Raw genomic sequence first — 144179 nt, forward strand, 5'->3', positions numbered from 1 at the left:
ATCGGCTGCTTCTGGAGGCCATTATCGAGGCCAGCAACAGCCCCTGGAGAGCCCAAGTGGTAGTCGTTAAAACTGGGGAGAAACACAGAATGGTTGTGGACTACAGCCAGACCATCAATCGGTACACGCAGCTCGACGCATACCCCCTCCCACGAATATCTGATATGGTCAATCAGATTGCACAGTACCGGGTCTTCTCAACGGTAGATCTCAAATCCGCCTACCACCAGCTCGCCATTCGTAAATCAGACCGTCCATACACCGCTTTCGAGGCGGACGGTCGTCTCTATCACTTCCTCAGGGTTCCCTTCGGCGTCACTAAAGGGGGTCTCGGTCTTCCAAAGGGTGATGGACCGACTGGTCGACCGGTACGGTTTGCAGGCCACCTTCCTGTACCTAGACAACGTCACCATCTGCGGCTATGGCCAGCAGGACCACGATGCCAAACTTGCAAATTTCTCCACTCCGCCACTCTCCTCAACCTCACCTACAACAAGGAGAAGTGCGTGTTTAGCGCAACCCGCTTAGCCATCCTCGGCTATGTGGTCCAGAACGTAGTTCTGGGGCCCGATCCCGACCGCATGCACCCCCTCATGGAGCTTCCCCTCCCCCACTGCCCCAAGGCCCTCAAAAGCTGCCTGGGGTTCTTCTCGTACTACGCCCAGTGGGTCCCAAACTATGCGGACAATGCCCATGAGGCACGATCAATTTGGCTGGAGACGAAGTTGAATTCAAACTGAGGCTTTATTAGTATCTGAAGTGTGGCCTCCTACAGCAGCTGACGAAATGGCTGCGAGTTGAAGGCCACGCATATTTATAACCCGGCTCCTGGGCGGAGCTAGCATGCAGGGGCCCAGGTGAACCTGTAGTGCAGGTTCTACCGTACAACCCTTAATAGAAGAACACAGTGGTTTACCACATTCACCCCCTGTTAAAATTGAGTCCGGCGGGGGTGGTGGATAACTATATACAATTCGCAATCTTTAATATTGACAAAACAGTGAAAAAAAAATGTCTCTGGTCATCCGGTGGGCCGGTCAGAGGTTCAGCCGGTCCAGCGCCTTGATCGTCCTCTGGGATTGACGAAGCGGAGCAGGCGATGTTGGTGCTGTCGTGGTCGAAGTTGACTCCGGGAGCGTGCCAAAATCCTCATCAACGGGGGTGGGCAGGGGGAGGACGGACAGTCCTGGGGGGGTGATGGGGGCGGCGGGGGAGGGGAGGGTGGCGTCGAGGGAAACGGGGGTGGTGTGTGCGCGGAACCTGCTGGTGCCAGGTCCCTGAGGGAGACGGTATCCTGATGGCCGTCGGGGAACGCCATGTAGGCGTACTGAGGGTTTGCGTGGAGCAGGTGCACCCTTTCCACCAATAGGTCTGCCTTGTGGAGCCGCACATGTTTACGGAGAAGCACGATTCCCGGAGCTGTGAGCCAAGCTGGGAGTGATACCCCGGATGTGGACTTCCTGGGGAAGGCAAAAAGACCTTCATGCGGTGTACTGTTAGTAGCAGTGCAAAGTAATGAGCGAATGGAATGGAGTGCATCAGGGAGGACCTCTTGCCAGCGGGAGACCGGGAGATTTCTGGACCATAGGGCCAGCTGGACGGCCCTCCATACCATCCCATTCTCCCTTTCTACCTGTCCGTTTCCCCAGGGGTTGTAGCTCGTCGTTCTGCTGGAGGCGATACCCCTTCTGAGCAGGAACTGACGTAGCTCATCACTCATGAATGAGGATCCCCAGTCACTGTGGATGTAGGCGGAGAAGCCGAACAGAGTGAAGATAGAACTAAGGGCTTTAATGACGGTGGCAGACATCATGTCGGGGCATGGGATGGCGAAGGGGAACCGGGAGTATTCATCGATCACACTGAGGAAATACGTGTGTCGGTCAGAGGAGGGGAGGGGGCCTTTGAAATCCACGCTGAGGCGTTCAAAGGGGCGGGAGGCTCTTTGCCGGCCAGGTAATGCCTCCAACATCGCACAGCCTCAACGATAGCCTGGGCCTTTTTTTCGATGGATGAGTGCCGAATTTCGGAGGCATGGAGGGTGCGGGAAAAGAATGCCACGGGCCTGCCTGCCTGGTTGAGGGTGGCGGCAAGGGCGATGTCCGATGCGTCGCTTTCTACTTGGAAAGGAAGTGTTTTGTCTACAGCGTGCATTCCAGCTTTGGCAATATCAGCTCTGATCCGGGCGAAGGCCTGTTGGGCCTCTGCCATCAGGGGGAAATGAGTGGACTGTATGAGTGGGCGTGCCTTGTCCGCATAGTTTGGGACCCACTGAGCGTAATACGAGAAGAACCCAGGCAGCTTTTGAGGGCCTTGGGGCAGTGGGGGAGGGGAAGCTCCATGAGGGGGCGCATGCGGTCGGGATCGGGTCCCAGAACTCCGTTCTGGACCACGTAGCCGAGGATGGCTAAGCGGTTTGTACGGAACACACACTTCTCCTTGTTATATGTGAGGTTGAGGAGAGTGGCGGTGAGGAGAAATTTAGCGAGGTTGGCGTCGTGGTCCTGCTGGTCATGGCCGCAGATGGTCACATTGTCTAGGTACAGAAACGTGGCCCGCAAGCCGTACCGGTCGACCATTCGGTCCATCTCCCTTTGGAAGACCGAAACCCCATTGGTGACGCCAAAGCGGACCCTAAGGAAGTGATATAGCTGGCCGTCTGCCTCGAAGGCGGTGTATGGACGCTCCGATTTATGGATGGGGAGCTGGTGGTAAGCGGATTTCAGGTCCACCGTTGAGAAGACCCGGTACTGTGCAATCTGGTTAACCATGTCAGATATGCGTGGGAGAGGATACGCGTCGAGCTGCGTGTACCTGTTGATGGTCTGGCTGTAGGCTACGACCATTCGCTTTTTCTCTCAGACTTAATCACTACCACTTGAGCTCTCCAGCGGCTGTTGCTGGCCTCGATGACTCCCTCCTGAAGCAACCGCTGGACCTCGGACCTGATGAAGGCCTTAAGCTGGATGCTGTACCGTCTGCTCCTGGTGGCGACGGGTTTGCCGTTCTGGAGTTAGATTGGCAAAGAGGGAATGAGGATCGACCTTTAGGGTTGCGAGGCCGCACAGTGAGGGGTGGTAAGAGTCCGCCGAATTTAAAGATCAGGCTCTGGAGGTTGCACTGAAAATCCAGGCGAAGGATAAGTGCAGCGCAGCGGTTAGGGAGGACGTAGAGGCAAAAACCGCGGAACTCTACTCCTTGGACTGTGAGCGTGACCGTGCAGTACCCCCGGATCGCTACGCAATGGGATCCGGAGGCCAGGGAGATACTTTGATTGGTAGTGTGTACCTTAAGGGAGCAGCGCCTTAACGTATTTGGATGTACAAAGCTCTCGGTGCTCCCGGAGTCCAGTAGGCAGGTCACGTGGCCGTTGACTTTCACGCTGGTGGGTGCATCGGTCAGAGTGTGTGGTCTGGACTGGTTGATTACCATGGATGCGAGTCGTGGTTGATCGTCTGGTAGTGAGACGGCTGCTGCGCCGGGGTCCTGAAATGCCGTTGGTCTCGATGTGCTGCGGGGTGGACAAGATGGCAGCGCCCGGAGGTCCTGGGGTCACAAAATGGCGGTGCCCATGGAACGCACGTTGCGGGGGTGGAGCAAGATGGCAGCACCCATGAAACGCACGTGTTGTGCGGGGGAGAAGATGGCGGTGCCCTTTGCTCGCAAATGGCCTGGGGAGGAGGGGAGGATAGCGGCGCCCATTGTCCGTGACCGGGGGGGTGGGTGGAGGCGACCGCTGCCGCCGAGCGGGCCTGGCACACCGCTGCGTAGTGGCCCTTCTTCCTGCAGGCCTTACAAAGGGCAGAGCGGGCAGCGTTGGCGGGGGTGTCTTTGTTGGCCGCAAAAATAGATTCGGGGCCCCCCGGAGATCACTGGCTGGCGCGTAGCGCAGGCGTACTGGGTGGGTAGCGCCCCCGCTGGGGCAGCTGTCTCCGGGGCCCATGACGCGTAGGAGGAGTGGGCCGCAGGGTTGGGGGCGTAGGACTGTACTTTGCGCAGGGCGACCGTCATGGAAAACGCTAGTGTTTTAGTCTCTGCGAGGTCGCGCGTGGCCCCTTCTAGGAGCCACTGTCTGATAACATCGGACCCAATCCCAGTTACAAAAGCGTCCCTCATGAGGAGATCTGAGTGCTCCTTAGCTGTAACGTCCTGGCAGTCACAGTCCTGAACTAGTAGGATCAGGACCCTCCAGAAGTCCTCGATTGACTCACCAGGTAGTTGAGGGAATACATGTTGCCTTATCAATGATAAAATATCTGGAGCATTAAAGAAAGCTAAAACACATTCATAGATTATGATTTATTTTATATCACAAAAGCAGAGCATCTTTTCTTAATTGCCACATTAATGTTGTAATTAAGGAACAACTACAATATTTTTTGCAAATGCTAACACATATTCCTGACGAGATACACAAGGGTGTTAAAAATAATAATTTCCTTCAGACTGGAATACAAACTGTGTATTTTCTTTCAAAACTTCATGTCCATTGTAATGCTTTGCATTCCTATACTGCAGTAAATGATAAACATATTAATCCAGCAGAAACTTGACCTGTGAACCATTACCACTAATAATGTTGTGATTTTGCTTTTCAAAAGACAGAAATCATAAATGAAAAGCATTATGAATTACTCAGACAAACCAATAACCTCAGAATCCTGACCTAATTGCAAACTACTAATGGAGGCACAATGGCACAGTGATTAGCACTGCTGCCTCACAGTGCCAGAGACCAAGGTTCAATTACGGCCTTGGGGGATTGTGTGGAGTTTGCACTTTTTCCCTGTGTCTGCGTGGGTTTCCTCTGGGTGCTCCTGTTTCCTCCCACAGTTCAAACATTTGCAGAATAGGTGGTTTGGCCATGTTAAATTGCCCCTTAATGTTAGGTGGGTTTATGGTGTTACAGGGATAAGGTGGTGGAGTACGCTGAGGTAGAGTGCTCTTTCATAGGGTCAGTGCAGACTCAATGGGCCGAATGGCCTCCTTCTGTACTGTTGGAATTCTATGGTTCTATTCTATGGTTCTTCTATGGTACTTTTATATAATGGTACTCTCAACCACTTACCTTTAATACAAACATATTAAGAATAGAATATTTAACGTTAAAAACATTTTCCAGTGTGAAATGATTGAACCAATAGGGCCTCCAGTATTTTATCCCATTGTTTAAAAAGATAAAAGACCTGAACTAGGAAGAAAAGAATAAATGAGCGCTCCTTTTGCAATTAACTATAAAAATGGACCAGGACAGAATGCTTCCAATTCTCTAGCATGTTAAAATGAATGTGATCGGCTATATGGTTAAATTATTAAGTCTCAACCATCAGAATTGTAAGGCTATGTTGTTTATTAAGAAAGGTTTGGCAGATCTTTTTTGCTAATTTGCTGGCCGATTAGTGTGATGGTGGAATTTGCAATGTATAACTTCACTGTAAAAACATCACCTGCTCTCTGGCAATGAAGACATTTCTGATTTTTTGTTTTAAAGAGGTTGATAGTCTGTATCAGGCAAATACAAAATTGGTTGATTATTATTTGTCAATGCTTTCATGGCTTTACAGTCTATGGTGCAAGCTTCCTAACAATTTCTCACAACCAACTACTTAAAGGCACATGTGTCACCTTGAAGGCTGCCCCAGGCCCAATAGGAACTGCATATTTCTGACAATGCCTACAGCATATGTCACCTACGATGGATGCAAGTTTGCAGATATTGATAGCTGACAACTTCACAATATGCTACTGGGTTGACTAACATTGTTTTTGCAAACAAGAAAACAATCTACACAGCGGTATTTAAAAGGGCAGAGTGTGGCATCTTCAGGTTAAGCGTAATTTAATTCCCAGGAGGTTGCAAGGAATCCTGTGACAATCCAGTTCTTTTCAGAGTTTGCTTGAACATTGAAACCTTCAGGGCTATTGCCTTCTGGCTCCTGAAAGTTAAAATAAAGAAATGTAATTGCTGTGGAACATTAAATTCGTTAGTGTTGTTTTCTTCATGGGTGAAGCAATTGTTGTTACACTGAGAAACACACAGCATGTGCACAAGAACATGTCCAGTCAACTGGGAAGGGTGGAATACAAGGCCTTCCTAAGCCTCATGCAGGATATTTCATTTCTGTGACATTCAGAAAGTCTGAATAAATCAGAGCACAATTTATCAAACCAGTGAACAAGAAAGATGCACAAATCACTCACCATGATTAATTTGTATTTATGAATGCGCCAAAGACCCACACTTCAAATACATCTTTGTGGCCTATTCCAAAATAGTCCTTCAGTTTGGAATGGAGATTAAAGGGCAATGAATACATTGGGAGCATTTTTTTTAATTCAACACCCTTTTTTAATGAAAGAAAATAATACACTGGCTAAATTATTTTGCTCTTTAATTGTTTGACACAAATTTTATTGGAGTTGGAAGCCTCTCAAATAGAGTCCCTCTCCTTGTATCATTCCCATGATGTAAAACTCTCTGCGAACAGGGGCCACATGACTGCAAGCTGCTCTGAGGAGGAGGAGGGAGACCCCTGTGCTAAAATATTTCCTCTGGCTTTAATATGGTGACCACATCAGGAACACAAGAGAAAATCATCCCTTGATCAGAATCATCATCACACTTGTCGCTTTTGACTTTCCTTTCAAAACAAACTTTTGTGAGGGCCACGAAGAATCCAGCACGAGTTTTAAGGATACAAAGTAATAACATTTATTTACAATAACATATATATATATATATGACAGCAGCAGCAACTTCCCTTGCTGCACACTCCTTCCTGCTGGTTCCAAACTGGCCAGCTTTATTTATACTTCGAGTTTACTAATGGTTTCTCCCCCCCGCCCCTCATTGGGGAAGCTCACACTCCCACAGGATTGTGGGATTGTCATTAGTCCCCAGCCAATGGTAAGCAGGCAGGTTATAACATCCCTTCCCCCCCCCAAAGTCCAAGGAATCCACCGAAGACCCTGGCGAAGGAGGGCGTCGGACTCGTTTTGCCGCAGGCCGGACACCATTTGCACGTGGCGCTGGATCAGGCGGCGTGTAACGGGACGGAGACCGGCGCTTCTGTGATGAATGGCGTAACGGTTGTACATCCACGGCCCATGGACCCGAGGATTCCCCCTCTGATGCGTCCTGTGTCTCCATCTCAGAGTCAGAGTCTGCTGCCTCCGTCATGTCAGCGTCTCTATCTCCATTCGGTTCTGTAATGACCTGCGCAGTCTTTGAGTGAGGCATCAGTGGAAAATTGTGAGGACTACCTTCCCTTGTCTCTGGTCTCTGCGGCTGTAGAAATGAGCTACGGGGGCGGGGAATCCTTGGAGGGGATAGTCTTCTGGACCGAACGTGGTCTACATGTTTGCGCTGGAGACGACCCTGGGCTTGCACCTGGTAAGATATAGGGCTCGTTTGGCAAAGATTACGCCAGGAACCCACTGGGCACCACCAGCAAAATTCCAAACGAACACTGGGTCACCCGGCGCAAACTGACGAATCTGCCGATGCCGCGAAAATCCCTGTCCCTGCTGTTCTTGTGTGCGGCGTACTTTTACGCCAATGTCCGGGAAAACCATACTAAGGCGGGTGCGAAGTCTCTGGCCCATTAGGAGTTCTGCGGGAGATACCCCAGTCACCGTATGGGGGGTGGTCCTATACGTAAACAAAAAGCGAGCCAGTCTCGTGTCCATTGATCCGGAAGACTGCTTCTTTAGGCCTCTTTTGAATGTCTGCACTGCGCGCTCTGCCAACCCATTTGAAGCCGGGTTGTAAGGGGCAGTGCGGATATGGCGTATGCCGTTCATCTGCATGAACCTCGCAAACTCCTCACTCGTGAATGGAGTGCCGTTATCCGTGACCAGCACCTCGGGGAGGCCATGTGTACTAAAAGACAAACGCATCTTTTCAATTGTTGCGCAGGACATTGTCCCCTGCATCTTATGCACCTCTAGCCATTTAGACTGGGCGTCGATTAATAGAAGGAACATGGATCCTTGAAAAGAGCCTGCGAAATCTGCATGCAAGCGTGCCCAAGGCCGCCCTGGCCATTCTCAGTGATGTAGGAGTGCGGCCGGCGGAAGCTTCTGATGCTCCTGGCAAATGGAGCAGTTTTGGGCCACCTTCTCAATGTCGGGGCCGAGGCCTGGCCACCAGACATAACTCCGGGCCAACATTTTCATTTTGGTCACACCTGGATGCCCATTGTGCAAGTCTCTTAGTATCAGCTCCTGGCCTTTTTCCGGGACAATCACACGCGTCCCCCACAAGAGGATGCCGTCTTCCACGCTGAATTCTGACAGCTTGGAGGAAAATGCTCGCAACTCGCCTGGGAGTTGTCTATGCTGCCCACCATACAGGACTATGTGCCGAACCTTTGACAGGACTGGCTCCGTCTGGGTCCACTCATGGATCTGTGCTGCCGTGACAGGCAAGGTGTCCATAAAATTTAGGGTTGCAACCACCTCACCGGTCGTGGGGGTCGACATGGGGCCGGTCGATAAAGGCAATCGGCTCAGTGCGTCGGCATTTGCTATCTGCGTTCCTGGTTTGTGCTCCAGAGATTACTCGTATGCAGCAAGCAACAAAGCCCAGCGCTGGATCCGTGCGGAAGCAATGGGCGGTATTGGCTTATCCTCTCTGAAAAGTCCCAGCAGAGGCTTATGATCAGTAACGATAGGGAAATGGCGGCCATACACGTACTGGTGGAAGCGTTTCACCGCAAAAACCACTGCCAGGTCCTCCTTCTCGATCTGCGCGTACTTTTTCTCCGCTGCAGTCAATGTGCGGGAGGCGAAAGCTATCGGTCGCTCGGCCCCGTTCTCCTTCTTGTGGGACAGGACGGCCCCAATACCATACGGGGATGCATCACATGTGACGAGCAAAGGCTTTCCAGGACCATAGTGGATTAGTAACCCAGACGACGACAATTGTTGCTTTACCCACCAGAAAGCGGTTTCTTGCGGCTGACCCCAAACCCAGGTGTGATTTTTCTTTAGGAGAAGGTGCAACGGGGCCAGCGTAGTTGCCAGATTGGGGAGGAACTTCCCGTAATAGTTTACGAGACCGAGAAAAGAACGAAGATGCGAAGTGTCAGTCGCGGCGGGGTCCTGTTGAATCGCGCGCACCTTCTCTGCGACGGGGTGCAAACCTTCGTGGTCCACCCGATAACCTAGGTAGACTACTTCCTTTGCCTGAAATACGCACTTTGTGCAACGTAAATGGACTCCAGCCTCCGAAAAGCGTCTAAGGACAGCCTCCAGATTTTCCAAATGTTCCTGCTCCGACGTCCCTGTAATCAAAATGTCATCTAAGTAGACAGCAACACGTGGTAAACCTCTCAAAATGCCCTCCGTAACACATTGAAAAATTGCGCAGGCAGAGGATACTCCAAAGGGCAACCGTGTATATTCATACAGGCCCCGGTGTGTATTAATCGTTACATATGGTCGGGAGGCAGGGTCCAGCTCCAACTGTAGGTAGGTGTGACTCATATCTAATTTTGTGAAGGAGAGTCCGCCTGCAAGCTTCACGTAGAGATCCTCTATGCGAGGCATTGGATATCGGTCGAGTCGGGAAGCCGTATTCACTGTAAGTTTATAGTCGCCACACAAGCGAACTGTGGCATCTGGCTTCATTACAGGTACAATTGGTACTGCCCAGTCAGCAAAACGGACGGGCCTGATAATACCCAAACTCTCCAAACGAATGAGCTCCCCTCCTACCTTCTCGAGCAAGGCGTAAGGCGCGCACGGAAGTAGCGCGGCGTGTCTCCTGGTTCGACTTGGATACAGGCTACGGCCCCTTTTATTTTCCCCAAACCAGGCTGGAATACATCTGGGTATCGTCCTAGCACCTCAGTCAACCCTCCAGAAACTGTTTGGAAGATGTGCTGCCATTGCAATCGCAAATGGCGCAACCAGTCCCGACCCAACAGGCTGGGCCTATGGCCGCGCACCACGATAACTGGGAAACGCCCCTCCTGGCGTCCATAAACAACAGGGGTCATTGTAGTTACTGCAATGTCCAGTGGTTCCCCCGTGTAGGTAGCCAACGTGGCCTGTGAGTCGGTTAATGTAAGGGTCTGTATACCCTGCTTGATGCAGTCGAATGTCCTCTGGGCGATCACGGAGACCGCTGCGCCAGTGTCCAACTCCATCTCAAGCGGGTGACCATTGACCCGTACTGTCACCTTAATGGGGGCCACACGGGGAGCTGCCACACAATGCAGCTGCAGGCAGTCATCCTCCGTCTCCACGTCCTCAGGAGTAGTCACCGCAGGTTCATCCACATGGAAGGTACGGCCCCTGGGCTGGTCCCAGTTTCGGTCGGAATGGCGGCGCCACTGGCGCCTCCAGGACCGGCGTCCACGACGGGGTCGGCGCCTACAAGTCTGACACGGACATGGCTCCTCATACATTGGTTCTGGAGAAAGCTCCCTTCGGGGAGGAATGTCCGACGGCCACTGGCGTCGGTCCGGACGTCGCCTCGCCCAAGGTACTGCAGGAGTGCGGGGGGACGTTTTCGGATGGAAGGGGTTGCACCCCAAGGCATGCACTTCCATTCCCTGTAGCTCCTGCACTCCTCGTTCTGCGCTCCCTCGGGACAATACTATTTGAATGGCCTGCTGAAAAGTCAATGTTGACTCAGCTAACAAGTTTCTCTGGGTGGCCGCATTGTTAATACCGCAAACCAAACGGTCGCGTAACACTTCTGACAAGGTCTCATCATAGTCACAGTACTCCGCAATACTGCGTAGCCTGGATAGAAAATCAGCACGGGATTCTCCAGGGGTCCTCTCAGCGGTATTAAACCGGTAACGCTGGACTATCGTGGATGGGGCTGGGTTAAGATGTTGCCCCACTATATTCACAAGTTCATCAAACGTTTTGGTGTCCAGCGCAGCTGGGTACGTAAGGCTCGTAATCACCCCAAACGTATGCGGGCCGCAGGCGATGAGCAATATGACCACCTGGCGCTCCTTTTCGGTGATATTGTTTGCCCGGAAATAGTAACGCATCCGTTGTGCGTACTGGTTCCAGCAAAAACATCCAAACGTCCGTACAGAGGCATGGTATAATAGAAAACAACTTCCAACCTGTTTCCAACAAAAATCCAGGGAGGTGGCTTCAGCAGTGTAGACAGCTATTCACTTTAACCCTCGTCGCCAGTTTTGTGAGTGCCACGAAGAATCCAGCACAAGTTTTAAGGATACAAAGTAATAACATTTATTTACAATAACATATATAATATATATATATAATATAATATGTATATATTATATATATATAACAGCAGCAGCAACTTCCCTTGCTGCACACACCTTCCTGCTGGTTCCAAACTGGCCAGCTTTATTTATACTTGAGAGTTTACTAATGGTTTCTCCGCCCCCCCCTCATTGGGGAAGCTCATACTCCCACAGGATTGTGGGATTGCCATTAGTCCCCAGCCAATGGTAAGCAGGCAGGTTATAACACAAACCTAGCAGTTTGCAGGCAGAATTTTTCACCTGTTCAGGTAAATAAATTACTAGTGCTTATAGACTCAGCCTTCTGGCACTTTGGGCTCAACATTCAAAATTAGCTGCTGCCCCAGAGTAACATGCACTGGCTCCCAGCCACTCAAATAAACTTTTCATTTCTGATCACTAGAGGGAGCTGTTGCTTTTTGGTTCATTGTCCAACCACAAATCAAGTAAAATAAAATAATCCAACAACAATGAGTCATCGTTAAATAGTTAGTTTGCAGCAGAATTACAACTTTATGGAAAATATTCGAGTAAGATATAGCTTAGACAGTGTGGCCAAACTCGGTAAACTATTCAAACAGCTGAAGACAAGTTTGGATTGTTATCGAGTTTACGGTATTACTTTAACCAAGTCTGACCATGTTTAACATAGTTTGGCGCTTCTTCAACAGAAATCGTACACCATAGTAACATTTTTCCACCATCCATCTTAAAATGAACATCAGATATTTTGTTTGTAAGTTTCCAGGTTAAAAATATTTTTAATATAATGCTGCATTTATGAATATGTTCGGCATATGCTGAATATAGTGTAAAAGATATTTAATTGCATCCCCATTCTATATACACTTGGTCTATAAAGGAATGCACTTGTACAGCATTATTATTATTACTTTTAAAATTTGAGTTGCTCACTATATTCACTTCAGCGATATTTAACTTTATCGCACCCAGCTCCTTTTACAGTATTAAGTTATACAAGAATACAGGTCAAAACCAGAAAATGCTGCAAATATTCAGTAGGACAGACAGCATGTGGCAATAAAAACTGAGTTAACGTTTCAGGTCTGTGACTCTCTGAGTACCCCAACATTTTCTGTTTTTATTTCAGATTTCCAGCAGCTATTGTATTCCGGTCTTACACAAGAACAGAGGAGTTTTTGTTTCAATATATATACCTCTTCTGCAGGTCCGGCGACATAGCTGCTTGGTGTTAAACTTGTTCATATTTCCTCCACATCCACTGTAGATAAAGGTCTCGCAGTTGTCAATGGAATTGTTGTAGAAGTATTTGGTTATGGATTCAGTGCAGTCGCCCCTATCTGCAATGGCCTTACAGAAGGTTGGGTGTTCTGAACGCAATACTATGGAGACAAAGATAACGGAACAATTAATCCTGGCCTATTTAATGTCCAGAAAGTAACACCAAAATTATTTTCAATTCCAGGATCAATTGTGGCCGAGGCAATATTCTCCAAGCTGCACCTATCTTACTCCAATTAGGTTGCACAAATTAAATCAGGAATGCACCATTATTTAAAGTCACAGGGCCTGATGTTCCCAAAAGGAAACAAAATTCCCGAGCGAGCCCAATTAGCCACTTGATTCCTGGCTCTCGCAGTGCCGAGAAACACATGGCTATTCAACGCGACTCGCTTTGAATAAGGGGACTAAACGTGAAACGCGCGGCCGAGGCCTCACATAGCTCCGTTTTTTTCAACAGGGAGCTCTGCTCGCCAGAGCACCCTATTGTAGCGAGAGATCAGAATGTCATTTCTAAATGGCTTCCCGGTCTCAGAGACCCACAAAAGAAATCCCGACCTCCCCACAGCCCGAAAGCAACATGGGTGGGTACCTTCCCACCCCCCCCCCCCCGCCCACGCCCTCCGCACCTCCCAACACCTATGCCGGACAACCCCAGCCCAATCGCAAGCGCACAATAAAAATGCCAGCTTGGCAGTGCCACCTCGGAAACTTGGCAGTGCCTGGCTGGTACCCAGCTGGCACTGCCGGGGTGGCAGGCTGGAAGCTCCAAGGTCCAAGGTTGGCACTGTCAGGGTACCCAGGTGGCAGCAGCAGTGCCAGGACACTACCCTGCAGCCCGGGGCCTCCAACCCCCTTTGATATCCCAATGAGTGCCATTCCACCTGGTCCACATTTGTGAGGACCAGTACCAAACACTCGCCCTAGGTCCCCGAAATGAAGAGATTAAATCCCAAAGCCTCAGATACCTTGGGTATCTGCAGATTAGAGTAAGGCTTACTGCCTCGCTCTAATATGCAGATTTGCCAAAGAACGATCCCACCCATTGTGGGCGGGATGCCCCTTACAACATCTCACGAGATTGCGTTGAATCTTGCGAGGCGTTGCAAGCTGGGTTGATCCCGGGAGTGGGGTCTCCCAGCTTTCAGCGGCCATGCTGTGCCACGGTGAGATGCTTTTACGGTGGCAACCTGGCCGGATGATCGCGCCCACACTCTCCATAGGATCATACAGCTTCAGGGTGCAATCCTTTGTCCTCCCATCATTTCTTTTTGTCTCAGTAAAATCATTCCTTTTTTACCGCATGAATCATTCCTGAATCGTTTTATGACTTTCAAATGTATATTGAATTTGTCCGAAACAATGAGTGTGGTCTTCCCCACACCCCCACGGCTAGGTTTGTGGAGGCAGCCCCAATTGGCTGGCGGCGCCATCTTCGGGGTCCGTCCATCGCTGTCAATGGGTCTTCCCGTTGTTTTCACCCTCCACCACCGGGGAATCGGCGGCAGCAGTCGACGACAGCGCGACCAGTAGGTCCTGCTGGCGGGAACAGCCGGAAAATTTCAGCGAATATGTTCCAGTGTTTTATATAATGAAACAGGACAAAATGTTAATTTTAACTCGAGCGAGACGTGCGGGTGATGAACAGCCCAAGGCAGAAAGCAAACTGTCCCAACCTCAGTTGGGTGAGGCTCCCAAGATCTTAATTCCTGCCCACAACTGTCAAGAAGTAACGGTTCACCTTATTGTCCTTTCCATGTCCTTTCTTTCCATGTAGTTACCCTAACTACCCTCTGTCCCAAACAACTTACAGTATTGGAATATTTTCCCTTCTCTTTAATAGCTCTTGTTCACTTTCTCATCATCTAAGCTGGTTCAGCCCTTGTTGACTCCTTACAAACTTTAACTTTCCCACTCTTTGTTGGCATGGAATGGATAACACATTAAAAGATTTTGAAATGTTTGGAATAACCAATACAGACCAATTCCTGCCTCGATCCAATTCTTTCAGTCTCAAATCCCATAAAAGTGAAACTCCCTTTTGCTAAGGCAAAATCTCACTCAGTGAAAGTTTCTCTCATGGTCTCTGCACACAAAGCATGCGAGTACAAAATGGGCATGGCATGAGCCACTGTTTTGTTCTGGTAGTGAGCGACTGGAGCTCTCAGCGGCCTGGTGAGTAGTTAGGATTTCACACTCAGCCAGCTTATACGGGCCTATCTCCACTTTTTGAACAACAGTGCACGACGTTCCAGACAAGGTGCTAATTTACAAATTAATGCTCCAAACATACGCATGGCAAGATCCCAGCTATATTCTCACTAACAAGAGACATGGAGAAAGGACAGGTCAATGAAGGTGAGCTACAGTTGATCTAATTGGTGAGAAAGGCTCGACGAGTTGAGAAGCCTTAACCTGTTCCAAAGTGGGAGGTAACCACTGTAAGGAGAAACGTGCTTCATCGAGTTTCTTCAGAACAGGTGACAAGTGATCTTAAAGGCAAAGAAACAGCCCAAAAGTCAAAAGGTGAGCTCCCATTGAAGGCCATGAACAGGAAAGAGGCCTTCAGCAGGCATGTTTGGCTGTCCAAAAGGAACGGGGACCGATAACAGAGCCCTTCTACAGGGGGAATTTGGGGGCTTTATTACCGTTTGCTCAGGCCAATCACCACCTTCCAATGGTCTAATAACCGAGTTAATAAGGAGGGAAATCACCATGGAACAGGGGTTTACTTCCATTACCAGGTACAAATAGTGAGTGGGGATTGTGCAGCCATCAGTGGTCTCAGGGGGTGGGTGGGGGAGGAGCAGGGAAAAGGAAGTCATAGGCTCAATTTGCTGATATGCTGGGCAGATTCCTAGAACAATATGTTGTGGATCCAACCAGGTGTCAGGCCACCTTGGATCTGATAATGTGTAATGAGGCAGGATTAATAAACAATCACAGATAAATGATCCCCGAGGAAACAGTGACTATAACACGGTGGAATTTAGCATTCAGTTTGAGAGTGAGACATGTGGGTCAGAGACAACTATGCTAAACTGAAAATAGGGTAATTACAAAGGAATTGGGGTAGAGTTGGCTGGATGGACTGGGAAAGGAGTTTAGCAGAAAAGACGGATCAGCAATAGCAGACATTTATGAAAATAGTTCATGACTCGCAACAAAGATATATTCCAATGAGGAAGAAGGATTCTAGGAAGGATATAAATCAACCAAGGTCAACCAAAAAACTTAAACATAGCGTTAAACTGAAAGAATAATGTGATTTGTGGTAAGGCATGGGATTGGGAAAAGATAACCAAAAAATATAAAGAGGAAGATAAACTGTGAAGGTGAAATAGCAAGTAATATAAAAACAGACAGTAAGACCTTCTTTAAATACATAAAAAAGAAGAGAGAGGCCAAAGTGCACAGAGGCCCTTTAGAGAATGAAATGGGGAAATAACAATGATAAACCAATAAATTGCAGATGAGTTAAATAATTACTTTGCGTCACTCTTCACGGTGGAAGGCACAAATAACATTCAAAACATACTAAATAATCAAGAGGATAAAGGGGGGAAGGAAATAAATTCAATAACTATCATGAGAGAGAAAGTACCAGGGAAACTAATGGGGACTCAAAGCCGATACGTCCCCTGGACCTGATGGTCCGCAACCTAGGATATTAAAGGAAGTAGCCACAGAGATAGAGGATGCACTGGTAATAATCTTCCAAGAATCCTTAAATTCTGAAAATGTGCCAGATTGGAAAACTGCCAGTGCAATAACAATAATCAACTTTGTCACAAGTAGGCTTACATTAACACGGCAATGGAGTTACTGTGAAAAGCCCCTAGTTGCCACATTCTGGCGCCTGTTCAGTTACACAGAGGGAGAATTCAAAATGTCGAAATTACCTACTTCGGGACTTGTGGGAGGAAACCGGAGCACCCGGAGGAAACCCACGCAGACACGGGGAGAACGTGCAGACTCCACACAGCCAGTGACCCAAGCCAGGAATCGAACCTGGGACCCTGGAGCTTTGAAGCAACAGTGCTAACCACTGTACTTCTAAAACCCTTATTCAAAAAGAGAGGGAGACAACAAACAGATAACTATAGGCCAGTTAGCTCAACATTTATCATTGGGAAAATGTTAAGAATCCATAATAAGGGGTGTAATAGCAGAGCATTTAGAAATACAAAATATAATGAAGCAATGTCAGCATGGTTTCATGAAGAGGAAATCATGCCAGACAAATGTATTTGAATTCTTTGAGGTGGTAATGAGCAGGATAGATAAAAGGAAACCAATAGATGCAACATACTTGGATTTCCAAAAAAACATTTGGTGAGGTACCACAGAAAAAGCTACTTAATAAGGTAAGAGCCCATGGTGTTGGCGTAGCATATTATTGTGGATAGAGCAGTGGTTGCCAAATTTTCTTTTATGCGGACCATAAATCATCATCAAAAGCGTTTGCGAACCGCAATGTATGCAAGTCGTTTCAAACATTATTTTTACATAGCCTACGGCTGACAGGAGTCAAACTTGGGTCTCAATGGATATTAAAAACGTATTTCTGATAGCTTATAATGCACAATCAGAAATACATTATGGATTACACAAGGTTGTTTGTGATGGAAATTACACTGCAAATAATAATGTAACATTGATAATGATACGTACGAGGTAAACAGAATTGTATTACTCTTTTTTTTCCACGGACCAGCAGTGGTCCATGGACTACAGGTTGGGAACCACTGAAATAGAAGATTGCCTAATTAATTGAAGACAGAGAGTTAGGATATGAGGGGCATTTTCTGGATGGCAATCTGAGTGCCACAGTGATCAGTGCTGGGGCCATAATTATTTGCAACACATATTAATGACTTGAAAGAGGCCAATGAATGTACTATTGTCAAGTTTGCAGATGACAGGAAAGTAGGTGGGTTGCCTGGTGACGAGGGGTCCTGTAAATGGAAATCCCTATGATAATAGCGGGAACGGTAGATCCCGCTGGCGGGCCGCCTCCCCTGCCAAAAAACACATGGCGGGGTGGTCGGTACATCCCACCCAAAGTGTCTACAAAGAGATACAGACAGGCAAAGTAGTCAGCAAAAACTTGGCAGATGGAATATAATGTAGGAAATGTAAAGTTATGCGTTTAGGTAAGAAGAATAAAAGACTGAATATTATTTTAAAATACTTTAGAAGCTGCTGCACACAGAGATTTGGGAGTCCTCTTACATAAATCACAAAAAGTTAGCATGGAAGCTCAGCAGGTAATAGCGAAGGCAAATGAAATATTGGGCTTTATTTCAAATGGCATGGAGTATAAAACTAGAGAAGTCTTACTGCAACTCTACAAGACACAATTTAGATTATACCTGGAATATAGTTATGGTCCCCTTATCTAAGGAAACATATACTGGCATTAGAAGCAGTCCAGAGAAGGTTCACTGGGTTGATCCTGGGAATGGAGGGATTTTCTTTTGAGAAGAGGCTGAGTAGGTTGGGCCTGTACTCATTGAAGTTCAGAAGAATGAGAGGTGACCTTATTGAGACATGTAGGATTCTCAGGGGGCTTGACAGGGTGGATGTTGGAAGGTTGTTTACCCTCACGGCCGATTCTAGGACGAGAGGGTATATTGTTGTGTCAGGAATGCCTCGTCTGCCATAGGGAGAAGCCAGTTGCCTAACCCGCTCCCTGACCCTTCCCTGACGAGTCAATTATGCCAATTTAGTCAGTCCTGCAATACTTAAGTGTATCACTGAATGGTGCCCAATGCTTAACCATTTGCGAGCTGAGCCCCCCAAACATTGGACACCAAGGCTTATACCTACATCTCCATGACAAGGAGGTGTCACACAAGGTGCCGCTAAAACAAGGCAGGAGAGTATAGGTCTTCATCAGTTCTTGACATGTCAGAAGTCAGCATCTTGTTCACCTGTCGGGTTAGAACGCAGGTCGTTTGAATGTAGTCAACTGCCCTCAGTCCTCACCCTTCGGCGGTGGGGGGTGGAGGGTGGTCATGTGGCCCACTGAGGCACTTAAGCATCGAGGCGCTTCTGTCAGGCTGAATTGAAACAGGCAACTGTGGAGAATTGGCCAGTGTGTGTGAGAGGGGAGGGAATGAGGCTCATTGGGAAGGCACCCACATCGGGGGATGAGCGTGAGTGGATGTCCCTGGACTCTGAGAGGGCAGTGGGTCAGGGTATTGTCAGGACCCCTCACCGCTCACCTTTATGTTCTCTTCCTTTCAGTTTTAGATTCGAGAGAATCATGGATCCAGTCGAGCTGGCAGTTCAAGTGATAGTTGTGCAGCAGTAGCAGTGACATCAATGTGCCGCTGCATGCAAACAGGACCAGCGCCCTGCAGAGGAGGGGGTGGCAGGGCCCTCTGATTTATTGGGTGCAGGGCCACAGATGGCTGAGCCTCAGAGGAGATACTACTGGCAATGGTTATATCACCGGAGAACATCCTACTTCCAAATGTCAGCGATCCGGTGCCAGATTAGACTGTGTCTGTCCTGGAGGATGATGGACCTTCTGTGCTTGGTTATAAAGGAGTTGGCACAACATGGACGGGGAGGACACCCATTGCCTGAGGCCCTGAAAGTCACTGTCACTCTGAACCATTATGCCAGTGGCTCGTTTCAGGGGTGCACGGGTCACCTCCCCGCCATCTCCAATTGGACGGTGATCCCAGAGGTAGGTTCTTTACTGACCAGAAAACTGGATTGGAACAGTTGCTGTTGCAAATGGGGTCAAGATTCATAAATGGTGCAGATGGCCAAAAAGTCTGGAAAATTTTGCTCCTTCATCGGCAAACTCACTCAATCTCAGCGGGGATCAAGAGCAGCGTCCTCTGTAGTGTGCCAAGCAGACTGCTGGAGGCTAGCAGTCAGTGACCTGAATTTGTCCCTTAAGGCAGACTGAACGCCTCTTTAGTTCAAACTTGGCTCTTGTGAAATATAATGAGGTAAAATAATCAAATATTCACTGTAAACACAATTCTGACCTGGTCCTGAACAGAGAGTCAGACACTAGCTGGTGAATCAGGGGAGGTAGTGACACTGGGGGCGTCATTCTCCGACCCCCCGCCGGGTCGGAGAATGGCCGTTGGCCGCCGTGAATCCCGCCCCCGCCGAAGTCTCCGGTACGGGAGATTGGGCGGGGGCGGGAATCGGGCCGCGCCGGTTAGCGGGACCCTCCGCTCAATTCTCCGGCCCGGATGGGCCGAAGTCCCGCCCAGAAATTGCCTGTCCCGCCGGCATAAATCAAAGCTGGTATTTACCGGCGGGACCAGGTGGCGTGGGCGGGCTCCGGGGTCCTGGGGGGGGGCGCGGGGCGATCTGACCCCAGGGGGTGCCCCCACGGTGGCCTGGCCCGCGATCGGGGCCCCGCGATCGGGGCCCACAGATCCGCGGGCGGGCCTGTGTCGTGGAGGCACTCTTTCCCTTCCGCCTCTGCCACGGCCTCCACCATGGCGGAGGCGAAAGTGACTCTCCCCACTGCGCATGTGTGGGAAACTGTCAGCGGCCGCTGACGCTCCCGCGCATGCGCCGCATTTCCACGCCAGCTGGCGGGGCAACAAACGCCATTTCCGCCAGCTGGCGGGGCGGAAATCCCTCCATTGTCGGCCTAGCCCCTCAATGTTGGGGCTCGGCCCCCAAAGATGCGGAGCATTCCACACCTTTGGGGCGGCGCGATGCCCGTCTGATTGGAGCCGATTTCGGCGCCAGTCGGCGGACATCACGCCATTGGGGGAGAATTTCGCCCAGGGTCTCTCATTTAAACGTGTTTCCTGGCCAAAGGATCTTTGAGCAGCAATGCTGCATTGTGCTGTCTCCTCCTACTTTTTAACTTGCAAACAATTGTTCCATCTATCCCCTCCTCAGAAGTGTAAAGGAGTGTCCATAGAAAAATCCAGGGCCGACACTCTGACACTAAACCAACTGTGTGACTAAAACTGCGCATTGAAAACAAAATTATCCAAACCATTGGACACATTCAGACAGACTTACAGTTCCTCTATAAATACACAAATACATATTCATGTGGGTATCTTAGCTTCTAATAAAGAGGGGGAATTTTAACTGCAGAACATCTCTACAAAGTAATACATTTGAATCAGTGTCACTGTATATGCTTCAATGGTCCAAACTATATTCATCTGATTACCAAAATTATCTTCAACAGTTCAGTTCTAGAAGAGGCAAAGTGAGGAACGTTAGAGTGTTAATTACATAATTTTGCCTTGAGGATTGTCCACTGGCTAATTGCAGGGCCACTTTGCCAAAAGACATGACGATTTCTGAAAAAGCACCATCAAGTCTTAAAGATGGCTTTCAGATATCCATCCCTCAATATTATGAGAACGTGATGTAGTTTTTAAAAATACTGGTACAGAGGGCAGATTACAAGCAGACAAGGAATAGGATTGAGGGCAGGAATGACTGTTAAGTCGTGGTAATAATCGTATTCCTTCCAACTCCTTTAGAAGATTTTGCCATTATCTTCTTATTTAGGGAAGATGGAGGAATAAAAGTCACGTTCCTGGGAAAGAAGCAGGCCAGGACATTCTTCAATAAGGAAGTGTATGTAGCTCATTGTGCAATGAGAAATAAGACATTGCATGAGGGAGAAATAAGACATTGCATGAGGTAAAACATTCTGGGCCCTGTACTACTTTTGATCCTGATTTATTCATTTAGTGCATGGGGCAGAAAATTAAGGCAGGTTTAAGTTCTGATGTTGGAAAGTCTTCAGTTTTATTCTCATTGCTTAATGCATTTAACAGTAAAAAGATATTTTACCACATTCTTCAGCTACTCTCTGAACTTACACAGCACGTATTCAAATGCAAGGTTGCGCAGTGATTAGCATTGCTGCCTCACAGCGCCGAGGACCCGGGTCGATCCCGGCCCTGGGTCACTGCCCGTGTGGAGTTTGCACATTTTCCCCATGTCTGCATGGGTCACCCCCACAACCCAAAGTTGTGCAGTATACGTGGATTAGGCACGCTAAATTGCCCCTTAATTGGAAATTTTAAAAAAACCTCAAATGCCAGGTCAGGTCGCTAAATGTCCCAGCAGCCGGCTGTGAAGGAGATTAGCTTTCCGCTACAAGGAGGCAGACAGCATATTTGCACATCTGAAGACCCTCATTAGGGTACGTTATACATTTTACTGTCAGCAGGGCTGTCCCCTGCTAAGTGGAAGGCCAGCAGCTATGTGGAGACAGCCTCCCTGTGGCCTGAGGCTTAATGTTCCATAGGGCGGCTGCGGGCAGGAAAGATAGCACCTGTGAACCCAACAATACACCCAAAGGAATTTTCCCCTCTGACCCTTGGCCCCTCCCCTCTGAAACTTTGACTTTTAATTTACTTACCTAGAGGTGCCCTGAAGTCTCTGATCTGCCTTAGCAGCATCCACCTCTCGTGGTGGCATGCCGGAGGCTTTACAGCTGTCAGTCCTCTGATTGGGCCAGCAGCATCAAGGACCTGCCTGCTTACTTGGATGGTGGGTCTACAGATGGCCGACTAAAAGTCAGCCGGCGTAAAAAATGTTGAGCAGGTGCTGCAGCTGGAAGGTTCTGTGCTGAGACACAAGTTTGTCCTAAAGTTGGGGTCTATAAGCTCATAGTAAAATTAATTTCCTTCATATCAAACATTTTATCCCAAAATAAAATTCTAAGAGAAATAAATGGCTCAAAATTCCAGATGTACAGTGGGAAAGAAAAGTAATAAAGAGCTGGGGCAAATCAAGGAGCAATGAAATGTTTTCCAACTGAACAGTTAGTGCACAATCAACTTTATTCATGTTGTGACCCAGGCTGCGTTCAGGAAGCAGTTGAAGTAAGTGGGGAAATATCCTTTAACGTTAATTGTTGAATTCATTAAACGACAAGAATAAAATTGAACACTTTCCAGCCTCAGAACTTAATTCTGCCTTTATAATCTCTCCCATTCACTAAACTAATAAATCAGTATCAACTGCAGTACAGAATTATCAAGGTTCAGAGCCCAGAATGTTCTACCTCGTGCAGTGTCTTATTTCTCATTGCACAATGTAAATCATTATTGTGGTCTAAAAATATGGTCCATGACATTCCAAGTATTTCTAAGAAACATTATGAACCTTCCGATTAAAATAATCAAAGTATTTCCCTCCCCAGCAATTAATAACTTAAAATATTTGAGGTAGTTGCAATTGCAAGTAAAACTGGTTAAACCCGAGTCGGCATTTGTTCCATTGTATATCATCCATCAGATTCCATAAATCCTCAGCTCTCTTGCCAGCTCACATGAAAGTTATCAGCAATATTTAAAGCATTGCAACAGACAGAGAAGCCTGGCAGAGAAGCCGTATTAGGTGCTATTGCAGTGGACTGACTATTGCATCCCCTCCCAAAATTCACCAGCACCCAATGGTATATCGTAGAAATCCTATTGCACTGGAAGCCATATAATGTAAACTTATTTCAGTGAATCCTAATCATAAGGTGGACATCCAGTTTACAAGAAGCTGCAATCACATATAACAGGCTGGTGCCACAAGCAAGTCATCAATCTGCACCTGCAAATATAAGGGGGGTATTCATGGTCTCAATGGTGGGGAGGGGTTCAGTGGGCTGTACTTGCAAGGAGCTTGAATAGGAGAATCGAACTATAGATTTGCTGCCCCATCTCCATCCCACCTTCACTGCAAGCATAGTTTCCTGTTGGGAATGAACTCGCAAAATAACCCCTTTAATGTATTAACAAAATACAACACACCCTGTTAGCCCTGGCTCAATTGGAAGCACTCATACCCGAGTCACAAAGGGAGCGGTTCACATTCCACTGTAGGGCTTGAGTAGAGAAACCTCAGTTGACATCGAGTGCCGTACCAAGGAACTGCCTCACTGTCATAGGCGCCTTCCTTCAGAAGAGTTCCTCTCAGGTGAACATAAGATCCCATGGATCTATTTCAAAGAGGTAACCCAATGTACTGGCCAATATTTATCTCTCAGTTAACATCACAAAAACAGATTATCGTTTCGCTGAATGACGGTGATTGCTGTGCCAAGATTGGCTGCCATGTTTCCAACATTCCAACACTGACTGCATTTTCAAAGTCATTCCTTGGCTATGAAGTACTTGGGGGCGTCCCAAATAGATACAAGCGGGGCGGCATTGGGGTACAGTGGTTCGCACTGCTGTCTCACAGCGCCAGGGATACGGGCTCAATTCCAGCCTTGGTTTACTGTGTGTGGAGTTTGCACTTTGTCCTTGTGTCTGCGTGAGTTTCCTCTGGGTTCTCCGGATTCCTCCCACAGCCCAAAGATGTGCAGGTTAGGTGAATTGGCCATGCTAAATTTTCCCTTAGTGTCCAAAAGATGTGCAAATCAGGTGGGATGACAGGGATAGGGTGAGCGAGTAGGCCTAAGTAGGGAACTCTTCCAGAGGGTTGGTGAGACTCAATGGGCCGAATGGCCTCCTTCTATATTGTAGGAATTCTAAGCCTTTATTTTTTGTTAATCAACAGCACAGCCTACAAATCCTCATACCTTACAGGACTAACCACTCTACTGGCTGTTATAAAGGTGATTACAGACATGAAGGAGCAGGTTAATTGTGACCCATCAGAGTATTAATCAGCTTGAAAATCTTTTCACTTTTTCCCTGTATAGTCCAAGGGAAAGTGTGAGAAGATACAAGAAGAGTAACCAGCATTGTAGGTAAACAAATTACACACATTTCTATTTTCGGAAGGAGTGGGGTCATAATGGGTAGGAGGGGTAGAACAATGGAAATTTTCCAGACAAAGATTACCATCAGGGCTTGCTCAAAATACTGCTTGGGGATTAGTCACCTGTCTGATGCACAAGGACATCACATCTGCATAACTTCACACAGGCAACTTAAAGAAATTTTAAATAGAACATAATAGGGCTGGGACTATAGAAAGAGAAATAGGGGGGGGGATTCTCTCAGCCCCGGGGCAGGGCCGGAGAATCCCCACGACCGGCGCGAATGGCGCACGCCGCCCCGACGGCAGCACGCGATTCTCCGCAGAGCGGTGAATCGACGTCGTTGGGTCCGGCATGGTTGGCGTGCCGCCGGTCGGGGGCCGCTCTATGCGGCCGGCCTGCTGATTCTCGGCCCGGGATGTGCTGAGCGGCCGTCGTGAAAAACCCGAGTCCCGCCGGCGCCGTCCACACCTGCTCTCAGCCGGCGGGAACTCGGCGTGGAAGGGTCGGGGGGGCGGCCTGTGGTGTAAGGGGGGTCTGACCCCAGGGGTGGGGCCTCCGATGTGGCCTGGCCCGTGATCGGGGTTCACAGTTCGGCGGGGCGGCCTCTCTGGCTGGGGGCTTCCTTTCTTCCGCGCTGGCCCCTGTAGGCGCCATGTTGCATCGGGGCCGGCGTGTTGAAGGGAGCCACTGCGCATGCGAGTGTTGGCGCCGGTGCCACTATGCATGTGCGGATCCCGTGGCGCCCAGTTCCCGACAGGATCAGCAGCCGTGCTGACCCCCTGTAGGGGCCAGAATTTCTGATCCTGAGGCCGTGTTGACGCCGTCGAGGAACGCAACGGTGTTTCTGACGGCGGCAACACTTAGCCTCAGGATCACAGAATTCCGCCCATAATTTTGAAAAAGGAATCTTGCGTGAAAGGAAATTTGTAACTCATATTTAGTTTATACTTAGTAACAAATTTACATGTCAAGTTTCAATTTTTCGAACTGCAATTTCAAACAATGTGGAAGTGAGATGTGTTGTATGTTGATTGCTAAGACATGGGTGTTTTGACAACTGCTTGTTTATTCGATATAACTGAACTCTATACACGAATACATGCTGAGTATTACACCGCTGAAGCTAGGACGTTCTCCCTCTCAACCCTTGGCCATCTGTCTCTTGCATCATTATTGTGGGCAGTGCTGATTCCACAATGCCACACATTAACCCTTTCAACCCCAATTTCACAAGTTGAGATTTTACATTCAAAGATGATTAGATTCAAGTGTGGCTTACTGGTTTATTTTTGGATTGTTCTAGTAAAGAGCAAAGGCACAGTCAGTTGAATACCTGCCTCCAAGTTGTGACCTTCTGTAATTCTACTGATACAGCAAAGGAGGGAGAAAAGTAGACTGATCATGTTCTAAAATATGGAGGTAACTTGTGGGAATTGACAGAAAGAAGTACCTAATACTCTCCGCCAATGACATAACATAGGCAGTCATCCACACAACATAAAGACCAGGGGGGCGAGATTCTCCGACCCCCCGCCGGGTCGGAGAATCGGCGGAGGCTGGCATGAATCCCGCCCCCGCCAGTTGCCGAATTCTCCACCAGCGGATATTCGGCAGGGGCGGGAATCGCGCCACGCCGGTTGGCGGGCCGAAGTCCCGCCGCTAAAATGCCTTTCCCGCCGGCGTAGATTAAACCACCTACCTTACCGGCGGGACAAGGCGGCGCGGGCGGGCTCTGGGGTCGTGGGGGGGCGCTGGGCGATCTGGCCCCGGGGGTGCCCCCACGGTGGCCTGGCCCGCGATCGGGGTCCACCGATCTGCGGGCGGGCCTGTGCTGTGGGGGCACTCTTTCCCTTCCGCCTTAGCCATGGTCTCCACCATGGCGGAGGCGGAAGAGACTCCCTCCACTGCGCATGCGCGGGAATGCCGTCAGCGGCCGCTAACGCTCCCGTGCATGCGCCACCCGGAGATGTCATTTCAGCGCCAGCGGACGGGGCACCAAAGGCCTTTTCCGCCAGCTGGCGGGGCGGAAATTCGTCCGGCGCGGGCCAACCCCTTAAGGTTGGGGCTGGGCCCCCAAAGATGCAGAGCATTCTGCACCTTTGGGGCGGCCGATGCCCAACTGATTTGCGCCATTTTGGGCGCCAGTCGGCGGACATCATGCCGATACCGGAGAATTTCGGCCATGGTCTCTAACCCAATTCTCCACATCGCCAGCAGGAAAACACAGATGTATTCTGGACCAACGTGGTGTGCAAAAGACGTACCTGAAGAAGGCCTGGGGCTGCCTCCAGATTGCAAGGTGGAGGCCACTAGCGACCCTGGCATACCACAACTGTGGTGTGGAGCAGCATCTATCAGATGGATCTTCCAGCTTCGATGTCATCAAGGAGGTCCATCTCCCTGCCTCGGGATGTTCCTGGAGATCCATCTTCTTTCTTCAGGAGGTTCATTTTCTTTCTTCAACGATGGGTCAGTGATGTCGGCGCCTTTTAAATATGGCAGCCATATATGACAGCGGAACATGCACCATCAAGCTCATTCCACCATGGAAGACAGCTCAAAACACCCGGATGCATAATTGATTAGGTCGGGGCTGGAAGATATGGTATGGTTTCCTGTCGGGCTCCGCAGCGGAAAACACTCTCCATCCCTGTCCCCACCTCCTGACTTATTCCCAGATTGGAGAATTCCCCAATGTATCAATAATCTTTCTTCCCAAGAACAATCCCTCAATGGGACAAGCTCCCAAAGGAAATAATCACTGAAAATCTTCAAGACCCATCTTTAGATTATTTCCATTTCTAAATTTCCCGTAGTCACAATGACAGTAATGACCAACAGGCATTAGGTTGAAAAGGCATACCTCCGTGTGCTGACTGCTATGGAAGAGATGGCACGGGTCTTTATTGTGGTGGCCATTTCTGAGGTTGTGGTCAGTAGTGAGGCTGCTACTGGTTATAGTACCTTCATGCTGAAACCACCTCACATCCCAACTTCTCATCACCCCACTCTCTTCTAACTTGCAAATTGCTGATGGTCCCAACATTCACCTCTTAATTTCACGCCATTCCTTCACAATAACTTTATTATTATGCCTTCATCGCTTCAGATATACAAAAAGTGCAGAATGACGAGGAAATGGAGGAACAGCAAGAAGACAGGAATGATGCGTACACACACCCTGGATGCTATTTTGCATCTCCAAGGGTACTCCTACCACCAAGAAAATAGGTGCAAATGATGCCAGCAATTGTAGAGTAAACATCTTGCTTTGAACTGGTATTTTCCACTTTCGTCATACACTTATAAGCTGATTATATTCATAATTACAGTTTACCTAAGTTGGTTATAAAGTCAATAGGGGCATTTTAATTTTAATCACTGGGTGAAACAAGTTCATGCTGAATCAGCAGCAGCATTTCATCTACGCATTCTTTCCCATTACTCACTTGGTTCTAACTTGTGGTTCATGCACACACTTGATGCTAGAAAGCTCCACAAGCACGAATTTCAGCAAAATTAATTGACTGATGTATCAAGAACAAAATTCATATTGAATGTTTTCACTAGAATTTAGAACGTTAAAGGGTGATCTGATCGAAGTATTCATGATATTAACAGGGAAAGACAGGGTAGATAAAGATAAACTATTTCCATTGGTTGGAGATTCTAAAATTAAGGGGCACAGTCAAAAGATTCGGGCTAGACAGTTCAGGAGAGGTGTTAGGAAGAACTTCTTCACTCAAAGGGTGGTAGAGGTTTGGAACTCTCTCCCGCAAACAGCAGTTGAAGCTAGATCAGCTGCTAAATTTAAATCTGAGATAGCTAGATTTTTGTTAAGCAAAGATATTAAAGGGATATGAGCCAAGGGAGGTATATGGAGTTAGGCCACCAATCAGCCATGATCTCACTGAATGGCACAGCAGGCTAGCGGGTCTGAATGGCCTACTCCTGTTCCTATGTTCCTAATTCAGTCAGAATCACTTATCTGGGCAAATAAATTGTTGGTACAGGGATGATAACATGTTTACCCTGTCCTCACCTCTTGTAGCAGATGTGTTGATGTCAATATGATTTGTCGCTATGTGCAGTGGGTGTTGTGACCAAGGTACATAAAGAGTGGTGTGGCACAACAGGGGAACTCAACAAACTGTTAACAAGGGTTTGCAAGGGATTTCAGGGTCTCAGAGGGGCTGGGGTAAAATGTGGAGGGCTGAATGTGTAAACGCCTTTTCAATGACAGTCTCGTTATTTTTTTGTCCTTAAATAATGTAATTATCAAATGGTTATCAAGAACAATGAACTGACTCGATGGCATTTATACTGCAACAAGGTGTAAATGTCTGAGACAAGAAGGTATTCAGTTTGATCTGCCCATAATAGTTGGAGCATTTAATATTTTTTAAGTGCCATTTTGGTAATTGCTGCCCACAATGCTGGCTAATGGTCAGTGCCTATTGCCCAGGTATAGGCAGCTGTTCAGATTCAGCAGGATATTTGAGTACTGGAAACTGAAGTGCAATTAAACAGGAGTTACAGCATTGCTGTGCAACGTTTCAAAACTGGGGGAAGTGCAGATCTACACGGGGGTAAAAAGACACAAGTATAGAACATGGCTTGGTGGCTTCTGAATGGCTGAAATTCTGAAAATTCAGAGGCATTGAAATGTTGACAGCAGCAATTATTTACTTTGCGAATGGTGGAGAAGCTTATGTAATCGGTTCTAGCCACAAACATCTTTCACTCATTAATACAAGTGACTTCCGAACGAAAGTTTAATTACCATTAAAAGAGCAGCATTTCTTTCTGGCAGTGTTTTGAGGCCCAAATTGATCAAAATTACAAGCATAAGAAACAGTGCTGTTTTATGCTTGGGTTTATAAAATTATTATTATTTTTATTACAATCAACAAGCTAATCACAGATACTTCCATTCCTAATCTGCAGAAATGACTGACTATGACACACTGACGAGTAAACAGTAGCTTTGTATGGTTAGCTCAAGAAATGTTGTGGCAAGCACTTTGGACATTAATTAAGTTAATAATGAACTGACATGTGTACTATCTTGTTAAACTAATAGGATGTCTGAAGGGCAGGATAATTATGAAAGTATCAATCATCTACCTACTGGGCATAGCTCACGTTGTGCATTATTGCTTGCTGTGCAGTGAAACCTTGATCGTGTTTACCTCTCCAATTCTACACCAAGGGAGGTTGAACGGTGCCTGGTGTGATACTGAACTCAAACACAACCGTTCTGTGCCAAGTGAGTTAGGTTAAACCAATCCCTCTTGTGTTTGAACTTACTGACTAAATACTGCTCCACTTTTGCAGCCTCTCCCACTGCTATGACTGCCAAGCACAACAATCAATCAAAATCAAGGATAACTTTCAGACGGATTTCCATGTTTCCTTTGCTCCTATAATACAGGCAGTTTGGCAGGAATTTGTGCAAAGGCCATTTTTTCTTCTTGCTGCATGCCTTGTCTAGGAATGTTTACTCCTCACAAAAACCATCTTTTAGCTTGGTGAAGCAAGCTCCTTAGGCAATGCTTTTACAAAGGGTGGGAATGTCTTCCTCCTCCGCGGCGTGTTTAGTGGTGGCAGAGGTGGCCCACCATTGGCTGGCAGCAGGATCTTCTAGTCCTGTCACTGTCAACAGGGTTTCCTGTTGTTTGCACATCCGCCACTGGGAACCCATGGTGGCGGCTTGCCGTCGGTGGGACCGGATGATCCCCGCGGAAAATCCTACCTTTACAGAAAAGTTGAAAGTACCTTGCAGAAAAGTTGACGGTAATTTTGGAAGTGGATTGCCTGCCTCGGTTGCAGCCTGACTTCTCTCTGCTGCTTCTTTGGTCTTTGAAGAATGTAAGTATAAAGGTCTTGATATTGAGAAGGCCCATGGGGCCAAAGTAGAGTCTAGATTCATAGAGTTCTACAGCATGGAAAGAGGCCCTGTGGCTCATCGCATCCACACCAACCATCAAGCACCTAACTCTTCTAACCAGTTAAAAGTTCAGTGTGTAGCTTAGTGTCTGATTGGCTGAAGCTGCCTCCACCCCTAATTGCTGAGTGGCAGTAATCTCAGTCACCTGAAGCCTGATTAGAGGCCAAAGGTGTGAATTGTATGGAGTTGTATTCTTCATCTGTAAATAGTGTGAGTCATCTTGTTTAGCTGAGTTCTATATAAACACAGACAGCGCACTCAGTCAGCTTTGCACACGGTGAAGTCGAGACATCCTGAGTGGGGAGACAGCTAGAGTGAAGTTCAAACTTGGTAATTTGATGCAGTGAGGTAATCAGAAAGGTAAGTGATGTAATGAGGAAATAACAATGCCATCTTCAGCGACCCACTCATCAATGCTCAGTTTGGATTCCACCAGAACCAACAGGCTCCAGATGTCATCATAGCCTTAGTATAAACATCATTGCTGCCCTTCACACCATACATGCCACCAAGCAGAAGCAAAAATAAGGTTAATGGGGATAAAAAAGAAAAGTAGAAGCTGGCATGAAGCCTGCCACAAATGAAGACAGTTGCCAGAGGCCAAATGTTGCAGCCCAGGACAGCATTGCACAGGTTCCTCAGAGAAGCTTCCTTCAGCTATCTTCAGCTGCTTCATAATGTTTGCTCTATCAACAGGGGTGTTGGCTGCTGATGATTCCACAAAACCAGGGGCCTCTGATAATCTGCAATATTACCTGAAGTACAGCAGGCCTTAAACTGATAATTGACAGGAAATATTAATTCAACGGGCAGCATGGTGGCACAGTGGTTAGCACTGTTGCCTCACAGCACCAGAGACCTAGGTTTGATTCTGACCGCGGGTGACTGTGTGGAGTTTGCACATTCTCCTTGTGTCTGCTTGGGCTTCCTCCGGGTGCTCCGGTTTTCTCCCACAGTCCAAAGGTGTGCAGGTTAGGTAGTTTGGCCATGCTAATATTGTCCAAAGGTGAAGTGGGATTATGGGGATAGGGACAGGGGATTGGGCCGAGGTTATTGTGCTCTTTCAGAGGGCTGGTGCAGACTCGATGGGCCCAACAGCCTCCTTCTGCACTGTAAGGATTCTAATTGCTACTCTTCTAAATTGCGCAAGTGTAAGGTATTGATCATCTCAAATAAGAGAAAGCCTACCCATCTCACGGACCTTCAACGCCACCACCATCAACAGTTTTAGATCTGTCACTGTCCAGAGGTTGAACTCAACAGTGCAGAGGTTGATGCCCAGAGTTTCACTGCTACTGTCTCTCTGTTGTGATGATGTTGCATCAAATCCCGGAAATGGCCAGAAAAGCCCGCTCCTGAACATCTTGTGAGTGTTTGTGTGTGGTGGGGGGGTGGTGCAAAGGAGTCAGGCCAGAGCTAACACATGCATGATTTACGTGGGCAGTTGCCCATTTAAATCACCAGTTGCCTCCACTGAAGTGGGATTTTGGTAGGTCAAGAGTGTAAAAGCTGGAATGTGCAGATTAGATTAAGTAAGAGGAATTCTGAATTTGGTGGATTCGTTTAGATCGCTTTTGAAGCGATAAGAGGCTCCTTTGAATATGGTCCTGGGACGCTTTTGAGAGAGGAAGGCACCCTTTAGGATTATCAGAAGTAATGTGTGTAAAATGTACATAAACTCATTGGAGCAGTCAAAGCTGTTCAGGAACTGTCAAGCAGTCAAGTAATTGACAGTTGTGCGCAGGCTCCTTGATGCAACACTTGGTCAAATGCTGCCTTGAAAGCAAGGGAATTCACTCTCACCTCGCTCTGGAATTCAGCTCTTTATCCATATTTGAAACAAGGATGCAATGAGGTGAGGAGCCGAGTGATCCTGGCGGAACACAACTCAGTGTCAGTGAGCAGGTTTTGCTAATCAAGTGACGCTTGATAGCACTGTCGATGATCCCTTCCATCACTTTACTGATGATTGAGAGTAGACTGTTAGGGCAATAACTGGCTGGGTTGGATTTCTCCTGCTTTTTGTACAGAGGACACGTCTGGGCAAATTTCCACATTGCCGGGTAGATGCCAGTGTTGAAGACTGATATCTGTGATGCTGGAGACCTCCAGAGGAAGTTAAGATATATCATCCATAGGATCATCATAGGCTATTTTATTAATGGAAAGATGTTTAGGAAATCAGAAGCACAAAGGGACTTGGGAGTCTTTGTTCACGATTCTCTTAAGGTTAATGTGCAGGTTCAGTCGGCAGTAAGGAAGGCAAATGCAATGTAAGCATTCATGGTGAGAGGGCTAGACCAGGGATGTACTTCTGAGGCTCTGATCAGACCCGATTTGGAGTATTGTGAGCAGTTTTGGGCCCCGTATCTAAGGAAGGATGTGCTGGCCTTGGAAAGGGTCCAGAGGAGGTTCACAAGAATGATCCCTGGAATGAAGAGCTTGTCCGTATGAGGAACGGTTGAAGATTCTTGGTCTGTACTCGTTGGAGTTTAGAAGGATGAGGGGGGGGATCTTATTGAAACTTACAGGATACTGCGTGGTCTGGATAGAGTGGACGTGGAGATGATGTTTCCACTTGTAGGAAAAACTAGAACCAGAGGACACAATCTCAGACTAAAAGGGACGATCCTTTAAAACAGAGATGAGGAGGAATTTCTTCAGCCAGAGGGTGGTGAATCTGTGGAATTCTTTGCCGCAGAAGGCTGTGGAGGCCAAATCTTTAAGAGTCTTTAAGACAGAGATAGATAGGTTTCAGATCAATAAGGGGATCAGGGGTTATGGGGAGAAGGCAGGAGAATGGGGATGAGAAAAATATCAGCCATGATTGAATGGCGGAGCAGACTCGATGGGCCGAGTGGCCTAATTCTGCTACTATGTCTTATGGTCTTATCCATTCAGCACGTTTGGCTGAAGATTGTTGCAAATGCCTCAGCCTTATCTTTTACACCGATGTACTGGTCTCCTCGATCATTGAGGATGGAGATATTTGTACAGTCTCCTCCTTGAGTGAGTTGTTTAATTGTCCACCACCATTCACAACAGGATTTGACAGGACTCCAGAGCTTAGATCTGATCCATTGGTTGTGAAATCTCTCAGCTCTGTCTATATTATTAGCTACTTATGGTCTTTGGCACAGAGGTAGTCCTGTGTTAAAGCTTCACCGGGTTGACACCTCATCTTTAGGTATGTGTTGATTCCCTGGTGGTAATTACCTTAGTGATAATAGTAGAATGGGGATATGCCAGGCAATGAGGTTAAAGATTGATTTCAGTACAATTCTGCTGATTATCCCAGCACCTCCTGGATGCCTAGTCTTGAGTTGCAAGATCTGTTCGAAGTCTACCCCATTCAGCATATTTGTGGTGACCTACAACATGATGGAGGGTATCCTCAATGTGAAGACGGAACTTTATCTTCACAAGGACTGTCGGCGGTCACTCCTAAGAATTCTGTCATGGACAGATGTCTCTGTAGCAGGCAGGTTGGTGAGGATGAGATCAAGTATCTTATTCCCTCTTTTTAGTTCCCTCACCACCTGCCACAGACCCAACCTAGCAGCTATATCCTTTAGGACCCAATCAGCTCAGTCTGTGGTGCTACCCCGCCACTCTTGGTGATGGACATTGAAGCCCCCCCCATCCAGAGTACATTCTATGCCCTTGCCACCTCAGTGCTTCCTCCAAGTGGTGTTCAACATGGAGGAGTATTGATTCATCAGCTGAAGGAGATGGTAAGTGGTAACAGGCAAGCAGTTTCCTTGCCCATGCTTGACCTGATGCCATGAGACTTCATGGGACTCAGAGTTGAAGTTGAGGACTCCCAAGGCAACTCCCTTCTGACTGCATACCACTGTGCCGCCACCTCTGCTGGGTCTGCCTTGCAGGTGGGACAGGACATACCCAGGGATGGCAAAGAGACATTATCTGTCAGGTATCAGTGGCGTCCCTCAAGCTAGTGACCTGTTCCAGAAAAAATTTGCCATGGAAATAGACATACACATGCGCTTTGCCTGCCTCATGTGCCATTAGACATAGGAGAGAACCAAGGAAAGAAGGTGCTACAAAACCTCTCATATCTTTCAACTCAACAATACAAGACAATGTGAATGACAATAAGGAGTACCTTTTTAAATTGTTCAAATATAAATTTTCTGTTCTCAACTTCAAAATTCTTGGCACAAAATTTAGCTGGCCTTTGCTTTGGAGATGTTTTGAACCCCACCTAAATCTCAGTGTTGTGAAAGGCAGGAACATAGTTGTTATTTGGTTCTGGCTCACATTCCTGTTTTTAAGTGGATGGTAACACCAAGGAAAACAGTGTAAATACTTAGTCACATTTTTACACAAAGTGAAGCACAGTTATGCAATCTCCAATATGTATTATGTCATTGCAGCACTAATTATGTCTGAAACTGTTTCCTCTTGTGGTGAGATATTTATTGAGTAGTGTCTTTTTTGCCCTCTCTTTGTCTTATACATAAGTTTGAAGACAAATAGTAACTTAATCCTCCATCTCACCTAATGCTGTGGTAGGTTTTTCAAGGAAAGGGGGAGATTTCCTGGGTGTAACTGAGGCAGGGTATTGCAATCATCCCAATCTCAAAGCCTTCTGATACCTCCTCTCTGGAACTTGACTGAATGCCAGGGACAATTCTTTCCATGCCCAGCAGCAGGCTTCTCTCATTCATCATTACACTCCCGCTCACTTCCCGCAAGTTTTGGGTGGGCAGGATTAAAATTGCCCAGGCCTCATTTTGTTCTGAATGGGCAGCTTGCCTTCTGACTCTGTCCCTGCTGCCCATTCTTTGCCCCAAGTACAAAATGTGGTAATAAATCTGTGTTCTGGTGCAACTACTTTTGTTTCCCCTGCAGTGTTTAATTAATGTGAGAGACCAGCATTTTCGATTGGCAAAGTTGGAGCACAAAATCATGGAATCTGTCCTAAGGAATGCAGCTACAATATATGGTTTGGTTAAATTTGTTACCTTCATTCGTTACATTTGTAGCAGATTATTGGACCATTTATCTCATTGGGGCATGGCTATATGTAAATTGTTTTTACATTATAACAGTGATTGCTCAATGAATTGTAAAACACTTTGGAATGTTCTGAGTTAATAAAAGGTGCTATATAAATGCAAATTCTTTCTTTCCTGTCATCCAACCAAAAAGTAGAAATATAACATATTTTAGCACTGTATCTTTGATGCCTTATCTTTTATTTGTCTAATCTTTGATATTTTTCAGTATCTCAAACAATAACCAGATGTGAAGAGAAAAAGCTGGAGGTGAAATGATTCAGAGTGAACTCACTTACATTTTGTTTTGTGGCATACATTCCGGCAATCCTTCTCAGTTCTGAAGTTGTTCAGATTTCCTAGGCATCCCCCATAAATAAACTCCTCACACTGTTTTGTGAGCTTATTATAGAAATACCGAGTAAAAAGCCCTCGACAAGGTCCACCATCGGCATTCATACGACAAGGGCTCCTTCGATCTGTTAAATGTGGATATTTTTGTACTGTTAAAATCACAAAACAAAAATGTGAACATTTTGGAGTGAGTATTATGGTTATACTCAATTGCAAAATAGTGGCCGATAGTAAAGTGCTAGGTACTACCCATTCTGGGTATCTTCACAGCAATTAAACCTTTTGCCAACTTAATTGCTTGAGAATAATAATCTTTATTATTGTCACATGTAGTCTTACATTAATACTGCAATGACGTTACAAGGGCAGCACGTGTATGGGAAACCACCACCTTAAAGTACCCTCCGTGTCAGACACCACCCTGACTTGGCAATACTTTGTTGCTTTTTCACTATCAACGAGTTAAAATCCTTTAACACATTACTTTGCAGCACTGTGGGTGTAGCTAAACCACATTGAGGGCTGCCGTTTAAGAAAGCGGCCGACTGCCATTTTTTCAAGAGCAGTTAGGGATGGGCAATAAATGCAAGCAATACACATATAACAAAAACAAATATAAAATATATTAATACAGATGCATCAAAGCTCACATTCAGATTATCCATTACAGATAGGCATGCGTTTCTCAATTAAATAAAAAAATAATCACATTTGCCAAAATATGTCCTTTTTAAGTGCAAAAAAGATAAATAACATTTTTGCTGCCTGTGTACATTTTAAATATGTTTTTGTGTTAAGAAATCACTTGAGACCACAGCAACAAATGACATTCATAGAGCACACAGGATGAAACAATCTGAGACACTTGACTCAAGGATAAGCAGATTGGCTGGACCCTAAGCTTTTTTGAACAAATGGGATCTAAGAAGGCCCTTAAAGGAGGAAAGCGAGATGGAGAGGCAGAGGGTTTCTTTCACTGGCTGTGAGCATCACTGACAAGGCCGGCATTGGTTGTCCAACACTAATTGGCCTTCTTGAACCATTACAGTCCATGTAGTGTCAGTACACCCACAATGCTGTTACGGAGGAAGTTACAGTAAAGTTCGACAATTTGCTGGGGTTACTGTTATAACCCCCTTAGGGGCCAAGGACTGTGTTCCATCAATTTTCCCCTTCCACAGCTGAGTATGAACACCCAATGAATTAGGGGTGGGGTTTCCTCAAGGGGAAACTACTCTGAATAAAAACCCTGAGCTGGATGTAGGTCAGGGAAGGTGACCCTTCGGGAAGAGGAGTAGTACTTTTCGTAGTATACCATAATAAATCTGTCGTTAATTTCTACCCTACCGTGTGTTCCTGTCATCTCTCCTGTTTGGGTTCTACAGTTACAGAAACCTCAAACATGGAAAAATCACAAAGGAAGATCGTGCTTTCGAATGGGACTCAATTAAGCAGGTTCCAGCCATGTGAGGGCAGCATTGGTTTGGACAGTCACAGTACTCGCTGCAATACTCTGTGTCTCTCTTCACTGAAGCCTTAAGACCTGCTGTGTATACGCCTCATTTCTGCTTTTAATTTCCGATATCCAGCGCTAGCAGTTTTATTCGCAACCCATTTAAAAATTATGAGCAATGAAAAAGGGAAAACCTAGGGCCAACAAGGGAAAAATTATGCCCTTGAAAATTCCTTTCCAATTCCCACCCTCAGGTCACTGAAACAAGCTGAGGAGGTCACATGAACCAAGGATTACAAAGATTTATTACGACCCTTTGTTTAGTATGTTGTGATTTCCGTTCTCGGCAGGAACTAGTCGAGTTCCCTTTGCAAGTATTCGGAGTGTCAGTACCTACCACAACAGCCTGTATTATATTCCAGATCGTCACTACTGAGCCAAATCTAATTTGCATATTTGCAAACCGCTGTTGTTAAATAGAATACCTTTTACTAAATTAATTAGCGACAAGCTATGTTCAAAGGGTATACCTGTCAAGGAATCAGTGCAGGGATTCAGACATTTCAAACATTGATAAGCAAATATTGCTCACAAACTCCAATCCTTCTCCCTCGCAACTGAGGCTTAACAAGACTATTTGTAACCTTAATGCCACATTTGACTCCGAGATGAGCTTCCAAACACAAAACTGTTCCACCACTAACATAACCTATTTCTACCTCTGTCACATTACCCAATCTGCTTCTGCCTCAGCCTATCTGCTGCTGAAACCCTGACATGCCTGTGATTCCTCTGAACCTGAGGTAATCTAAAACTCCACTGCCTATGTCCTAATTCACAGTAAATCACATTCACCCATTAACCTTGTGCTCACTAATCTACATTGAGGTAGAACTTGACGGAGGGCCAATTTTAAAACTGCGATCTGATGATCAGTTCCTTGGTCTTTCCAGCATTTAGAGAGAGGTTGTTTTCGGTACACCATGCAACCAAGTGATCTATCTCCCTTCTGTAGTCTGATTCATCGTTGTTTGAGATACGACCCATCACAGTCGTATCATCTGCAAACTTATAGATTGAATTAGAGTTGAATCTCGCCACACAGCCGTGTGTGTACAGGAAGTACAGTAGAGGACTGAGCACACATCCTTGCGGAACACCAGTGTTGAGGACTATTGTAGAGGAGGTGCTATTACCTATCCTGACAGCTTGCGGTCTGTTGGTGAGGAAGTCAAGGATCCAGCTGCACAGGGAGGGGTCAAGTCCTAAGGTTGCAGAGTTTGGTTATTAGTCGTGTTGGGATAATGTTGTTGCAGGCGGAGCTTTGGTCTATGAACAGCAGTCTGATGTAGGTGTCCTTGTGGTCAAGATGTTCGAGAGTTGATTGTAAGGCCAGAGAGATAGCATCTGCTGTGGATCGGTTGTCGCGGTAGATACAGTCTGGCAGGAGAAGAAGCTGATTTCGGGGAATTAGTCTGATCTGCTAAACAGTGAAAAATGGAACAACATGGCAGAGCAGTGTCTCCAAGATTTTGGGGCACTACACTGATGGCCTCAATGGAGGTGGAAAGCAGGAGTGATGTCTTGTATCTGTATGTGGAAGTAGGCCCTCCGGACACATGGTGAAAAGTCATTGGGAGAAGATAGCCATGGAGGTCAGTGCCAGGAGTCAAGTTCCTAGGGCCTGAATGCAGAGTCGCAAGAAATCCAATGACCTCATATGAGTCAAGGTCAGTGAATGCATCTTCTAATGACATAGCTTGCCAATTGTACCACTAACCTCAGGCACTACTCAAATCACCACACCTACATCTTACAGTCTTCACACTGCCAGCTTTCACCATGCCAACCACATGGTTGCAAAGATATTAACATGAACATCCTCACCAATATGGCACCAGGTTGACTTGCTTCACAAGTGAGCACGTAAGCTACATGTGCCATTGTGGTCCCTATACATGTTGTGCCTATAGCATCCAAACAACAGACACCACACATTCCAATTTTACATCAAATGTCTACACAGGGGAACAAATACCGTCTCAGCCTTCATAAAGATTCAAATAGATTTTAAATGTGTATTAATATTTGCCAAAGGTGAAATGGTGGTGTACAAAAATTGAATTCATAGAAAACCCGCTATGGAGGTATTAAAGTGACAGGACAACATGTTGCCACCCATTTGATGTCTGATAAAGTGATATGTTGCTGCAAATGACTTCAGCAATGTCCCTTAGAGGCACCATGCTTGTCAGGAGGGGAGGACAATATTTAATGATTTATATAATAGATGGCTATTGGCTTTCATTGAGGATCGTCTGCTCTCTCTCCCTCTCAAGAACCCTACCACTCTGTCCTGTTGAACTGATGCCGCCTTTTCACAATCAAAACCAAATGAATCTAGCTATGTCAGCAAGTATGGTTGAATTTAGCAAACATCACCAGTTGCAGCTTGGAAGGATCCAGTGAAGCAAAAGTTTCACAGCAGTAGTGACATTCATATCATGGGAAATTCCAGGTACAAATTCTCCACAGGTTGGTCTCTAGGCAGTGGCCCAACTCTAGGGCAGTCTGTTCTGTGAGGCAGAGGCACTAAAGACAGATACCTCTGGCAGGCCCAGGAAGGACTGCCTGGGCTGAGATATGAAGTCACCAGGATGTGTGTGTGCAATATTCACGAAGCCCCATTGCAACTGCCTTTCTTGTCCCCTCATTGACTGTTCTTTCTTACCTAAACACTAATTCCCCAAAGGAATTCTCACCCTCCACACATTTAAGCCTGAAGTGAAACTGGAAGATTGTTGTAAGAAACTGTTAAAAAGAGTAAACTATCTGACCTAAGCAGAAACAAAATTTAAAACGTCAATTAAAATATAGATTAAACAATATAAAGCAGTTAAATACTATCTTTCCATCTTTAGGAAACCATTCTTTAAATTTAAGTCCAATCTGTGTAGGATTTAGTCCCACAGCTATAAGTGTGGGATTAGTTTGTAGTCATTCAGAAGTTAGATTCCTTTAATATGTTAACAGGGAGGCAATTGTCTGTTGAAGAACCAATTTTCAAAATTAGTCAATGATAAGGAAACATGTTAGGCCTGCCACACTCAGGGTTGGTTCAGTGGCATCTAAATCCACCAAGGTGCTGACAAAATCCTTTGCTTTGGAACCAACGGGAACAGAACCACTGTCACAATAGATGTCAACCCCCGCACCCCCCCCCCCCCCTCACCCCCGGACTCTCCCCCTCATCCCAGAATCTCTCCAACTCCCCCACCTGGAGTTTGCCTCACTGCTGCCAAGGTAGGCTGCCCTAAATTGACATTTCCCATTGGGGCAAGCTGATTGAAGATGTGTGCCCACTGCCAGCAACTGGCCCTGAGGAGGTTTGTGCACACGCTGGTCATATACCTAGCACCAAGGGGATTAAAAAAATGATCCAGGCATATGCTTATCCCTGTAACTTTCTGACCACAGTGAACCTTTCCTTTGTATTTGAAAGGTAGTGATTGGCTGCCCTCGACAAAGCCTGTCTTTTCATTTCAACTCTAAACTATTGCCAAAATTCTATGGACTTATGCATTGGTAATAAAAGAGAATTGTTATTTGAGATCAGAATGTAATGTGAATTGGTTAATCATGAATACTTGGGTGAGAAAAATGATCAACTATTCATGTTCAGGTGGTCTTATTTCAGCAAGTGTGGTGCATGCTTTCAGTCTCTGCATATCAATTCTCCGCATATTCAGCAAATTCTTCGCCCTGACAAATAGTGTCAGTGTAGTAAAGCAAGGAGCATGGAAATTATTGATAATTAATATCGCAAAAGTCATTATACAGGAAAATATTCAAAAAATAAAATTCAAAAATTACCTTATGGGTTTGAGAAAGATACCCTAAGAATATACGATAGACCAAGCTAGCCTGTGCATGCTGCTGTGTTGTCTGTGTAAAAGTATTGGCTTCTCTTTCAGACTTACAACTGCACTATACTTTAGTTGCCAAAATTTAAGCTGCGCAATTGAAAACTTTTGTCTTTGTCCCATAAATCAAACTGTTCCCCTCTACCAATCTCATGGAACGCATGAAAATTTTTCAGTTCCTGAAGGTGTTGCTATGGGTTTCAGAGTTTATGTTGACTCGGCTTCTCAAGCTATTCACTTGCCCCACACTATAACTTCCAATATTATTCAATAATGTCTGTTAGCAGGGAGAAAGGAAAGGAAATGGTCAGCAGAAACAAGTTAGTAGCTCGAGGAAGAGAGTATAGCGTGCCTGAAATGATCAGTAATTTTTGTGAAGGGTTTTATAACGTTCAGAGATACATAACTACTTGCAGATTAAGAAAACACCTTATTAATATATAAAGATTTCAAGCAACGTGCCTATAATATGAGCTGATGCAAAGAAAAGGTGAAAGATTAGCCATAGAGTCATTGGGTTTTACAACAAAAAAATAAGCCCTTTGGCCAATGTGTCTGTGCCGGCATCAAGCACCTATCCAGTCTATCCCATTTTCCAGCACTCGGTTTATAATCTTGTTTGCTGTGATGTTTCAAGTGCTCATTAATGATGGACAATTTACCCAATGTGATAAGCTGAGTGGTCTCGTCAGTTAAAAACAAATTTCAATCACTGAAGTATGTTTATCTATCTCAATAGGTATGTAAAGAGAAAAAGGTGAATAAAAACTAGTGTAGGCCCCTTACAGTCAGAAAAGGGGGAATTCATAACAGGGAACAAAGAAATGGCTGAGGAACTACATTTGTACTTTGTTTCTGTCTTCACAAAGGAAGACATGAATAATGTACCGGATGTTCTGAGAAGCACAATTTTTAATGAGGAGCGAAAGGAAATTATTGTTAGTAAAGAAATGGGGCTGGATTCTCCGTTCCCCCATGCCGAAATCTCGTTCGGCAACGGGGCGGAGAATCCGTTTTGCCACCAAAATCAGGAGCGCCGCCAGTTTTTCAATTCTCCACCCCCTGAAAAGCAGCATACTCTAGGAGTAAGCTGCGCTAATTATCCACTGCCTCAGGCCGGTGCCTGAGGCCCTCCCCGCGATGCTCTGTCCCCGACTGGCTGAATTCCCGATGGCGTGGGACCCTCATGGTCCCAGCTGTTCGGAAACCTCGCGAGGTAGCTGCGGACTGAGTCCGGGGCCCCCGAAGTCAGGAGAGGGTCGATCGGCGGGCAGGGGGGGCTTCATGCGGGGCTGGGGGCTCTGTGGGCGGGCGATCCGGGGGGCGTGAGCGGCCGAGGGGGGGCCACTACGTTGACGGTCCAAGTCCGTGGGCTGAGTCCACCATGGAGCATTACTCTGCCACTGAGGCCTCCGCCATGCGCATACACATGCGCAGCCTCCGAACCGGAAGTGCTGGGGGCAGCAGTGGCAGCTAGAGCTGTGAGCACTACGTTGCCTCCCTGCTAGCCCCCAGCAAAACAGAGAATTGGTGGCCTTTTGACGCTAGTTTTCCTGGCGTAATAGAGCACCGTTTTCATCTGGCTTGGGGACTTAGTCTCCAAAACGGAGAATCCAGCCCATGGTTTTGGGGAAATTAATAGGATTAAAGGCAGATAAATCTCCGTGGCCTGATTATCTTCATCCCAGAGCACTTAAGGAAGTAGCCCTAGAAATAGATCCATCGGTGGTCATTTTCCAAAATACTTTGGATTCTGGAATGGTTCCTACAGATTGGAACCAGATTAGCGAATGTAACACCACTATTCAAGAAGGGTGGTAGAGGTAGAGAGAAAACAGGGAACTATAGACTAGTGAGCCTAACATCGGTAGTAGGGAAGCTGCTGGAGTCCATTATCAAGGATTCCATAGCACAGCATTTCGAAAGCAGTGGTATAATCAGACAAAGTCAGTATGTATTTATGAAAGGTAAATCATGCTTGACAAATCAACGAGAATTCTTTGAAGATGTAACTGATAGAGTTGATCAGGGAGAACTGGTGAATATGGTTTATTTAGACTTTCAGAAGGCTTTCGACAAGGTCTTACATAGCAGATTAATATGTAAAGTTAAAGCGCATGGGATTACGGGTAATGTCTTGAAATGGATAGAAAGCTAGCTAACAGGAAGCAAAAACGTTGGAATAAATGGGGCTTTTTCTGATTGGTAGGCAGTGCTAGGACCCAACTGTTCACATTATGATTTGGACAAGGGAACTAAATGTATTATGTCCAAATGATACAAAGTTGTTGGGTGAGCTGTGATGAGAATGCAGAGACGCTTCAATGGGGTTTGGAGAGGCTGAGTGAGTGGGCACATGCATGGCAGATGCAGTATAATGTGGATAAATGAGGTTATCTGCTTCAGTGACAAAAATAGGAAGGCAGATTATTATTTGAATGGGTGTAAATCAAGGCAGTTAGATACTCAGTGAGACCTTGGTGTCCTCGTGCATCAGTTACAGAAAGTAAGCAGCTGGTACAGCAGGCAGTAAAGAAGGCAAATAGCATGTTGTCCTTCATAGCGAGAGGATTTGAGTATAGGAATAGAGATGTTTTACTGCAATTGTATAGGGCGTTGGTGAGGCCGCACCTGGAATATTGTGTGTAGTTTTGATGTCCTTATCTGAGGAAGGATGTCCGTGCTATGGAGGGAGTGCAGCGAAGGTTTACCAGGCTGATTCCTGGGATGGCGGGACTGTCATATGAGGAGAGACAAAATCGGTTAGGATTATTTTCATTGGAATTTAGAAGAGTGAGAGGGAATCTCATAGAAACTTAAGACAATTCTAAGAGGATTCAGAAAGAATGTTCCTGATGGTGGGGGAGTCCAGAACTCAGGGTCATAGTTTGAGGATAAGGGGTAAACCTTTTAGGACTGAGGTGAGGAGAAATTTCTTTATCCAGAGAGTGATGAATCTGTCGAATTTACTACCACAGAAAGTAGTTTAGGCCAAAACATTGTGTAATTTCAAGAAGGAATTAAGATATAGCTCTTGGGGTTAAATGAATCAAGAGATATCGGGGGGAAGGCAGCATCAGGATTTTGAACTTGATGATCAACCATGATCATAATGAATGGTAGAGCAGGCTCAAAGGGCTGAATGGCCTCCTCCTGCTTCTATGTTTCCATGATTCTAAGTTTAATATCATGTGGTATGTGGCCAGAAACATCTTGTCCAAAATGCAATATAATAAATTGGAACAACCGTGCTTTTAAATTTACTGCAATGATTTTTCAAATGTCTTGGTGTAACTGCTGCGCATGGCTGATGGATTAGTCATCTAAGGCAGGAAACATCTGGCTACTTAGTAATGAGTCCCCAATACTGTTGTCTGCAATGAAGCAAGGACAAGTTGTCTTGCATCCAGCTAAAAGAAGCAAATTGAGAGAATCAGACAGCTGCTCCATTGTGACAGTAATAGATTTACGAGGGGCTGTGCGTGATATCTGTAGTTTGGTTATTAACATCAGTACTGTATATATTGGATCAGCTAACATCAGCAATGTTTTTGTTGATAACCCAGTGGATATATCAAGGTGTACCACATTTTGAGGGACATGGATAGGATAGGGAGGAACTTTTCCCCTTAGTAGAGGGGTATATAATCAGGGGCATAGACTTAAAGGGGATTTGAGGAAAATCTTTTTCACCCAGAGAGTGGTGGGAATCTGGAACTCGATGCCTGAAAGGGTGCTAGAGGTTGGAACCTTCACAACATTTAAGAAGCATTTGGATGAGCACTTGAAATGCCATAGTATACAAGGCATTATACACTAAGTGCCGTGAAGTGGAATTAGAATAGATAGGGGTTTGATGGCCTCTGTAGACACAATGGGCTGAAGGGCCTCTTTTAGTGCTGTAAAACTCTATGACTCTATGTTCACTGTTTAACTTCCAGTCCATTTCCTAAGCCTTTTGCTCTAGGAAATATTAAAAGAATATATGTAAAAATATAATATATGTAAAATTATATTTTGCTGATGCAAGTATGGAGCAGCCACAGCTTCATGATAATAACAAAAATTCCTTTTGTGGAAGTCCTTTTTTGACCGGTGGCAATGTATGGCTGTGAAAGTGGGAGCATCAAGAAGAATGATGAAGCTCGAATAGGAGGGTTTGAAATTAAAAGATGCAGACAAATATTTTGTGTGTCGTAGCCAACCGAGTGGACAGATGAGTGGGTGCTGGAGAAAGCTGCTGTGAAGAGGAACGTGTTTGTGACAATGATATCAAGGGACCTCACATATTTTGGACATGTAATGCCAACAAGGAGGATCATGCGTCGAAAAAGGGGTAACGCAAGGCAAAACACCTGACAAATGTTCACAAGATGGCATGGATGGATAATATCAGAGTGTGGACTGGCCTTTCTATGGACAGGCAGTGAGGGAAGTGGCGAATAGGAATCAGTGGAGAAAGGCTGTTCATAGTGTGGCCAACCCTCGGAATGACGACAGATGAAAGACGTGCAAATGCAAGTTGCACAATATAAAATAACACCTTTTCCATGGTCTATCAACTGCTTAGCATTTAAGATTTGATTATAACCTCGAGGGGGCACCAGTCAGTTCATTTGACTGGATGGTCAGCATATGGTTCAGAATAACACCAACAGCATGAGTTTGACTTCCGTTCCAGCTAAGGTAGACTTGGGACATGACTCCTCGCCCAGCCTCTGACAGTGGAAGACAATGACAAGCCACCACTGACAAAAACTGCCAAGAAAACAGCTCGAGATGATGAATCAGCAGGCAATGAGCCAAGGAAGGAGGCATTCCCGGGTGAGGGAAGCCAAGATTTTTCTTGTTTGGCCAGCTTGAGGAATTTTCTGAATTACCCACAGGGCTTCCACACCCTTCGTACAATCACCCACGATGTCATTGGATGCATGTGCCGTAACAGGATCCTCATTTGCATAAACTTTTAAGTCCGCTGCTGCTTTTGGCGGGGCATCATCTGACTGCAGAGCCCTGTCAGTTAATATTGGAGATGTCAGGAAAGCTGAGTTCTGAGCAGATAACTACCCAGTTGTGTCTGGTTTCCACAGGTAATTGGGGTTAAAATTGACTATTTCCTGCGTTCCATAGAAAGAGTCATTTTTCTGATGTATTTGGCCCAGACGTCTCTGTGCCAGGGTATCTAACAACATCTGTTGTCAGTCAGACTAGTCCTTGCATGCTTGGCTTTTAGCTTGTGTGATGAGTAACTGACTGTGTGAGCTGATAAAATTGCAGTGTGGGAAACTTAGCATCCGAGAGCTCAGTGACTAGGATATGTCCCTAATCATCAGACTGAAGGATAATGAAATGAGCAGTGCAAAGACTGAGACGAAAGTGTAAATTAGAGCCAATGAATCGATATTAAATCATGTGTTCTAGTGCCTCATTTTAGTTTTAGCACAGTTTGTAAATTTACCCAAATAGCACAGTGGGCTAAATAGCTGGCTTGTAATGCAGGACAATGCCAGTAGCGCGGGTTCAATTCCCGTACCGGCCTCCCCGAACAGGCACCGGAATGTGGCGACGAGGGGCTTTTCACAGTAACTTAATTGAAGCCTACTTGTGACAATAAGCGATTATTATTATTATTTAAATATTACTGCCTACATTTTCTTTTTAGCACAGTTACTGGGCATGCTCAATTTGTATTTTTTTAAAAAGCACCCCTTCACTTGCCACCGAGAGAGGGAAGGGGCGAGCAGGAGGAAGTGAGTGGGAAGGAGCAAGAGGGGCAGCTAGTGGGCATCGGGAAGTGATGAACAGGAGTTGGGATGCGGTGAGTGGGAAGTAAGTATAACGAGCATTAATAAGAGCAGTAAGTGCAAAGAGTTTTTTTTGGGGCCAGTTAGGTTCAAGGAAGCCAATAGGTTTTTAATATAAAAATTTCAGGTCAGAAATGTAACCCATACCTATACACTCTTTTTAATGGGAAAGTGACTTTCATTTAGCACATTTTCATTTGGTATACCATTTTGTAGGATGTTAAACAAGGGATAGCTGTGCAGAAACCTATATACATGCATATATAGGATTAGAGAGAGAGAGAGAAAAAAAGACAGAATGGAAAAGTAAAATAAGATAAATGACCTTTTTAGTCTCTCCAACAATGAAATGTGAAGGATATAATGATAAGGAAAAGAGAGTCTTTTAGCAGGTACAAGGGGAGCAAATGAGCTGAGGCATTAGTGGAGTACAAACATTCAGTTTGGAGCTCAAGAAGGCAATTAGGAGAGCAAAGAGGGGATATGAGAAATCCCTAGCTGGTAAAAGTCAGGAAAATCCAAAATATTCCATAAGTATATCAATGAGAAGAGGATAGCCAGGCCTCATTAGGGACCAAAGGGGAAATCTGTGGGTGGAGCTGTAGGACATTGATAGGGTGTTGAACGAATACTTAACATCTGCCTTCACCCAAGAGAATGACGATGAAGATATGGAACTCAGGGAGAGTGGCAGGTTCTTGAACAAATTGATATAGGGAGTGACAAGGTATTGGAGGTGTTGCTGGACAAGTGGACAAATCTCCAGAGCCAGATGAATTGTGCCCCAGGATGCTGTGGGAGGAGAGGAAGGAGATTACAGGGACTCTGACCCAAATTTTTAATTCCTTTCTGGCCAAAGGGGAGGTGCCAGAGGACTGGAGAACAGCTAATGTGGTTCCACTATTTAAGATGGGTTGTAGAGATAAGCCAGGGAACTACAGACCAGTGAGTCTCACATCAGTGGTTGAGAAACTATTGGAGAAAATTCCAAAATAGAGGCAAGGTTTGACCAGGAATAGTCAGCATGGCTTTGTCAGAGGGAGGCCATGCCAAACAAATTTGATGGCATTTTTTGAGAAGGTGACAAGGTGTGTAGATAAGGGTAGTGCAGTTGATGTAGCTCATATGGCTTTCTGCAAAGCCTTTGACAAGGTCCCACATGGGAGACTTATAATGAAGGCAAATGCTCATTGGGTACAGGGGGGCAGTTGAAGGCCCACCTTCTCATCCTTGCTCCTCGCCCGAGGTATGGTATCCTCAGGTTAAATCACCACCAGTCAGTTCTGCCCCTCAAAGGGGAAAGCAGCGACTACCGGGTGCGGCGATGACCAGCTGAGTCGCACGTTTCGGCAGCTCCCGGTGGAACGGACTTTTGGGCTCTTAATAGGAGCCCCATCGGCAATTTTAACGGCAAATAACACTGTGCGGTAATCCAGAAGGGAATCCCCCCTGGACACGGATGAAAAAAAGAGAGGTAAGTAGCCGGATTGCGGTGGATCCTCTAGAGCAGCGGCCAGGAAGGCAGGCACAAAGCAAGATGGCGTCGGAAGGAGGCAGTTTAATATGGGGCCCTGACCAACAAGAGTTCCTGCGGCGTTGCGTAGATGAACTCAAAAAGGAGATGAAGAAGGAGCTGTTGGCCCCGATATTACAAGCGATTGAGGGGCTAAAGGAGGAGCAAAAGACCCAGGAACAGAAGCTTCGGGTCGTGAAGGCAAAGGCTGCTGAGAATGAGGACGACATACAGGGCCTGGTGGTGAAAACGGAGATCCACGAGGCACAACACAAAAAATGTGTGGAAAGGCTGGAGGTGCTGGAGAATAACGCGAGGAGGAAGAACCTAAGGATTCTTGGTCTTCCCGAAGGTGCAGAAGGGGCGGACGTCGGGGCATATGTGAGCACGATGCTGCACTCGTTAATGGGATCGGAGGCCCCGACGGGTCCGCTGGAGGTGGAGGGAGCCTATCGGGTTATGGCGCGAAGACCGAGGGCTGGAGAAATTCCTCGAGCAATAGTGGTGAGATTTCTCCGATATACGGACAGAGAGATGGTCCTCAGATGGGCAAAGAAAACTCGGAGCAGTAGGTGGGAGAATGCGGTGATCCGCATATATCAAGATTGGAGTGCGGAGGTGGCGAGAAGGAGGGCAAGCTCTAATCGGGCCAAGGCGGTGTTGCATAAAAGGAAGGTCAAATTCGGAATGCTGCAACCGGCAAGACTGTGGGTCACACATCTAGGGAAACACCACTACTTCGAAACGGCAGATGAGGCGTGGACATTTATTGTCGAGGAGAAGCTGGAGTGAGCGGGCCAGAAAAAGAACGTTTGGGACAAAAGTGGGGGGGTGAATTTGTGGGATGAAGGGGGGAAAAGGGGGAAGAGAGGACTTCCCAAGTTGTTTAACCTGCGACCCTGTAACTTCTCTCTCTTCCCCATGTCGTGGGGGAGGGGGTGAGGGAGGATGAGGAGCTGAGGGCGCCGGCCATTGGGGGCGGGGCCAAAAGGGAAGTGCGGGCTTTGTTCCTGCGCTATGGTAATCATGGCGGGAACAGGGAAGCAGGAAGGTGGGGGCCTCGCACAGTGTGAGCCGAGGTCACGGGGGGAAGCCAAGGTCGGCCAGAGTTTGCTGACTTCTGGGAGCAACATGGGGGGTGCAATTATGCTAGCTTGGGATCTAGCGGGGGGGGGGGGTTAACTGGGTTGCTGCTGCTGCTGGGGAGAAGGGGGAGCTGGTATGGGAGGGGGGGGTCGGGGCGGGGGGGCGCCACCTGGGGGGGATACAGCTACGTGGGAACCGGGTGAGGAGCTGGATTGAAAAAGGAAATGGTTAGTCGTCAAGGGGGGGGGGGGGGGGTAAAGAGCCCCCCAACCCGGTTGATCACGTGGAATGTGAGAGGGCTGAACGGGCCGATTAAGAGGGCACGGGTACTCGCACACCTAAAGAAACTTAAGGCAGATGTGGTTATGCTTCAGGAGACGCATCTGAAGCTGATAGACCAGGTTAGACTTCGCAAAGGATTGGTGGGGCAGGTGTTTCATTCGGGGCTAGATGCAAAAAACAGGGGGGTGGCCATACTAGTGGGGAAGCGGGTAATGTTTGAGGCAAAGACTATAGTGGCGGATAGTGGGGGCAGATACATGATGGTGAGTGGCAAACTGCAAGGGGAGGCGGTGGTATTAGTGAACGTGTATGCCCCGAACTGGGATGATGCCAATTTTATGAGGCGTATGTTAGGACGTATCCCGGACCTAGAGGTAGGGAAGTTGGTAATGGGTGGAGACTTTAATACGGTGCTGGACCCAGGGCTGGACAGATCGAGGTCCAGGACCGGAAGGAGGCCGGCTGCAGCTAGGGTGCTTAAGGATTTTATGGAGCAGATGGGAGGAGTAGATCCCTGGAGATTTAGTAGACCTAGGAGTAAGGAGTTTTCGTTTTTCTCCTATGTACACAAAGTATTTTCATGAATAGATTTTTTTGTTTTGGGAAGGGCACTGATCCCAAAGGTGACGGGGACGGAGTACACGGCTATAGCCATCTCGGATCATGCTCCATACTGGGTGGACCTGGAGTTAGGGGAAGAAAAACAACAGCTTCCACCCTGGAGAATGGACATGGGATTATTGGCAGATGAGGGGGTGTGTTTAAGGGTGAGGGGGTGTATTGAAAGGTACTTGGAACTTAATGATAATGGGGAGGTACAGGTGGGAGTGGTCTGGGAGGCACTGAAGGTAGTGTTTCGAGGGGAGCTGATATCTATTAGGGCACATAAAGGAAAGCAGGAGGGTAGGGAAAGGGAGCGGTTGTTGAAAGAACTTCTGAGGGTGGACAGACAATACGCGGAGGCACCGGAGGAGGGACTGTACAGGGAAACGCAAAGGCTACATGTAGAATTTGACTTGTTGACTACGGGTAATGCAGAGGCACAATGGAGGAAGGCACAGGGTGTACAGTACGAATATGGGGAGAAGGCGAGTAGGTTGTTGGCCCACCAACTGAGGAAAAGGGGAGCAGTGAGGGAGATAGGGGGGGTGAGAGATGAGGAGGGAGAGATGGAGCGGGGAGCGGAGAGAGTGAATGGAGTGTTCAAGGCATTTTATGAAAGATTATGTGAAGCGCAGCCCCCGGACGGGAAGGAGAGAAAGATGTGCTTTCTGGATCAGCTGGAATTTCCTAAGGTGGAGGAGCGGAAGAGAGTGGGGCTGGGAGCACAGATTGAGACGGAGGAAGTAGTGAAAGGGATTGGGAGCATGCAGGCGGGGAAGGCCCCGGGACCAGACGGATTCCCAGTTGAATTCTATAAGAAATATTTGGACTTGCTGGCCCCGCTACTGATGAGAACCTTTAATGAGGCGAGGGAAAGGGGGCAGCTGCCCCCGACTATGTCAGAGGCAACGATATCGCTCCTCCTAAAGAAGGAAAAAGACCCGCTGCAATGCGGGTCATACAGGCCCATTTCCCTCCTGAATGTGGATGCTAAGATTCTGGCCAAGGTAATGGCAATGATAGAGGATTGTGTCCCGGGGGTGGTCCATGAGGACCAAACTGGGTTTGTGAAGGGGAGACAGCTAAATACAAATATACGGAGGCTGCTAGGGGTAATGATGATGCCCCCACCAGAGGGGGAAGCGGAGATAGCGGTGGCGATGGATGCCGAGAAAGCATTTGATAGAGTGGAGTGGGATTATTTGTGGGAGGTGTTGAGGAGATTTGGCTTTGGGGACGGGTATATCAGGTGGGTACAGTTGCTGTATAGGGCCCCGATGGCGAGCGTGGTCACGAATGGACGGGGGTCTGACTATTTTCGGCTCCATAGAGGGACGAGGCAGGGATGTCCTCTGTCCCCGTTATTGTTTGCATTGGCGATTGAACCCCTGGCCATAGCACTGAGGGGTTCCAGGAAGTGGAGGGGAGTACTTAGGGGGGGAGAAGAACACCGGGTATCTCTGTATGCGGATGATTTGTTGTTATATGTGGCAGACCCGGCGGAGGGGATGCCAGAGATAATGCGGATACTTGGGGAGTTTGGGGATTTTTCAGGGTATAAACTGAACATGGGGAAAAGTGAGTTATTTGTGGTGCATCCAGGGGAGCAGAGCAGAGAGATAGAGGATTTACCGTTGAGGAAGGTAACAAGGGACCTCCGGTACCTGGGGATCCAGATAGCCAAGAATTGGGGTACATTACATAGGCTCAATTTAACACGGCTGGTGGAACAGATGGAGGAGGATTTCAAGAGATGGGACATGGTGTCCCTGTCATTGGCAGGTAGGGTGCAGGCGGTTAAAATGGTGCTCCTCCCGAGATTCCTTTTTGTGTTCCAGTGCCTCCCGGTGGTGATCACGAAGGCTTTTTTCAAAAGAATTGAGAAGAGCATTATGAGTTTTGTGTGGGCTGGGAAGACCCCGAGAGTGAGGCAGGGATTCTTGCAGCGTAGTAGGGACAGGGGGGGGGGGCTGGCACTACCGAGCCTAAGTGAGTACTACTGGGCCGCCAATGTTTCAATGGTGTGTAAGTGGATGGGAGAAGGGGAGGGAGCGGCGTGGAAGAGATTGAAGAGGGAGTCCTGCAGGGGGACTAGCCTGCAAGCAATGGTGACGGCGCCGTTGCCGTTCTCACCAAAGAAATACACCACAAGCCCGGTGGTGGTGGCTACATTGAAAATTTGGGGGCAGTGGAGACGGCATAGGGGAGGGACGGGAGCTTCGGTGCGGTCCCCGATAAGAAACAATCATAGGTTTGTTCCGGGGAGAATGGATGGGGGATTTGGAGCATGGCAAAGAGCTGGGGTAGTACAACTAAGAGATCTATTTGTAGATGGGACGTTTGCGAGTCTGGGAGCGCTGACGGAGAAATATGGGTTGCCCCAAGGGAATGCATTTCGGTATATGCAATTGAGGGCTTTTGCGAGGCAACAGGTGAGGGAATTCCCGCAGCTCCCGCGCAGGAAGTGCAGGATAGAGTGATCTCAGAGACATGGGTGGGGGACGGTAAGGTGGCGGACTTATACAGGGAGATGAGGGACGAGGGGGAGATCATGGTAGATGAGCTGAAAGGGAAATGGGAAGAAGAACTGGGGGAGGAGATTGAGGAGGGGCTGTGGGCTGATGCCCTACGTAGGGTAAACTCATCGTCCTCGTGTGCCAGGCTAAGCCTGATACAATTTAAGCTGCTACACAGGGCGCATATGACTGGAGCACGGCTTTGTAAATTGTTTGGGGTAGAGGATAGGTGTGCGAGATGCTCGAGAGGCCCAGCGAATCACACCCACATGTTCTGGTCATGCCCGGCACTACAGGGGTTCTGGGTGGGGGTGGCAAAGGTGCTTTCGAAGGTGGTGGGGGTCCGGGTCGAACCAAGCTGGGGGTTGGCTATATTTGGGGTTGCAGAAGAGCCGGGAGTGCAGGAGGCGAGAGAGGCTGACGTGTTGGCCTTTGCGTCCCTTGTAGCCCGGCGCAGGATATTGTTAATGTGGAAGGAAGCCAAACCCCCGGGTGTGGAGACCTGGATAAATGATATGGCAGGGTTTATAAAGTTAGAACGGATTAAGTTCGTGTTAAGGGGTTCGGCTCAGGGGTTCACCAGGCGGTGGCAACCGTTCGTCGATTACCTCACAGAGAGATAGAGGGAATGGAAAAGAAGTAGACAACAGCAGCAACCCAGGGGGGAGGGGGGGGGGGAAGGGCGGGGGGGAGGAATCGGACGGACTCTCAGGGATGTTATTATATATGTATAGGTATTTGGTATATGTAATTGTATATTGGATTGTGGGATTGTATTTTTGGAGAGTATTTATTTTGGACAAGGCAGTTGTCATTTAGTTTTGTTTTTTTTTGTTTTTGTTTATATATTACTTATTTATTTGTTTAAAACTGGCCACGGTTATTTATATTGCTTTATTGTTGTGTAAAAGAAACACTACGTATTGTTATGTTTGGCCAAAAAACTTGAATAAAATATATTTTAAAAATAAAAAAAAATTAAAAAAAAAATTTTAAAGGGGAAAGCAGCCTATGGTCATCTGGGACAATGGTGAATTTACCTTTACAGGTTAATTTGATAAGGTGGATTCAAAATTGGTTTTGTTGCAGGAGACAGAGGGTGATGGCAGACGGCTGCTTTAGTGACTGGAAGCCAGTGTCCAGTGGTGTACCACAGGGATCTGCTGGGTCCCCTATTATTCAGCATTTATATAAATGGCATAGATGACTATGTGTAGGATAGGATCAGTAAGTTTGTGGATGACACAGAGGTTGGCTGGGTGGTTAACAATGAGGTTGAGTATCTTGGGCTACAGGAAGATATAGACAGGATGGTCAAAAGGCAGACAAATGGCAGATTGAATTTAACTCTGAAATGTGTGAGGTGATACACTTTGGAAGGAGTAATTTGACAAGGAAGTATTCAATGAACGGCATGACACTAGGAAATTCTGAGGAACAAAGGGACCTTAGTGTGTTTGTCCATAGCTCTCTGAAGACAGAAGCGTAGGTTAATATGATAGTGAAAAAGATCTATAGCCATTATCAATCGAGGCATAGCTTACAAAAGCAGGGAGGTCATGTTGGAGTTGTACAGAACTTTGGTGAAGCCAAATCTGGAGTACTGTGTGCAATTCTGGTTCCACATTGTCACAAAGTTCATAGTGGGATGGCACAATTCAGCCAGCAACATTTGGATATATATGTTCATTTGCACATCTACCACTCACCTGAAGTTGCTGTATCATTTACTTTCATCATTACTTTGACAGCAAATTCTGGTCCATTATTTAGTCCTTCCTCACATACCACAAGGGAGGCAGTGGTGTAGCGGTATTGTTAGTGGACTAGTAATCCAGAGACCCAGGCAAATCCTGCCAGGGTAGATGGTGGAATTTGAATACAATTTTTTTTTAAATCTGGAATTAAGGGCGGGATTCTCCGATATCGGCGCGATGTCCGCCGACCGGCGCCAAAAACGGCACGAATCAGTCCGGCATCGCGCCGCCCCAAAGGTGCGGAAGTCTCCGCATCTTGAGGAGCCGAGCCCTCACTTTGAGCGGCTAGGCCCGCGCCGGACTGATTTCCGCCCCGCCAGCTGGCGGGAAAGGCCTTTGGTGCCCCGCCAGCTGGCGCGGAAATGACTTTGCCGGGCGGCGCATGACCGGGAGCGTCAGCGGCCGCTCACGGCATCCCCGCGCATGCACAGTGGAGGGGGTCTCTTCCGCTTCCGCCATGGTGGAGACCATGGCGAAGGCGGAAGGAAAAGAGTGCCCCCACGGCACAGGCCCGCCCGCGGATCGGTGGGCCCCGATCGCGGGCCAGGCCACCGTGGGGGCATCCCCCGGGGCCAGATCGCCCCGCGCCCCCCCCCAGGACCCCGGAGCCCGCCGCGCGCCGTCTCCCGCCGTCCCAAAGGTGGTTCAATCCACGCCGGCTGGCGTGGGTTGATAGCTGCGGGACTTCGGCCCATCGTGGACCGGAGAATCGCCGGGGGATTCCCGCCCCCGCGAACCTCCAGTGGTGGCGAATTCGTGACACGGCGGGGGCGGGATTCACGCCAGTCCCCGCCGATTCTCCGACCCAGTGGGGATTCGGAGAATTGCGCCCTAAAAGTCGAATGACAACAATTGTTGATTGTCGTAAAAACCCATCTGGTTCACTAATATCCTTTAGGGTAGGAAATCTGCCATCCTTATAAGGTGTGGCCTACATGTGACTCTTAAATGCCCTCAGGGCTAGGCAACAAATACTGGACCGGCCAGCGATGCCCACAACCCATGAACAAATAAATAAAAAAATAATAGACTGGATGTTGTGATAGAAGTGATGATGAAGCTAACAGTTCTCGCCATTATTAAAGAACATATTGAACAGCAGGTTCCATGATCAACATGTCCAGTTAATCATGGCAATCAGGAAGCCATTGTCCAAGGTGTCCCATCCCTCTCAAAGATTCCCCCAAAACAGTATCTCACCCTTTGACTCGCCAACTGAATACATTGAATGGCATGAAATTGCATGTATGAATTAAACATGCCAGAAAATGTCCACTCCAATGCAAGTACCCATTTAATGGTGTGCTGCATTGTAATTATCACCAAACTATCTATCTGGGACTGAAAATTAACTTTTACAACTGTTGAGTTTAAATCTTTCATTTCTTAATTGTTGTTGATGATTTTTTCTTAAAGTTGATTTCTTTTTTACTTTTTCTTTCTATCTCTATTGACTAATTATTTTGACCCAATCTTTCTTCCACTTTATTTCACTTTCTGTACCAGATTTCACACTGATCAGACTTCACATGGCTTAGTAATATTCTTCAGCCTGAGATACACAGTTATTTGCCCTGTTTTCACAGGTCCCAAATGTCCTGTAGAGGGTGCTGTGTTTCTTGGATAGTTGCCTGACAGGAACCTGGGGCGTCATTCTCCGACCCCCCCAGAGGGTCGGAGAATGGCCGTTGGCCGCCGTGAATCCCGCCCCCGCCGAAGTCTCCGAAGGGAGAAAAGTCGGCGGGGCGTTAATGTCGCCGCTGCCACGGAGAATGTCACAGGTCTGCGCAAGGCAGCCGATTTTCGGCCTGCCGATATTCTCCCTTCCGGATGGGCCGAAGTCCCGTCGACGTGATGACCGTTCACGCCGACGTGAATCAAACCTCCTTTTCATCGGCGTGACCCGGTGCTCCAGGCTCACGCCGACCAGCGTGGAGGTGAGTGACGGCCTGGGGGGTTGGCTCTGGGCAGGAAATGGCGTGGCCGCAGTCTGATTGCGTGAGGAGAGGTGTGTCTCGGGTTGTGTGTGTGTGTGCGGCGGAGGGGGGGGTTAGAGTAGGCTGGTCTCCGGGGGAGTGCCGGGAGGGGGGGTCCGTGCCGGGGAGGGGAATGGGGGGGGTCCGTGCCGGGGTGGAGGTTGGGGGGGGTCCGTGCCGGAGTGGAGGTTGGGGGGGTCCGTGCTGGGGTGGAGGTTGGGGGTTGGGGGGGGGTCCGTGCTGGGGTGGAGGTTGGGGGGGGTCCGTGCCGAGGAGGGGGACGGGAGGGCAAGTGAGTTGGTCCACCTGGCCAGGTGCCAGCCTCCAACAGTTGGACCCATGCGGTCCATGCCACCTGGCTGGGGGGAGGAGGGGATATGGGCAATAATGACATGTCATCGTTCCCCTCCCCCCACCAGGCCGTCATGTTTTCAGATCATCCACCGATGTTGGCAGCCGTGGTGGCAGCCGCTCATGTCTATGTTGCCCTGGATGAGGAGGAGGAGGAGGAGGAGGAGGAGGAGGAGGAGGAGGAGGAGGAGCGTGCCAGAGAGGCGGTGCAGGCTGCCGCAGAGGGGCAGGCGGCAGCCGCCCAGGCTGGAGGGACACCTGACCGACAGGACGAGGAGGGGGAGGAGGACGTCGCGGCCCCACGGCAACGAAGGCACCCGAGGGCGCCCCGTGTGTACCGGCCCCGGCAGTCATACCAGGACCTCACGGACCGGGAATGCAGGAGGAGACTCCGGATGAGCCGGGAAACCGTGGCACACATCTGCCACCTGCTGGCACACCTGTCACCGCGTGGCACTGGCGGGGGACACCCTCTCCCCGTGTCCGTCAAGGTTACGGTGGCCCTGAACTTTTATGCAACAGGGTCATTCCAGGCACCGAGTGGGGACATGTCCGGCATATCGCAGACATCGGTGCACCGGTGCATCCGGGCAGTGACAGATGCCCTATATGCCATGGCGCACCGCTACATCCGCTTCCCCGTGGACCGGGCCAGCCATGATGCCCGGGCCGTGGGCTTCTCTGCCGTGGCCGGGTTCCCCATGGTCCAGGGCACGATTGATGGGATGCACGTCGCTGTGCGGCCACCTGCAGATAACAGGGCCGTGTTCACTAATAGGAAGGGGACCTACTCGATGAACGTACAGGTGGTCTGCGACCACCGCATGATGATCCTGCACGTCTGCGCCCGTCACCCAGGCATTGTACACGACTCATTCGTGTTGTCGCGGTCATCCATCCCCGGCATGTACGAGGGACGCCATCCCCGGCTGAGGGGCTGGTTGCTGGGAGACAGGGGCTACCCATTGCGATCGTGGCTGATGACGCCTATACGGAGGCCACGCAATGAGGCGGAGAACCGCTACAATAATGCCCATGTAGCGACAAGGGGAGTGATCGAGAGGTGCTTTGGCGTGCTGAAGATGCGTTTCAGGTGCCTGGACCTCTCTGGGGGCGCCCTCCAGTATCGGTCAGATAGGGTCGGCCGCATCATTGTGGTGTGCTGCGTCCTGCACAACATAGCCCAGCAGAGGGGCGATGTGCCGCAGGCAGAGGAGGGCGGAGTGGAGGAGCAGCAGGAAGAGGCGCAGTCCTCCCCAGGTGAGGGGGATGGGGGCAATGGTCAGGGCAGACGGGGTAGACACAGGCGGGTGGCTGTCCACCGTTACCGGCTGGCCCAGCGGGCACGGGACAGACTGATAGACGCCCGCTTCACTGACTAGATGGGCGTGGGAATCGGGTAGTATGGCCACAGACCGCACACCATGGCAACAGCCGACCACCCACACCCCCCACCCATCCACCCACCCAGCACCCTCACCCCCCTCCCCAACCCCACCCGCATGCACACCACCCCCCCCACCCCCCATTGCCGATCCACCTCCGGCACAACGGGCCGGGCTCACACAGTTGCGGGTGGACGCGTGTCTATCGCAGGCCATGAAGGATGATGACAACCCGCCCTGCGATGAGCTCCTGGCTCTACATCGTTGGACTATGTCTGACCCATGGCCACAGTACCACCATCCACCCGGACCATCCCTGCATGCGGCTGTGACACTGCAGCGCACGGTCCCGTCCTCTGCCCGGGGGATGTTGATGGCGGCCCAGGGGGAAGGGGGCAGACTCACCTGGGGCTGAGGTAAGACCACCCCTCACACACACACTTGCGCTCAATGTACATGACACCCCCGCACACTTTGGACAGAGCACAAAGGCAGCTTCGGTAGGTGTAACATTGACTTTAATAACCAAAGGAGTTCATGCACGTGCCCTAGCCCCTAAAACTCATCTGTGCCCTGCAACCGTGCTAACTTACTCAGTGTCTAATTGTTTGGCCTTACGGGCCCTTTGACTACGTCTACGTGGTTCCCCAGACGGTACAGCAGAACTGGAGGTGGACTCCTGTGATTCCTGCCCTCTAACACTGGATCCCTTTGGCGGCCGTTTCCTGGGGCGTCCTGGCCTAGATGGGCCAGGCTGCGGCCCGGGCGACTGGGATGGCGAGCTGCCAGCCTGTCCTGCCCGTTGCCCACCCGATGCACCTGGGACGGAAGGGGGGGAGTCCGAGGTGTCGCGGTGTACCGGGACCTCCCCTACAGAGGGAGCCGGGACGGACCACACCACCTCCTCCTCCCTCGGGGTGCCCGATGGCGCCCAGGCCTCTACATGGGTGGGGGATGCGAACGGACTGGCCATCCGACGCCCCCCGACATCTGGCGCTGCCAGTCCTGGAGGCCCGTGCTGGTATCGACAGGGGTCTGCAGGTTTGCAGCCATGGAGCCCAGGGGGTTGTCAAACCCTGTCTGTGACAGTGCGACGCCGGCTCGCACATGGCCACTGGCGCCGATGCCCTCAGCGATGGCCTGCAGAGACTGGGCCATGGCCTGCAGAGACTGGGCTATGGCGTTGAGCGCCTCTGCTATCTGGCGCTGGCACTGGCTCATGGCCTCCTGTGAGAGGGCAGCCATTTCCTGGGCCACAGACGCCGCCTGCACGGAAGGCCCCAGGCCTCGCAAACCGTTCCCCATGTCTGACACCGTCGCACCCATTGCCTCCACCGCGGACGCCACTCGTGCGGTGTCACCCTGGGTGGCACGCATGACCGGCACCACTCCCAGCTCCTGGATGCGGGTGGACTCCTCCACCTGCGACCGCAGCCGCCGCAAGCCGCCCGTCACCCTCTTCGCTCGTCTCCGGGTCGGTGGTTGCATCGGATCTATGTGTGGGTGTGGTAACTGCAGGAACCCGGGATACATCTGGGCGGCAGATGTTCGCTTGGGCTGGGCTGCCCTCCGACCGCCCTGCTCCTCTGCTGCTCCTACCTCCACCTGCTGTACCGGGACGGCTGTGTTGTGCGCACCAGTGAGTGTACCAGACGCCTGATCACTAAAGTGCCCAACCGTGGTGAGTGTTTCTGCGATGGTGGAGGGTGTTGGTGACAGCAGTGGCGTTGTGTCGTGCTCTTCGTCCCACTCTGAGTCCATGGCACTTTGGGGTGGGGGTTCGTCTCCACCCATCCACTCTGACTCACTGTCCGGTATTTCGTCTTCCTGGGTAGTGCTGTCCCGGGTAGGGGTGTCCTCGGTAGTGCTGTCCCGGGTAGGGGTGTCCTGGGTAGTGCTGTCCCGGGTAGGGGTGTCCTGGGTAGTGGTGTCCTGGGTAGTGGTGTCGGATGTGACGGGAGCCTGTGGCTGCCCCCCTCGTCGCTGGGTGGTCGCTCCCGCACGTGACGGGGGTGTCGTCTCCCTGTTGCTCCAGGTCTCTCCGTCTCCCGTGGTCTCCGAGGGGCATCCTGCGGGCGTCGCATGCTGGAGGGTCCGGGTCTCTCCGTCTCCCGTGGTCTCCGAGGGGCATCCTGCGGGCGTCGCATGCTGGAGGGTCCGGGTCTCTCTGTCTCCCGTGGTCTCCGAGGGGCATCCTGCGGGCGTCGCATGCTGGAGGGTCCGGGTCTCTCCGTCTCCCGTGGTCTCCGAGGGGCATCCTGCGGGCGTCGCATGCTGGATAGTCCGGGTCTCTCCGTCTCCCGTGGTCTCCGAGGGGCATCCTGCGGGCGTCGCATGCTGGAGGGTCCGGGTCTCTCCGTCTCCTGTGGTCTCCGAGGGGCATCCTGCGGGCGGTCTGCATCTGCGGGGATGGGTGCCTGGACGTTTGGTCCTGCGATACACAATGAAGCATGCATGGTTAGACATCAGGCAGTGATCAGGTGATACGGGGGAGGGGGATATAGGGGAGGGGGGATATGGGGACGGGCTGTCGGTGGCTCACTTGCTGCTACGCCCCCGACCTCTGCATCAGCAACCTCCCGGTCCTCAGGTCCACCAGCCAGTTCCAGGGCCCTTTCCTCGTGTACGGTCAGTGGCCTCTCATCAGCGGGGCCTCCTCCAGTCCTCACATGCTCCCTATTGTTGTGTGCGCGCTTCTCCTATGGGTGTGGGGGGGGGGGGGGGTGGCAGGGGTAAAAGGCAACACTGTTAGGCAGGTATATGAATGCACGCCATCGGTTGCGCGTGCATTGCAGAGGTTAAGGTTAGGGCTATATTTACTTGGGGATATGGGGGAGGGGGGATATGGGGGATATGAGGGAGGGGGGGATATGGGGGATGGGGGATATGGGGGAGGGGGGATATGGGGGAGGGGGGATATGGGGAGGGGGATATGGGGGATATGGGGGAGGGGGGATATGGGGGAGGGGGGATATGGGGGAGGGGGGATATGGGGGATATGGGGGAGGGGGGATATGGGGAGGGGGGGATATGGGGGAGGGGGGGATATGGGGGAGGGGGGATATGGGGGAGGCTCACCCTGCCTGCTCTGACGAGGTCGTTCACCTTCTTGTGGCACTGGGTGCCTGTCCGTGGTGTCAGGGCCACAGCGGTGACGGCCTCTGCCACTTCCCTCCACAGACGCCGGCTGTGGCGTGGGGCAACTCTGCGGCCGTGCCCGGGATACAGGGCGTCCCTCCTCTGCTCCACCGCGTCCACACCGCGTGACTCGAACCTCGGGGCTGAGCGACGGCCAGCCATCCAGTCGGGTGTTGCGGTCGGGTGTTCCGGTCGGGTTGGGGGGAGCAGCGTGGCCTTACGAGCCGTCACGCCGTGCGGCGGGTATGACGCTGCACGGCGTGAACCACTGCGCAAGCGCCGATCCCGTTACGTCGCTGCTAGCCCATTTCGGGCCGGAGACTATCGACCCATTTTTCCGACGGAACGTAAGTCGGATTTGCTCCGTTTTTTGCGCCGATCGGTGGACTTTCCGCCGATAACGGAGAATTTCGCCCCTGCAGTGCAAAAACACCAAGAAAGTCTACAGGAAAGCAAACCAATTGGCCGTCACCTTTCAATCACTACTGACCACGAAATCAGTCCAATAAGTCCTTCACATTTTTCATGGATGTGGGTGTTGCTGGGTAGGCCATTATTTATTGCACATCCCTAATTGCCCTTGGGAAGGTGGTGATGAGATGCCTTCTTGAATTACTTTGGTCCATGTGTAGATACACCCATAGTACTGTTAGGAAGAGAGTTCTAGGATTTTGACCCAGCAACAGGGAAGGAACGATGATATATGCGCGATTTAACGCGCAAAAAAGAGTCTGATTTTGGGCGGGTGTGGCGGGGCGTGTGGCGGGGCGTTTCTCGGCGCTGGCACCGCTATCTAATGGGACTCTTCGGTTTTTTTGGCCTGAGTCGGCAAAAGCCCCGCCGAGACCGCACTGATTTCCTACACTGAAGAACTCTGCTCCTCCACCACGATCTCCGGACCCCACCACTGCCCCAACTTACATCTTTGGGGGTCCTCGAGCCCCCCTCACCCCACCTCTTAAAGGTAGGGCATACCCGGTCCTGATCCCTGGCAGGGGCAACCTGGCACCTTGGCACTGCCAGACTGGCACTCCGGCAGTACCCCTGCCAGCCTGTAAGTACCCCCAGACAAACTGGCAGTGCCACAGTGGCACTGCTGGGAGTCCATGTGGCAGTGCCAATGTGCCATGCTGGCAGCGCCAATGTACCTGAGTGCCAGCAGGAGTGCCAGGGTGCCACCCTTCCCAGAGTTCGACCACCCTGGGGCCTGCAATGACCTGGGAGACCCACCCCCAGTTGCATTAAACCTGGTCCACCTAATTTCTCACTTAAATATGTTAATCTGGATCACGCATAATGAGGGCGAGATCCAGATCGCGAGATCTCATTAGATCTTGCGAGGCGTTCCAAGTGTTGCAAATCTCACAAAAGGTAACAGCCTCGCTGCATCACCGAGTCAGGCACAACGAGGCCATAGTTCCAAGTCAGGATGGTGTGCGGCTTGGGGGAGAACTTGCAGGTGGTCATTTCCTATGCATCTGTTGCCCTCATCCTTCGAGGTGGTGCAGGCTGTAGGCGTGGGAGATGCTATAGAGCAGCCTTGGCGAGTTGCTGCAGTGCATCTTGTGGATAATACACGCTGCTCCCACCGTATGTCGGTTGGTGGGGGGAGTGAATGTTGAACGTGGTGAATGGATGCCATCCATTTCACTTCCAGATTCAAGGAAGTGTGTGTTATTGTCGAACAATTATAAGTTTGATAAGCTTACCCTTTACTTTACACTTTGCCAGACATTGTTTCTTGGTTTCAAAGTTGTTTTCATTTCCACCACATCCCCCATAAATAAATTCTTCACATTTCCGTGTAAATAAGTTGTAGAAATATCTTTGGTTAAAAGCTTTGCAGCGCCCGCCATCAGCTTTTAATGTGCATATTTCATGGCCATATGGCAAATCCGGAAGCTGTTGATCTGCTTGAGAAAAAGAGAGTGTTATTACTGGATTTAAGTAAATTAAATATTGATTTCAAGTGAAAGTTCCATTTGGTTATGTTTTTTCACCTAAGTTTATGTGTTAAATGCTGTTTGAATGTTTTCTTTTGCATCTGATTTCAGAGTTCTAAAAATATGAAGAAAACATCCCATGACTGAAAATGCAATTTTTGTCCGTTATGAGCATTGAAAATCAGATCCAGTCTCACCCCACACAATTCTAGTGACTGATGGCTGTTTGTACTGAAATAATTTGTTTCTGCTTTCTTTGTCGTTAAGACACCTACCAACTTCAAAACGGTGCCATTTATTGTTTCTATGCCCTGAATAATGCAAGTAGAGATTAACTGGCTGAATAAATTAGAATTGCAAATGATTAAATCCAACAAATGATGGGATGAGCATCTGTTGTGCTGGAATGCAGGAACATAAGAAGCACTAAAGGCGTTCACCATGTCAGGTCACAATGTTGACACTGCCCGGAATTCTTCAATCATTGCGATTCACATTTCCCGCTGGCAGTGCTTCCCCGCCAGCATGGGGTGGTTACAATGGGGAAACCCATTGACAAGCGACGGGAAGATCGAATCGCACCACCAGCGAACGGTGTGCTGCCGAGAAACAGATGGCTGGCAAACCGGGGAATCTTGTCTACTGTTGTACCAACCTCGCTATGAAAATGCAGGCCACAAAACGGAAAACTTCAAATTTGTTACAATATGTCAAAACAATTAACTAAATTGTCAACGCTTGCAAAGTTCTTTTCACAGTTTGAAGATGAAAGAATGTGGGCCTTCCTTTTAAGAGAATAGCTAACATTCATGTATTTATTACAGTGATGCTCGCAGTTTGAGATCTTCGAAACACCAAGCACAGAAGGATGCCATTCAACCCATCCTGCCTGTGTCGGCCCCTTCAAATAGTTATCCTAATGATTATGGAATCTTCTTCCCAGAATCGTTGCAAGCAATGCATTCCAGATCAAAGCCAGTCTCTGGGATTAAGTAAGACTCCCCTTACCCCCTCTTTTTAAGATGTTTTGATCATTTGTTTAAATGTTGTACCAAGGGAGATGAAACCATTGCAAGAGCACCACTACAGACCCTGATAGAAGAATCAGTTGTGGTAAAATAAACACAATTGAAGTGCTACTCTACTGATGAGAACTGGGCCCTAGAAATCTCTCGAAACTATTGAGCATTTTAAGTTAACATTGAGGAGGTGGCACAAAACTCAATGCCCAACTGAGAGCAATGCAGCCCACAATTGGCTTATCACAAACAAATTCTTGATAGCATAGCATAACTGAAGTATCCTTGAAACAGGGGAGCTTCCTCGAGAGCTATTATAAACTGCCGAGGATTACAGCTTGAGAGCTAAGACAAACATATTTCTTCACACAGATATCATTGTTTAAAACACTGAATATATTTACTGTAATTAAAAAACAAAAATAACCCAAAAGTGCGATACTATCTTGTTGACTTCTTCATAAATCACCAATTTACTTTAAGACTGCAGTACAAAAACGTGAGGATAGTCAAGTCCCCCGGGCCTGACGGGATATATCCAAGGATTCTATGGGAAGCAAGAGATGAAATTGCAGAGCCGTTGCCAATGATCCTTTTGTCCTCACTGTCAACAGGGGTGGTACCAGGGGACTGGAGAGTGGCAAATGTCGTGCCCCTGTTCAAAAAAGGGGCTAGGGATAACCCTGGGAATTACAGGCCAGTTAGTCTTACTTCGGTGGTAGGCAAAGTAATGGAGAGGGTACTGAAGGATAGGATTTCTGAGCATCTGGAAAGACACTGCTTGATTAGGGATAGTCAGCACGGATTTGTGAGGGGTAGGTCTTGCCTTACAAGTCTTATTGAATTCTTTGAGGAGGTGACCAAGCATATGGATGAAGGTAAAGCAGTGGATGTAGTGTACATGGATTTTAGTAAGACATTTGATAAGGTTCCCCATGGTAGGCTTCTGCAGAAAGTAAGGAGGCATAGGATAGTGGGAAATTTGGCCAGTTGGATAACGAACTGGCTAACCGATAGAAGTCAGAGAGTGGTGGTGGATGGCGTACCGCAGGGATCAGTTCTGGGTCCTCTGCTGTTTGTGATTTTCATTAACGACTTGGATGAGGGAGTTGAAGGGTGGGTCAGTAAATTTGCAGATGATACGAAGATTGGTGGAGTTGTGGATAGTGAGGAGGGTTGTTGTTGTCGGCTGCAAAGAGACATAGATAGGATGCAGAGCTGGGCTGAGAAGTGGCAGATGGAGTTTAACCCTGAAAAGTGTGGGGTAGTCCATTTTGGAAGGACAAATATGAATGCGGAATACAGGGTTAACGGTGGAGTTCTTGGCAATGTGGAGGAGCAGAGAGATCTTGGGGTCTATGTTCATACATCTTTGAAAGTTGCCACTCAAGTGGATAGAGCTGTGAAGAAGGGCTATGGTGTGCTAGCGTTCATTAACAGAGGGATTGAATTTAAGAGCCATGAGGTGATGATGCAGCTGTACAAAACTTTGGTAAGGCCACATTTGGAGTACTGTGGACAGTTCTGGTCACCTCATTTTAGGAAGGATGTGGAAGCTTCGGAAAAGGTGCAAAGGAGATTTACCAGGATGTTGCCTGGAATGGAGAGTAGGTCTTACGAGGAAAGGTTGAGGGTGCTAGGCCTTTTCTCATTAGAATGGACAAGGATGAGTGGCGACTTGATAGAGGTTTATAAGATGATCAGGAAAAGAGATAGAGTAGACAGTCAGAGACTTTTTCCCCGGGTGGAACAAACCATTACAAGGGGACATAAATTTAAGGTGAATGGTGGAAGATATAGGGGGGATGTCAGAGGTAGGTTCTTTACCCAGAGAGTAGTGGGGGCATGGAATGCACTGCCTGTGGAAGTAGTTGAGTCGGAAACATTAGGGACCTTCAAGCAGCTATTAGATAGGTACATGGATTACGGTAGAATGATATAGTGTAGATTAATTTGTTCTTAAGGGCAGCACGGTAGCATTGTGGATAGCACAATTGCTTCACAGCTCCAGGGTCCCAGGTTCGATTCCGGCTTGGGTCACTGTCTGTGCGGAGTCTGCATATCCTCCCTGTGTGTGCGTGGGTTTCCTCCGGGTGCTCCGGTTTCCTCCCACAGTCCAAAGATGTGCAGGTTAGGTGGATTGGCCATGATAAATTGCCCTTAGTGTCCAAAATTGCCCTTAGTGTTGGGTGGAGGTGTTGACCTTGGGTAGGGTGCTCTTTCCAAGAGCTGGTGCAGACTCAATGGGCCGAATGGCCTCCTTCTGCACTGTAAATTCTATGATAATAATGATTAATCTAGGACAAAGGTTCAGCACAACATCGTGGGCCGAAGGGCCTGTTCTGTGCTGTATTTTTCTATGTTCTATGTTCTACATCGGATTACTACATTTAGGATAGAAATATTAAGGAAAAGTAAGTGTGCCTTGAAACTGCCGTGGGCCTAATTCATTTTTTGGGTCGGAGTTTTGTCCAGCTCTATGGTGGGCTCTTTATGAACATTTCACTCTATGTAGATGGCTGCCTCAGGGTACTCGGATTACAACACCCAAAATGTGGAGCATCAAAATCTATAAGGATCATAATCCTCCCAAAGATGTCCAGGAATTTTGTGAAAAACCTTTTTCATGAGCCAAGTGTCATAACCAACATGGGGCCTATGGGGTGGGAATGATTGGCTTCGCCGTGTCCCTTGCAGAGTATGAGCTCCCCAGTTAAGTGGGTGGGGGAAACTCAATCTATATTGTATACAAGATAGGCCAGTTCGGCACGCAACCTGTTAAGGCCCACCTGGGAACTACCAGGAGCTGTGTATTATAGCCTTGTAAATAAACCTATTTGATATAACTCGGTGTGGACTCTCTGCGACATCTTAAAACCAACATCTAGCATTCTGGTTCTAGAAAGGTAGAACAGAAGAAGGTTCAAGGCTTTCCTGCTACTGCTTAATGAAGGACCACGGCCAATGTTCCTCCTAATTTTTCTCTGCTGTGTGCCCATTTGATGGCATTCACAGCCACCTTAAGATTTGCCATGCACACATCTCTTAAAGGGACTGCCTCTTGACGGAGACCTATTTTTCTCCTGCACTGTAAGTTCTGATTGTACTGCAGCTGCACCCTTGCTAAATTTGGGAGGTATAATAATCACCAGATCTCTTCTCTTCCTTCATATCAGTGGCACCAGGGAGATTGAAAGGCCCAGGAATGGGGCAGTTGGCTTCAGCCCACAGCTGACCATGATCTAAATATAGTGAGATGGTCAAAGAGTGGTCAAGTTCCTGCTGGGGAGGATGAAGGAAGCAAGCAAACAGATTTAAGAGGCAGCGATCTGGCAGTAAACCTGCCTTCACATTTTCTGGCCTCACTGCTGATACACTGCCCTGTTATGGAGAGTGTAGTGGATTAAAATTGAGGGCTTAATGGCACAAACAAAATTATTTTACATGTGCTTCCAATGCACCTGTAAAATGGGAGGAGGGTGTGGTGAGTGTCTCTATAAGGTCAACACAGCAGAGTAAGGGTCATCTGGCCTGGGTGACCAATGACGACTCAGAGTAGGAAATCACCCCAGGGAGTGAAGTCTTCTTAGGCAAAGAGATGTTTTGGAGCTAGCTGCAGCCTTGTGGCTACTGTCCATTTTGTGTTAATAAATCCTTTTTGTGTTCACTAATGGGGTCTCTGAAAGTGCATCTTGAGTAATATAGAATCAGAAAAAATGGACAGTTGCAAGATGGGTGAGCAATGAAGAGAACACAGCAAGGCCTCTGGGTCAGAATCCACAAGAAGGGTGAGAGAAATACAGAAAACTATCTCTACTTACATTGTAGACCAGGAGGGGTTTGGGAGGCTTACTACATTGGAGAGGCTGAGGAACAGACGCAGAAGAGACCTGAATTTGCCAGCAGAGTCGGCAGGTTTAGAAAGAAACATTGAACAAAGAACAAAGAAACATTGAACAAAGAACAAAGAAAAGTACAGCATTGGAACAGGCCCTTTGGCCCTCCAAGCCTGCGCCGACCATGCTGCCTGTCTAAACTAAAATCTTCTACACTTCCTGGGTCCGTATCCCTCTATTCCCATCCTATTCATGTATTTGTCAAGATGCCCCTTAAACGTCACTATCGTCCCTGCTTCCACCACCTCCTCCGGCAGCGAGTTCCAGGCACCCACTACCCTCGGTGTAAAGAAATTGCCACATACATCTCCTCTAAACCTTGCCCCTCACACCTTAAACCTATGCCCCCTAGTAATTGACCCCTCTACCTTGGGAAAAAGCCTCTGACTATCCACTCTGTCTATGCCCCTCATAATGTTGTCGACCTCTATCATGTCGCCCCTCAACCTCTGTCGTTTCAGTGAGAACAAACTGAATTTATTCAAACTCTCCTCATAGCTAATGCCCTCGATACCAGGCAACACCCTGGTAAATCTCTTCTGCACCCTCTCTAAAGCCTTCACATCCTCTGGTAGTGTGGCGACCAGAATTGAACACTATTCTCCAAGTGTGGCCTAACTAATGTTCTATACAGCTGCAACATGACTTGCCAATTTTTATACTCAATGCCCCGGCCAATGAAGGCAAGCATGCCGTATGCCTTCTTGACTACCTTCTCCACCTGTGACCTATGGACCTCTACATCTAGATCTCTCTGACTGTCGATACTCTTGAGGGTTATACCATTCACTGTATATTCCCTACCTGTATTACCTTCCAAAATGCCTCACATTGGATTAAACTCCATCTCCAAACAATCTAAATCCTGCTGTATCCTCTGACAGTCCTCATCGCTATCCGCAATTCCACCAACCTTTGTGTCGTCCGCAAACGTACTAAACAGACTAGTTACATTTTCCTCCAAATCATTTATATATACTACAAACAGCAAAGGCCCCAGCATTGATCCCTGCGGATCACCACTCGTCACAGCTCTCCAATCAGAAAAGCATCCTTCCATTGCTACCCTCTGCCTTCTATGACCTAGCCAGTTCTGTATCCATCTTGACAGCTCACCTCTGATCCTGTGTGACTTCACATTTTGTACCAGTCTGCCATGAGGAAAAGGATTGGATAAAAAAGAACAAGAGAAAAACCCTGTGAAACAAGAGTTGTCGCTTTAAGTTTCAAAAAATAGAACTTAAGTTTGAAAAAAAGAGTTGCTGCAAAGCGGTTTAAAAAGACACAGAAAACAGTGTTTTGAGTAAAGAAAAATGTCCAAAGTGAGCTGCAGTGAGGTCTCCCGAACTGCAGGAAGATCAAGAAGATGAAGTTGAGTAACGGGACCCAATATACAGAGTCGTTATGAGCCTCCAGGCATTCTGTGGCAGCGATCGCTGCACTGGTGACCTTTAATTGGGCAAACAGGTTCTCAAGATTTTATTACAACTGATACCTTCATTAAAATAATTGACTCTCTGAACAGCCAGAGGAAAAAAAATCCACAGATTGCTGAAAGCACTTTCCTTTAATAAAAGGAGGTTCAAAATTTCAAAACAAAGAATAGCCAGCTTTGCGCCAAGACTCCAAAAGCATGGGAAAAACACAGACAGAAAGCCGACAGCTCCTGTCAGCTGAGTGAAAAAGAAGGATGACAGTCTTAAAGTGGAAATACACTTAAAAAGATAATACATTTAAAGTGGCAATGAAATGTAAAATGAAATGAAAATAGCTTATTGTCGCAAGGAGACTTCAAATGAAATTTCTGTGAAAAGCCCCTAGATGCACTAAAATGGACTAAAACGTGGCAACCACAAGAAGGAACAAACGGCTATGGACAAGAGAATTAAAGACCCCAGATAATAATTAATTAATAATCTTTATTTGCACAAGTAAGCTTACTTACTTACACTGCAATCAAGTTACTGTGAAACGGCCCTAGTTGTCACATTCTGGCACCTGTTTGGGTACACAGAGGGAGAATTCAGAATGTCCAATTCACCTAACAGCACATCTCTGGGGACTTGTGGGAGGAAACTGGAGTACCTGGAGAAAACCCACGCAACCTCGGGGAGAATGTGCAGTCTCCACACAGACAGTGACCCAAGCCGGGAATCGAAACTGGGTGTGAAGCAACAGTAGAGGGCAACTCTCAAAAAAGGTCCACAGGAATCAAAAACCTCAGAGGAGGCAACGAAGACGTCAAGTAAAAGTAAATGGTAGACCTCAGAGGAGGCAATGAACACGGTGCGGCATGGTGGCACAGTGGTTAGCACTGCTGACTCACAGCTCCAGGGTCCCAGGCCAGGGTCCCAGGTTCAATGCCGGCCTTGGGTGACTATGCTGAGTTTGCACTTTCTCCCCGTGTCTGCGTTAGTTTCCTCCGGGTGTTTCCTCCCACAGTCCAAAGACATGCAGGTTAGGTGGATTAGCCATGCTAAATTGTCCCTGAGTGTTCAAAAGGTTGGGTTGGGTTGGGTTTTTGAGTTACAGGGATAAGGTGGAAACCTGGGCTTGTGTAGCGTGGTCTTTCCAATGACTTGATGGGCTGAATGGCTTCCTTCTGCACTGTAAAATTCTATGATTCTATAAACACCTCAAGGGAGAGGCAATGTAAGATCTCAGAGGAGGCAATTAAGATCTCACAGAAGAGCAACAAAGACCCCAGGAGGGCATTGAAAGAAGGACAATGAAAGACTGCACAAGGGCAACAAGAGAATTGAAGAATGGAAACAAGTTCACATTTCGTTAGAGACAGACCTGACCAAAAGTGAAGCCAAAACATTTTGGTTGAAGTTAAGGTAAGTAGAAATAAACATTCCGTGTAAAATGTATAATTCCAGTAAGCATGGTGGATTCCCCTCAGAAGAAACACGGAAATTAAAGACTTCTTTTGTAAGGGCCCCGAAGAATCCAGCACGAGTTTTAAGGATACAAAATAATAACGTTTATTTACTATAACAATATATACATAACAGTAGCAGTCACTTCCCTTGCTACCTTCTCCTTCCTCCTGGTTCCTGGACTGGCCAGCTTATTTATAGTAGGAGTTTCTCCGCCCCCCCCCTCATTGGGGAAGTTCATACTCCCATAGGATTGTGGGATAGTCATTAGTCCCCAGCCAATCGTCAGTAGGCAGGTTATAACAACTTCAAAAGAAATTAGGAACTATTGAACATAAACAGGTATCAGTAAAACAAATTAAAGCTCTAGAGAAGAGATTAAAACAACAAGGTGAAATGACTGACAGCAAACCTGGAGAATAAAAAAGTTGCAAAAATTGACAAAACAAATTTACAAATAAGGAGAAATTAACAAGATAATGGAAAATAAGCTGAACTCAAGGAAAAGAGTACCCTACTTAAGCCCGCACCTCCACCCTATCCCCGTAACCCAGTAACCCCACCTAACCACTTTGGACATGAAGGGCAATTTATCATGGCCAATCCACCTAATCTGCATATCCTTGGACTGTGGAAGGAAACCAGAGTACCCGGAGGAAACCCACCCAGACACGGGGAGAACATGCAGACTCTGCACAGACAGTGACCCAAGCCGGGAATCGAACCTGGGACCGTAGAGCTGTGAAGCAACAGTGCTAACCACTGTGCTATCATGCTACAAAGCCTACCAATTAAAGCATTGATATTTAAACACACATGCCTGAAGATTTCATCAATGAGCCATCACCACTACAATGAAATGAAATGAAAATCGCTTATTGTCACGAGTAGGCTTCAATGAAGTTACTGTGAAAAGCCCCTAGTCGCCACATTCTGGCGCCTGTTCGGGGAGGCTGGTACGGGAATTGAACTGTGCTGCTGGCCTGCCTTGGTCTGCTTTAAAAGCCAGCGATTTAGCCCAGTGAGCTAAATCAGTTATGTACATTATACATAATATGACATAGTGTTATAATATAAAACATCGGTGGTCAATCAAGTTGGATCCCCGGAATTATGAGCTGGAATTCTCCATCCATTCCCGCCTGTGGGATTCTCTGGTCCAGTTGCAGTTAATGGAGTTTTTGCTGAGCACCAAATTCTCTGTTCTTGCTAGCAACAGTGGTGAGGCAAATTCAGATCAGAGAATCCCTGCCATTGTCTCTAAAACTGGATCCCTGTATTACCAAGTAGATATGGAGAGACAGATCACCCTAAACCTGAAGAGTAGAGAGATGCTCCAGCAGTCACTGTTGCTATCAAGAAATGTTTTCGAACCCGTAAGCAACAAAGTGCCTGACTGACCTGATTTAAACGTAACTGATGTCTCTGTGGAAGAAAGTAGGAATGAAGTGCCTGTACCAGAAGAGATACCTGTCATTGCAGTTCCTGTTAATGCCAACGCAATGGAAGTATCTCAGACTACAGAATTGCACCGCTCTACAAGAAACAGAAAAATCCTTCATAGACCTCAATTTATTTTGTTCCACTCATGTATATAATGTTTAGTTAGAATTTAAGACCGAGTAAATGTGTTATTGAAGATTGTATAAAGGAGGATAAGGGGAGGGGTATGATGATTGTCTCTTTAAGGGCAACACAGCTGAGTAAAAGACACCTGACCTAGGTGACCAATGGCCACTCAGAGTAGGGTACCACTCCAGGGGGTGGCGTCCTCTTAGACAAAGAGATATTTTGGAGATAGCTGCAGCTATGTGGCTGATGTACATTTCTTGGTAATTCATTCTTTTTATGTTCACTAATGAAGTCTCTTCAGGTGCATCATTACAGAGGGAAAACTGTGCCTTCGATCTTTCGGAAATTTTAATGTAACAAAATGAAAACAAATGAGCAATAGATCCAGATTCAATTTTTTTTTTAAGTACCAAAAATGGGAATCCCCACATTCTTAAAGAATGCGAGCTTTTAGTTCTGTAATTTACTTCATATTATAGCCAACAATGTGCAGTGTATTGATCAACAGATAAGCTGCCACAAATTTACACGGGTGACATATATTCAACAAACCACAACCATATCAATCCAGCTTTGTGGGGTGTAGAATGTTAAGAAGGTCACGTAACAAATTAAATGAATCATTCTTCCAGGTTCCTGCGTGTTTTTGGTACTTCTGAATGGAATACTGTCCTGGGCAAGCCAATAGCTCTGAGAATTATCTCAGAAAAATCTGTATTCATGACAATTTTCTACATCTTACTAAAAGTGTTAAAGCTGTCTACCTTCTAGGAAACTTATTGTAAGATTGGAATTTGCATGCCTTAAGGTTGGAGATAAACGCATTTAAATTTTATGGAAAAGAAAATTAATCTTGGAAATAATTATTGCTTAAGTTAAAAAGTTACCGATTGAGAGAAGAGTCTCAATGCCAGGAACTAATTATATTTCTGATGACAAATTGTCATCCTTTGTCTAATGGGTTAGTGACATCCTACCCACATTTTTATTTCAGTACAGGCAATGAGGTCATTTCTAACTTCAAAAATGTGCGAAACACACTATTATAATGGAATTCAGATATCCTGATTATCCATCTCTACACAGTGGTTTTAGATTATAATAAAAAAGATGTTCACATCATGCAGTAATATAAAAGTATATTAATTTAAAATCTCTTGTGCTTGGATTCTATCTGTATCTGTTGGCTGTTCAAAATTGAATTAAGAAATGAGAAAAACTTGCACGTATATGACAAGCGCAATTTAATAACAAAAACTGTCTCCCGTTTTGGGCGGGTTTAGAGGGGTCGTTCCCGGCACTACCTGGCAATCGAACAGGACTCTGCCTCGGTGGGACATTCAGTCACGTTTCCTGCACTGAGGAGCTCTGCTCACCAGTGCAATGGCGGACAGATCTCTTGACCCCCAAATTCAACCCCTCCAATCCTCCAACTCACCTGCTGAGGAGTCCTCACGCACCCCCACCCCCTCCCGCCCCATACCCAACTCATACTGACAGGGAAACCTCGGGCCCAAACCCAAGCACAGGAAAAGTGCCTCTGGCACCTTGAAAGTGCCAGACTTGAACCCTGGCAGTGCAAGGCTGGCACCTGGGTGACACTGCAAAGATCCCCAGGTTGCACTGCCAGGGTGGCAGTGCCATGATTTCACAGAATTTACAGCGCAGAAGGAGGCCATTCAGCCCATCGAGTCTGCACCGGCTCTTGGAAAGAGCACCCTACCCTAGATCCACACCTCCACCCTATCCCCATAACCCAGTAACCCCACCCAATGCTAAGGGCAATTTTGGACACTAAGGACAATTTACAATGGCCAATCCACCTAACCCGCACATCTTTGGACTGTGGGAGGAAACTGGAGCACCCGGAGGAAACCCACGCACACACGGGGAGGATGTGCATACTCCGCACACACAGGAATCCCGGAAGAGACCTCTCGCAGGATTTACCGGCCGCGTACCGTCCAATTCCGGTAGGACTTGCCAGTAAATCACGTCCGACACCTTTTACAATTTCAGGATATCCCAAAGTGTACACAGCCAATGAAGTATTTCTAAAGTGTAGTAACTATTGTAATGCAATTCTCCATTAAAGTACAAAATTAAAGTACAAAACAGAAGCATTTTGTTTTCTTAAAATAAATTTTGAGTACCGAATTCTTTTTTCCAATTAAGGGGTAATATAGCATGGCCAATCCATCTACCTTGCGCATCTTTTTGGGGGTGAGACCCACGCAGACACAAGGGGAATGTGCAAATTCCACACGGACAGTGAACCGGGGCTGGGATCGAACCTGGGTCCTCGGTGCTGTGAGGCAGCAGTGCGAACCATTGCACCACCGTGCTGCCCCAGCATTTTGATGTTCATACATGCTCTTTAAGGTTGAAAACTGGTTACCGTGATTTAGAGCCAGAGATTTTGTGGAATCTGATTATCTGATTGACACATTTCGAGGGTTGTTTTCAAAGCAGACTTTTGAACTGATATTTTCTTTTCAACAGCATTTTAAGAGATATCATTGATATTATATCGCTCGTTGGCTCTGTGCATAGTGCATATGGAGAGTAGGCATGAAAAGGGATGGAGTGGGGGGGGGGGGGGGGGGCTGGAGGGCCTAGCAGTCTTTAATACAACTGGGATGAAGTCACAGAGAATCATAGCAAGCCTTCTGCAACTAGTCCGCCGCAACCCTCGGCTGCCTCTATGGCCGCATCAAAACTGCTTCTGGGGGTCAGCGATCCTAACTCAACGCTGCCCCGCCCCATCCCAGTTTAAAAATAGTCCTGGCTGGGGATATTTTTATGGTGCCAGTCTGCTCAGTCAAGAAACTTCTGATTCAAACCTCCCATCTCAATGGTGGAAATCCAGCCCTTATTCCAGAATTTTTCAAAATCAGGCCCGTGACCCTGATTAATAATATTCCATTATTTAAAGACCATCGTCAGGTCATCAGTCAGGCTACCAATGCACAATATCACACTTCTCTGTATTGAAATTAATTTTCTATTTATGCGTCCACTCTGCGGGTTTGTACTTTCTTGTACTTTGTCAGTCTTCCTCAGTCGTAACTGTACCCATCCTCAAACCACAACTCCCCAAATAATATTGTTAAATGTTTCATTAGTAAATGGGGAGACATTGGTGAAGTGATAATGTCACTGGACTAGTAATCCAGGCCCACACTGAAGCTCTGACATGGGTTCAAATCCCACCATGGCAACTGGTGGAGTTTAGATTCAATTAATAATAATCTGTAATATAAAGTTAGTCTTGGTAATGGTGACCGTGACAACTATCAATGATTGTCGTTAAAAACCACATCTGGTTCACTAATATCCCTTCGAGAAGAAAATCTGCTGCCCATGCCTGGTCTGGCCTACATGTGACTCCAGACCCACAGCAATGTGATTTTAAAAAATTTGTTCATGGGACATGGGTATCGCTCGCTGGGCTAGCATTTCTTGTCCATCCCTAATGGCCCTTGAGGGGCAGTTAAGAGTCAATCATATTGCTGTGGATGAATCACATGTTGGCCAGGCCAGGTAAGGATGGCAGATTTATCTCTCTGAAGGAAATTATGAACCAGATGGGCTTTTATGACAATCGAGAATGCTTTCATGGTCATCATTAGACTTTTAATTCCAGATTTTTATTGAATTCAAATGTCACCATCTGCCATGGTGAGGTTTAAACCTGGGTCCATAGAGTATTATTCTGGGTCTCTGGATTGCCAATCCAGTGACAATACCACTACAACACTGCCCACGTTGGCCCTTAATGTTTGAACTCCAGGGCAGAGGAAAGTGTATGTTGTGGGGTACACCAAAGATGCACCCCCCAGCAGTTCCCAGGTAAGAATTCTACAGCAATTGCCCAGGAAGTTCAAACTTCTAATGGCCAACAGCCCTACAATGGGGCCTATCTGAAGATGCAATATTAATCACAAACATTAGATGGTTCCGACTGTATTAAGTCAATAGTTACTCAGAAAAAAATTAGAACAATTAAAACCACTTCCAGCTTCTGAGTAATTATTTTACTGGCCTCTCCTGTCCTGCCTTGGTATCTTCTGACTACCCACCCGGCTCTGCCCCCCCCACTACAGCCCCAACAGGAGGCTTCCAAACCCCCACAGGACCCTGAGCTACATCCCACCTACACCCTTGACAGCCCCCAAGGGAATGCCCCTCTTCCCCCGACCCATATGGGCTCGTCCCACCTCTCAGGCTCTGAGTAACCCGACTGAATTTTCCATCGATTGCACCCCCCCTCCCCCAACCCTGACTACACCTGCCAGCCAACTGCAAAGCCCTCTGACTGTTCCCAAACACCCAACATCATAGGGGGGGGCATGGTAGCACAGTGGCTAGCACAGTTGCTTCACAGCTCCAGAGTCCCAGGTTTGATTCCCGGCTTGGCTCACTGTTTGTGCGGAGTTTGCACTTTCTCCCCGTGTGTACGTGGGTTACCTCCGGGGGCTCCGGTTTCCTCCCACAGTCCAAAAATGTGCAGGTTAGGTGGATTGGCCATGCTAAATTGCCCTTAGTGTCCAAAAAGTTTGGGTGGGGTTGCTGGGTTACGGGGATGAATGGAAATGTGGGATTAGATAGCGTGCTCTTTCCAAAGGCCGGTGGAGACTTGATGGGATGAATGGCCTCCTTCTGCACGGTAAGTTCTATGATTCTATGATCACACCCCCCACACCCCCAACCAATTATCAAACTTGTCTTCTCCCTGGCTTGAAAATGGCTTGACCTTTAAAATTACATGATTTATGCCAACTGGTGACTTAAGAAAGAGGAAGTGGCCTCCTTGTGTCCCCATGCAGTCCTTGGCCAAAATCCACAGGAGCACACGTCCCAGCACTGTTCTCACCTTGCCTGAGTTGGAAGGTTGGGCGAGAAAGGATCACCTGGATTCCCAGCTTGGGAACTAGGAGCAGTGTGGCAATCGGACTCTAATTGTCACACCACAGAAGTTCAGGACTGTTGACTTTGAAATGCTGTGGAACGCCACTCTGTTCAAAGACCATTAGGGATGGACAACAAACGCTCGCCTTACCAGTGATGCCCACATTCAATGAAATAATTTTTTAAATCAGTAATTAAATTGATATATTTGCAGACATTGAAAATATATAAAAACATCAAATGTGCACATCTGAACAAAATACAAAGATTGAAATAAGCAATTATGTTTTGAAATGTTTTGCAAGGACAGAGGTGAAAAAAGCTGTGACTGTTACAAAAGGAGCTATCAGCAGCTTTTGCAGTTATTACTGAAAATTATTTCCGACATTACAACAGTGACTATATTTCAAAGTACTTCATTTGTTTTGGGATTCTGAGATGCTGAAAAGTGTTACAGTCTTTATTTAGTTTTCTTTTCGTCTTTCACGCTAGCGAGATTATAATTCAAAACTGTATAGTATCAACCCTGTTTTAAGTATGAAGTATTGCACTTACATCAGTCAGTTATTCCATCAAACTGGCACTTTTACTAGATTCCAGCAGAACCCATGTGTAGGTAGAGCAGGCAGTAAAGAAGGCAAATGGTATGCTGGCCTTCATAGCGAGAGGATTTGCATATCGGAATAGAGATGGTTTACTGCAATTGTATAGGGTTGTGGAGGCCACACCTGGAGTATTGAGTGCAGTTTTGGTGTCCTTATCTGAGGAAGGATGTTCTTGCTACGGAGCAACTGCAGCGAAGGTTTACCAGGCTGATTCCTGGGATGGCGGGACTGTCATACGAGTAGAGACTAAGTCGGTGTGGATTATGTTCATTGGAGTTTAGAAGAGTGAGAGGGGAACTCATAGAAACTTACAAAAGAAACTTACAAAATTCTAACAGGATTTGACAGGGGGGATTCGGAAAGAATGTTCCCGATGCTGGGGGAGTCCAGAACCAGGGGGTCACAGTTTGAGGATGAGAGGTAAACCTTTTAGGACTGAGGTGAGGAGAAATTTCTTCACTCAGAGTGGTGAATCTGTGGAATTCACGACCACTAAAAGCAGTTAAGGCCAAAACGCTGTGTAATTTCAAAGAATTAGATGTAGTTCCTGGGGCTAAAGGGATCAAGGGACGGGGAAGGCAGGATCAGAGTATTGAACTTGATGATCAGGCATGATCAGAATGAATGGCAGCTCAGGCTTGAGGGGCTGTATGGCCTCCTTCTGCTTCTAATTTCTATGTATGTTTCTATGATGCCTTGTGCTAACTCATAAGCCACCAACTTTTTCTTTGTGCTTCAATCTGGTGCTCAGTTAATGGTTAAAGGTCAGTGGGGAATTCAGTTGTTCAAATCGTCAACAAAAGAACAGAAAATGCTGGAATTGGGTGGTCAGTGGCCGGGTGAGCTGAATGGCCTCCTTCTGCACTGTAAGGATTCTATGAAATACTCAGCAGGTCTGGCAGCATCTAAACGGAGTTAAGTTTCCAAGTGGAAAGAGTCCTTCAAACGTTAACTCCGTTTCTCTCTCCACAGATGTTATCAGACCTGCTGAATATTTCCGGTACTTGCTACTTTTATTTTGCTTTTGAACGGATCGTTAGTTGGAGTTGATTTCTTTTTTCAGACCACACGCTGTGTGTACTAGTGTCCCCGCTATTCCTCCTGTACGCTTGTACTGCGTATGTGCGTCGTACATCCATCAGTCCTGCCCAGGGTTACACTGGAAAAACAACGTTCCTGCCAAAACTAGGAGGGTTTACATATTTCAGAATTCTCGGTGCGATCAATAACACATTGCTAAGTTGCGCCAGTTTGATCAGAGTCAACAATTCCTTGATTCCCCAAACGGTACTTACCAGTCTTTGCTGATGCCTTGGGAGTCGTTTTGCAGTCCACAATGAGCAACAGCACGGTCACTTTCAGCAAGGTGAAGAACATGATGAGAGGTGAGAATGGGGCTGGTCACTGCCACCCCGGAGAGACTGCTACAAAAGTGGGTGGCGATTCCCCTCCACTCCTCTTCTATTCTTGCTCTCGAAGTTGACTGAAGTAAGATCCCACCTACTTCCGGTTGCTGGATGACTCCACTCCGTGAATTACGACTCCTAACCCACCCCCTGTCTCTGTGCAAACACAGCCCAGAGCGTACATCCTGTGATACATACAGGAATCATTGCAGGCGAACGTGACACCAAGTCATGTCATCGATTAGTGTCAATAAAGAACAACGCAAATGAAAGTGTGAAAGTTCACATGGGAGCCCAGTCATTTTGCCTGTCACCTCACACACGTAATACTCTTCTTACATTCAAAAGGAGTTTTGAAATTATTCGACGGGCGTCGGAAATGGAAAAATACCAAGAAAACCGACAAGAGATTTCTGTCTTGTCCATATTTCTCCAGGAGGCTATTTGTAACATTAATATCACTTTCTAATGGTAAAAGTATTAGAAGTAGGGGGAAAGAATGTGCATTGTTTTTGTTGCACGGTGTTGGATCCCGCTTGTTAGGTCTTGGTGAAGTTTTCATACCCTTCAGTAGGTTTGTTTACCAATCCTGGTATATTTTCTTCGGCAGGATTGGGAGTTGTGTGAGGAGCTTTCTGCTCATGAGATGTTTGAATGGGGCCAGGTAGTATTGGGACTGGGTGGACCTGTGGGTGAGCAGTGCTGTGGGCAACTCCTTTTTTTGGAGTTTTTTTGCAGGGCAGAGCACTCTTTCAGCCACCCCATTTGACTGGATATCTTAAGGAGCTGATGTGGCGGTGGAACCCAGATGTGGTGGTGAAGTGCGCAAAATATTCATTGGAAAATTGTGAACCGTTAGCGGACACAATCACACTTGGGATACCATGGTTCAAGGGCTGTACGGTGGCGCAGTGGTTAGCACTGCTTCCTCACAGTGCCAGGGAACTGGGTTTGATTCTAACCTTAGATTACTGAGTGGAGTTTGACATTCTCCCCGTGTCTGCCTGAATTTCCTCCGGGTGCTCCAGTTTCCTCCCACAGTCCAAAGATGTGCAGGTTAGGTGGATTGGCCATACTAGATTGCCCCTTAGTGTCCAACGGTTAGGTGGGGTTACAGGGATAGGGTGCTTTCTCGGATTATCGGTGGAAACTCAATGGGCCGTATGGCCCCTTTCTGCACTGTAGGGATTCTATGATTTCATGAACATCTCTTTCAGTGCCTCGAGTACTGTCTCTTGTCTGAATCCGCAGAAAGAATCCAACAGGGGTGAGAAGATTTGGAGTACTGGCTTCACAGTTCTTTATCAGGATAAAAATGTTTACTTGCATTCTTGTCTTTTAAATGTCTCTATAAATGCAAGTGGTTAGCAGTTTGAAAAAGTCCAGGGAAGCCAGCACTGATTCGTCCTCCAATATGGTCAGCATGTTTGGGCAGCACGGTAGCAAGGTGGTTGGCACAATTGCTTCACAGCTCCAGGGTCCCAGGTTCGATTCCGGCTTGGGTCACTGTCTGTGCGGAGTCTGCACATCCTCCCCGTGTGTGCGTGGGTTTCCTCCGGGTGCCCCGGTTTCCTCCCACAGTCCAAAGATGTGCAGGTTAGGTGGATTGGCCATGATAAATTGCCCTTAGTGTCCAAAATTGCCCTTAGTGTTGGGTGGGGTTGCTGGGTTATGGTGATAGGGTGTAGGTGTGGACCTTGGGTGGGGTGCTCTTTCCAAGAGCCGGTGCAGACTCGATGGGCCGGATGGCCTCCTTCTGCACTGTAAATTCTATGATCTATGGTCGTCAATTTCTCAGACTGTCCTTGGTATTCTGTGGACCACAACAGTTTGGCTCATTTCTACGACATGTCCAACATGCATCGCTCCTCACTCTCTAACTGAGCCAGTCTCTGTGGTTTTATCGAGATGGAGGTGGTTTCGGTTGTGTCGAGCTTTTGGAGGTCCACACCATGGGTAGTTAACAGAGTGCCTCCTACAACTTTGTCTACACTCCTTGAGTAGCTTCACTATACCTGCCTCATTCTGTCCCCCATGTAGCACTAACAGTCCTTCCTTCCTGACTAATGAATGTTTACTCAAAGTTTGAGGGTTTCTTACAACTAAACTAAGGTGGGATAGGCATCACTGAGAGAAGTATTGGGTTCACTCTTAACTAATAGGTTATTTTCAACCCCACTAGACTTACATTTTTTCCTGTCCTTCACAGGGGCCGCTTCAGTCACAAGAGCCGCTGAGAGGTCGATCCTCTCAGAGTTGATTGACTCGACAGGGATGACAATTTTTACCTCCTCATTGGAGTTTTCGTAACCACCACCTGCATCTCCACTTTAAGAAACAGCATATGGGACAACACTGCCTCTACGAATGGGTGTTCCTGGCCTCTGTGATAACAGAACCTCGACAGGATTCACCACCCACCTTCCCCTTAACTCTTGAAAAGGATTGAGGCCAATCACTGTACCTTCCTGGCTATCTACCTCTGCTACAGTCAGCATTTCAGGTGCTAACTGCAGTACCTCCGTCGGACTCTCTGTAACCATGGGTTAAGCTACAACCTTCAATCCCGTTAAATTGTTCCCCAAAACAAAGTCTACTCCTTCCACTGGGAGTTCTTTAACCACTCCAATTGGTAAACCTTCAAAAGGACATGGATCAATCAGCCACTTACGTGGTATTACTCCCCAGCCCTTACTGTCCTCGTCCTGACTAACTGATGCAGCGCAGTCAGGTATACATTCCTTCAGAGCAAGCCTGCTCTTGGAACTTCCTCTACTTGAAGGAATTGGCAATGGGTTTACTGCAAGGGCCGGGAACAGATTACTTTTTAGCAAGTCCAATTCACCCACTTCCTCAGGTTTGCTAACTCCATTACTAACTTTGGAAGAATTGCGAGCCAGTTGTCCAAGTTCAATTGGTGACAAGTCTACTTGGGAGCAGCTGTCTATCATCACATAAGTCAGACTCGAAATCAAAGTCAAGACTATCGTCCGACTCTTCCTCCCCATTGTAGGCTGATGGAGAAAGTGAAGTATCATGGGGTCCAGGGTGTACTGGGTAGATGGATAAATAACTGGCTGGGCAAAAGGAGACAGAGAGTAGTAGTGGAAGGGAGTTTCTCAAAATGGAGAACTGTGACCAGTGGTGTTCCACAGGGATCCGTGCTGGGACCACTGTTGTTTGTGATATACATAAATGATCTGGAGGAAGGTATAGGTGGTCTGATTAGCAAGTTTGCAGATGACACTAAGACTTGTGGAGTAGCAGATAGTGAAGGGGACTGTCAGAGAATACAGCAGAATATAGATAGATTGGAGAGTTGGGCAGAGAAATGGCAGATGGAGTTCAATCTGGGCAAATGTGAGATGATCCATTTTGGAAGATCCAATTCAAGAGTGAACTATACGGTAAATGAAAAAGCCCTGGGGAAAATTGATGTACAGAGAGATCTGGGTGTTCAGGTCCATTGTACCCTGAAGGTGGCTGCGCAGGTTGATAGAGTGGTCAAGAAGGCATACGGCATGCTTTCCTTCATCGGAAGGGTTATTGAGTACAAGAGTTGGCAGGTCATGTTACAGTTGTATAAGACTTTGGTTCGGCCATATTTGGAATACTGCGTACAGTTGTGGTCGCCACATTACCAAAAGGATGTGGATGCTTTGGAGAGGGTGCAGAGGAGGTTCACCAGGATGTTGCCTGGTATGGCGGGCGCTACTTAAGAAGAGAGGTTGAGTAGATTAGGATTATTTTCATTAGAAAGACAAAGGTTGAGGGGGGACCTCATTGAGGTCTACAAAATCATGAGAGGTATAGACAGGGTGGATAGCAAGAAGCTTTTTCCCAGAGTGGGGGACTCAATTACTAGGGGTCACGAGTTCAAGGTGAGAGGGAAAAAGTTTCAGGGAGATATACGTGGAAAGTTCTTTACGCAGAGGGTGGTGGGTGCCTGGAACGCATTGCCGGCGAAGTTGATAGAGGCGGGCACGATAGCGTCATTTAAGATGTATCTAGACAGATACATGAATGGGCAGGGAGCAGAGGGATACAGATCCTTAGAAAATAGGCGCCAGTTTTAGATAGAGGATCTGGTTCAGCGCAGGCTTGGAGGGAAGAAGGGCCTGTTCCTGTGCTGTAATTTTTCTTTGTTCTTTGTTCTATTATCACTCTTGCAACAACTATTTACCATTACCTCGTAACGGGGACCTAGTTCGAAGTCAAAACTTACAGCTGACTCCTCCTCCTTACCACCACTCTTGTAACAACTATTTTTCGGCACCTCATGATCAGAACCAAAATCGAAGTAATGACTCTTGTCTAATTCCTCATCCTTACAGTCACCTTTGGTCTGAGAATGCTCAGGACCTGGTCCAGTACCATGGTTACTTGAAAAATGCTCAACAGATGTCAACATCTCTTTCTCTAAGTCCTCTACTGCCTAATAAGATTTTCTAGCTCTCATGCCCTACAGTCAGCATTTCAGGTGCTAACTGCAGTACCTCCGTCGGACACTCTGTAACTATGGGTGAAGCTACAACCTTAACTCCCGCTAAATTGTTCCCCAAAACGAAGTCAACTCCTTCCACTGGGAATTCTTTAAACACTCCAACCACTACTGGACCTGACACTAAAGCACTCTCCAACTGCACGTTATACAATGGAACTAGGATAGAACTTCCACCTATCACACTCACAAATAACACAGCTTTCATTGAGTTCTCTGGAAAGAAAACCAAATCCTTCTCCAGCACAGGAGTTTGAGGAGCCTCTGTGTCTCTTAAAATTGTTAAGGGTTTTGCTCATCGAAGAAAATGGGATGACCATCCTCTTAGACACAAACCAGGCACATGTCTCATCTATCTCACACCTGCTCCCATAGCGGTGCCCACCTTAGGTTTGCGAAGACCAGTTATTACTACTGTCTGCACTGTAACGTTCTCCACTTCTGCCCCCTTTTCAGAATCCTCCCTATGAACCCCCACAAGCCCCATGGACCTACCTTGCAACTTCCAACAAGCTGAACAAACATGTCCCACCTTGTTACAATGGTAACACCTAGGCTTCTAAATCTCACTTCCATTCCCAGTACCTTCCTTTCTGGTCTGAGGTGGAGATTTTGTGGTCTTCTCAGCTATCCATTCTCTACCTTGCCTATCTGCCATCCTCTTACTCTCCCACTTCCTATCCTTTTCAAAATTATGGGGGTGATGGAACAAAAGTTTAAATTTATGGATAGACTCTGAATCATCAGCCATAATTGCTGCTTGCCTAGCAGTTGAACTATCTGGTCTGCAACATGGGTTCTTATTATCAAAGTTAAAGAATTCTTAAACTCCTTCAAGAGAAGGATCTCTCTCAGAGTCTCACAGGTAGTCTCAACTCCCAATGCACGTATCCATTTATTAAAATTGTTCTGCTTAACCCTTTCAAATTCAACATAGGTCTGTCCCAGCTGTCTCCTAAAATTCCGAAATGCCTGCCTATATGTTTTGGAACCAATCCGTATGCATCTAAAATTGCCTTTATGACCGTGTCATATTCCTATCTTCCTGCTCTGACAAGTCAACTTAAACTTCCTGTGCCTGCCCATCAACTTACTCTGCAATGTAATGCAAGGTAATGTCCACTCCTTTGACCATCCTTTTGGTTGCTATTTTCTCAAAAGCCTTAAAGAACATTTCTACATATTTCTCTTCAAATTTTGGGACAGCTTATATAAACATAAACATATCACCACTGAGTTCCATTCTAGGCCTTGCCTCTCCTCCATGTTTTGGCCGCTGCCCACTCTTTTCCAGTACCGCAAGCTGGAGCTCTCTCTCGCTTTATCTTTCCTCTCTCTTTTTTCATCCTTTTCTCTCATTTTCTCTTGCCTCTCTCTCTCTTTCTCATTTTTTTCCCCAATTCTCTCTTTCCTCTCTCTTCATTTCCACCCCCATTTCTTTCTGCTTTATCTCCATTTGTTCTGCTTCATCTCCATTTTTGAAAAACTCTTTTTCATGCTCTAACTGCAACTGAGTTCTCTCCAGCTCCGTTTCCCTACCAGAAGAATGCTCTGATCCTACACGATCACATTGGCTTCCCTGTGCCTTGGTACCTGCATCAAATTTAAATGACTAGCAATTGCATAAACTGCCTCCACCTTCATAGCTTTAGCTGATACCACCATGTGTATTCAATAAGTGAACCTGTGTTAAGTCTTCCAAACTGGACAAAAAGCTTATTACCAGCTTTCAAAACCATCCTGTTATATTACTACAAAACAGATGTCACTTTATAATTTACACTGTACCTCAAATTGTCTAACGTTTCCAATCCCGGACGAGCCCCCATTTATGTGCTGAGACCCTCGGCGAGTGCATGGTCAATCCCAGCCCCACAGACCCTGGAGTCCCAACATAAATGAATTACCCAATAATTTGTGTATTCTCCTGAGATCTTTAACCCTTGACTGCCCCAATCAGTTGCAGGCACCAGATATATAAGTAAAACATTAAAACACTGTTTATTTATAATAGGAGTAAAAGATGAATATATAATGCAAATAATGGAACAATGGTCTACTAGTCTAACTATTTCCAAAACCCCGTCCCACCTCCTACCCAGACTGACACAAGCCAGACACAGTTGGAGTAGGAAAGGTTAAAATATAAGAGGAATTAAAAGGCATGAGATGATTCTTTGCTGCCAAGGTAGCGGTCTTTGTAGCCAGCGATCTTCTAATGGTGGTCTTCAATCAGAATCCTCAGGCTGTAGAATTGTTCTGGTAAGTAACTTTCACTGTTAACAATCGGGGTCTTCAAACTGAGAATTCCCCCTCTGAGGACTGTGCAATTCTAGCCTGCATCTACAGGATGGGAGTGTCCGCCTCACTGAGTTAAAACTACAGTTCTCAGTCTGAGGGTTTTAAATGGGCTTTTAAACAGCCCCTCTCCTTGCTCTGAACCCTTAGGAAGAAACAAACGGGAGAGTGGATTTGGAGCACTGGTTTCACAGTTTCTGATCAGGATAAAAATGTCTACTTGTCCACAACACCTCTCATAGGTCACTTTCACAGGTTAGCTGGAGGCATTTAAATCACCAGAGCTTTTAAGCAGAGTTTTTACACTTTCACTTACCTGGCTGCAGATATTGAAAGCAAAAGTTACTTCCCTCAGCTGGCTGGAAGAATTCAAATCACAAGGCCGAAAGCTGATAGATTGAGAGAGTTTTGCTGAATGCTGCTTTTCAAGCCTGCACAGATCTGAGACTTCTCCTGTTCGAGAAATTTTTGAAAAAACTCCACCAATCGCAAGCAAGAACAGGAAATGTCCCAGAATTTCAGACGCACTGAATGGTTGCTTGCGAAGTCCATCACGGGCTGTGCCACGGAGCAACAAGGGGATACCTGGGCCAGTACATTAGACTAGAGGTGTTTTCAGTTTGACCAAATTGACCAAAGTCTGCAGCTTAAATAGAAAAGCACAATGTTGCAGGGACAGAGGTTAAAAACAGAAACAGAAAACTGACAAGAATTTAACAAGTTCCTTATACTCCACGGTAGTCGTATATAGTTGCTTCACCTCAACCCATCTTCAAAACGAATCCAGCACTAAAAGGAATAACATTGAAGACAAATAGGTCAATGCCCATCCTCTCTCATGTCCTGGTAGAAAAGTGTGTGGGGAAGAGGGCCTTTCTTGGGTCCTACCTATGCAACACACATGCCTGACAGTTTTCTGTGGTATCCTCAATCTCCATGGAAATGCCTTGTTACCAGACTGCAGACTGGGCCCATAACATGGTGATGTTCAGGTGGCCCGGTGTATGTTTTTGAAGTGTCTCCAGCCGAAAAGGAAACTGGGCTGACCAACCACTCGTTCAAAACCAGGAGATTACCTACGACCATCATGTTTTTGTTGTTCGTACCAAGCTTTCAGGGAACCACTGCTGGGTTTGTGTTATGACCACCCTTATTGGCAGTAACAGCAGATGTGGACATTCTCCTCATCATGTATTTGCTCCTGGTGAATCTATTGGGGTTTACCTGCGGTCAATGGCAGGTGTCTCATGTCAATTATGACTTTGCTTCCGGCTCTTCGATGCGATTGATGTCCTGTTTGGTGGAAATTGTGCCTGCCATTGTTTGGGTTTTACCCTGGACAGTGATATATTTCCAAGTCAGAATAATGAGTGACTTGAACATGAATTTCCTGTTGGTGATGTTCCCATATATCTGCTGCCCTTGTCCTTTTAGATGGTAGCAGTCGTGGTTGAGGAAAACACTGTCTAAGGAGCCTTGGTGAGTTCCTGCAGTGCATCTTGTAGATGAGACACACTGCTACTATTGTGGGCCAGTGCTAGAGGGAGTGAAAGTTTGTGGAAGGGGTGCCAATCAAGCAGGCTGCTTTGTCCTGGATGGTGTCAAGCTTCTTAAATGTTGTTGGAGGTGCACTCATCCAGGAGAATAGTCCATCACATTTCTGACTTTTGCCCTGTAGATTTTGTAGGCTTTGGGCGTCAGGAGGTGAGTTAGTCATTGCAGGAATCCTAGCCTCTGACCAATGGGCCAGAACATCAATAGAAAGCAGATTACCTTGTTGCTAGTGGATGCTTGCTCATGATATGAGCCCGAGCACATGCCTGGTCTTTCTTAAGCAGATGCCTCAAAGGTACTGTGACCTGTACCAAATTCAGTAAAATTTTTGCCAGCTAGTTCACCATCCCCAAGAATAGCAGGAGGTCTGGAATGGATGATGGGGTTGGGATCTCAGTAATAACTTTAGTTTTCTATGGCTCTGCCGTTATGCCTTTATTGCTGACAATGTGGCCCAGGAACTGAACTAATGTCTTGGAGAACTCAAATTCCTCATTCAACGTCAGCCCTGATTGATTGCTGAAGGTGTTCTTAGAACGCTGTGAGTCTCTTGCCATGTTCCTACCCTATTGTTTCACAAACCAATACACCATCCATGTGGCACATAACTTCCGATATGCCTTGGAAAATGGCCAACATCGTATGCTGAAATATTTCTGATGGCGAAGTGATTCTAAATAGCAGGTGATTAAAGCAGAATCTCCTTTTCATGTTTTCATCCACTGAAGACATGATATGTATTTCTCAGGTTGTATCTTTATTGAGTTGCGTCAAGTTAATGTAAATACGAAAGGACCCGTTTGATTTTTGGATTGGGATCATCCTGGAACACAATGCGTTTGGTTGTGTGAATGGGGAGATGACTCTCATTATCCTGTGCAGCTGTTGCTGGACTTGCTTGATGAGTGGGTGAAGAATCTTTAGTGGTGTGAATAAGCACAGGGATTTAGCATCCTCCCTCAATGTGATCTTGCATGTGTTTTTCAGTCACCCCCGTCCTGTGAAGAGTTTTGCTTATCTCTTTTGTTCAGTATGAAAGGGGCTGTTTGGGTGATTTTGAATGCTGGAAATGATTCAGGGAAGACACTGAGAATCCAGGAACTCAAAAAAAGGTCAAAAAAAGCACACACTGCTGCATGTGAAATTACGACGTGCAGAGAAAATGACAAAATGAACGCAAACAAAGGCTGCAAGAAAATTACGGATTGAATAAAAATGGCTTCAATAAATTTTCCCATCCCCTGTCCAGTTACGTTGGTCAGTGATACATGGAATAACTGACAAATTATTCCACTTACAGCGGAAAAACTATGTCATTGCAACAGACTTAATTAACAAGCCTGAAGTGATAAGAGTAGGCACAGTGTTAATACTGCTGGGGAAGAACTGCTACAAGGTATATACCACTCTAAATCTATCAAATGAGCAAAAAAGATGACAATGATTTTGAAAGACTTGTATGCAGATTTTGAATTACGAATGAATGTTACATATAAATGTTACGTATTCAACAGTAGAGTTCAGAGTGAAAACAAGACCATTGAACATTACAGCATGGTAGTAATGCAGTTCGCAGAATCATGTGATTTGGTCAGCTAAAAGATGATCTGATTAAAGATATATTGATCCTAGACATGAGAGATCCCAAGATGAGAGCAAGTCAACTGAAAGATGAGAAACTAAAGAAAACAATAAAAGTGCGTCAAGATGTGGAAGCTGGGAATTGTCAGCTGGGGCATATGTATGGCACAGCAGACAAGGGGATACATTATGGTAAGAGACAGTCAAAGCCAAAAGAGCGGAACAATTGTGGACAAAGAGCAAGATGCAAATACTGCAGAGGAGAGCACGCTCAGGAAAAGAAAGATTGTCCAGCATGGGGAAAGCAGTATTTTAACTGCAAGAAGCATAAGTTTCTTGGATTCTTTGATCCTTGTTATCTCAGTTTAGCCTGCAAGGTGCCTTTCACTGGGAGCTTCATGCCTCCTGCTCTCTGTAGATGTGTTGTCGTTGGTATTAGCCTTTGAGTCATCAGCCATGGTTTTCTGTTCGACATGACCGTAACACTAGTTCCCATGTCCAGTTTCAAGTGTGTGAGATGGCTGAAATGTCTGCATTCAAAACAAAAAACCAGGATTGTTGACCTCACCCAGGAAGCATGGCTTCTTGACTTTGTCGATCATCTTTGGATCTTCTGCGTGTTTTGATGTTTTGGCACTGAACAGTTTGCCAACGTGTCCAACCCTGATACATTGAAAGCACTGAGTTGAAATTGTAAGGCTTTGATCTTGCCTGTGAGGGTGCTTTGCTCCACAGCGCTATCATGGTCGCTTTACTGGTCAATTATGGTATTGCTTCCCTTGGACTGGAGTGTCCCTGTTTCCCTAATTAGCTGACAGGACTGTGGGGTTTCCTTTGTACTGTGGTGTAGCTCCTCCTCCTAAAAAGGAGCTGTGCTGCCTGCACATGGAGATCAGATAGCCTAACATTCTGGGCAGTTTTCTCGAGGTTTAGATTGTGGAGTGGCACAGTGGTTGGCACTGCTGCCTCACAGCGCCAGAGCCCAGATTCAATTCTGGCCTTTGGTGACTGTCAGTGTGGAGGTTGCACTTTCTCCCCATGTCTGCGTGGGTTTCCTCCGGGTGCTCCGGTTTTCTCTGACAGTCCAAAAATGTGCAGCTTAGGTGAATTGGCCATGATAAAATTACCCCTTAGTATCTCGGGATGTGCAGGTTAGGTGGGGTTACAGGGATAGGATGGGGAATGGGCCTAGGTAGGGTTCTACCTAGACCAGCCTTTGCTGGTCTTTCAAGCTCACTCCTTCACCATGATTCTACCAATTTAATTCATTAATATTTTTTCTTCCAAGAGCTAGCATGCTCAGACGCCAACTTGTGAGTTGGGTTTTTCCAACAGAGTTTTTAAGCCGTAATTTCTGACCACTGAACTATATAAAAGTTTCTCAGGGCTTGCTGTATCTCATAATTAAGACGTGTTAGCTCACCCCTGCTAGGCCTGCTGACTCTGTACTCTTGGAACTGAAACTGGACTTCCAAGTCTTCTGCTGCAGTGAGAATGTTATAATCTTTGCCTTGAGCTTCCAAGCCTTTCTTCGGAGCTTTATCCCAGTGATTTTCCTCTGCATGTTTGCTTCTTGAGCTGTTGTTCAAGTGAGAACGCTTCTTGAAATTTTTCTTCAGACTTGCAGGATTTTACTTTCTCTCTGCATTTTTGCAAGGTTGTGGGTTTTTTCATTTACTGCCATCATGTGGTTGGGTATTGGATACCGTTCATTAGTCTTAATGATGTATTCACAGTCTTAAATAAATTAACTGTATATATTTATTGACTACAAGAACCATATACATATACACTGTTGCAGATGCCTGGTCAGCCCTCAACAGTTGCTAAGATACTGAACCAGAGATGCATCTTGTTAAAGTTTTAAGACTGTGCAGAAAGATCGATTCATTCCGGGAGTGACAATATAAGAAATAGGGCTTGGTTACTTAATAAACAAATTTTATTAAAACAAAAGAAAGGAAAACAATATTTACTTCATCTAACACTAACAGAATACATGCAGTTTCTTAGCCTCAACACATGGATTCGCATTACACAACACTGTACAAGGACAGGCAGCTCTTGTTCCACTTACACAAACAGACAAATGCAATACTTGCATTTACAAATCACTTTTCTTCTGTGAGGAACATTTATTCAGAATCTTTTTTCCACCTCTGCCTTGGTCACAACTTTCATGACCTCCCTGATCAATTCCACAGCCTTCTCTGTTCAAATAGTATTTCCTCGATCTCTCTCTACATTCCTCCCCTCTAACAAAGGTGTCCCCTGAGGTGGCCAGACATGAATCTATTCTAGTTATCTTGGCTTTTTGCCCACTCCCGTTTATACAAAAGAACAGAACTATGCCATTTATATGCAACTAACCTTCCATTGATGGACAAATAGATCATCAGACTCTGTGATTTGCTGAAGATTGGTCAAACAAGGTTGACCCAAATGACAATGGATCCTGAGTCGATCATCCTGGCTGAACCGGGACATCCTGTGTATTCCCACTCATGAGGTTAAGACTGAATGGGACAAGGTGACTCAGACTGTGGGCATATCCCTCAGGCTCTGCTGCTAGCAGTCTTTTCCTTCAGTCTGTTTGACCCCTAAATTGCCTGCTATATCATGGACCCCAGTTCTGGAACCAAGTTCCTAATATCTCCCTATCATGACAACACAGTAAAGAGTTCAAGCTAGGAGCTGACTCCTAGCTCTGTCCAACACAAGACTGGTCCCTAGTTTCATGTCACATGTTTTCTCACACCGCCATGTGAGCAGTTTAAGTAGTTTTTAATTTGATTTATGAACTAAGATTTATGGGGTTCACTTGTTTGCAATAACCCCCAATCGTAAATCATCCTCAGCTTTAAGAGACTAACCATGTGGCAAGAAGAACATTTTCAATGGTGAATTCAGAAAGTTTATTAACCATTAAAAAGGTAACAAATCAGAAAGATAAAAGGAAAAGTGTCAATTAATAGCAATCATCAGTAATTAACAGTAAGAAGAGGAAGCTTAACTTTAACAATTGAACAGACTTACACCAGACCAAGTCGTGAAATAATGACTCTGAAAAACAGTGAAGACAGCTCTCAGCATCTCTCCGTGAACATTTTTCTCTTACCACCTCTCTTCTACTTTGCCTCTTGTAAATAGCTCTACCTCTCCCTCGCTACCCATGTCTTTCTCTTTACATCTCTCTTCGCATTTCTCTCTCTGCCTTTGTCTATCTGTCTGTCTGCCATCCTGTCTCTGCCCTCTCGTCCTCTGTCCCTGCCCTTACCCAAAATGTCTTCTCAAGACCCTTTTGTATAAGTGGTGGCACGGTGGCACAGTGGTTAGCAATGCTGCATCAGAGCGTCAGGGTCCCGGGTTCAATTCCGACATCAGGTGTCTGTGTGGGGTTTGCACGTTCTCCCCGTGTCTCGTGGGTTTCTTCCGGGTGCTTTGGTTTTCTCCTACAGTCCAAAGCTGTGCAGGTTAGGTGAATTGGTCATGTTGCCCAAAGGTTAAGTGAGGTTATGAGGATAGAGCATGGGTTGGGCCTAGGTAGGGTGCTCTATCGGAGCAATGGGCGTGCTGATCCGATGGGCCAAATGACCTCCTTCTGCACTGCAGGGATTCTATGATTTTTAGTCCTTACAAATTGAAAGCACACCGCAGCCAGTTGGTCTATAACGTGTCGATAATGAAATGAAAATTAGCCTTTTAGCTTTTAGATAATTACGCATGTTGTCTCAGATTTCAGCCAAAGCTTCTTATCAAACTATAGCTCTTGGCCGGGATTCTCTAAAATCGCGGCTAAGTGTTGACGGCGGCGTAAACACCGGAGGGTTTCACGCCGGCGTCAACGGGCTTCTTGGTCCAGCGATTCTGTAGCTCACATGGGGCTAGCACAACGCCAGAGTGCTCGCGCTGCACCAGCTGCCGTTCCGCGCCACGCAACATGGCGGAGCCACACAGCGGGCCGGCGCAGAAGAAAGGAGGTCCCTGCCAGATCGCACGCACCTGCCGATCGGTGGCCCCTGATTGCGGGCCTGACTGTCGTGGAGGCCCCCCCCCCCCACCCCCAGAGACTGATCCCCCTGCCCCCCACCAGGATGGCCACCGCAGCTGTTAAGCCGAGCTCCCGCAGGGTGGAACCATATGTGAACAACGCCGGCGGGAACTCGGCCGGTCGACTGCGGAGAATTGCCGCGGATCCGCTTCCAACAGCCCTCGACAGGTGTCGCGTCGAGCGCGCCCACACGACTGGCGCCGATTCTCCGATCGCCGGAGAATCGCGTCCCAGCATCGGACCCGATATCGCAGGTCTGAGGCCCCATTTTCCGCCCCCACGTTGCGGTGGTTCGGAGAATCCCGGCCCTTATCTTTAGGTAGGTTAAATGTTGACCAATAATTGGTCAATATCGCTGTCTGTTATTTGGGGTTGAGGTCACTGAGACAAGGGGCGAAATTCTCCCCAAACGGCGCGATGTCCGCCGACTGGCGCCCAAAACGGCGCCAATCAGGCGGGCATTGCGCTGCCCCAAAGGTGCGGAATGCTCCGCATCTTTGGGGGGCGAGCCCCAACATTGAGGGGCTAGGCCGGCGCCGGAGGGATTTCCGCCCCGCCAGCTGGCGGAAACGGCCTTTGTTGCCCCGCCAGCTGGCGCGGAAATGACATGTCGGGGCGGCGCATGCGCGGGAGCGTCAGCGGCTGCTGACAGTTTCCCGCGCATGCGCAGTGGGGAGAGTCTCTTCCGCCTCCGCCATGGTGGAGACCGTTGCGGAGGCGGAAGGGAAAGAGTGCCCCCACGGTACAGGCCCGCCCGCGGATCGGTGTGCCCCGATCGCGGGCCAGGCCACTGTGGGGGCACCCCCCGGGGTCAGATCGTCCCGCGTCCCCCCCCAGGACCCCGGAGCCCGCCCACGCCGCCTTGTCCCGCCGGTAAATAGGTACTCTAATTTACGCCGGCGGGACAGGCAATTTATCGGCGGGACCTCGGCCCATCCAGGCTGAAGAATCGCGCGGGGGGGCCTGCCAACCGGCGCGGCGCGATTACCACCCCCGCCCAATCTCCGGTGCCGGAGGCTTCGGCAACCGGCGGGGGCGGGATTCACGGCAGCCCCCGGCGATTCTCCGACCCAGCGGGGGGTCGGAGAATGACGCCCAAGATCCTAATCAGTTCTCCTAGTCACGGTTATTATTCATGTTTTCTCTTTATTTTGTGGCATGAGAATCACAAAATATTCTTATTCCCATAGCACTCTAAGAGTCTGTGTCAATAATCTAGTGTTAATAATACGTTTATAGCTATAAAAGTTACAAATATTTGTGTTCCAAATTACATTTCCAGCTTTCTAACATTTCTATTAATGAATTACTTATTCTTTGATTGTCCCACAATTAAGGCTGTCTACTTAACTCATCTGGCTGGTTTCCAATAATACCGGTTCAGCTTTTTAATTAAAATTGCGTCCATTAATTTGAGCAGAAAATGCTTAAGAACATATTAATTCAAACTGGAAAATGGTAGTCGCACTTAAACTAATGATTTTAAAATACCAATAGTGGTAACATACTCAGTCCCACATTAACCTAATATGTGCCAGACCCTCATCCTATAGAATTAGTTTCAAATGACAGTTCTACACTGAACTCATCAGCACCTTCAAATAATATATGCATTGGATATGGACATTTTTGAAAATTTTGAATTGTCTTTTTAATGCACATTGTACCGTTGAGAAGTTCCAAATGTGATTATTGAATGATATGGATGCATTTCAGCTGAATTTATTTTTGCAGAACACTAGTCCACCCATATTTCTGTTGTTTATAGGTAAATTGTAAGGGCTTAATATTAACATTTACACTTTTATTCCCAAAGATACAGATCATGAGCAAATGTGAGTCACTGTACTGCCAATGGAATTATGAGCAAGTGAGAATCACTTTATCATTTGGGTTGGAGTTCTGTTGACCAGTCACCAAAAGCATGAAAGGAACATAAATAATATTTGGGCATGTTTCAGTGGAGGCGGAAAGGATTGTTGCCATGGTCTGCAGTTCATTCATTTCAATCTCAAACTCTCCAAAAGGAAATGAAATGAAAAATGAAATGAAAATCGCTTATTGTCACAATAGGCTTCAAATGAGGTTACTGTGAAAAGCCCCTAGTCGCCACATTCCGGCGCCTGTTTGGGGAGGCCGGTACGGGAATTGAACCCGCGCTGCTGACCTTGTTTTGCTTTACAGGCCAGCTGGGTAGCCCACTGGGCTTAAATTTAAATATGGCAGCTATCCCAGGTTAGGGGTAAGCCCATTAGCACCCGAATTATGGATTCTACCATGCCTTTAAATCTGCAAAATGGAATCATAAAATCACAGACTTTACAGTGCAGAAGGAGGCCATTTGGCCCATTGAGTCTGCACTGGCCCTTGGAAAGCCCACACCTCCATCCTATTCACTGATCGCCGCTGCCACCTCCTCCTATACTGGATTGATGATCTTGCTGGCAGGTCTCATGCAGAGCACGGATATATCACATCGCGGCAGGATTCCACTGCATTGAGCAGGCGCTCCAGGGAAGCATTGGTGAATTTCGGGGCAATATGCTTCTTAGATTTCACAGCCATGACGTCCCAATGTCAAGTGTGCTAGCTGTATGCAGGGATGGCTTTTGAATGTGGTGGCCTGATGATTGTGCCTATCCTTGCAGAGGTGGGCAGTAATCTAGTGCCGCAAGACGATGAATGATCTCTGTTCTGCCAAGGTAAGTTTCTCTCCTCATCACTCTCAACGCACACACTCTCACAGACCCATTACACATACATAGGGATCTCACTGCCAATGCAAGGGACACCACCACTCACTCTCCCACACACATCTTCATCTCTGCAGTGGGTCGTGTCCTCATCATCTTACTGGTCCCACTCACCATCCACACATGCCAGACATCCTTATCATCTGCCCTGGCATGCAACCTGCTTACATTCTCTTCAGCTATTTTCATGAAGGTCAAGCTGGCACTATAGAGGGAGAGATCCCAGATGGGTGGAGGGATGCCAGAACAGAAGGTCCTCATGGAGTTTGAGGAGAGAGCCATCCTGCTGGCCAGGGAGGATGTAGACCACTCCTGTGCTGAGACTGAGGTTGGTGGTGATTAATCAAGTGAGGATCCTACATTGCCATATCCATCAGTCACTAATGCTGTAAGTCATGTCTCCATTTTCTCAGGTCTCTGCCATGCACTATTGAATTCTCCTTTCTTTCACAGACACATCTGGGAAGCAGCCCAGGGAGTCCACCAGCCAGGTCTACAACTCCAGTGCTGACAGCAGCCCATAAGAGGTAATAGAGGAACCATCACAGCTCTCAACCACACCTTCCACATCACAGAAACACACACTTTAGTGGAACCTCGTGCTAGATTAGCCTCAGGGACACAATCTGTTGAGAACATTGTACTGTCTGATCCATAGCAGGTGGAGGCAGCGACGTCCAAACTTTCCGGCACTCGAAGGATTGCTGGAGACAAGGAATCTGTTGATTCCCAGTCAGATGACAAGCCTCTGGACTCAGTCATGTTTCAAGTAAACATGGGAAAATTAAGAAGGGATGTCTGGTACAGTCCTCAGATTTAAAGGCTCCATGGAGAGGTTCTCCGCTTTCTCCCTGAGGTGATTGTGCCGACACTTTAACGCAATGAGGTTAGGATGGTGGCTGTCATGGAGACTTTGGTGCAAACCTTTGACCGGTCACTCCCGAGTCTTCAACCAGGTGTGATAAAAAAAAGTAAGTTTCCTGCCGGCAGGAAATAAGATTGGAAAGTTGTTCTCCCGACTTTAATGGTGGGTTAAAGGCGGGCCTCGCTTCCCACTGATCTGTTGCAAACCACATTTGCATTAATTTGCATCTCATGAATGTTTATTAACGGGTCAACTCTCTGGAATTACATTCCTCTCCAAATTAAGAGCCCCACCAGCGAGAATTTAGAATGGTTTGTTTCCCGACTGTATGTAAATGGCAGGCACCTGATAAGTTTCATTTCATCATCGACTTTGAGGTATAAAGGTATTGCTTTCTCCTTCTTGGAACCTCACATAACTTCACCCAGGTGTCATTCGTAAACACTGCACCGAGGCTGGATAAGGGAAGGTGAAAACTAGAAGGGAGGGGGTTAGGCTGGAAAGGTGGGACAAAAGCTAGGGGAGGTCGGCATATCGGGAAAAGATGGGAGAATATGCGTTAGTGGGAAGGAATGTCCGGTGAAAAGGGCAAACGTCTTGGAGAGTAAGGTCAGTGGTATCAACGCTGGGGTGCTGTGGGGAGAACTCAGGGTACTGGTAATGGGGGGTGTGGGGCTGTGCATCACAGAGAGTGGAGATGGGATGTGGTAGGGTGGGAGATTCAGGGTGAGAGTTGGTCGGTGAAGGTCCCATTAGGTGACTCACAGATGGAGACAAACAGGTGGCTTGGATGACAGAAGGGGGCAGGGTGGCTAGGGGTACACTCATGGGTGTCAACTTTGAGAGGAAGAATGGCATGTGGAGGTGGATTGTGATAGGATCCAGAGTAATGGGAGGAGATTCAAGGGTGGCAGAGGGAGGGGATGGTGATATTTCGTCGATCTATGGTGTTGGGGGTGGGGGGGTGGGTATTGTTCGGTGACAGGGAGCGGGTAATAGATGGAGTGAGTTTGAAAGGCAGCCGGGATTATTTTTCCAATCTGCCCTTGCAGTCTGTCAGTGATATCCCTGGAGGTGGGAGGAGAGCCTTTTTGGCTGGGTGAAGTTCAAGGTCAGCACAAGTAATGAAAGGGTCACTCTTAATAATTATGAGGCAACTAGATGTCAAAGATGCTCACTTGTGTTCTCTCTTTGGTAAAGTCCGCATTGCAGCAGGTTTGCTCCCGACCCAGGGGTCTCATAGCATTGTGATCCAACAAGATGTGGAACTGCCATTCATTCTGTGCTATTTTCCATTGGCTGCAGTCAGAGGCAGGGATGAAGGGAGGGAGGGAGGTGGATACCTCCAAGGAGCAGAGCTGGTGGATGGCAGCGAATTAGTGAATCCAAATCTCTATCCTCGCAGGTGAATGGTCATGGCTGACAAGGGATCAACTTGTTATTCTTTCTATGTTGCCAAGGCAATGGTGTCTCTATCGAATCTCTAGGGCTGTGGAGACAAGCAGAAAGTGTCTGTGTTAGGCTTGTAGAGCATGGTTCTCATCACCCTGGTCAATGTCTCCATATGCATTTTGGGTGTGGTGATGCCTTGTCTCCACAGAGACCATTTGAAAGGCTTAGCATTTGGCTGCTGGTTGTGAGATTAAGGTAAAGCTGTAAAAAACATGCTCACTAAATGTATCACTTCAAGTCATTCACACTTACACGGAAGCGTTGATGATGCAGGCTGCAGGCAACTCTACCTTGATAATGGCTCTCATCCAGATGAGGACGAGGAGGGCCCAATGTTGGTTGGCACAGGGCCAAGAGGTGAAAGGGCCTCAGCAGCAAGAAGGAACGGGTTTTTATAAGATCAAGAGGCTGTTTTTTGGGGGGTGTATCGCAGACTGTGTTCTTATCTAGAGATGAGTGAAAGAAGATGCTGCAAGTGCCCTCGTATGTCAAGGGATGTCACACGTATGAGCTTTTCCAGCATGAATTGCAGCCACAAGGACTCTGGAGGAGTCAATTTTACTCTCCTGTCTAGCCCATAACTCCATTATTAATCAATAATCTATACAACTCAGCATTAAAAGTATTCAATGAGCCAGCCTCCACTGCTCTCTGGGGAAAAGAATTCTACAAACTCACAGTCCTCTGAAAGAAAAAAATAATTCTCCTCATCTCGGTCTTATTTATGAATTGTGTCCCTTAGTTCTCATCTTTCCCAAAAGGGAGAACATACTCTCACATCCTCATCCCTCAGGATTTTATATGTTTCAGTAAGATCACCTCTTATTCTTTTAAACTCCAGTAGATAAAGGTCCAGGAATTAATCAAGTGAACCTTCTCTGAACTGCTTCTATTGCAATTATATCCTTTCTGTACACAGTACAGCCTCACCAATGCCCTGTAAACTGTTGCAAAACTATACTCAATTTATCCTGCAATAAATGCCAATTTTCTATTTACCTTCCTAATCACTATCTACATACTTTGTGGTCCACGTACCAGGACTTCAAGATTGCTCTGCAACACAATGTTTCGCAATCTCTCTCTTTTAAAATAATATGTTGCGTTTCTATTCTTCTTGTCAAAGTGCACAAGTACACATTTTCCTGCATTACTCCATCTGCCACATTTTTTCCAACTTACTTAACCTATCGGGAACATGGTGACACAGTGGTTAGCACAGCTGCCTCACAGCGCTAGGGACCAGGGTTCAATTGGGTCACTGTCTGCGCAGAGTCTGCACATTCTCCCTTTGTCCACGTGGGTTTCCTCCGGGTGCTCCAGTTTCCTCCCACAGTCCAAAGATGTGCAGGTTAGGTGGATTGGCCATGCTAAATTACTCCTTAGTGTCCAAAGATGTTCAGGTTAGTTGGGGGTATGATAATAGGATGGGAGAGTGGGCCTAGATGTCTAACTTGCGCTTTGTGTGTGAATCAAATTTGCTGAAGACCAGTGACGCTGAGGTCCTCAGGAGGAGCCAAGTTGGATCATCCACTCGGCACTTCTGGCTGAAGATGGTTGCAAAGTCTTCAGGCTTGTCTTTTGCCCTGATGTGCTGGGCACATTGTGGATCCTCCTCATTCAGTTAGTTGTTTCATTATCCACCACCATTCATGACTGGATAAAACTACAGAGCTTCAATCTGATCCTTTTGTTGTGGGATTGTTTAGCTCTATCAATTACTTGCTGCTTCTGCTGTTTGGTAGTGCAGTATTAGAGCTTCACCAGGTTGACATCTCATTTTTAGGTCTGCCTGGTGTTGTTCCTGGCATGCCCTGCTGAACCAGGGTTGATCCCCTTGGCTTTGTGGTAATGGTAGAGTAAGTGGTATGTCAGGTCATGAGATTACAGACTGTGGTTGAATACAATTTTGCTGCTGCTGATGGACCACAGAACCTCTTGGAAGCCCAGTCTTAGGTTGCTCGATCTGTTCGAAATCTATCTCATTTAGCACGATAATGGTGCTGCACATCATGATGAACGGTATCTCAATGTGATGACGGGACCTTGTCTCCACAAGGACTGTGCAGGAGTCACTCCTACCAATACTACCATGGACAGTTGCATCTGTGGCAAGTAGATTGGTGAGGACCAGGTCAAATAGGTTTTTCCCTCTTGTTGGTTCCCTCAGAACGTGCCATAGATCTAGTCAGGCAGCTACATCCTTTAGGATCCAACTAGCTCAGTCTGTGATGTTACCCCACCACTCTTGGTGATGGACATTGTACCCATCGTACATTCTGTGCTCTTGCTACCCTCAGTGCTTCCTCCAAGTGATGTTCAACATGGAGGGGTATGATTCACTAGCTGTTGGGGTGGGATATGTAGGGTGTGATTCCTTGTCATGTCTCAACTGATGCCATGAGACTTAATGTAGTCCAGAGTCAATGTTGAGGACTCCCAGGGCTACTCCCTCTCTCAAAGTGGACAAAGGGGATACAATCCCTATCATCTCTCCCCTGTCTGTAACAGCACATAATATAGATTAATATAGTGCCTACCATATTCTCAGTTTATAGAAACATAGAAAATAGGAGCAGGAGGAAGCTAATTGGCCCTTTGAGGCTGCTCCGCCTTTCATTATGATCATGGATGATCATCCAACTCAATAGCTTAATCCCCCTTTGAACTCCTTCACCCAAGTGCTATATCTAAACGCTTCTTAAAAACTGTTTTGGCCTCAACTACTTCCTGGAGTAACAAATTCCACAGGCTCACCACTCTCTGAGTAAAGGAATTTATTCTCATCACTGTTTGAAATGGTCCACCCCGTATCCTCAGACTGTGACCCCTGGTTCTGGACATCCCCACCAACGGACACATCCTTCTTGCATCTACCCTAGTCATTTTAGAATTTGAAAGGTTTCTATGAAATCCCCCTTCATTGTTCTGATAGAAGCCATCCCAACACTTTACAGACAATGAAGTTATTTCCTGCAGTAGTATAAATAAATCCCACAGCCAACTGCATAGAAAATGGTCCAAAAAAAGTACTAGATTAGCGGAAGGAATGACAAAAACTGGCAAATTTCCTGGATTGCCAAGTAGTTTTCTCAATAATAATAGCTGAGGTTTGAGAGTGGAAATTCTCTCAAGTATCAGTTGTTAAGTATTGCTGGACAGAGACAGGTGCAAAAGGAAATAGAGCTTGTATGGCAAAAAAAAATTTGTAGGATTGGACAATAATGATATTATCTGTCGATTCCTTTGATAAATACTAATGAAGGTTTGATAACAGTGAGTGAGCTGCATTGTTCCATTAAGTGAATATAAATGCACAAACCAGGTAACATTATTCACTGATTATTATGCTGGGCGAGTCTTATCTATGCCATTCTATTTGTGCCTTAAGTACCTTTAAGTGTGAGTCAGCTGGCTGTAAATTTGTTAGCTTTCTAATATTAATGCTTTATGGAGAGCAAAGGTAGATAAGATAACTAGAGGATTTCAGATAGCATAATTGAAACTATCTGGGAGCATAATTTCATTGTACAATTACTGAGTAATATTTAATTACTGGGCTGAATTCTCTACTTCATGGGCAGCAAGAATTGCGATTGGGCAAGAAAATAGTGTGAATGGAAGAAATGCATTTTGCACCTGGTGAAAACTCCCAACGTCATGCTCTGGTCCCTCACTGGTGGCATTATCGAAGGTTGCGCCCTGTGCCTGTGGGCGCATGCAAAACTAAGGCCTGGATTCTCCGCCAGCGGGATTCTCCGTTTTGCCAGCGCCCGGGGGTTTCCCGACGGCGTGGGGCTGCCCCACAATGGGAAACCCCATTGACCGGCTGCATAGGAAACAGTGGATTAACAGAACTCACCCCAAAGGACACCTGCAGCATAGCCTTAGGAGAGTGAACCCCCCCCCCCCACCCCTCAGAATCACAAGCTGTCTCCTACTGGTGAGGCTGGCAGTGCTGACTGCCTCTGCCGCCAACTCCTGGGTGCTGTTCAACACGGCAGGCTTGAGTCTGCAACCCACTGTGGGGAAGAGGGTGTCTCTCCTCTCCCCATTGGCTTTGAACAGCATGTCCATTTCAGGCTCCCGAAAGCCAGGGCAGGTTACACCTCCCGGGGTCGGGGATTTCTTCCACTTTGCACTGGCAGAGCGCTGGCCCATTTGCATGTCCTGAATCGTGGAAGGAATAGAGGACCAACAAAAACGTGAAGCGCACACTATTCAATCTCGGTTGGAACACTTATTGGCACGATCTTCTTTAGCCTTGTGGAGATTCTCTCTGCCAAGGCCCCATTTAGAGGGATTTCCTCACAGATTGGGGTGCCATTTTGACTGGCAGCCCCGATCTTCTCCCCCCCTTTCAGGAACCCCCTCATTTTTGGGACCCCTCATCCTTAGGGAGGTCCCCGGAAAACCCCACTCACCCCCCCTCTACCTGGCAAATCCCCCAGGGCGTGACCGCTGGCAGTGCCAACCTAGCACCTAGGCACCCTGGCACGACCAAGGTGGCATTACCAGGGTGCTAGGCTGGCAGTGCCCAGGTGCTAGAGGGAGAGCCAGGGTGTCACCCTGTCCTGCCCCGGTCACCTGGGAGTCTCCAATGGCCTGGGAGACCCCCCATGTGCCTCCTGGCCTACATTTGTGTGGACCAGTACTAAATGGTGCCCTGGCGAGGTCTCCCAGGTGTGGCAGTTGAGTCGTGGGACCCGGGTAAATCCAACAAATGCATATTCAAATGAGCCTAATGGATTATGTCTCATGAGATTCTGTTGAAACTCGCGAGATGTTTTGACGTCGCAAATTGCAATGAATATCACACTGATCATAGAATTCAGGTTAAAATAAAGACACTTACAAGAATCAGAAATTAATACATAAATTAATCCCAGGGTAGGATTCTGCCGTCCGCCAGCCGCATTTCCCGGCATGGCGCGCCCCTGCCGACAGCGTGATTCTCCGTTCCCTCAGCCGGACAATGGGGTTTCCCATTGTGGCTACCTCACGCCTTCAGGAAACCCGCGGGTGTGGGTGCGCTGCCCGTGGACCGGAGGATCCCGCCAACAGAGAATTCCGTGTGTTTTAATCCATGTAAATTAAAATCACTACAGCAGACATATTTTAGAAGCCACTATGCAACTGGAGAAACATTACCTCACCTAATTAGGCTAATTAAATTGCCTCAAACAAAGACTTTCAGAAAGGACCCATAATTCAAAGACTAAATTCTTTTTAATGACTCATTTTAAATTGTGGCTTTAAACTATAACAAGCGGCCCTCACACCAGATAATGAAATGCCAGTTAAGTAACACTCTCCCCGAGCAACATATGATTTCCTAAAATATAAGAGATAAGAAGGGAGAGTCAGTCTTGAAAGCTGCTGTTCAACTATATATTTGGCACTCTTGACATTTGAGTGATAAACAAAATGAAGTCAATTTTAGAATGAACTATTGACTGAGTACATGTTAAAATGTTTGACACCGAAACCAATATTGAAGAACATTAATCAGCTTTGAAAGACAGACTATCAATAAGACCGGATGAAATTGCAAAATTGTCAAGAAAGTGCTCATTAGACAGATAAGACAGGACGGGCTATTCACAGAATAGCTAGAAGAAAGGTAATCACTTCTTCCCACAAGCTCTCCCAGAAAGGGAGAGCAAGAGTTAAAGTTCTGTTCAAGCCGCCTGTCTCATCGAACAGGGCTGGATTCTCCGAAAATGGGGCTGTGTTGGCGCCGTCGTGAAAACCGTGGAGTATTTACGACGGTGTCATCGGGCCCCCAGGTGGAGCTATTCAACGGCCCACAAGGGCTAGCACGGGCGGAACGTGAAGCGCCCGAGGGAGCGGCCGGGTCCGTCATTGACGTGAAGCCGCGGCTGCTCATAAACATTCTCCCCCCCTCACGCTCAGCGCCGCAGGCAAGCTGGCCGCCAGAAGAGCAGCCCCGCGATTCAGGGACGGCGAGTTGGACGCCCTCCTGGACGGTGTGGAGGAGAGGAGGCTGGTGTTGTACCCCGGGCCGTGCCGCAGGACAGCAGGCGCCATTGTTCGCCGTGTGTGGGCGTAAGTGGCGGAGTCCGTCAACGCCGTCGGGGCGATGGCCAGTACTGCAGACCAGTGCAGAAAGAAGCTGCACGACCTCCTCAGGGCAGCCAGGGTGAGTACACGGCACGGTGCCCCTGGCACCGACCTCCCTACCTCCCACACACACGTGACCAGCCCCCCCTCCCCGGGGGAAGGTCCCACCCCCACCCTGACCCACATGGCTGCTCCCACCCATGCCAGCCACAATGGCCGGGTGGCCTGTGCACTAATGCCATCAGAGACCCAACTCCTGGGCTGCATGTGTCGGACCGTCTAACACTGTTGCTGTTTGTGTTTCTCCCCCGCCCCCTATAACCGCCAGAAGGGAGAAGACTGGAGGGGGACCACCAGAACTGCGTCCCCTCACCATGCCTGAGCAGAGGGCACTGGACATTGTTGGTGGGCCGGAGGAGCACGAGGTCGCCGATGTGGAGGTCGGCGGTCGCCACCAAGTGAGAACCCCCTGCCTGTATGTGGCCCCTCACAACACATTTGTGCCCATCCACCTCACCCCCACCCCCTCACCCCACCCCCTCCCTCCACCCCCCCACCCCATCCCCCTCACCCCACCCCCTCACCCCACCACCTCCCTCCACCCCCCCACCCCATCCCCCTCACCCCACCCCCCTCACCCCACCCCCCTCACCCCACCCCCTCACCCCACTCACTCACTCCATCCCCCTCACCCCACCCCCTCACCCCACCACCCTCACCCCACCCGCTTACCACCGCACGCCTCATCCCCGTCTGTCTGTCTAACCATACATGCTGTATTGTGTCTTGCAGGACCAGCCCGTGATAGCTCGGCCACTCCGCCGCCCCCCCGCCTCCAGCCAGTGCAAGGGCTGGTGCCCCCCAGGGACCCAAGCACCGACGGGGAGGGCAGCCGTAACAACAGTCCTCCGCCCGAGATGAGCCAAGAAATCAACACTCAGGGGACCGACACACAGTACACCCACAACACAGGGGACCAACACACAGGGGACCAACACACAACACACCACGACACAGGGGACTAACACACAGGGGACCGACACACAGCACCCCACGACATAGGAGACCAACATACAGGGGACAGACACACAGGGGACAGACACACAGGGGACAGACACACAGGGGACAGACACACAGTACAACATGACATAGGAGACCCCGGACTTCGGGTCCGACAATGACACTGACTTTCCATCACTGCAATCTCCTACACCCTCCACCATCTCAGAGACTATCACCTCGGCTGGGCTCTTTAGTGATGAGGCTTCTGGGACACTCAATGGTGCGCACCACACAGCCGCTCTGGTACAGCAGGTGGAGGGAGGAGCAGCCGAGGGGCCGGACGGTCAGAGGGCAGACCGGCCCCAGCAACCAGCTGCCACCCAGACGGGTCCCGGGTTCCTGGAATATCCACTCCCACCCATAGTTTTGGTGCAGTCAGAGACGTAGGGTTTCCAGCAACTGCAGATGCAGGTGGAGGAGTCCAACTGCCTGCAGGAGCAGGGAGTGGTGCCGGTCATGCGTGCCACCCAGGCTGAAACCGCACGGGTGGTGTCCGCGCTGGAGGTAATCGGGGTAACAGTGTCAGTCATGGGTCAGGTTATGCAAGGCCTGGGGCTATCTGTGCAGGCAGGGGGCGTGGCCCAGGACAGGGCTGCCGACTCACTGGCAGCCATGTGCCAGAGCCAGCAGTAGATTGTGGCAGAGCTCCTCAATGTGGCCCAGTCTCAGCAGGCCATGGCTGAGAGCGTCGGCGCCATTGCCCAGGTGCTGGCCGGCGTCGCACAGTCCCAGACAGGGATGGTCAACTCCCTGAACTCCATGGCCGCTAATGTTCAGACCCTGGTCGATATCAGAGCGGGCATCCAGGACTGGCAGCGCCAGGCATCGGGGGAGCATCGGGGTTTGGCCCCGCTCGCATCCCCATCCCATGGAGAAGCCCGGGGACCATCGGGCACCCCAAGGGAGGAAATGATGCTGGGGCCCGTACCGCTGATTCCTGCAGAGGAGGTGCCGGAACATCGCAGCACCTCGGACTCCCCCCCCTCCTGTCCCTGGTGCATCTGGTGGGCAGCGGTCAGAACAGGGTGGCATCACGCCAGCTGGGATGCCCGAAGAGCAGCCGGGCCCATCCAGCCTGGGCCTCCCCAGGAAACATGCGCCAACAGGGACTCTAGTTGCAGGGCAGGGGTCACAGCAGTCCACCTCCAGTCCTGCTGTACCATCTGAGGAACTACCTAGGCGTATGGTTAGGGCCCGTAAGGCCAGAATGTTAGACACCAGTTAAGTTGGCAAAAGTGCAGGGCACAGTTTAGTTATAGGGGCTAGGGCACAGAATGTATATACCTCTGCACATTAAATACATGTTAACACCGTTGAAAGCTGCCTCTGTGCTCTATCTGATGGGTGTAGGGGTGAGTGGTAAGTTACGGCCACTGGGAGTGGGGGTGGTGGACGCATGAGGCCCAGTTGGTGGGCCGTGCAGCCCACCCTCACCCTCCCGAACGTCCCCATCACCCCGTCCCCAGCGATTTGACAGGGCCATGTGATGGACTGGTCAGCTTGTATGCAGAGATCACCCGGGTGGAAGGTGCTACCGTGGGCATGAGTCAGACATTATCTAACGATGTGGAGATCGGAGCTCATCGCAGAGTGGGCTGTCATTATCCTCCATGCCGTGAACCAGACCCGCTGTCACTGGCAACCCAGTGACCCCAGCTCGTTGTGCTGTAGATGGATATAAAATGGAGGAGTGGTGTGCATGCGGGTGGTTCGGCGGTGTGGGAGGTGCGTGTGTTTGGTGGTGGGGGAGGAGAGAGTGTTTGGTGGTGGGGGAGGCGAGGGTGTTTGGTGGTGGGGGAGGCGAGGGTGTTTGGTGGTGGGGGAGGCGAGGGTGTTTGGTGGTGGGGGAGGAGAGAGTGTTTGGTGGTGGGGGAGGAGAGAGTGTTTGGTGGTGGGGGAGGAGAGGGTGTTTGGTGGTGGGGGAGGAGAGGGTGTTTGGTGGTGGGGGAGGCGAGGGTGTTTGGTGGTGGGGGAGGAGAGAGTGTTTGGTGGTGGGGGAGGAGAGGGTGTTTGGTGGTGGGGGAGGCGAGGGTGTTTGGTGGTGGGGGAGGAGAGGGTGTTTGGTGGTGGGGGAGGAGAGGGTGTTTGGTGGTGTGGGAGGTGCATGTGTTTGCTGGTGGGGGAGGAGAGGGTGTTTGGTGGTGGGGGAGGCGAGGGTGTTTGGTGGTGGGGGAGGTGAGGGTGTTCGGTGGTGGGGGAAGTGAGGGTGTCAGGTGGTGAGGGGGTGCGATATTGTGGTGCCCGTGCCCCTGCACAGCAATCCCCCTGCCCCCCTAGTTGGTGAAACGTGCGTCGCTCGAAACGTCCCATGCTTGCTGGCCCTGCGATGGCGTAGTGCAGCCTGCCGTGAATGGCCGGCAACCATGTCCCGCCCATTTTCCCCCTCCCCGTCCCCCTCATCCTCCTCGTCTGGATAGGCCTGCCCTTGCTCCTCATCCTCTTCCAGCACATCCTCTGCTGGGCTATATTGTGGAGGACACAGCAGACCACAACGATGCAGCCGACCCTCTCCGATGGGTACTGGAGGGCCCCTCCAGAGCGGTCCAGGCACCTGAAGTGCATCTTCGGTACGCCGAAGCAACTCTCCACTACACTCCTGATCGCAAAATGGCCATCGTTGTATCAGGTCTCCGCGTCGCTCTGTGACCTCCGTATTGTCGTCATCAGCTACGACCGCAACAGGTAATCCCTGTCGCCCAGCAGCCGGGGGTGGGGGGGTCCTTCGGACATGCCGGGGATGAATGATAGTGCTAATATGAATGAGTCATGCACACTGCCACTGCCCGGGTACCGGGCGCTTACATGCAGGATCTTCATCTGGTGAATGTGGAGAACGTGGTGGGCGGGACATGGTTGCCGGCCATTCACGGCAGGCTGCACTACGCCATCGGCAGGGCCAGCAAGCATGGGACGTTTTGAGCGACGCACGTTTCACCTGAACGTTCATGGAGTAGTAACCCTTCCTGTTCGTGAACATTGGCCTGTTATCAGCTGATGGCCACATGGCGACATGCACCCCATCGATGACCCCCTGGAGCCGGGGCATCCTGGCGACGGCAGCGAACCCTGCTGCCTGGGCATTCTGGTGGGCGCGGTCCAGGGACCTGTATGTCCGTCATGGCATGGAATCACTTGTGCACCAATTCCTGCGAGATGCCAGATAGATCCCCACTCCACGAATGGAACGACCCCGTGGCATAGAAGTTGAGGGCGACTGTCGCCTTGACGGCCACTGGTAGCGACTCACCACCAGTAGAGGACCCCCCCCCCCCCTCCCACTCCCACATGGTGCCAGGTGTGCCATCACGTGGCAGATGGGAGCGACGGTTTCCCGGCTCATCAGCAGTCTCCTCCTGCATGCCCGGTCTGGGAGGTCATCGAAGGCCATGCGGCGCCGGTACACGCGGGGCCTCATCAGGCACCTCCTTGGCACCACCACCTCCTCCTCCTCACCTTGTTCCTCCTCGGCCTGTCAGGCGGGAGGCCCTCCAGCCTGAGCGACTGCCACCTGCCCCTCTGCGGCCTGTTGCAGCCTCCGCCTCCTCGCTGAGCCACCTGCGCTCATGCTGTGACAGAGCTGCATGCAGGGCAGCGGCCCCCGTCACAGCCGGCAACATCTCTAAGTGGTTCCAAAAAAATGTTGATTTCCGGGGGTGAGGGGGGACATGTTAACATGGCACATGGACCCGTGCACAACCAGGTGCCATGAGCAACATGGCCGCCCGGTTGGCTCCGCTCGCCCCAGCCACGCATGTCCCTGTGGTAGTCACCACTAGCAGTATTATATGTATTATGGTAAGGCTCATGTAATAGAGGTACATGGGTAAATCCCTGCCTGCTGGCTCCGCCCAGTAGGCAGCGTATAAATATGTGTGCTCGCCGGTGCTGCTCCCATTCTGGTGGCAGCTACAGGAGGCACAACATCTTTGCTCAATAAAACCTCGATTATTCCACTACTCTCGTCTTTGTGGTGACTGAAATCCCCCCAGCCGCCCTGCCGATGCCCCCGCTCCTGGCGCCCATCCCTGCTGCCATGGCCACCATTTGATGGCACTGCCCTCAATGGGGGCTGCCGACGGTGTGGCCCTGGATGGTCCCCCGATGGGTGTTGCCGGTTGAGTGGGGTAGCCGGGGGTGGGGTCAGCACCCACCCATACGGTCCTTAACCCTGCGCTCAACCAGCGCCCGGGGTGGGTGCCCAACAAGATGGCCGACGTAATGGGGCTTGGTGCGTGGGCACTGCCCTGTCATGTCAGGGCTCCCCAATAGCTTGACCTGTGCCCCCCCCCGACCCCTCCCCTCCGCCGACCCTGGCAGGCCCCCGCCCGCAGAAAACACGGCCGGCGTCCTTTTCGGGAGCCCACAGTTAACCGCAAGCCAACTCCTACCTCCTCCCACCACCGCATCAGCCAATACACTGTCATCACGATTTTCTATAGGTGGTTAGAACCACACCGTTGTGACTTCGGCCCACTCGGGTCGCAGAATCGCTCAGGCCGGGCCTGGAGAATCGGTTGTCGGGGTACCTAATGCGATTCTCCAGGCCGTGCAGCAGGAGCCCCAATTCCGTCGTGGTGGGGGGTCGGAAATCGGCTTGAAACCAGCGTCAAAGCCGATTTCGGCATTGGAGCTGATTCTCCGGCCAATCGCATTCCGGTGATTTCGGCGTGGAGCTTTGGAGAATCCAGCCCACAATCTCTGGAGAGTTTGTGAGTATGAACCTATTATTCTGATAAGAAATGTATTGGGTAAATGTTTTATAGATACTTATCGGATTTTCCATGTTTAAATATACACTTCTCTGAAATAAGTTAATTTGTTAGCAGATAATAAACGACTGTTGGCAGATTCCCAACTCTGTATCCACTTAGATTTCATAATCTAAAATGTTCATACAATAAAATTCCACTAAAATATATAAACTGTGCACTTTACTTTAAATAGTGCTTAGATCTTAGACACTCATATAGGAAGTCTTAAATGACAAAGGATCCATGACCCAAAGAGGTATACGGTTTGGTAGTGGGTGTCTTATCCGAACAATCTTCCATCAGGCGGTGACTGAAATCTGTTTGTCTGTTTAAGCACTGGACTGATGGACACAGATCTTCTTCTGAGAGTATACTTTCACTGCTTGGCAGGTGACTTCTGGTCCTGTAGTCCACATACCTTGATCTGATCTTCCATGCTTTCACTGTGGTAGGGGAGCAGTTTATGTAGCACTGCGTTAGACCTTGATGAGGGACGAGAGGAACCGCACCAGCAACACCAGCAAGAGCAGAGAACTTGGGTAGGGATGGGGCCCTCCAGTTAAAGCCACCTTGACAACCTTTGGCAATGACTGCCCACCTGGCCTACTGAGGAGGTTTTTTATTAGGAGGCTGCCGATGTTGGCATCAACCTGAACCACCTGAGGAACTGATGTTCAGGCATGTTGATCCTCTACCTGTGGAGCCTTTGGTGGGGGTCTTGGCTCCTTCCAACTGGATCTCAGTAAAGCAGGTTGTGGTTGGGGAAGAAATGTTGCATCTAATGTTGCTGGTGCGGTTCCTCTCGTTCCTCATCAGGGGTCTAAAGCAGAACTACATAAACTGTTCCCCTACCACAGTGAAAGCATGGAAGATCAGATCAAGGTATGTGGACTACAGGACCAGAAATCACCTAACCAAGCAGTGAAAGTATACTCTCAGAAGCAGATCTGTGTGATCAACCCTCCCCAAGCAGGGTTGCAGTTATTAATTTTCAGTCTTTTGAAGGCTTCCCTGCCTGTCAGTTTCTCTGAACAAGCATTCCCTGTCCCGCTCATACATTGTGAACTCCATACAGCTCGGGAAACCTGTGCACTCGCTGCCAAAGCCAGAATTCTGAACTGAACTAATTCCTGAGCTCATTGAGAATTTGAATCATTTACCTGACAACTTCTGGGGTGGTGATGAGGGCAGATGTGCGTGTGTAGGGGTGGGGAGGAGGGGGGGGGGGGGTGTTGGGGAGTGCAGAGGATACATTTCCACCTTCACACCCTCCAGGCTAAATCCAGATATGAATATGACCTCTAGGTTCCTGACTTTATTTCATCAATTGGGATTTAATAATAATCTTTATCAGTGTCACAAGTAGGCTTCCATTAACACTGCAATGAAGTTACTCCCCAGCCATTCCCACACCAGTGACTCCCCTCCTTCCATCCTTGGTTCTTTAAAGTTTTGCCCCCACTGATTTAGGAACCACCAACCCCCACTCCAACCCACCCTACCCACTCACGCCTTGGTTTAAAGCAGCCCTGAATATTACTGGAGACCAATTTGCACAATTAAAGATGACTATCAATAGGACTTGCCTCTGCTGCGTGCAATTGTCTGCTATGTCACTCACAGGGCACGATGGAAAGGCCTCATCGCGCCCCACTCGGTGATGCAAGGAGGCCGTTAAATCTCATCAGAGGCCTCCCTTGAGATTTGCAAGACGCGGAATGCCTCGTGAGATCTAGATGCCGCGATCTGGATCTCGCCTGAGAGACCTTGCCATGGTACCATTTAGCACTGGCCCACACGAGTATGGACCAGGAGCAGTGCCACCATGGGGGATTTCCCAGGCCATTGGAAGCCCCTGCATGGTCGGGTTCTGGACAGGGTGATACACTGGCACTCTTGCTGGCACCTGGACACCTTGACATTGCCAGTCTGACAGCTTGCAAGTGCCACCCAGGCACCCTGACGGTGCCACCCTTGCACTGCCAGGGTGCCTGGGTGACACGGCCAGACTGTCAGGGCACTGCCATGATGCCAGGCTGGCAGTGCCAAGGTGCACAGGTGTCAGGCTGCCCATGCCAGGGATCAGGCCTGGGGGTGTCCTGCCCTCAAGAAGTCGGGTGGGGGGGGGGTAGCACAAGGACGACCTCAAAGTAAGTTGGGACAGTATGGTGTCTTAGGTGGGTCAAGAGATCGGGGCCACATTTAATAATAGTGCCCCAATCTCTTCTGCACCGATGAGCTGAGCTCATCAGTACAGGAAATTAGGTAAGTACGGCCTCGGCGGGGCATTCCCGACTGAGGCTAGAAACAAAGAGTCCCGTTTGATAGCGGGATCGTTCTCAGCATTGCAGGTGCCAAGAAAGATCCCGCTACATACACCCAAAACGAGACTGCTTTTTGTGCATTAAATCCCATCCATAGAAATAATATGGGATTATTCTTTAGTCGCAATCTATCATGCTACACTCAGGAAGGCACAAATGATGTGAGGAAAACGTTTCCATGCAGAGATTGGCTCAGGTCTGGTATACACTGCCAGACAGTTTGGTGGAAGCTGGTTCAATCCAGGCAGTCAAAAGGGAATTAGACTGTTATCTGAAAAGGGAAAATGTGCAAGTTTATGGGGAGAAGGCTGGAGATTGGGACAAGGTAAATTACTCATTCAGAGAGCTGGTGCAGACACAATGGGCTGCATGGCTTCCTTCTGCACTTACCAATTGTGTGATATTGTCATCCACAAAATCCCTTGAATCTCATATAAAGATAATAATTGTGTACCGAATGCAGGTCTTGGATTTTGCTGTTTGGTGCAAAGGATACTGTCTGATTATTGATGTGCTGGATACCCTTACCCCACAAATATAGCTAAATGGAAAGTTTATGAAGGGTATTCAAAGGCCCTAGAAATTTACTCAGAAGATATCTAATTTAAAATATTCCCCACTTGAATTGGACAATCAGCTTAATCTGGCCTCCCCAGGTGATCATCCTGCGACCATAGAGCCTCAACTCTATTTTTTGAACAGCACCTTGGGCCACTGCAAACAGGCCGGCGAACCTCATGATGTTGCCTGTGGCACCAGTGGCTAATCTGATGCTTTGCGGTAAATTGGTTCTCTCCTGCTGTCATCATTCGAACAGTCTCAAACCATTTTCTGCCCCGTGACTTGACAAACTGTCCTAACCTATTCTAAGGTGTAGAATTCAGATTGTTGTTCGACGTCTCTCCAATAACTGTCTTTAAAGGCTTGCTTTTCTTTTTTTCCCCAGCCAACGCTTGCATGCAAAGTGGTTCAGCTTCTTGTAGTTAGAGCATTGCTTTCCCCACGGTGGGCAGGCTTCCTTTTCCTTCACAGTATTTACATTCTGGATCTTCCTGCTGGCCCTTCTGTATGTTGACCCTCCTTCCTTCATGGACTTGTGTTGGGAAGGTTTGGATTGCTTCTCAGCGTAGTGCAATGCCTGCGGTTCTCCTACAAATACTCTTCAGCTGACGATGAGAGTAAATTTCCCTTCTATCAGGAGACCAGAATCTTTGGTTCCGAAGACAATTCTATCTCTGATGAAATCATCCTCAAGTTTCCCAAACTCACAAGATTCACCTGGACATTTTAATACAGTCACATACCGATCAATATCCTCCCACCCATTCGCAGTTCTCGTGTTAAACACAGAGCGGGTTCAAAGTGGGTCTCCAATGAGTGTTCCCTATCTGTAGACGCTTAACATTAATCAATACAATTAACATTCAAGATTCCCAAAATTTCACAAGTCTGGCTGTTCTGCTTCTTAGTGAGGCCGAGGGTGCAGTGCAACTTATAGCATGTACTTCTTCCCCTCACTATTAACAGAGTTGCTATTCTTATCTATTCAAGCTTCTTGTTTGACTCTCATCACTTTGCCATTGAGACTGGAAGAATTGCCCATTCCCTCTCAAACCTTTCTTCCTCTCAGGAGGAGCAGGTGGTGGAAAATTCTAAGCCATTATGACCTACGTGACTGTCATAATATACACCAGTATATCATGGTTCAGATACACACACACACTGATGGACACACAGCGGGACCAATCAACACACACAACACCACAAGCAATCACCAGTTAGAGCACACACACTATAAAGACAGGGGGCATCAGAGTTCCCGCTCATTCGAGATGCAGCATCCTAGTAGGACAGAGCTTACAGCTTACAGCACAGATCTTCACCATGTGCTGAGTGCATCGACTGGTTAGGACAAGGCAGAGGTCTTTAGTTCAATCTAATACCGTGTTAACCCACAGTGAAAGTATGTTTAACAGTTTCTGACTTAATAAAATAGTGTTGCACTATTTTAAGTGTTGGTGGCCTGTATGTGTTCCACGGATCCCGAGCACCCAACACATCATGATACCAGGAGTTGAGGGATATTAGAACTTCTTAGACCTACCTGCAAGTGATCTGCCTTCCACCAGCATGCCGTCATCCTGCAAAATGGACAGCGTCTGCCCGCCGCCGCTGCTCCGCATCACCGGTAACCTAGGGGCTAACTGCAAGATATTCAAACAACGCTTCCAGCTCTAGCTTGAGGCCATAGACCGGGAGGATGCCTCGGACACCAGGAAGATCGCTCTCTTCCTATCCACGACCGGGGACCATGCCATCCACATATTCAATTCTCTCACCTTTGCGGATGATGAAGATAAAACAAAGTTCAAGACGGTCCTCCTCAAGTTTGACACTCACTGCAGCATAGAGGTGAATGAAAGTTTCGACCGCTATGTATTCCAACAGCGTTTACAGGGTAAGGATGAACCTTTCCAGTCCTTTCTCACCCACCTCCGCATCCTTGCGCAGTCCTGTTGCTACAGGCCCACCCCCGACTCCATGATACGCGACCAGATCGTTTTCAGTGGTCAGTCGGACCCCCTACGCCAGCAGCTCCTCAAGGTAAAGCAGCTCACCCTAGCGACCAGCATCGATACCTGCATACTACACGAAAACGCCACCAGTCGGTATTCCCACATCCAAGCGGCTGAAACGGCGTGGGAAGGTTCCCACGAGGTGGAACGGGTCCAAGCAATCGAGCAACTCCAGGGCCTCAGCCTTGATGAGGGCGGCCATTTCTCGAGCTTTTCGCAGACTCCCGCGCTTGTGCACACCAAACGAGGGGATGGCGACGTCGACGAACGTAATGTGCAGGCGCGCACCACGTACGACCGCACCGCGCATGCGCGGTGGCGCAGCGAACGTACTGACGTTACGATGTGCAGAAACTATGGCTCCGCCCATTTAAACAGCAATGCCCTGCTAAATCCCGACAATGCCTGAGATGTGGCAAACTTGGCCACTATGCTGCTTTATACAGATCACCTCAGACTGCCAACTCATATCGCTTCAGCCAGCCTCGCAGGAATGTCTGGGCCATTCAGCCCACGTTCACCGAGTCCGATGCGGACCTGCTACCCAACATTGACACCGAGGACCCGAAGGCGCCTTTTCGAGTCGGTATCGTTACAAAGAACAGGGTGTCCCCGAAGCAAAGAATCCAGCCTCTATCGGTATACAGCATCGATCCAGACGTTGAGTGGTGTTGCCACCCTGATGGTCAACCGGTCCCAAATACGATTCCACCTGGACACTGTTGCCTCTGCCAATCTCATTGCGCGGCCTGACCTCCAAAGCCTTTGTGTCAAACCAGCCATCCTTCCATCAGCCTGCCAGCTATTAGATTACAATGGCAATGCTATTGCTGCCAGCGGCTCGTGCCAACTTGAAGTGACGCACAGGTCTCGCAAAGCCCAGCCTTCCCTTTGAAATCGTGGGCTCCTCGAAAGCCTCCCTGCTTGGCATGCAGGCATGCAAGCTGTTGAACCTAGCTCAGAGAGTTCACTCTCTCTCTCCTGCTGACTCAACGCCATTATCAACCAGCACCACCACGTCTTCGAGGGGATGGGCACGCTCCCATACACCTACAAGATCTTATTAAAACAGAATGCCACACCTGTGGTGCAAGCACCTCGCAGGGTCCCAGCACCCCTTAAGGACCGCCTCAAGCAGCAGCTGCAGGACCTCCAGAACCAAGGAGTGATTTCCAAAGTCACGGAACCAACCGACTGGGTCAGTTCCATGGTATGTGTAAAAAAGCCTTCCGGCGAATTGAGAATTTGCATTGATCCCAAGGATCTAAATCGCAATATCATGAGGGAGCATTATCCAATTCCCAAGTGCGAAGAGCTCACATGTGAGATGGCTCACGCCAAGCACTTCACCAAACTCAACACCTCAAAAGGATTCTGGCAAATCCAGCTCGACAAAACCAGCAGGAAACGGTGTACATTTAATACCCCCTTTGGCAGATATTGTTACAACAGGATGCCGTTTGGGATCATATCTGCTTCAGAAGTGTTCCATAGGATTATGGAACAAATGATGGAAGGCATTTGGTCCACCACACCGCAGGAGCATGTTAGTCGCCTCCAGCGTGTATTCAGACGTATACATGAGCATGGCCTCCGCCTCAACAGGGCCAGATGCTCTTTTGGTCAGATGGAACTCAAGTACCTCGGGGACCACACCTCCCAGTTGGGTGTGCGGCCGGATGCGGACAAGGTAGCTGCTATCAAAGCTATGAAAACGCCAGAGGACAAGAAGGTGGTCCTCCGATTTCTGGGTATGGTCAGTTTTTTAGGGAAATTTATCCCTAACCTCGCCTCTCATACCACAGCTCTCAGGAACCTGGTCAGGAAGATGACAGACTTCCAATGGCTCCCTGCCCATGAGCACAAATGGAAAGAAGTCAAAACAAAACTGACCACGGCCCCGGTCTTAGCTTTCTTTGATCCAGCAAAGGAGACCAAAATTTTGACCAATACCAGCCAATCCGGCATTGGGATAGTGCTCCTTCAACGTGATGAGGCCTCATCATGGGCCCCCGTTGCATATGCGTCCCGGGCCATGACCCCCACGGAGAAGCGCTACGCGCAGATAGAAAAGGAGTGCCTGGGCTTTCTGACCGGTGTGGTTAAGTTTCACGATTATGTCTACGGATTTCCTCAATTCACCGTCGAGACCGACCATCGCCCACTGGTCAATATAATACAGAAAGACTTGAACGACATGACACCTCGTCTCCAGTGTATTCTTCTCAAGCTCTGGCGATATGACTTCCAGCTGGTATACAGCCCAGGCAAAGACCTCATCATTGCAGACGTTCTCTCCAGGGCAGTCAACACTCCATGTGACCCAGCGGGATTTGTCTGCCAGATTGACACCCATGTGGCCTTTGTGGCCTCCAATCTACCTGCCACGGATGAACGCCTCATCCAAATTCGCCGCAAGACGGCGGCTGACCCTTTGCTACAGCGTGTCATGCGCCACCTAACAGACGGGTGGTTCAAGGGCCAATGCCCTCAGTTCTATAATGGCAGAGATGATCTGGCGGTAGTAGACAGGGTTCTTCTAAAACTGGACCGCATTGTCATCCCGCATAGCATGCGCCAGCTTGTCCTGGAACAACTACACGAGGGCCACCTTGGCGTAGAAAAGTGCCGCCGACGGGCCCGAGAGGCAGTGTACTGGCCCGGCATTAATGAGGACATAGCCAACACAGTGCTCAGCTGCCCCACTTGTCAGCGCTTCCAGCCGGTCCAACCACGTGAGACCCTGCAGCCCCATGAGTTGGTCACGTCACCATGGACCAAGGTGGGCTTCGACCTGTTCCACGCGCTGGGTAGAGACTATGTCCTGATCGTGGACTACTTTTCGAATTACCCGGAGGTGATACTGTTGCACGACATCACCTCGTCTGCAGTCATTCGTGCCTGTAAAGAAAACTTTGCTCGGCATGGCATCCCGCTCACGGTTATGTCGGACAATGACCCCTGCTTCGCCAGCCAGGAATGGTCCAACTTTGCCAGGTGGTACAATTTTGCCCATGTGACATCCAGTCCCCTGTACCCCCAATCCAACGGCAAAGCGGAGAAGGGCGTGCATATAGTCAAAAGGCTCCTCTGCAAGGCTGCCGATGCTGGGTCTGATTTCTACCTCGCCTTGCTGGCCTATCGCTCCGCCGCACTGTCCACTGGCCTGTCGCCAGCCCAGTTGCTCATGGGTCGTACCCTGAGGACGACGGTGCCGTCCATTCATGTCCCAGACCTCGACCACGTTCCGGTCCATCGCCGGATGCAGCTGTCTCGTGCACAGCACAAGGCGGCTCATGACTCCCGTGCAGCTGATCTCCCTGCTCTGGCTCCAGGTGACAACGTCCGCATCCATCTTCCTGATGGTGGCTGGTCTGCAACCGCTCTTGTCCTTTGGCAGGTGGCTCCCCGCTCGTTCCTGGTTCATCTGCCGGATGGCTCCATTCTGTGCCGCAATCGACACGCCCTTCGTCTCGTTCCACGCTCGCTACGTGAGCCTCCACTGTCAGCTCGCCCGCCTGCTGACCCCGCCACGGACTACGCAGACATCCCTGTCACTCTGCATCCCCCTGACTCTGACGCAGTCCAGCCCGCTCCAGAGCCGGTCACCCTTGAGGCGGTCAACCAGAATCCGTCGCCCACCTCAGAGACTTAATTTAAGAACTTTGCGGACTTATAGACTTTCTGAATTGTTTTGTTCCTTTGCTTGATCGTTTCCCTAGTTTGTATATAGTGTTCATCTCGTTATTCTTGTTGCATACTGCTTTTCTGCACCAGGCACCTTCCCATGTAAATAGCTTAGTTCTCATGTACGTAGTCCTGTAAATATGTCTTCGCACCCCACACGTAGTTCGGAACATTTTCACCATACATTATTTATTGCCACACACATACACTCTTTTATAAAAGTAGGCATGTCATAATATACACCAGTATATCATGGTGCAGACACACACTGATGGACACACAGTGGGACCAATCAACACACACAACACTGCAGCCAATCGCCAGTTAGAGCACACGCACTATAAATACAGGGGGCATCAGAGTTCCCGCTCATTCGAGATGCAGCCTCCTGGTAGGACTGAGAACATAGAACATAGAAAATACAGCACAGAACAGGCCCTTCGGCCCACGATGTTGTGCCGAACCTTTGTCCTAGATTAATCAGAGATTATCATTGAATTTACAGTGCAGAAGGAGGCCATTCAGCCCTTTGAGTCTGCACCGGCTCTTGGAAAGAGCACCCTACCCAAACTCAACACCTCCACCCAACACCAAGGGCAATTTTGGACATTAAGGGCAATTTATCATTGGCCAATTCACCTAACCTGCACATCTTTGGACTGTGGGAGTAAACCGGAGCACCCGGAGGAAACCCACGCAGACACGGGGAGGACGTGCAGACTCCGCACAGACAGTGACCCAAGCCGGAATCGAACCTGGGACCCTGGATCTGTGAAGCAATTGTGCTATCCACAATGCTACCGTGCTGCCCTTAAGGACAAATAAATCTACACTATATCATTTACCGTAATCCATGTACCTATCCAATAGCTGCTTGAAGGTCCCTAATGTTTCCGACTCAACTACTTCCACAGGCAGTGCATTCCATGCCCCCACTACTCTCTGGGTAAAGAACCTACCTCTGATATCCCTCCTATATATTCCACCTTTCACCTTAAATTTATGTCCCCTTGTAATGGTTTGTTCCACCCGGGGAAAAAGTCTCTGACTGTCTACTCTATCTATTCCCCTGATCATCTTATAAACCTCTATCAAGTCGCCCCTCATCCTTCTCCGTTCTAATGAGAAAAGGCCTAGCACCCTCAACCTTTCCTCGTAAGACCTACTCTCCATTCCAGGCAACTTCCAGGTAAATCTTCTTTGCACCTTTTCCAAAGCTTCCACATCCTTCCTAAAATGAGGCGACCAGAACTGTACACAGTACTCCAAATGTGGCCTTACCAAAGTTTTGTACAGCTGCATCATCACCTCACGGCTCTTAAATTCAATCCCTCTGTTAATGAACGCGAGCACACCATAGGCCTTCTTCACAGCTCTATCCACTTGAGTGGCAACTTTCAAAGATGTATGAACATAGACCCCAAGATCTCTCTGCTCCTCCACATTGCCAAGAACTCTACCGTTAACCCTGTATTCCGCATTCATATTTGTCCTTCCAAAATGGACAACCTCACACTTTTCAGGGTTAAACTCCATCTGCAGCCCAGCTCTGCATCCTATCTATGTCTCTTTGCAGCCAACAACAGCCCTCCTTACTATCCACAACTCCACCAATCTTCGTATCGTCTGCAAATTTACTGACCCACCCTTCAACTCCCTCATCCAAGTCATTGATGAAAATCACAAACAGCAGAGGACCCAAAACTGATCCCTGCGGTACGCCACTGGTAACTGGGATCCAGGCTGAATATTTGCCATCCACCACCACTCTCTGACTTCTATCGGTTAGCCAGTTCGTTATCCAACTGGCCAAATTTCCCACTATCCCATGCCTCCTTACTTTCTGCAGAAGCCTACCATGGGGAACCTTATCAAATGTCTTACTAAAATCCATGTACACTACATCCACTGCTTTACCTTCATCCACATGCTTGGTCACCTCCTCAAAGAATTCAATAAGACTTGTAAGGCAAGACCTACCCCTGACAAATCCGTGCTGACTATCCCTAATCAAGCAGTGTCTTTCCAGATGCTCAGAAATCCTATCCTTCAGTACCCTTTCCATGACTTTGCCTACCACCGAAGTAAGACTAACTGGCCTGTAATTCCCAGGGTTATCCCTAGTCCCTCTTTTGAACAGGGGCACGACATTCGCCACTCTCCAATCCCCTGGTGCCACACCTGTTGACAGTGAGGACGAAAAGATCATTACCAACGGCTCTGCAATTTCATCTCTTGCTTCCCATAGAATCCTTGGATATATCCCATCAGGCCCGGGGGACTTGTCTATCCTCAAGTTTTTCAAAATGCCCAACACATCTTCCTTCCTAACAAGTATTTCCTTGAGCTTACCAATCTGTTTCACACTGTCCTCTCCAACAATATCGCCCCTCTCATTTGTAAATACAGAAGAAAAGTAGTCGTTCGAGACCTCTCCTATCTCTTCAGACTCAATACACAATCTCCCGCTACTGTCCTTGATCGGACCTACCCTCGCTCTAGTCATTCTCATATTTCTCACATATGTGTAAAAGGCCTTGGGGTTTTCCTTGATCCTACCCGCCAAAGATTGTTCATGCCCTCTCTTAGCTCTCCTAATCCCTTTCTTCAGTTCCCTCCTGGCTATCTTGTATCCCTCCAATGCCCTGTCTGAACCTTGTTTCCTCAGCCTTACATAAGTCTCCTTTTTCCTCTTAACAAGACATTTAACCTCTCTTGTCAACCATGGTTCCCTCACTCGACCATCTCTTCCCTGCCTGACAGGGACATACATATCAAGGACACGTAGTACCTGTTCCTTGAACAAGTTCCACATTTCACTTGTGTCCTTCCCTGACAGCCTATGTTCCCAACTTATGCACTTCAATTCTTGTCTGACAACATCGTATTTACCCTTCCCCCAATTGTAAACCTTGCCCTGTTGCACGCACCTATCCCTCTCCATTACTAAAGTGAAAGTCACAGAATTGTGGTCACTATCTCCAAAATGCTCCCCCACTAACAAATCTATCACTTGCCCTGGTTCATTACCAAGTACTAAATCCAATATTGCCCCTCCTCTGGTCGGACAATCTACATACTGTGTTAGAAAAGCTTCCTGGACACACTGCACAAACACCACCCCATCCAAACTATTTGATCTAAAGAGTTTCCACTCAATATTTGGGAAGTTAAAGTCACCCATGACTACTACCCTGTGACTTCTGCACCTTTCCAAAATCTGTTTCCCAATCTGTTCCTCCACATCTCTGCTACTATTGGGGGGGCCTATAAAAGACTCCTAACAAGGTGACTGCTCCTTTCCTATTTCTGACTTCAACCCATACTACCTCATTAGGGTGATACTCCTCGAACTGCCTTTCTGCAGCTGTTATACTATCTCTAATTAACAATGCCACCCCCCCACCTCTTTTACCACCCTCCCTAATCTTATTGAAACATCTATAACCAGGGACCTCCAACAACCATTTCTGCCCCTCTTCGATCCAAGTTTCCGTGATGGCCACCACATCGTAGTCCCAAGTACCGATCCATGCCTTAAGTTCACCCACCTTATTCCTGATGCTTCTTGCGTTGAAGTATACACACTTCAACCCATCTCCGTGCCTGCAAGTACTCTCCTTTGTCAGTGTTCCCTTCCCCACTGCCTCATTACACGCTTTGGCGTCCTGAATATCGGCTACCTTAGTTGCTGGACTACAAATCCGGTTCCCATTCCCCAGCCAAATTAGTTTAAACCCTCCCGAAGAGTACTAGAAAACCTCCCTCCCAGGATATTGGTGCCCCTCTGGTTCAGATGCAACCCGTCCTGCTTGTACAGGTCCCACCTTCCCCAGAATGCACTCCAATTATCCAAATACCTGAAGCCCTCCCTCCTACACCATTCCTGCAGCCACGTGTTCAGCTGCACTCTCTCCCTATTCCTAGCCTCGCTATCACGTGGCACCGGCAACAAACCAGAGATGACAACTCTGTCTGTCCTGGCTTTTAACTTGCAGCCTAACTCCCTAAACTTGTTTATTACCTCCACACCCCTTTTCCTACCTATGTCGTTGGTACCAATGTGCACCACGACTTCTGGCTGCTCCCCCTCCCCCTTAAGGATCCTGAAGACACGATCTGAGACATCCCTGGCCCTGGCACCCGGGAGGCAACATACCTTTTGGGAGTCTCGCTCGCGACCACAGAATCTCCTATCTATTCCCCTAACCATTGAATCTCCTACAACTATTGCTTTTCTATTCTCCCCCCTTCCCTTCTGAGCCCCAGAGCCAGACTCAGTGCCAGAGACCTGGCCGCTAGGGCCTTCCCCCGGTAGGTCATCCCCCCCAACAGCATCCAAAACGGTATACTTGTTTTGAAGGGGAATGGCCACGAGGGATCCCTGCACTGTCTGCCTGTTTGTTTTTTTCCCCCTGACGGTAACCCAGCTATTCTTGTCCTGTACCTTGGGTGTGGTTACCTCCCTGTAACTCTTCTCAATCATCCCCTCTGCCTCCCGGATGATCTGAAGTTCATCCATCTTCAGCTCCAGTTCCCTAACACGGTCTTTGAGGAGCTGAAGTTGGGTGCACTTCCCGCAGGTATAGTCAGCGGGGACACCGGTGGTATCCCTCACCACCCACATCCTACAGGAGGAGCATGCAACTGGCCTAGCCTCCATCCCCTCTTACCTGACAGAACATAGCTGCCCTGTGGACTAACTAGATCTCCGCCCTCCGACTCTGCTCCCAGTCAGCTACACTTTCTGTAAACTCCTGGCTCTCTTCTCACTCTTTGCGGAAATGTCGGAAACAAAATGAAAGGAGCACCTTACTCCCTCCTCACCTAACTCCCTCGGTCTCCAAACTCTTACTGTAGCACTCAAAAAGCACCAAATTCAGCACTCAGTGCAAACAAAGTCTGCACTGTAGGGGATCACTTTTATACTGTGAATCTAGCCTCTGAAAACTGGCCTAATCCAATTAACTAATTAACAAGCTCCAGCTGCAAGTGCCTACAAGTAGAAGCCTGTTTAAAGCTGATTGAAAATTCACCTTCTTCTAAACCAAACAGCAACTTTTAAGTTAATTAACTAAATAAAAGAAAGACTAATCTTTAGATTAAAATGAAGCCTTATACTCCCTCGGTCACCAAACTCTTACTATAGCACTCAAAAAGCACCAAATTCAGCACTCAGTGCAAACAAAAGCTTGCAGCTTGCAGCACAGATCTTCACCATGTGCTGAGTGCATAGACTGGCTAACGTCTTTAGTTCAGTCTAATATTGTGTTAACCCACAGTGAAAGTATGTTCAACAGTTTCTGACTTAATAAAATAGTGTTGCACTATTTTAAGTGTTGGTGGCCTGTATGTGTTCCACGGATCCCGAGCACCCAACACATCACTGTCGATGTCCGAAACAGACTTTCAGACCTAGGTCTTAATGACTCTACTTTCCTTTGTACATCTGACAGCTGTCAAAAGCCACACAATCCCTGTTACTCACTTCTGACAACATGGGCAGAGTTTTACGGCTCCTTCGCGATGGGGGCAGGGCGAGAACAAGTGACAAGCCGTTCAAAACGCCATTGAGTTTGGAGGGACTGGAAGATCCCGCCGGTAGAAGGGGCCATAAAATTCCACTTCAGATTCCGTTCATGGTGTAAAATGGCTCCTGGCCTGAAACCTTTACTAATGTACCTTGATACCAGAGGGTCACATGAGTATGATAAGCCACAGCGTACAAAGATATTTATCCAAATGACCTACGCTGGGATTTCAGTTCTCCCCAATAGGGATTCCCTGATTATTCACTTGTTTCGGGACTGTTCCAGCAGGTCTCCAGTGAGCTTTGACTGCAGAATCTTAACAGTCAGTAATTACCACCAACTTATTGCTCCTTCTCTTCGGGAAGTTAGCAAGCAACTTGTTAAAGATGCCCAGCTATTAAAATGATCAGAGCCTCTCTGCTGCTGCTCCCAGTTGAGTAAATGGCTCACTTTTCTGTGTTCCTAATTGCGACTAAGAATCAACCCTGGCATGTCAAATTCAGAAACTAAATTAAAATTTAACCACAGATAATGAATACTGAACTAAAATTAAAGCATCCTCTTTTCTGCCAAAAGCAACCTTCCATATCACAGATGTTACTCTTGAGAGACATTAACTGTCTTCATTTTCTGATATATTCTCTGGCGAGTCAGTCTCCAAAGATGATGTATTCATCTATTTCCTCCAGCCTTGCCAACAATCAAAATCATTCCTATTGGTTGGTGGGCAGTAATTGAGGTCTATGCATCAAATAATCATTATCCTGTGAGAGCTTGCTAATTTAAGTATCACTTAGAACAAAGCTGCTGTACCCTGGACACTTAAATATCAATCAACCTGTCTTCATTTAAATAGACCATTTCTCTCTCACTGGAAAGGTGGTTGGATCAGGACAGTCTTGTCTTTTGGGAGCCCATGTTCATAAAGACAATTGACTTCCATTTTCCTTTCTGTCCCCCACCGTACATAATACAAGCCAACCTTTTAGAATAACATTTACTCTTGTCAATTTAAACTCCTATAACATAACAATTTGGTGCAGGAGGAAAGCTGTACTTTCTTCAGAGATCAGAGTATTATCCAAAATAGAATCATAACTTTGTTAATGTATTGCGAATCCAGTGGTTAGCACTACTGCCTCATGACACTGAGGTTCCAGGTTCGATCTCGGCTGTGAGTAACTGTCCACGTGGAGTTTGCATATTCTCCCAGTGTTTGCGTGGGTTTCACCCCCACAACCCAAAGAGGTGGATTGGCAATACAAAATTGCCCCTTAATTGGAAAAAATGAAATGGGTACTCTAAATTTAAAAAAAATTATGTATTGCTAATCATTCCTTTCCTGATTTTCTCTTACTAAAGACAGGGGGTGGGATTCTCTGATAGCCAAAATCAGGAAAGGCGATTGGGCTGAAAATCGGTTCCGATGTCAAAATCGCGGTATGTGCCGATTTGACACCAAATTGCAATGCTCCAGAGCCTCGACTGCGGTGTCAATGCGTTCTGGAATGCATGTACAGTAGGCACCTTCTCCGGGGCCTCTGCGTTTCTCCGTATTCGATGGGCTGAGTTCCGGACGGCATGGTTCGCTTGTGCTTGTAAAAATCATGAAACCGGGGCATGGTGGCTGTTGAGGCATCGCCATATTTTTCTGACAGTTGTACCTCTGGCCGGGGGGCTTTTGCCAGGGCCGAGCGGAGTAGTGGGGGGTTGGCCAGGAGGCGGGCTGTGGGGTCGGGGTGGACGGGCAGGGAACAGCCATGCAGCTACGCACACAGCTAGCAGCCCACTTTGAACTTAGTGCCATGGGTCATATAGGTACCCCTCCCAGGGCACGCCCTTGGGTGCCCTCTGCCTCAGCCGACCCATCATCTGTGTGGTCACGCTCCAGTGCAACCAGTGCCATCTGGTTGGCTGGGATAAGTGTGTATGGGGAGTGTAAGGTGTATGTGCAACTGCAGCTTGTCAGCCTCCTGAGTGTCAATCATGGACCCGGCAAAACCTGCACCATTTTTCATTGGGATCGATTGTGTTCTACACAACACCGGTCTAGCCCCTCAACAGTAGCAGAATCGATGCAGGTACGGCGCCGGTTTTTCTGTCATAAAAGTCCACGGAATCTACATTGGCGTCAACACTTAGTATTGGAAGCGAAGAATCTCACCCATGGTATTTCCAACGCTTTTCTATTTCATGCCCATAATACGTCGGGTAAAAGGCCCATCTGATAGCTTAGTCAGTTGAGTAGCTGAACTATCTGAGTAAACAGGGTGCTATTTTGAACTCTCCTCTATGCTGAGTTACTTCCTTTCAGCTCAGGCAGTTTAGGGATGCGACAATTAGTCTGGTCATCTATGGATTAGGCAGAGGAGAATTAATTGTGGCTCCTTATTGGCAATTCCCTGCTGAAAGGGGGTCGATGTGGGCATCAGATGAAGGAAGGTGTGTATCCAGGTATGAAGCCCACTGAGGTTGAACAGCCTACTGACATGCACTTAGACATGAGTAATAGTCAAACTTGCAAAATTTAAGAGGCTGACTGCATCCAGAAAGTTAGATTGTTCTGATGAATGAGCTGACCTGAAATGTTAATTATGTTTCTCTCTCCACAGATGCTTCCAGACCTGCTGTGTAACTCCGGCATTTTCTGTGTTTATTCCAGATAGTCAATGCCCCTCGGAAAGAAGGAAGGGAAATGATTTGTGGAGATGAAGGCGAAGAGATTAATAAAAGACGCATTCACATTTTTAAACAATTCTGAAATTGCGAGCAGTCACCTGGACAAAGACAATTTCCATTCAGTTAACGGTGGGCTCCAGTATCTATGACAACACATTTTCCAGATGTTAGAATCCTCTTATTGTGCAGCATTTCCTAGATGTAAAATAGGAGAATTTTTGGTAGACGATGAATCACACAGCGTGTGCACTCACAGACAATTAAACACTGCAGTTTATTCTTGCTGGCAGCCAAGAGGAAAGAAATGTTGAACTTGGTAGGTATTTTTCTTGCTGCTGGGACTGAATAGCTCTGGTTACTACATAACAAGGGATTGAATAAAATTGGTCACAAGCCAGAGTAACTGTGGCAGCTAACTAATAGCAACTAAAACTAATAACATCTTGATCATTTGTTCATGTTGTAATGAAGCAATTTTTCTGCCACTTCATTGAACTATTGTGGCCAAGAGGTCACAATTGTGAACTTTACACAGCTGTTATCCATTATGTTGTTTTCAGCAGAGAATGAAAACCATGTTCCATTTTAAAGGAGTTTTCTCACCTCCTCAAAAACGTTGTGGTTAGGTTCAGTGCCTGCAAAATCTCTCAGGGAGATTTCCTCTGTAAAAATGTGTTGCCTACCATTGCAGTTTTTCTTCACAGCAGAATTTTTCATTAAGAATGAAAACTTGAACTAGTGGAGCTCCAATATTGACAGCACAGTGATTTTGCACATATAGTTGTCTACAAAATCCCAGCTGTGCCATCATGGAGAAGTCATAACTGAAGACCAACAGAGAAGGAAGGAATATTTCAAAATGTTGCATTGGACAACTCTGAGCATCCAGGTCACAACCTTGCTATCCTAGCCAGGAACAAACAGTACACAGACTGGGAAAGCTCGAACAAAAGGAAGAGCTAAAAATACTTTCTTTTCAATAAAATAAATGCCTCCGCGTCCAAAAATACTAAACAATAATTAGAAGTGTGAGCACACACTCACCTATTTGTATCCAAGCTTTGTAACCCATCAACCTTAAGTGATAACTGACACACTGCCTCAATTTCCAATGTCAGCTGATTTCTATTGATTTTAGTGCACTGATGACTACATTAGTGGGCTAGGTATTATGCAGCAGTTCAGTAAACGTGCTACTTTAGTTGAAAACTTTAAATGTTGCTCTGTATCAATGAATAAATATTAATTTTGCATTCATCGAGTTGAATTTCTTCAGGGCATATAGCTGAAAGTGGTTGGCAAGTCTGTCATGTTTCTAAATAATGTAAGCTATTCCAACCTGCAACAGTGCTAGATAACCTTTTATTAAAGGCACCGATGCAATTTGGAATACTCGACTGACTTTTAAACACTCAAAGTGTTTTAATATTTTTTACAATGGCCATGGCAGTAGATTATATAAAATGTAATACAGCGCAGTGGGCAGTGCATCAAACACCCCATTAATACAATTACAATCTCTTCCTTAGTGATATACCTCAATCGTAATGTGGACTTCACCCAGTTACTCATCTTAAAGAGCGCTTGGAGGCAGATTTCAAAGAAAAATAACATTCAGTCATGCATTTCATTTAATTTGGATTAATTGTGCCAGCATCCTTGAGTTATTTGATCATCCTAATTGAATTGAAATTGTTTTCTCCTGAATTTACTACATTGAATTTGTAATGTTTATTAGGTAAGTTAGACCTTTCTTGGGTTAATGTGGGTATCAGCAGTAATAAATGATCAGCTACTGCTCTGTGGAGAGCAGCAGAGGGCATGTGGAAAGAACCCTTCTGTATCCTACTTATTTGAATTCATACTTAACCCCTTAGGGCAGCACCGTAGCACAGTGGTTGTAACTGTTGCTTCACAGCACCAGGGTCCTGATTTGATTCCTGCTTGGGCCACTGTCTGTGCTGAGTCTGCACGTTCTCCATGTGTCTACATGGGTTTCCTCCAGGAGCTCCGGTTTCCTCCCACAAATCCCGAAAGAAGTGCTTGTTCGGTGAATTGGACATTCTGAATTCTCCCTCTGTGTACCCGAACAGGTACGACAGGGATTTTCACAGTAACTTCATTGCAGTGTTAATGTAAGCCTACTTGTGAAAATAATAAAGATTATTATTATTAAGTTGCAATCACTTTCAACTTTAAGAAATGCACCTTATTACTGTCATGTAACATTTGCAAAAGTGTTTCCCTGTAAATTTGCAAGAAAGAATGCCACAATATAGACAGAGAAATGAATGGTAAAATGAACAAAACTATTGCACTAATGAAGTTTTACATCTGAAATGCTCTAATGAAGTTTTACATCTGAAATATGAATGCCTCTTTACTCTTCAAAGAAAGATGTTCGCGAATTAACTGGGCTTTGCTTTTGAAAAAGTCTAAGTTTCTAGGGCCAGATTTTTGCTCCTGAGGTAGGTAGCACGAGTTTAGAAATTTCTCAGCTCACTGCATACACCCCAGGAGAAAGTGCCCCATCAGGCCTGATTTTCACCCTGCAGGGCCAGGGCAGGACTGGGGCCTGCCACCCTCAGACACAGCTCAACGACAACCACAAGGGCTGTCAAGTACCAAGGCGGGCTGTGTAAAATGTTCACTTCTCTCCTCTGGGTTTTGTCCAAGTTGTTTCATTAAATTTGAGGTCCACTATCCCTCACCCCTCACACTCACCCCTCAACCACTGCCTGTTCCACCTTCACGCCCCCTTGCCAACTCATGCCAACACATGGCCTGCAGCTGTCCCTCATGTCCCCATACTGCTCGCATGCCAACCAGATATCCATGAATGGGTAGATTTCAGGAGCCATGTTGACATGAAATAAATAAAAATCTAAATATCTATTACAGCCTTTGCAATGTAAAAAAAATTCTCATTCATGAAAACGCATTCAAACTTTTAAATCCCCATCAAGTACATAAAACTTTATGAAACAAATAAACTTGTGTTCACAATCCAACAATTTGTGTTCACAATCCAACATCAAAGACAACTAATCATTTAATCAGCCCTTTAATCTATCAATCAAACCGTAAATTAAAAACCCCATGCTGAGAAAATTAGAGGCTGTTGAAAGCAGCCAAGCATTAATTATGGCATAATGATAGTCCTTGGAAAAATATTAGCAAACAGCTATTTGCTACAATCGATTTTTAAAAAACTGTCACTGGCACGGGCAGCATATTTATTGAACTTTTAAAGGGCTGGGAATTTAAATAACTTCACAACTTGAAATGTTTTACTTTTTACTGACACAGTAAAGTTGTTTATAATTCTCAAATATATTGGATTTAAATAACTTCACATGTTGATTTTTCAATGTTAAGAGCCCTGCTGATGTTAAATGCAAGAGTATCCCAAAACCCTGAATTGTAACTTTGAACACTGATACTTAGTGTATATTTGCAATTTGATATATTGTGAGGAAAGGTATGCGAAACAGGAAGGAATAGTTCAGTCATCATATGATTGCTTAATAAAGAATATTTATGAACTTAAAAAGAAAAAAACACATGACAAGAAGGACTGTATGACACTACGATGCATAATTACACTGATAACAATAATACATAGTATTCCGTGAAGTTACTCCATTGTTCCCAAACAACATCCAATATTATAAGAACATAAGAACTAGGAGCAGGAGTAGGCCATCTGGCCCCTCGAGCCTACTCCGCCATTCAATGAGATCATGGCTGATCTTTTGTAGACTCAGCTCCACTTTCCGGCCCGAATACCATAACCCTTAATCCCTTTATTCTTCAAAAAACTATCTATCTTTATCTTAAAAACATTTAATGAAGGAGCCTCTACTGCTTCACTGGGCAAGGAATTCCATAAATTCACAACCCTTTGGGTGAAGAAGTTCCTCCTAATTATATAATTCTATGAACTAAATCCAGCAGATAGTAACCATACACACATTATTTCCCATGTTTGGGAAAAGTGGCTTCAGTTTCAGCGAATGCAAAACCTGCTCGGTTCGCGTTTTTGTTTTAGCTTAACCGACTGCCCATTTAGCAAAAAAATATTTTGGGGGAGCTGTTTCTGTAGCTGAGTGTGGCAGTGATGGCAGCCGTTATTGTGTCCCTTTCTCTATATTGTGCTATAATATATCATGCTTTCCTTTTGATGTTACTCACCCTGTGGATTCTGCTTTTTTCATATACGTATCGATTTCCTTATCTTTCCACTTTGAAATTATGTCTTTTATTTATCCCTTTATTTTCCCATAGTCACATAAGTGAACACTTGCTTTTCTCACTAATATGATCATTTACATCTCAAATCTCTTTAGACAGCTGCCCTTATCAAATCCCTGTTTTATTTCATCCCAACTTCATTTTTTAATCTTACTTTTCCCCCAATTCGTAACAAACACCTGCAGATTTTATTTTCTAATTTTTAAAGGGCTGGGGATTTAAATCACTTCACAACATAACAGTTTTAAAGACTTTGTCCACCCACATGTGGATGTACATCTGCTCTAAAAATCTGTGATTCCGACACCTGGAGTTAAGCCCCTTCCCACAGCAAAAATGGGATCTATTTGAAGTTATAACTGAGTTCAAATGGCCCTCAAGTATGAGTCACACCCTGCCCCCTTTCTCCTACTAGTGCAAATTGGATCTGTAAGAAATGGGGTCAGATCCCCCAAATCCAGGAATCACCCACCACTTTTAAAGGTCCATGGAGTCACTACAACTCTGAAAATTTGGCTAGTAATCTTTATTTTTATTTTTCAATGTTAAAGTGCTACATAAAAGTGAATGTTTGTTATAAACCACAATTAGAGATCAGAATTTGTAATTAACTTTTAGTTTATTTGGTATTTGATTCAGTTGCAAAGAAATTCAAACATTCGAGTTACCTGTAAACTGAAAATCTGATCCGCGGCATTAATAGTTAGCCAGTTTATTTTTGTTTATACTAATGCACAAACCTGGTGGAATTTGCACAAATGGTAGATTTGTTGCATTCTTATCATTTAATTAGATGCAGAAACAGGCCATTCGGTGAAATAGGATTATCTTTCACAAGGATAATCCCACATGTCTATTCTTCCCCCAGTTATTCCACTTTTCTTCAACCACCAATCTAATCTGTCCTTATATGTTAACATGGTGCGGAGTTCTCCCAAATCCCTGCTGGCATGTTTGATAGTGGGGGAATATGGTGAGAGGCCCAGAAATCAGTTTCGCACCAGCGTGAACTTACAATGGGATCTTCTACTGGTGCCTGCCATTGCAGATCAGAAAACTCGTCAGAGGCTGGCATGAACCTCATTCACATCTGGGATACCGATGAAGCACCCCGCTCCCCGCTCCATGCCAGATTCTCTGCGATGCCGGCAGGAAAACACGCCGGCATTTGTGATTTACAAATATTCACAGTGTGGTCACCGCCATACTTTTTCTCTTTGCAGCAACAAAGAAATACAACACTTCCCCATCAGCTGCTTCCCTCTCTGCCAGGTTTCTTCTCTGCCACTGTTCCCCTCTGCTACTATCCCCTCTGCCGCTTCTCTCCTCAGCTGCTGCCCTTCCCTCTCCTGCTTCCCTGCTGCCACTACTCCCCTATGCTGCTACCCAGTTAAACCCCTCTCAGCCTTTGCCCCTTCACCAGTTCCCGCTCGGCCTGGCTGATGCCCTCCCTCCCCTGAGAGTGATCATCCATGGCACCTTGTGCGTTCACTGCAAACTCTCTTCAGAGACGAGCTTGCCTGTTGGTGTTTTTATAAAGTTGTCACAAATGTGACTGTCATGATGTCAAACAACCGTGGTGGACTTTTGATTGCGGGGGATGATTGCTGCAGGATGGCCTGAGAATGAGATGCAAATGCCTTGTAACGGGGTTTTCAACATTGCATGGCAGGAGCTCTATCACTGGCGGTGGGGGGGGGGGGGGTGGGGGGGGGGGGGGGCGAGGGGACAAATGCGACGGAATTTCCCATCAATGTAAAATATGATTTTGGCCCTCTCGCAAGATTTTGGTAGGATTCTCTCAGCCTGAGGCCGGGCCAGAGAATCACAGAGCGGAGTATTGGCGTCATTGGCATCGGCGTGGTCGGTGCGGTGCCGGTCGGGGGTCGCTCTATGCAGCCGCCCTGCCTATTGGCAGACTGGGATGGGCCGAGCGGCCGGAACAAAAATCCCGAGTCCCGCCGCCGTTGTTCTAACCTGCTCTAAGCCGGCGGAACCTTGGCGTGGTAGAGTCCGGGGTCGGTCTGTGGGGGGGGGGGGGGGGGGGGGGGCGGCGCGGGGGGGGGGGGGGGGGGGGTCCCGACCCTAGGCGGGGCCTCCATTGGGGGGGGGTCCCGACCCTAGGCGGGGCCTCCGTTGTGGCCTGGCCCGCGATCGGGGTCCACCAATCGGCGGGCCAGCCTCTCGGGCTGGGGGCCTCCTTTCTTCCACGCAGGCCCCTGTAGCCCTACGCCATGTTGCGTCGGGGCTGGCGCGGAGAAGGGAGCCACTGTGCATGCGCGCCTTGACGCCGGTGCCACTGCGCATGCGCGGACCCCCGCGGCGCCCAGTTGATGCCGGGATCAGCTTCTGGAGCGGCGTGGGTCACTCCAGTGCTGTGCTGGCTCCCTGCAGGGGCCAGAATTGCTGATCCTGAGGCCATGTTGGCGTCGACGCTTAGCCTCAGGATCAGAGAATCCCGCTGTTTGTTCTCCTGTCACCATTCACAGCCAATGTGAATAGGAGAGCAAAATCTCAGCTGGCATCTTGCGTCAAACACAGGATAAAACCAGAGCTTCGCCTCATGATCTCACTTTGGCCGTCACAGAGGCTCTATAGCATCTAAAGAAGCTGGGGAAAAGATCACCCCTCTATTTTGCTGTTTGTTGTTCCATCCTTTCGTTATTTTAAATACTTCCATTAAATCCCATTCTAATTAAAATAGACATAGTTTATCTTCATATTTTTATTTCCTCATAATGGACAGCATCCTAATAAACCTCTGCTGTGCCCTCTCTATTGCCTCACACCTTTCCTTTAGCCTGGAGACCAAAATCTACGCGAGCTGTGATCCTGCTAATGTCTGTGGGTTAGTGAATCCATACTTCCCCTCTTATTGTCCTCACTCTAGGTTTAATAAATGACCAAAGCACACAATTGTTCTTTCGAGTAGTACACAGTGACAAAGGTAAAATTACAAACATCAGTTCCCTGATCTCCTTAACTTAAATCAATATTTATAAATACTGTTTACCATTGATAACTGATAAATATCAGTACACTTGCCCCTTAGACTAAATCAGTACTTTACTTACAAACTCTATTCCTGTAGCTTCTGAGCTGCACTCACGCTGTTACACCTTGAAGAGTTGTTGCCCTTTTTTGCATTCCTTTAGCTTAGTCGCCCTAGTTTAGTTCATCCATTTCCCTCATTAAGCTTACTTTCTGAGAAGCTCCACACCTGTGCAGAGCTGCTGGAGGGAGGTGGTTATGTAATCATAGAATTTACAGTGCAGAAGGAGGCCATTCGGCCCATCGAGTCTGCACCGGCTCTTGGAAAGAGCACCCTACCCAAGGTCAACACCTCCACCTTATCCCCATAACCCAGTAACCCCACTCAACACGAAGGGCAATTTTGGACACTAAGGGCAATTTAGCATGGCCAATCCACCTAACCTGCACATCTTTGGACTGTGGGAGGAAACCGGAGCACCCGGAGGAAACCCACGCACACACGGGGAGGATGTGCAGACTCCGCACAGACAGTGACCCAAGCCGGAATCGACCTGGGACCCTGGAGCTGTGAAGCATTTGTGCTATCCACAATGCTACCGTGCTGCCCATTGGCGGTAAGGTCACTGGACGAGTAATCCAGAGACCCAAGCCATTGCTCTATGGGCACAGACTCAAATCCCACTGGGACAGCTGGCAGAATTGTGGCACAAATCTAACTCAGCTCCCAACGTCATCGCAGCCTTGGCGCAAACATGGATAAAAGAGCTGAACTCAAAAGGTGAGATAAGAGTGACTGCCCTTAACATCAAGGCAGCATTTGACCAAGAATGGCATCAAAGGGCCCAAGCAAAATTGTAGACAATAGGAATCCTGGGGGAAGTTCTCCGCTGTTTCGAGTCATATCTGACACAAACGAAGATTTCACAATGCACAGCACCATTCAGAACTCCTCAGATACTGAAGAAGTCTGTGTCCCTATGCAGCAAGACCTTGACAACATTCAGACTTGGGCTGAGAAGTTGCAATTAACAGTCATCCAATATAATTGCCAGGCAACGACCATCTCCAACAAGAGGGCATTTCTTGAAGAGAGAACTTCTCTTCAGTTCTGAAGACGAGTCATATTGGACATGAAACGCTAACTCTGTTTCTCTCTCCACAGATTGCCAAACCTGCTAAGTTTAATCAGCATTTTCTGTTTTTATTTCAGATGTCAAGCATGTGCAGCATTTTGCTTTTATTATCTGAAAGAGACAATCTAACCGTTTCCCCGCGATTCAGCATTACCATTACCCACTATCAACAATTTGGGGGATTAGCATTGACCAGGAACTAAACTGAACCAGCCATATAAATACTGTGGCAACAAGAGCCACAAAGGTTGGGGATTCAGCAGTGCGTAACTCACTTCCTGACTTCCAAAAGCCTGACTGTCATCGACAGGGCATGACAGAATACACTCTAGTTGCCTAGATGAGTGCAGTTCTAACAATACTCAAAAAACTTGACACCATCCAGGACAAAGCAGTCTGTTTAATTGGAATCCCATCCACCATCTTAAACAGTCACTCCCATCGCCACTGACACACAGTGGCAGCAGTGTTTGCCATCTACAAGATGGACTTCAGCAACTTACCAAGGCTCCTTCGACAGAGCCTTCTAAATCCACGATCTTGATCACCAAGAAGGACAAGGAGAACAGATGTACAGAACACCGTTGTCTGAAAATTCCCCTCCAAGCCACACACAACCCTGACTTGGAACTATATTGCCAATCCTTGAATGTCACTGGGTCAAAATCCTGGAACTCCCTTCTTTTTAAAAAAAATATATATTTATTAAGATTTTTAACACAATTTTTCACCCTTACAAACAACCCCCCCCCCCCCCATAACAAATAGAAAGAAAGCGCACATAACAAGATATAAACATGGTAAAACGATATGTTACAGAACTTTGTACATTGGATTCCTCCCGTACATGTCAGTTTTCCAGATCCTTCATGTATTTCTTGCTCAAATACCCCCCAGACAGACCCCCCCCCCCCCACGCAAGACATCCCCCCCCCTGGGTTGCTGCTGCTGATGACCAACCTTCATCTAACGCTCCGCGAGATAGTCTAGGATCTGTTGCCACCGCCTGTAGAACCCCTGCGCAGACCCTCTCAAGGCAAACTTTATCCTCTCCAACTTGATAAACCCTGCCATATCATTTATCCAGGCCTCCACGCTGGGGGGATTCGCCTTCTTCCACATTAGCAAGATCCTTCGCCGGGCTACTCGGGACGCAAAGGCCAGAATGCCGGCCTCTTTCGCCTCCTGCACTCCCGGCTCGTCCACTGCTCCAAATATTGCTAGCCCCCAGCTTGGCTTGACCCGGACTTTCACCACCTTAGATATTGTTCCCGCCACTCCCCTCCAGAACCCCTCCAGTGCCGGGCATGACCAAAACATATGGACATGTTTTGCCGGGCTTCCTGAGCACCTCCCACATCTGTCCTCCACCCCAAAGAACCTACTCAGCCTCGCCTCCATCATGTGCGCTCTATGAACCACCTTAAACTGTATCAGGCTAAGCCTGGCACACGAGGAAGAGGAATTAACCCTACTTAGGGCATCAGCCCACAGACCCTCCTCAATCTCCTCCCCCAGCTCCTCTTCCCATTTACCTTTCAGCTCCTCTACCAAAGCCTCCCCCTCTTCTTTCATCTCCTGGTATATTGCCGACACCTTGCCCTCCCCGACCCATACACCCGAGATCACCCTGTCTTGAATTTCCTGTGCCGGGAGCAACGGGAATTCCCTCACCTGTCGCCTCACAAACGCCCTCACCTGCATGTATCTGAAAGCATTTCCCGGGGGTAGCCCAAACTTCTCCTCCAGTGCCCCTAGGCTCGCAAACGTCCCATCAATGAACAGGTCCCCCATTCTTCTAATCCCTGCTCTATGCCAGCTCTGGAACACCCCGTCCATCCTCCCTGGGACAAACCGATGGTTATCTCTGATCGGGGACCACACCGAGGCTCCCAACGCTCCCCTGTGCCGTCTCCACTGGCCCCAGATCTTTAGCGTTGCCGCCACCACCGGACTCGTGGTGTACCTTGTCGGCGAGAGTGGCAGCGGTGCCGTCACCAGCACCCCCAGGCTCGTTTTCTTGCAGGACGCCATCTCCATCCTCTTCCATGCCGCCCCCTCTCCCTCCATCACCCACTTACGGATCATCGCCACATTTGCTGCCCAGCAGTAGCCACCCAGATTCGGCAGCGCTAACCCTCCTCGGTCCCGACTGCGCTCCAGAAACCCTCTCCTTACCCTCGGGGTCTTATTCGCCCACACAAAACCCATCATACTCCTGCCTACCCTCTTAAAAAAGGCCTTGGTGATTACAATTGGAAGGCACTGGAACACAACAAGAAACCTCGGGAGGACCACCATTTTGACCGACTGCACTCTACCCGCTAGCGAGAGCAGCAACATGTCCCATCGTTTGAAGTCCTCCTCCATCTGCTCCACCAGCCTCGTCAGATTAAGTTTATGTAGGGCCCCCCAACTCCTAGCTATTTGGATCCCCAAGTACCGAAAGCTCCTTTCCGCCCTCCTCAGCGTTAGATCGTCTATCCCCTTTTCCTGGTCTCCTGACTGAACTACAAAAAGCTCACTCTTCCCTACATTAAGCTTATAGCCCGAAAAATCCACAAACTCCCTTAGAGTCTGCATGACCTCCACCATCCCCTCCACTGAATCCTCCACATACAGCAACAGGTCGTCTGCATAAAGCGACACTCGATTCTCCTCTCCTCCTCAGACCACCCCCCTCCATTTCCTAGACTCCCTTAATGACATGGCCAAGGGTTCAATTGCTAATGCAAACAACAGGGGGGGACAGGGGGCACCCCTGCCTCGTCCCACGGGACAGCCGAAAATACTCCGACCTCCGCTGATTCGTCACCACACTCGCCACCGGGGCTCTGTAAAGGAGCTTAACCCAACTAATAAACCCTCCCCCGAACCCAAACTTACGCACCACTTCCCAGAGGTACTCCCACTCTGCTCGGTCAAAGGCTTTCTCCACGTCCATAGCTGCCACTATCTCCGCCCCTCCCTCCACTGATGGCATCATTATCACGTTTAGGAGCCGCCTCACATTGGTATTTAGCTGCCTACCCTTTACAAATCCTGTCTGGTCCTCGTGGATCACCCTGGGACACAGTCCTCGATCCTCGTAGCCAGCACTTTTGCCAGCAAACTTAGCATCCACGTTGAGGAGCGAGATCGGCCTGTACGACCCACATTGCAGTGGGTCCTTGTCCCGCTTCAGGATCAAAGAGATCGTCGCCTCCGACATTGTCGGGGGCAGGGTCCCTCCCTCCCTTGCCTCATTAAAAGTCCTCACTAGCAGCGGGGCCAACAGGTCTACGTACTTCCTATAGAACTCAACCGGGAACCCGTCCGGTCCCGGGGCCTTCCCTGCCTGCATACTCCCCAGACCTTTGCTCAGCTCCTCCAACCCAATTGGTGCCCCCAAACCAGCCACCTCTTGCTCCTCCACCCTCGGGAACCTCAGTTGTTCCAAGAATCGTCTCATTCCCTCTACCCCCGCTTGGGGCTGGGATCTGTACAGCTCCTCGTAGAAGGCCTTGAATGCCTCATTTACTTTCGTCACACTCCGCTCCGTAGCTCCCCTTCCATCCTTGACTCCACCTATTTCCCTCGCTGCCATCCTCTTACGGAGCTGGTGTGCCAGCATCCGACTCGCCTTCTCCCCATACTCATACGTCGCCCCTTGAGCTTTCCTCCACTGTGCCTCTGCTTTCCCTGTGGTCAACAGGTCAAACTCTGTCTGGAGACGTTGCCTTTCCCTAAGTAATCCCTCTTCAGGGGCCTCTGCATATCTCCTGCCCACTCTTAAAATCTCCCCGACGAACCTCTCCCTTTCCATGCCCTCTATATTCTCCCTATGAGCCCTGATGGGGATTAGCTCTCCCCTGATTACCGCCTTCAGTGCCTCCCATACCACCCCCCCTGCACCTCCCCGTTGTCGTTGGCCTCCAAGTACCTTTCGATACACTCCTTCACACCGCCTCATCTGCCAGCAGTCCCACATCCAACCGCCACAACGGGCGTTGGTCCCTCTCCTCTCCCAACTCCAGTTCCACCCAGTGTGGGGCGTGATCTGAAATGGCTATGGCCCAATACTCCGTTCCCTCCACTTTCGGGATCAGCGCCCTGCCCAGAACAAAAAAATCTATCCGTGAGTAGGCTTTGTGCACGTGGGAGAAAAAAGAAAATTCCCTGGCCTGCGGCCTGGCAAACCTCCACGGGTCCACTCCCCCCATCTGATCCATAAACCCCCTAAGCACCTTGGACGCAGCCGGCCTCTTTCCGGTCCTAGATCTAGAGCGATCCAATGCTGGGTCCAACACCGTATTAAAATCCCCACCCATTATCAAGCTTCCCACCTCCATGTCCGGAATGCGCCCCAACATACGCTTCATGAATCCGGCATCATCCAGTTCGGGGCGTATACATTTACCAATACCACCCACGTCCCCTGCAACTTACCACTCACCATCACATACGATATTCTTGGCCTCAAACGACACCTGTCTGGAACTCCCTTCTTAACAGTACTATGGATGTGCCTATACAACACAAACTGCAGAGATTCAAGAAGGTGGCTCACCACTATCTTCTCAAGGACGATTAGGGATCATAGAATCATAGAATTTACAGAGGAGAAGAAGGCCATTCAGCCCATCGACTCTGCACCGGCCCTTACAAAGAGCACCCTAGTGAAGCCAACGTGCCTACCCTATCCCCGTAACCCAGTAACCGCCACTTCACATTTTTTGGACGCTAGGGCAATTTAGCATGGCCAATTCACCTAACCCGCACATCTTTGGACTGTGGGAGGAAAGCGGAGCACCCAGAGGAAACCCACGCAGACACGGGGAGAACGTGCAGACTCCGCACGTACAGTGGCCTAGCCGGGAATCGAACCTGGGACCCTGGAGATGTGAAGCAACTGTGCCGCCCACTATGTCACCATGCTGCCCTCTATGCTACTGTGCTGCCCTATGCCAATAAATGGTCAATAAATGCTGGCCGAACCAGCAACGACCACATCCTGTGAAGAAAAACAAAAACAACAAAATTCATAGCCATGACAATAATTGTTACAAACACTTCTTGCTTTTGATTGTACCTTTTTACACATTGAAATAATCTCAAATCCTCTGTTCATAAGTAGTTCATTAACATCTAAAGAACAAGGAACAATACAGCACAGGAACAGGCCCTTCGGCCCTCCAAACCTGCACCGACCATGGTACCTGCCTAAACTAAAACCATCTGCACTTACGGAGTCCGTATCCTTCCATTTGCACCCTATTCATATATTTGTCTAGATGTTCCTTAAATGTCACTATCGTACCTGCTCCCACCGCCTCCCCAGGCAGTGCTTTCTATATATTTACCACACTCTGTGTAAAAAAACTTGCCTCGCACATCTGTTCTAAACTTTTCCCCAGGCACTTTAAACCTATGACCCCTAGTACTTGACTCTCCTACCCTAAGCAAGAGCATCTGAATATCCACTCTGTCCATGCCACCCATAATCTTGTAGACCTTTTTCAGGTCCCCTCTCAACCTCCATCGTTCCAGTGAGAACAGACCGAGTTTATCTAACCTCTCCTCATAGTTAATGCCCTCCATACAGGCAACATCCTAGTAAACCGCTTCTGTACCATCTCCAAAGCATCCACACCTTCTGGTAGTGTGGCGACCAGAATTGTACACAATGTTCCAAATGAGGCCTAACTAAGGTCCTGTACAGCTGCAACATGACTTGCCCATTTTTATATTCAATGCCTCGACCGATGAAGGCCAGCGTGCCGTATACCTTATTGACCACCTTATCCACATGCGTTGCCACTTTCAATGATTAGTGGACATGGACGACCAGATCTCTCTGCCTGTCAGTACTCGCAAGAGTTCTACCATTTATTGTCTAATTCCTACATGCATTGGACCTTCCAAAGTGCATTACCTCACACTTGTCCGGATTAAACTACATCTGCCATTTCTCCACCCAAGACTCCAACCTGCTGTATCCTCTGACAATCCTCTTCACTATCCGCAACTCCACCAACTTTTGTATCGTCTGCGAACTTACTAATCAGAGCAGCTACATTTTCTTCCAAATCATTTATATATACCACAAACAACAAAGGCCTCAGAACTGATCCCTCTGTCTGTACATTGTAGGAACGGGGTGCTACTTCTTCAAGTATAATGGCTTTTCGCGACCAATTGCCTGAATCCTCTACTCTCACAATGTCATCACTACTCAGAGGTGGTAAAGTTCCAGACACTCTGGGCGGGATTCTCCCTTACCCGGCGGGGCGGGGGGTCCCGGCAGGATGGAGTGGCGTGAACCACTCCGGCGTCATGCCGCCCTAAAGGTGCGGATTCCTCCGCACCTTTAGGGGCCAAGCCCGCATCTTTAGGGGCTAGGCCCGCCCCGGAGTGGTTGGTGCCCCGCCGGCTGGCGTGGAAGGCCTTTGGCGCTACGCCAGCCGGGGCCGAAGGGACTCCGCCGGCCGGCGGGAGTCTGCGCATGCGCGGGAGCGTCAGCGGCTGCTGATGTCATCGCAATGCATGAGCGGGGGGGGGGGGTCACCTACGCGTCGGCCATCGCGGAGACCTACACGGCCGATGCGTAGTAAAGGAGTGTCCCCACGGCACAGGCCCGCCGAGGATCGGTGGGCCCCGATTGCTGGCCAGGCCACTCGTGGGGGCACCCTCCAGAGCCTGCTCGCGTTGCCAGGTCCCGCTGGTAAGGGACCTGGTTCAATTCACGCCGATGGGAGCGGCATAGCAGCAGTGGGACTTCGGCCCATCGTGGGCCGAAATATCGCCGGGGGGCCGCCGACCGACGTGGCGCGATTCCAGCCCCCACCGAATCTTCGGTGCCGGAGAATTCGGCAGCCGGCGGGGTCGGGATTCACGCCGACACCCCGGTGATTCTCTGACCCGGCCGGGCCCGGGGGGGGGGGGGGCGGGGGTTTGCTGGCGGAGAATCCCACCCTCTATCACAGAACTGCTTTTTTGTTTTGCTTTAATGTTTTGCATTTCCTGCAGTACCACTGCATTCTCCTCCTTCTTTTCCAAGTATGGAAGTGTGGTGTGCAACTTTCTATTCATGGGTAACTCTGCTGGCGATCTACCATGTGTCAATGGTGTTGCTCTGAAACTCAATAGTGCGAGATATGGATCAGATTGGATACCCATTGCTTTCTTCAACAATTGCTTAACAGCATGTAAACCTTTTTGGATTTTCCATTGGCTTGAAGGGATGATGCACGATCAATTACACAAAGGCGAGAGTTGAATGCAACTGAGGCTTTATTACACTAAGATGTGTGGCTACCTACAGCAGCTGGTGAAATGGCTGCTGTATGAGGAGCACACATATTTATACTCCGCTTACTGGGCGGAGCCAGCAGGCAGGGAACTACCCCTGTACCTGTAGTACAGGGCCTTACCACAAATCACCTAATATATACATCAGTGATGACTACCACATTCACCCCCTGTTAAAATTGAGTCCGGCGTGGGTGGTGGAGAACTATATACAAGTACATGCTTTAACTACAGAGAAAAAATGGAGTCCCGATCAAGTTACAGGTTCAGTCGGTCCAGAGCCTTGATCTGCCGTTGCGAGTGCCACAGTGGTGGCGGCGATTCCGGTGTCGGTCTGGTCCTCGGTGACTCTGGGAGCATGACAAAATCCTCATCATCCTCAGGCGTGGGCAGGGGGAGGATGGATTGTCCTGGGGCAGGGGCTGCGGTGGGGTGCGCCGGGGAAGGGGAGGGTGGCACTGGGTCAGAGGGGTGTGTGTGTGTGTGGATCCAGCTGGTGCCAGGTCCCTGAGCGGGACAGTATCTTGGCTGCCGTCGGGGTACGCTACGTAGGCGTACTGCGGGTTGGCATGGAGTAGCTGTACCCTTTCAACTAACGTGACTGCCTTGTGGAGTTGTGCGTGCTTCCGGAGGAATACGGGTCCTGGAGCTGCGAGCCAAGTCGGGAGCGACACCCCGGAGCTGGACTTCCTGGGGAAGGCAAAGAGACATTCATGGGGTGTGTCATTAGTCACAGTGCATAGGAGCGACCGAATGGAGTGCAGTGCGCTGGGGAGGACCTCCTGCCAGCGGGAGGCCGGGAGATTTCTGGACCGTAGGGCCAGCTGGACGGCCCTCCAGACTGTCCCATTCTCCCTCTCCTGCTCGTTTCCCCGGGAGTTATAGCTGGTCGTCCTGGTCGAGGCGATACCGTTGTTGAGCAGGAACTGACGCCGCTCATCGCTCATGAATGAGGGTCCCCTGTCGCTGTGGATGTAGGCGGGGAAGCCGAACAGAGCGAAGATGGTGTTGAGGGCTTTGATGATGGTGGCAGACGTCATATCAGGGCATGGGATGGCGAAGGGGAATCTGGAGTACTCATCGACCACACTGAGGAAGTACGTGTTACGGTCGGTGGAGGGGAGGGCCCCTTTGAAGTCCACGCTGAGGCGTTCAAAGGGGCGGGAGGCCTTCACCAGG

At 48.1% G+C, this 144179-nt stretch overlaps 1 protein-coding gene across 3 annotated transcripts; it reads right to left on the reverse strand.

Moving 5' to 3' along the window:
• Window positions 1-4284: 4284 nt before the first annotated feature.
• LOC140392563 (carboxypeptidase inhibitor SmCI-like) lies at window positions 4285-79680 on the reverse strand. 3 transcript variants are annotated; one of them, XM_072477898.1, is made up of 5 exons: window positions 79470-79680; window positions 63056-63259; window positions 35505-35708; window positions 12422-12607; window positions 4285-5936 (listed from the first exon to the last, which is right to left on the reverse strand). In XM_072477898.1, exons 1-5 carry the CDS (start codon window positions 79549-79551, stop codon window positions 5920-5922), a joined length of 693 nt encoding a protein of 230 aa, XP_072333999.1. In that variant the 5' UTR covers window positions 79552-79680; the 3' UTR covers window positions 4285-5919. The 3 variants fall into 3 exon arrangements, with proteins under 3 accessions (XP_072333999.1, XP_072334020.1, XP_072334010.1); XM_072477919.1 differs by having other exon boundaries at window positions 35505-35684; window positions 79470-79678; XM_072477909.1 differs by having other exon boundaries at window positions 63056-63256; window positions 79470-79677.
• Between the last annotated feature and the right edge of the window lie 64499 nt (window positions 79681-144179).

Source organism: Scyliorhinus torazame, chromosome 2 (genome assembly GCF_047496885.1).
Source record: "Scyliorhinus torazame isolate Kashiwa2021f chromosome 2, sScyTor2.1, whole genome shotgun sequence".
Taxonomy (NCBI): Eukaryota; Metazoa; Chordata; class Chondrichthyes; order Carcharhiniformes; family Scyliorhinidae; genus Scyliorhinus; species Scyliorhinus torazame.

Coding starts and splice junctions, on each gene's coding strand:
- LOC140392563 (XM_072477898.1), bottom strand. CDS start 79,551: ATGTTCTTCACCTTGCTGAAAGTGACCGTGCTGTTGCTCATTGTGGAC. Junction 35,709..63,055: donor GGCAAAGTGTAAAGTAAAGG/GTAAGCTTATCA, acceptor TGATTTTAACAG/TACAAAAATATCCACATTTA. Junction 12,608..35,504: donor TGTATGCCACAAAACAAAAT/GTAAGTGAGTTC, acceptor TTGTCTCCATAG/TATTGCGTTCAGAACACCCA.